General features: G+C 39.5%; 15 protein-coding genes across 34 annotated transcripts; 8 read left to right on the top strand and 7 right to left on the bottom strand.

Annotated features, from left to right (window-relative positions):
• Positions 1 to 13461: 13461 nt before the first annotated feature.
• Positions 13462 to 24539, bottom strand: mrps27 (mitochondrial ribosomal protein S27). Its single transcript, XM_023277679.3, has 11 exons — positions 24427 to 24539; positions 24055 to 24132; positions 22441 to 22511; positions 22257 to 22315; positions 21567 to 21681; positions 20909 to 20987; positions 18726 to 18841; positions 18428 to 18530; positions 18183 to 18325; positions 16319 to 16486; positions 13462 to 13921 (listed from the first exon to the last, which is right to left on the bottom strand). The coding sequence occupies exons 1-11, from the start codon at positions 24512 to 24514 to the stop codon at positions 13673 to 13675; spliced, it is 1269 nt and encodes a 422-aa protein (XP_023133447.1). The 5' UTR covers positions 24515 to 24539; the 3' UTR covers positions 13462 to 13672.
• Positions 24540 to 29751: 5212 nt separating this feature from the next.
• znf366 (zinc finger protein 366) lies at positions 29752 to 38828 on the bottom strand. The gene is made up of 7 exons (XM_023277676.3): positions 38682 to 38828; positions 35311 to 36321; positions 35062 to 35229; positions 34599 to 34749; positions 33825 to 34016; positions 31187 to 31361; positions 29752 to 31106 (listed from the first exon to the last, which is right to left on the bottom strand). The coding sequence occupies exons 2-7, from the start codon at positions 36312 to 36314 to the stop codon at positions 30535 to 30537; spliced, it is 2262 nt and encodes a 753-aa protein (XP_023133444.2). The 5' UTR covers positions 36315 to 36321; positions 38682 to 38828; the 3' UTR covers positions 29752 to 30534.
• Positions 38829 to 40482: 1654 nt separating this feature from the next.
• On the top strand, positions 40483 to 42175 carry oxt (oxytocin). The gene is made up of 4 exons (XM_023277670.3): positions 40483 to 40575; positions 40666 to 40787; positions 41095 to 41299; positions 41790 to 42175. The coding sequence occupies exons 1-4, from the start codon at positions 40500 to 40502 to the stop codon at positions 41933 to 41935; spliced, it is 549 nt and encodes a 182-aa protein (XP_023133438.2). The 5' UTR covers positions 40483 to 40499; the 3' UTR covers positions 41936 to 42175.
• Positions 42176 to 43586: 1411 nt separating this feature from the next.
• LOC111573478 (fatty acid-binding protein, liver-type) lies at positions 43587 to 44518 on the top strand. Its single transcript, XM_023277668.2, has 4 exons — positions 43587 to 43744; positions 43925 to 44097; positions 44253 to 44345; positions 44426 to 44518. Exons 1-4 carry the CDS (start codon positions 43678 to 43680, stop codon positions 44474 to 44476), a joined length of 384 nt encoding a protein of 127 aa, XP_023133436.1. The 5' UTR covers positions 43587 to 43677; the 3' UTR covers positions 44477 to 44518.
• A 988-nt stretch (positions 44519 to 45506) lies between these two features.
• Positions 45507 to 52495, bottom strand: smyd1b (SET and MYND domain containing 1b). Of its 2 annotated transcripts, XM_023277666.3 has the most exons (10): positions 52256 to 52495; positions 51176 to 51352; positions 50706 to 50919; positions 49646 to 49776; positions 49438 to 49476; positions 48534 to 48729; positions 47648 to 47740; positions 47385 to 47548; positions 46624 to 46792; positions 45507 to 45820 (listed from the first exon to the last, which is right to left on the bottom strand). In XM_023277666.3, exons 1-10 carry the CDS (start codon positions 52375 to 52377, stop codon positions 45656 to 45658), a joined length of 1470 nt encoding a protein of 489 aa, XP_023133434.2. In that variant the 5' UTR covers positions 52378 to 52495; the 3' UTR covers positions 45507 to 45655. The 2 variants fall into 2 exon arrangements, with proteins under 2 accessions (XP_023133434.2, XP_023133435.2); XM_023277667.2 differs by lacking the exon at positions 49438 to 49476 and having other exon boundaries at positions 52256 to 52494.
• sprb (sepiapterin reductase b) lies at positions 52438 to 55115 on the bottom strand. The gene is given in 5 exon segments (XM_055011635.1): positions 52438 to 52544; positions 54357 to 54472; positions 54474 to 54633; positions 54741 to 54969; positions 55044 to 55115. Coding segments are annotated over 5 exon segments (684 nt in total).
• A 4017-nt stretch (positions 55116 to 59132) lies between these two features.
• lzts3b (leucine zipper, putative tumor suppressor family member 3b) lies at positions 59133 to 73748 on the top strand. Of its 4 annotated transcripts, none has more exons than XM_055011768.1 (8): positions 59133 to 59355; positions 62507 to 63347; positions 64511 to 64981; positions 65069 to 65236; positions 66386 to 66514; positions 67224 to 67415; positions 69167 to 69397; positions 70691 to 73748. In XM_055011768.1, exons 2-8 carry the CDS (start codon positions 62544 to 62546, stop codon positions 71735 to 71737), a joined length of 3042 nt encoding a protein of 1013 aa, XP_054867743.1. In that variant the 5' UTR covers positions 59133 to 59355; positions 62507 to 62543; the 3' UTR covers positions 71738 to 73748. The 4 variants fall into 4 exon arrangements, with proteins under 4 accessions (XP_054867743.1, XP_054867741.1, XP_054867742.1 ...); XM_055011766.1 differs by having other exon boundaries at positions 62382 to 63347; XM_055011767.1 differs by having other exon boundaries at positions 59133 to 59397.
• Positions 73749 to 75287: 1539 nt separating this feature from the next.
• ubox5 (U-box domain containing 5) lies at positions 75288 to 98703 on the top strand. Of its 4 annotated transcripts, XR_002746541.3 has the most exons (8): positions 75288 to 75362; positions 76916 to 76979; positions 77671 to 77772; positions 78500 to 79242; positions 79360 to 79982; positions 81948 to 82133; positions 83405 to 83675; positions 97130 to 98703. XR_002746541.3 is itself a non-coding variant. In XM_023277649.3 (7 exons), the coding sequence occupies exons 1-7, from the start codon at positions 75352 to 75354 to the stop codon at positions 83623 to 83625; spliced, it is 1950 nt and encodes a 649-aa protein (XP_023133417.2). In that variant the 5' UTR covers positions 75289 to 75351; the 3' UTR covers positions 83626 to 84960. The 4 variants fall into 4 exon arrangements, 3 of the variants coding, with proteins under 3 accessions (XP_023133417.2, XP_023133418.2, XP_054867744.1); XM_023277649.3 differs by lacking the exon at positions 97130 to 98703 and having other exon boundaries at positions 75289 to 75362; positions 83405 to 84960; XM_023277650.3 differs by lacking the exons at positions 75288 to 75362; positions 97130 to 98703 and adding an exon at positions 75535 to 75629 and having other exon boundaries at positions 83405 to 84960.
• Positions 85857 to 87901, top strand: avp (arginine vasopressin). Its single transcript, XM_023277655.3, has 3 exons — positions 85857 to 85998; positions 86898 to 87102; positions 87240 to 87901. Exons 1-3 carry the CDS (start codon positions 85879 to 85881, stop codon positions 87374 to 87376), a joined length of 462 nt encoding a protein of 153 aa, XP_023133423.1. The 5' UTR covers positions 85857 to 85878; the 3' UTR covers positions 87377 to 87901.
• ccl27a (chemokine (C-C motif) ligand 27a) lies at positions 90668 to 92383 on the top strand. Its single transcript, XM_035951589.2, has 3 exons — positions 90668 to 90838; positions 91453 to 91564; positions 91708 to 92383. The coding sequence occupies exons 1-3, from the start codon at positions 90775 to 90777 to the stop codon at positions 91814 to 91816; spliced, it is 285 nt and encodes a 94-aa protein (XP_035807482.2). The 5' UTR covers positions 90668 to 90774; the 3' UTR covers positions 91817 to 92383.
• A 223-nt stretch (positions 98704 to 98926) lies between the features above and the next one.
• Positions 98927 to 105569, top strand: slc35d2 (solute carrier family 35 member D2). The gene is made up of 12 exons (XM_023277677.3): positions 98927 to 99548; positions 99673 to 99706; positions 99781 to 99867; positions 99954 to 100021; positions 100605 to 100676; positions 100970 to 101038; positions 101152 to 101254; positions 102799 to 102891; positions 102986 to 103053; positions 103179 to 103257; positions 103572 to 103654; positions 105270 to 105569. Exons 1-12 carry the CDS (start codon positions 99421 to 99423, stop codon positions 105397 to 105399), a joined length of 1014 nt encoding a protein of 337 aa, XP_023133445.2. The 5' UTR covers positions 98927 to 99420; the 3' UTR covers positions 105400 to 105569.
• A 7-nt stretch (positions 105570 to 105576) lies between these two features.
• znf367 (zinc finger protein 367) lies at positions 105577 to 110724 on the bottom strand. The gene is made up of 5 exons (XM_023277678.3): positions 110188 to 110724; positions 109210 to 109360; positions 108416 to 108535; positions 107889 to 108027; positions 105577 to 107783 (listed from the first exon to the last, which is right to left on the bottom strand). The coding sequence occupies exons 1-5, from the start codon at positions 110464 to 110466 to the stop codon at positions 107525 to 107527; spliced, it is 948 nt and encodes a 315-aa protein (XP_023133446.2). The 5' UTR covers positions 110467 to 110724; the 3' UTR covers positions 105577 to 107524.
• Positions 110725 to 112874: 2150 nt separating this feature from the next.
• On the top strand, positions 112875 to 121766 carry LOC111573476 (intracellular hyaluronan-binding protein 4-like). 2 transcript variants are annotated; one of them, XM_023277664.3, is made up of 9 exons: positions 112875 to 113262; positions 114217 to 114454; positions 115574 to 115724; positions 116217 to 116357; positions 116477 to 116548; positions 116641 to 116721; positions 117201 to 117375; positions 121299 to 121487; positions 121580 to 121766. In XM_023277664.3, exons 1-9 carry the CDS (start codon positions 113257 to 113259, stop codon positions 121643 to 121645), a joined length of 1119 nt encoding a protein of 372 aa, XP_023133432.1. In that variant the 5' UTR covers positions 112875 to 113256; the 3' UTR covers positions 121646 to 121766. The 2 variants fall into 2 exon arrangements, with proteins under 2 accessions (XP_023133432.1, XP_023133433.1); XM_023277665.3 differs by lacking the exon at positions 112875 to 113262 and adding an exon at positions 113846 to 114128.
• Positions 121767 to 122010: 244 nt separating this feature from the next.
• Positions 122011 to 134562, bottom strand: cdc14b (cell division cycle 14B). 11 transcript variants are annotated; one of them, XM_023277656.3, is made up of 16 exons: positions 134257 to 134562; positions 132983 to 133073; positions 132310 to 132385; positions 131620 to 131712; positions 131429 to 131505; positions 130663 to 130729; positions 130427 to 130577; positions 130112 to 130342; positions 129874 to 130012; positions 129397 to 129562; positions 129182 to 129279; positions 124810 to 124857; positions 124590 to 124715; positions 124137 to 124305; positions 122943 to 123008; positions 122011 to 122855 (listed from the first exon to the last, which is right to left on the bottom strand). In XM_023277656.3, exons 1-15 carry the CDS (start codon positions 134363 to 134365, stop codon positions 122985 to 122987), a joined length of 1665 nt encoding a protein of 554 aa, XP_023133424.2. In that variant the 5' UTR covers positions 134366 to 134562; the 3' UTR covers positions 122011 to 122855; positions 122943 to 122984. The 11 variants fall into 11 exon arrangements, 8 of the variants coding, with proteins under 8 accessions (XP_023133424.2, XP_023133425.2, XP_023133427.2 ...); XM_023277657.3 differs by having other exon boundaries at positions 124590 to 124712; XM_023277659.3 differs by lacking the exon at positions 134257 to 134562 and adding an exon at positions 133237 to 134199.
• A 1343-nt stretch (positions 134563 to 135905) lies between these two features.
• prxl2c (peroxiredoxin like 2C) lies at positions 135906 to 138651 on the bottom strand. Of its 2 annotated transcripts, XM_023277682.3 has the most exons (6): positions 138390 to 138648; positions 138000 to 138068; positions 137523 to 137576; positions 137164 to 137269; positions 136933 to 137067; positions 135906 to 136820 (listed from the first exon to the last, which is right to left on the bottom strand). In XM_023277682.3, the coding sequence occupies exons 1-6, from the start codon at positions 138570 to 138572 to the stop codon at positions 136690 to 136692; spliced, it is 678 nt and encodes a 225-aa protein (XP_023133450.1). In that variant the 5' UTR covers positions 138573 to 138648; the 3' UTR covers positions 135906 to 136689. The 2 variants fall into 2 exon arrangements, with proteins under 2 accessions (XP_023133450.1, XP_054867089.1); XM_055011114.1 differs by lacking the exon at positions 138000 to 138068 and having other exon boundaries at positions 138390 to 138651.
• Positions 138652 to 138914: the final 263 nt, after the last annotated feature.

The raw sequence follows: 138914 nt of genomic DNA, 5'->3' as shown, positions 1-138914 counted from the left end.
ATTTATTCTAAAATTTGCCTCACCACCAAAAAATAGTTCAGTAAAAGGTCAAGCTAAATGGATTTCCTGACAATCACCTCATAGTAGGATCGATTTTGGATCAAGACTTGTTTCAAAATTATAGATAAAAATCCAAAAATGTCAGTTAACCACAATCTAATCAATTATTCCCAGGCCTAATGTTGATCATTTCACTCCATTTCAGACAAATATATTCATAAAACTGTCAAGTATCCCGCTGATAGAGTGCCAAACAATTATCTTGTGTGGAAAAATTACAAGCATTACATGTTAATTTATTGCATTTTTTTTTTTTGCTAGACTCTTTCTTTGATAAACTTATGAGAACATTCAGTTAAGATATTAAAATTCAGTCCTGTGACCCTTTTTTAAAACCAAACTAAACATTAGTAATGAAAGTGGGACATAATTTGTGCCCATAATGTCTACCAAAGAGCGTAAAAACAAAATGTCCTGCTGAGAGACAGTGATGACACCAGTGTCCCTGACATGATGACGACTTAAACTGCAAAACAAAATCTGTGATTATTCACTCTATGTGGCACCAACAGGGCCTCTTTATAAGAACTCCAAGAATCTGATATTTCTCCTTCCAAACATTTAGACATGATATTTTAAAGCGAAGAAAAAAAATAAGCTGACTTCTCACAAAACAAGGTTTGTAGGTCTTTTTAAATTATTTATACAACATATTGATGGCAACTATGCACTCATTTCAGCTACTGTTTTAAAATTTGATGGTACACCATAACACATTAAACAAATGTTTCGACTTAAAGACTGTGAAAAACATCAAGAAGCATTTATTCTGCACCTGTGGCAGAGTTTGTGGACTTCGCTTTGTCCTTCATGACTTACTCAAGCTGGACTAGATTTGAAACTTTAAAGTTGCATTGCTACATGGAAACTGTCCAATGCCATTTGCAGTTCAGCCTCCAACCACTGGTGGCAGCACTACGTTGCTCTGCAGAGCCTCAGGTGGTGACTGAGAAAAAAGGCATTCTCCATCTTTGATTTAGCGTAACTTTAAATGGCTTTAATTGAGGTACCATGTAGATCTATTGCTGACAGAGACAGCAGTCAGTGGGCTAGTTTTTAGTATTTGCATTATAGAAGAATCTAAAGCGTGAAGAAACACATAATACAAAAATCCTTAGAAAGTCAATGAACTTCACTGTAACTAAGAGAAAAATGCTGTTTCTTAATCATTTTGTCACATATTTCTTTCACCTCTATGAGATGTGATGAGACCAATGCAAAAAAAAAAAAAAAACACGTAAGAGTTTATTCAAAATGAGTAACCTTTCAAATTCAGTTTTATTACAAAGTTTTCTTCAAATTTTTGATTGTTGGGGTCATTTGCCTTCATCTAAATCTCCATCAACTCTGTTTCTGATGTCTAGAGAAAAAGTAGAGACTATAAGAACTGCCCGCTTTCAAAAAGAAACTCACACAAGTGCTGTCTGTTAAATTCTGTACTATTGTAATAATAGCTTGTGTTACCAGAAATAGTTAGCAGACTTCAACGGTATTGTAGGTAGCTAAGGTGCTGCAGATTGTGCAGGTGAAAATTCTGTCCACTGCAGCTTTGGGGAAAATAACCGCCCCAAGAACCAGTTTAGTGTTTGTGTCCCAAGATCAGGGACAAGTTAGAGACGACCAAAACAAGTAGCCTAAACAAACTGTGTCATCTAGCATTTCAAATTCAAAGCATCAAAGCACCTCCAAGACAGACATATGGATCGGTACATGGAAATCAATGTGAGTGAGTTTCAGTTGTTAACTGAACATCAGTGTTGTGGAATTGTTTATATCCTTAAATATTCATGAATAGAACAAGTATATGTAGTATAGTTTATTTTGAAATGTATTCATTTGATTGATTCAGTATTTTGATATTGGTGCAGACTACTGAATTTATGATACTGTGACATTCTTAGTAAACAGATTGATCTAACAAACAAGCAGCGATCATTAAATCTCAGAGCTCAATTGGTCATGTGATTTTAGTCTTGCAGGTCATAGTGCTCAGTTGAGAGTCTCTTGGAATTCAACGCCGCTCAGTTGGATTAGTGTGTAGAAGTATAAGCTCAACACACACAGGATCACTGCTTTCCGTGTAAATCTGCATTCAGATCTCTGAAAAGCAGGCATTTTATGACACTGACAGGTGTCTTACACTCGTTTAATGTTTTTTTTTGTTGCTATTTTGGGTTGAAAAACTGCAAAAAAGATGAGAAACCCTCTTAATTTAATAAATGCCCAACTGACTAAAGCAACTGTGTTCCTTGTTCTGGACTCGCCTTAACAAACAAACCAGATCTGCCACCAGCATCGGCACACTGAGGTGGGTGGTGTTAGTCAGCAGTGGGCAGGGGCAGACTTGTGGTTGGATCTGGTCTTTGTGCTGAGCTACTGCAACTGCAACTGTCAATTGCATCATTTGTGAAAGAAGTTGGTTTTCTGAGCAGCAGGATTTTGAACATCTGAATAACCTGAATAAGACCAAACAAGATCAAATCTGTAAAAAGCTTCAGTCAGGCCACTACGTCAGGCTGCTTCCGCCCCTCGACTGTGACAGAACATGTTGAACTCTGAGGAAGCGAGACCTTGAGCTCCGCCGCCTGACGTCACCACACTAGACTGACCCTGTTCACTTTGAAAACACACTTCTTGTTTTCTTTGTTGCCACTTTCTGGCATTCATATAAACCCAGAAAAGCGGGGGAAACCTTCTGTGATTAGAGGCGTTGTCCAGCCTTGAGGAAAGTATTTTTTTCAAGCATGCCATTCATATGTAGCCTGTACATAAATAATACACTCAGCCTTAACATGCCACAGCTTGGAAAAACACAGCTGTTATGCAACACCCTGTGCATACGTACCCTAAAAAGTAATTCTGCACATGTATGTCTAGTTTCAGGCCCCGCAGAATGGGCTGTAAGGAGATTTGAAAGATTAGACTTCTCATGAATGTGCTTTTCCTGGATTTGTTTGTAGAAGTCAGATAACCTGCAGTATGCTTGCACACTGAAATGAGCAGCAGCACTGCTGAAAGAATCAATTTTCCTGTAAATACAACTCCAGTGTACCTATTGTAGACAGACAATCGCACAGCTGAGTGGGGCTTTTTGTTTGTACGTTTGTTTTTTGGGTAAACTTTGTGGTTTAAAGAAAGCAAAGAAAAGATTACTTCCCAAACACACTGCGTCTTCCATTGCTTTAATTCATGTGCCAAACAATTACTACATTGTGTCCTGAAAAGGATTTGTTGCCTCTGTAGATTGCTATGTCCTCAAAGTACTGCCAGTTGTACAAAAACACTCCATATTTTTTCTTGTGATAGCTGTGAGAAATTTTGCTTTTAGAACAAGAGACAATTATAGCAAAGGAGAAAAACTAGAAATACAACTACAGGTGTGTGTTGGCCGTATTTACCGCAGTATTGAGGCGTAGCTCTGGATGATTTCTCTTACAACAATGCATCGGAGTTTTGGTTTAATGGTCGGATTGTAGCTGAGATTATGGTTTGCCACAGGCCTTTTTGTTTAGATAAAAACAAGTGTTTCCTGCAAAGTAACTTGATCTCTATGGACAGGTACAGACACGTTCTGCAGCTTGTGGGACGAGTTGAAGACTCTGTCTTCATTCCAGGTTTAATTCTGCAGGATGCATGTCGGGATGCTCTGCTCGCACACCCATATGTTTCATAACTGATAGAACTAGCACCATTTACATTTTTGTCAACGAAATAATTGGCATATTTATGTCGACAGAAGCCAGGAAAAAATAAAGTCCATTTAATAGCTGTTCCAGAGCGAAGGCAGATGGTGCTTTGCATGGTTTATATGTAATTGTATGTACAAATATTTCAATTTTTGTGACCTCTTTTGAGAGCTGGCATCCAAGTTGCCATAAAGTGCAGCTTTTTGTGAAATTTACTTTCATGTAGGAGGTAGTTGAGCTCTCAGATATGTCACTACAACCAGCAGCTGGTTACACTGACTCAGCATAAAAACTAAGAATTGGAAGACAGTCAGCCTGTTGAAAACTAACCAGATCCACCCACCAGTACATCTAAACCTCACAAATGTTAAACATGTTGCATCTTGTTGTTGCAGTTGTAACTGCCAGGCCTCCAATGGAGACTTTGGGAAGGTCCAGTCTTTGTGCTGCGCTAAGCTGCTGGCTCCAGCTACACTGGTGCAGAGAGTCTTCTTAGTGACTAGTATTAGTGACACTAATCTAACGTGGGTGTGAATGGACTAAACATATTTCCCATGATGTCAAACGGCTCATTTTAAAGTTGAACTGACTTGTTTCTCAAGTCAAAAATGAAGTTTCAATGCCAAATTTTAAGCATCTTTTTTATACTGTAATGCTACACTGAAGGGGGCAAAAACAGAAAAAAACAGAGATGGACAGCAGGAAATTACATGAGATGTCAGTGAATTGGTTAAACATGCATAAACACTGGTCTTATCGTTGAAGATCTGTGTGAAAGTCAATGCAAATGCCTAACAGGGGGAGTTATTTTCATGAACCTTGACCCTCAGTGCAGCTGCAGTTAACCTTTAGTAAAAAAGAGCTTAATATATGAACATTTTCTGAAGTTTTTAGTTTTTAAAAAAATCTCACTCTGATCTGGATAACGAGAATTATTGTATTTCTAATTTCTCCAAAGTGTTTCTCATCCACAGAGCCCAAAGCTTGTTCATTTTGACCTCACAAAACGTGGAGTTGTTACCATCTGAATTTAGGGATGCTTTTTCAGGTAACACTTCAAAAAACAGTCGAGGGCTTAAAGGGTTAAACTGATACTTTTAAACTGAGCAGTCTACAGTAACTTTAAATCAGACAAACAGTTCCCAGCGTCTCTGAGAATAAGCCCAGGTGGACGGATTGTTGTCCTTGAGAACTCTCTGCCTGCAGCTTGTTTTTTAATGTAAAGTTTAGAGAGAGTTGGGTTGTGTTTATTCTGGAGTCTGGTGGATTTATAGATAACATCCGCAGGTGATCTCGCTCAACATAACAAAGCTGCAGCACTGAGAATCAGATGTAAACTGTTTGAACTGGCACTGAATTGCCAACATGAGGACAGAAAGAGTTGGCCTGCTTTTTGAGATGAATCACAGTTTTTATCTGATCAAACTCTACCACTGATTTGTTCAGACTGTCGATAGAGAATTAAAAGAAAGAAGAAAAATGGAACCAAATCCACCTCTTAAAAAATAAAGATTTATGGTGACAGTACATTGATATGAGCATTAAACATCCATCTAATGTCGGCATCTGTCTTCATACAACTTACTGACCGACCTCAGCTGGCACATGTCAAACTCAGAGGGGACAACTGTAGGACTTTACACAATCATTTTCTTCCCAGAAACAGAAAATTAATTTCTAAAGAAGGTGTGAGTCATTTCGCCTGAGCAGCTAAACATCAAGATTATGGGAATCTGCTTTAAAAGTGTTGATCTGCCCCAAACAATGCTGATTTCTTTGGAAAAACTGCAAGTTCTCCTTCACTGCAAGTTGCTGTACAAGTGTTCTGTTGGTTGTAGACATTAGGGTGGTAATCATTAGCAGGGAGAGAAACTCAAAGCTGCATTACAGCAGTTTACAGCTAATCTTTAAATGGCTAAATGACCAAAGCTGCCCATTAGAACACAATGGAAAGAAACATGCAGGATGTTATATTGATGACGATGCATAAATTAGGAAAAATAGTGCAAGTCTATAGCCAGGGGGCAAAACCTAAAACAAATGAGCAGAACCGCATCTCATTTAATCAGCTCATTTATATTCCAACCACTGAGTGTGGGAATAAGTTCTGGACACACTGGATGGTGTCTCTGAACTCCTGTGGTGTCATTTCATTGAAATGCAAGTAACTGAATGGGAACCCAGAGTTCTGTTCAGAATACTGATGTTTATGTCAGCAAGAAGGGAAGTTAGTGGTTCATTTTGGTACTTTTAGGCTCGTTCAGATGAATATTCTGTTGCTTGTTGCAGCAGCTGGGACACAGCAGTTTAACAGACGGCCTTACATTCATTCTCATCGGCATTTTATCAGATCACATATTGACTGACATCTTTTATCTGCTGTCCAAACACACATGTTCCAGCATTATCTGTAAGATCTCTTTAACTGAAGCTGTTAAAGTATAATTCTAGTTCAGCCTGGCGTATCTCCCACTAATATGGCTACTGCAGTCTGAATTCGACATTTAGCTTTCTACTTAGAATATTGGATTAGGAGGTCATTAGCCTCAGACAGCTGGTATAATGGGAAGCTTGATTAGGTAGAATTTGACTTCAGAAAAACTGAATTAAAGGATAATTTCAGTATATTTCAACCTGCCGTGTTTCCCATTAATGTGGCTATTGTGACTTAATCGGTAACTTTTCACTCTCCACCTTCATTATATAGATTTAAAACACTTCCCTTTTGTTCCTCTCTGTCTAGGGATTGCTAAAGGGAGAGAAAATGCAGCAAAGGTCAAAAGTTGTACTTAAGACCATTAAATTCAAGAAAGCTGATGAAATTAGGTGACATGCTCTGTCTGTCTATCTAGTAACTTCAATGGGAAGTAATAAAATGGCAAACATATGACATTAAATGTTACACTAAATGTATTTGTTACACAGGAAGTTCTACTAAGATGTCACAAATTAGGTCCTTGTTATGCAGCACTTGTGACCATTTGTATATTCCTGAAATACGCATGCAGGTAATATGTTTTCAGGTTGTCTGTCCATCTGTCAGTAACATGATACGTCAGGAATGCCATAGGAAAATTTCTTTATATTTTGAACAAATCCTCACTTGGGCTCTTGGATGAACTGTGACCTCAATAACTCAAAAATGCATCCGTTAATCAATCACACAAATCTAATAGGATAAAATGATAAAGAGATGACACTTTATATCCAAAATGTTAAAGGTCAGCTTCACTGTGATGTCCTAATGTTCCTAAAAAAAAAAACACTTTTCTGGCCATCATTCAACTTAATCACTCAGGAACAGAAGAGCAGATTGTGATCATGTTTGACATTTGGTCAGATGCTGAATTCGTGACGCTAATCTCCAGCACCCACCTCGAACCTGTGGTGATTGTTATCGATTTTCTGTGCTGACAGGTTAAAGATGTGTGACGCATTTATGTTTTAGGATGATTAGCATTTTATAGTCATGGTTGCAACTCTAGGTTCTATCAGAAACAACTTCAGTGGCCAAAAATGCAAAAATATACAAGGAAGTACCATGCCATTCATCAGGCCTTTTATCTTTCTCTGTGATGGCAGGCTTTTTACAGGAGCAACTCTAAACATTTTTGCAATTGAAATGTTGAATGAAGTAGTTCATTTCAAGTAGCCAATTGGTCAGGATTTGTGAGAATTTTCAGCACCAACAATTCTTTCAGCAGATGCTATGAACCTCAGATTAAAGGCAGCTACAAATGACAAAAAATATAAATGTTTAACTGAAAATTGGTAAGACAAGTAAACTTTAATAAAAGTTGCCAAGATCGCCATTTGAGTTTTTTACATGAAGCTACTTAGAGAGGTACAAAAATGACCGGTGTACATTTTGTAAATACAATTATACATAGTTATGGCACGGTCAAAGGTAAAAGCACCAGAGTCTTGCCGATATATGTACAGTGGGATCCAAAAGACAACATCAAATATCTGTTATATTTTCAAGAAAACCTGTAAATAGTAACAAAGTTCAGAAACATCTTGAAACACAAGAAGTTTTGGCATGTAAAAAGATTAAATATTTCAGATTCTGAACTATTTCTAGGTTAGCAATCACATTTAAGTACATTTATAGCATTGACCATGCTAATCTCTTTGTAACAAAGGTCAAATTTCTTAGAGTTGTATCCTTTAATTGATGCAGCACTCAGATGTCGCTCAGGCGGTTTTGATCGATTCATCAGAGGTTTGTTCAAGTAAGTCAAATTACAACCATCCTCACCTGCTTACATATATGTTGTGCGTCAAGTTTTCAGCTCAATGTTGCTCACTAAGTAGCACTGATGGTGGAAAACATGGCAACAGAACGGTGAAAGAAAATGCGTCAAATTGCGGTTGTTGTTCAGAGCAAAGAGGAGCTTTCTCATCACCAAATCATGACTAGATTAAAGGTTTGTCAGCGGGCAGAGCGTGACATCCTGAAAGACTGGATCTGTTGTATCCAAATCACTGCAAGTGACAAAACCATCAGAGGATCAATACATCAAGCTTTGTTTACTGATAGAAAAGCAACTGCATCTCAGATTCAGGTTCTTCTGAATAAAGAATACAAAACTCTAATCGACAAAAGTCCTGTCAAAAGAAAGCTGTCTAGTGGTGTTCTCAGAGGACAAGCTGAATTTCTAAACCACTGATCAGGAGGAGAAACAAGGACAGATACTTGGTTTGAGCTCAGACACACCACTATTTCACAGTGGAGTCCTATTTACTGATTAATCCAAGTTAAAGATTTGCTGCAGTAACAGAAGAGTGTATGTAAGGAGACCAGTAGGAGGTGGAAGGATACCGAAGAGTTTCAAACCAACAGTGAAACATGGAATATTCAAATTGAAGCAAATCAACGGAACTTGTTCCACTGAAAGGAAGCATCTTTGTGAAGAGAAGGACTCAATCTGCAGCAGGATAATGAACACAAACACACCTTGAAGTTTTGAAGAACTACTTTAAGATCAAAGAAGACCACTGAGTGCTGCCTGACATGAACTTTCCTCCACAGTCACATGATTTCAGCCTTATTGTACATTTATGGAGGTATTTGAAGACTGAGAAAGCCAAACAGTCACAAGAAGCTCCTTGAAACAAATCATGATGGGATAGCATGGGTTATCAGGTGTTGGTGCTGCTGTCATTAAAGCAAAAATTGTGTGAATACTTTTATACCTTAAAGCTTTGGTCAGCTTATTCAGTCATCTTATTCCATTTGTGTAATCAACTTGATAAATAGATTTTTTTCTTTCTTTTTTATATTATATGATCCTTGATGCTTAGGCAATACAGCTAACTTGATATTCACGCCAAGATAGCATTCTGAATTGAACTGATATTGAAAATTAAGACATTCTGAAATTCATATATATCAGTCATTTTTTCTCAAATTGCCAAGATCATGTAACAATAACAAGTTTATTACATTAGAAACAAATGCAAAATAGATCATTAGTCTCAGACGTCTGGATTGTTCTCTATATGAACACAGTCAACCTGTACTGAAAAGTAAAAAAAAAAACTGAATCACAGCTTGTTCCTGACTATTACTGACAAAGAAGAGGATTTCACACTGTTTAACAACCAACTAGATCACAGAATGTCTAAGTCTCTAATTAACATAGAAATAAGGGGCATCCAATCAAAAGTTTGATCTCCCAATCAAAACTTTTGATTGAAAAACTGTGTTTCTGCATTTTAATTGCCTGAAAAGGTTATAAATATCAGCTCATGATGACAAAATAACAGGTGAATGAATGAGACAGCACATAAATCCAGCGTCTAATCACCACTGCACATCTCTATAATTTATTAGTTTAATATGTGAGCAATGCAACAAGTGTCAGAGCACATAACAGCCAGGCATGTCCTCTAAACAAATAGAAGGATAAATTAAACAGTATTTGTTTTCACTAATCTCTTTAAAATGGTAAATATGAAGCAACTGACCTTGATGAATAATGAAAGATTAATAAACATGTTTCTCGGGGGACTCTGTGGCCCGAATGGCCAAGAACAACAGCACCAGCAGCATCTTATCCTTTAATCTGCTTCACACAGCAGGACGCAGACACACTGCGGTCTCCAATCTCAGATAGAAATCACACACAGGGATCAAAAATAGGACCTGAATCCTGTTGACTCAAGAAAAAAAACATCACATAGTTTGTATTCATGGGACAAGGAAAAACGGCAGCCATGGGAAGATAAAAACTGCTGTTAGATGCGGTTAAAAATCAGCTAACAGGAGAAAAGGGGAAATAAGGACTCAGAGGAACATGCTGTTCAGAGATAGCACCAACTAAACCTCAAAGATTAAATGAGGATGTGCTGGCTTTGTTGGAAATTTTCCTACCAGCTGAGGTATCATAATTCGACAAATAAGGTTTCCTGGTAGAGATAAAAGGGTTTGTACAGTAGCAGGTGTTCTTCATCCAGGGTCTGCAGCAGTAAAGTCTAATGCATCCCCTTCTCTCTCTGGGATTCTGTAATATTTACATTTCTTAAATAACCACCATCCTCCTCCCCCTCTCTAAAAACACACACAGGTCTTTAAAAACACTTAACAGGGTTCTGGGCATCAGATAACCAACGATGTGAAACTTCCTGATGTCTCACCTGGTTGACTTCATCTGCAGTGTTAGCACAGTCGTCCTGCTCAAACATCTGAAAACACAAAGACAAGAACCTTCTGTGACACCAGCAACTAAAGCAAACACTCATGTTACTCTGTAACCAGTGAACTTGAGAAGCCTACAGAGAATGATGAATGGCCCATTTTTCACTGCAGATTAGCACTAATTCAGTGTCTGCAGCTTTTACACGCATTTTAAAAGCTTTACCTCTGGGAGATAAGCATCAAGTAATAAAGGGCCTGAGCCTGTGGAGGGAATCTGTGAAGCGTCAGATCAAAGACTTTATATCCCGGAGCAATAAATACTGGAGGGACGGTGGAACTTTTACTTTGTGGTAATTAAACTTTAGCTGTGCATCTGCAGGTTTAACTCGAGGTTCAGCTTACAATTTACTTGTTACTAGTGAAGTGAAACTGTATCTACCAGTAAAAAAAAAAAACTGTTAAAACCGCATCATCCTTGTTACGGCCAGCGCCTCCTACCCTGTGTGTGTGTTTTAACTATATATTGTGGCTATGCAAATAGGCTGTGTGATCCCCACTCCCTGGTTGGATCACGACGGCAGAGGCGTGACTGCAACCAGGAGTCCAGTGATTGGTGCGGCGCTCACCAGGCTGACCAACCGGAAACTGGCAACTCTTTTAAAAGAGTTGTTAGTTCAACTAAACGAGGCAGCTGACTTCTAGCGTGTCATTCTGTGTTTCTGTGTGGTTGAGGCAAGAGAGACTGTGTGGTTGGAATTGGGCCAGGATTAGCGTTAAAAACTGATACAGCAACATTTCATTTCATTACAGGTAGTTTTCTTTTGTCTAGTTTTCACCAGGGTTAGGGGTGCTGACTCCCATGTAGTTTTGTTTTGTGCCAGTTCCCAGGTAGTGAGCCTTTTTGTTTACCTTTTTTCTTTTGTCCACAGTGATTGTAGTATAGTGTAGTGTTAAGTTCTCCTTAAGAGAAGTCTTCTTGTGTTTTGCTGTTTTCTTTAATTTGAGCAGCACCCACCAGCCCTCTTCCTTACTTTTGCCTCATTTGTATAATATCTTGCACATTTTTGTTCAAACTTTTCTATAATAAATCATTTGATTTTTACCAACTACAACAGTTTATGTTGCTTCCCTTCCCCCCCGAGCCGGGGTTGTAACAATCCTCCATTTGAATCCTTCTCTAAATGAATAAATGACAGAACAGACAAGAAAACGATAAAGATTCCACTAAATTCCACACCGTTACAAGTAATATTGCCAAAAGTGCATATTTAACGTAAAAATTCCATGAAAACCTGAAAACCTGCAATGAACTGATTCTTCTACCAAATTCTACAGCCAAAACCTGATATTCCTCCATTGTTTGCAAAAAACTATCAAACACATGCACCAGCTAATGTAGAATTATTGCCTTGCTGTAGTATATTGTCAACCAGTCAACGCTTTGTCATTTTATCCTATTAGACATTTGTGTGAAGTTTTGTCATGATTGGTGTACGAATTCTTGAGTTATTGCCAAAAAATGTTCTCTGTGTGACTTTTGACCACCAAATTTTTATTGGTTCATCTTTCAGTCCACATAAATGTCGGAATTCCCGGGAAATGTTCAAGAGATATTGTGCTCACATGAATAGGATGGACAATCCAAAGACATAATGTGTGGGAACTTAAAGCACCTCATATACAGTCTGTATGCAGATGTTAAGTGTCTTTGTGTTACTTCACCACTGATAAACATGTGAACAGATTTACAAATAAAAATCTCTGCTACATGTACATAAAGTGGAATTTGTCATGCTGGTTTATTTTACAGGCTAGAAACCCCAACTGGAGGCTGTATGTGGAGTAATATTAATGCAAGTGAGAATGATGAGATAAACAGAAATGTCTCTCCCAAGTGGAAAAAGTAGACTACAAGTGCAGCGTAACAAAAGAAGACTGGCCACTGCTAATTCAACTAACCCGACTGCTGCAGGTCTGAGCTGATTGTTGAGTCTCCCTCAGGCATTATTGAATGCAAACATTTAGGAACAACAAATCTCTATGTAAAAACTCACTTACGGTGCAGCTTGATTTAAGTTAATCGTGTAAATATCCACTTATGTCATAAATAAGCAAAGTTTCAATTTACAACCAGCTCCAAGTGAGAGTAAAAGGGGCTTTAGCTGAGATTGTTGCGTGTGGCTTGTGGCTTAATTTCAGGTGGTGATTAGATGTAACACCTCCATGTGCGAATATGTAAGTGAGTACTGAATATGTAAAAACATTTAACAACATTAGGAAAACGTAGACGATGGGTGCAGAGCTGCTCTCAGGAAAGCAGCCAGTGAGGAGCCTCAGGATCACAATGGTTCTTGTTTGAGCGTTTTGTGCTGCTCATTCATCCTGGACTGCATATCAGGCTGTTTCCCAAGACCGTGCTCTGAATACTGAATAGCTGCAACATAATGAGGAATGAATGCGCTATGTGCACCACCACAGCGGTATTTTCTTCTCCCAAGATCTATTATCTTTTTGCAGAGCCATAACAACCCAGGATTTGCTCTATTTGCCAGTTATTGTGCTGTTTTTACTAAAGTGCTGTTTGTGTATTGACTGATGCTGCACTAATATAGATATGTCAATATATTAACACTCATTGAGGTGCTTTTTGGTTGTATATTCTTTTGGTTATCAGGATCTATACTGCATTATTTATGCTTTCCTTTGTGAACGGAAAGATTTCTGGTCATAAATACATTCCTTCCCAGGGAAAGAATTTGGCTTTCTCTAGATTGGTTATCAGCAAATTCTTCTATGCAAGACCCTTTTCATTTCCCCCTGTGAGAAAAACTTCCAAAGATGCTTTTGACAGATGCACATACACAGAAAACACACAAATGAGCGACAAAGACGACTGCAGACCGAGAGGAAAAGGAGTGGGAGGATGTGATGGTGTGATCTTTCCCCAGCTTTCCCTTCTTTCTGCTTACATGAGGTCACCCGACCGACGGGTTTAACAGTTGACGTGAGCATACGTTCCAATAATATCACGCCATAGTGTGCAACAGAAAAACAAAAAAGGTGACACAGAACTTCTGTTACAAATGAAATCTGTTTTATTTTGATATTTGTATTAGCACTATTCTGTAAAAACAGAGCAGCACTTATCACATAAGCACACAATAACTGGTATTTACAAAAGTAACTAGAGACATGAGCAGATATAATGTTGATATTTCACAATTTTAACGTACATACTGAGTGGACAGTCAGTGATCTTCATTAAGCTCCATCTGCAGAATCTCTACCCCAGCTGAGCTGCAGACGTGGCAGCTAATCGCTCCCGTTTCTCCTGCTCAGCTCTCTCCTTCATCTCCTTCTCTCTCTGGATCAGCTGCCTCTTCTCAGAGTCCCAGGCCTGCACCCGGCTCTGGTACTGCTCCAGGTCCACTTTCTCTGCAGCAGCCAGGTTCTGCTGGGCCACAGTGGTCACTAAAGCCTGGAAGGAGGCAGAGTCCACTTTACCCTGAGACTCCAGCTGGCTGCTCAGCTCCTAGAGAGAAAGCAACAAAAGGTTAAATGTGCCAAAGCAGAAATCAGACATTGCTTTTGAACCGTGGTTCAATAGAATTATTTTAAAAAATAAACTCATGAAACCAGCCTGGACAAAAATGATGGTACCCATTTTCTTTCTAGTCTCCTGAGACAACTCTCTCCTTGGCTTCCTCTGGTCCATGTTTAGTGTGGTACACACCATGTCACCAAACAGCACAGTGACTACTTGTAACCCTATAAATAGGCCGACTGACTGATTACAAGTTTGTAGACACCTGTGATGCTAATTAGAGGACACACCTTGATTGAACATGTCCCTATGGTCACATTATTTTCAGTCTTTTCTAGGGGTACCATCATTTTTGTCCAGGTCTGTTTCATGAGTTTATTTTTTTTAAATAATTCTGTTAAACCACGGTTCAAAAGTAATGTCTGATTTTCATTGCTTAATTTTCATAGAATTTTTATTTATTATTACTTTTGTCAGATTCAAATGATTTCTGTGACCATTGCAGGTTTTTCTTTCATTAACAGAGGGTTACCAACAATTTTGTCCACGTGTGTATCTGTGTATGTCAGACACAAAACACACATTTTAACATTGAAATTAATGCACATAGCATTAAAATTTCTTGTAGTTTGTTTATAACTGGTGAATGAGTCCACTCTGACTGGCTGCTATCACATATTATAGACACTAACTTCAGCAGTCAAACTAGACACACCTTAAATGAGTTTTTGACCACTATGAACCTATTTTTACATGAGCGAGCCCTCCATTTTCTTTGTTCACATACAGGCATACTAGGAAGCACATGAATGCTCCTGCACGCATTTGATGAAATCCACATTCCAGTTTTACACTGAATTACGGATCCACAGGTAGTGGGAACATGTCAAAAATCCTAATGCACCAACAAAGGCAGGAAAGAAGCTGAAAATGAGGGTGAAAATGCTTTATGAGGAAGGAAACGAATTTAGCACGGCATCGAACACAGTGCACCTTGGTGAGTAACGCTGAATGTAAACAGAAATTATGTTTATTTAAAAGGAAACTCCAGAAAGAACCATTCACACAAAGCTTGTATGAAGGTGAAGACAGTAAAGCAGCTCCATCTAATCATCGAGTACAGAAGCACCAATGCATTTCACAGGTGAATCAATAAATGATGAACATTTCTGAAATAACTGCTCCTCGGAGAAAAAGCAGGATATAATTATGAGAAGACAAACACGCCACCTTGACTGCTAAATCACTGCGTGATTGTATTATTATCATGGAGATGGTACAACCAGCAGAAAGAGCCGATGGGCAGAAGCACTGCTGTAGGCTACAAGGGAAAACAAAACCCTTAACGATGCACTTTGATGTATCTGGTTTTCCAAAGCAGATCATGTTTGCTTTTGTTTTTTTTAGATGGAGGAGAGTCTAAATTCTCTGTCTTGATTGTGTGTTCAGGTTTATGTAAAGGTATTTAACTATTCAGTTAAGTTTTAATCAGTCACAAAACCCACAATGCGCCGCTCAGTACAAGTTGACTTGAACTACTGTTTGTTTATCACATGTTCAAGGGAAACTGATGATGAACCATTGGGGGGCCTTTTGTTCAACTATCTCTGATCTGTTTGAAACTCTTTTTTTTTTTTAAAATCATAAACAGTGAATGTTTAAGTTTTTATCCATGGAATATTAGCTTGATATATCAAATACCTTCTGAGATAATAAGAAAAATGGCTATTGAGCTACTTTCAGCATTTTTTTCACACATTGAAATTTGAGGCTATCTTTGAACGGAAAAATCTCAGGCATAACTATAAAAGACTGAAATCATGTCACTGATTCAGAATCTGAAACACTGGACAAGTAGATTAAACAATCTCTGATTATGGATGAGTTGGGGGAAAAAATCAGGCTGTCCTGAAAAGTGTCACCACTGACCACACAATAACAACAACAAAAAAGATAATGCAGAAGTCAGCTAGTGATATTTTCTGAACCATATGTAGTTGCTTGTTACAATAATACAACACAAAACATATAGAAGTTTTTCATTCAGTTTAAATAAGTTCTTAGCATGAAGTTATTGGTTTTCCAAATATAATTAAGAAAATATTTAATAAATATGGGCATCATCTTTCTTTTTGCGCTTTTATCTTTAATCGTTTCTAAGATATTGTCCTTCAAACATGGCCTCCAATTTCTATGGGCAAGATCTCAGAAAGTATTTCTTATGTCAAACTGAAATTTCACAAATTCCTTCATAAATATTCACATTCACAGAAGGTAGAGCTAAAACTGCTGTATAAGACTGATGACTTAGGATAGAATTAATCTGATATGAATGCAGCGGCAACTATGTACAAAACAAAAACACACCTATAATAAACAACAAACCTTGAATCTGTTGATATATTCAGGTAGTCTCGCCTTCTCAGCCTCATCCTTTTCATCTACAGCCTCTTGTTTCTTGTCTTCTTCACCTCCAGACTCCTCTCCTGAGGAGTCTGTGTCTGAGGTTGAGTTTGAGGATAGTTCCTGTAGCAAATCATTCACATTGTCCAGCTGAAAAATAATAAAAATTAATGGTGAGTATGCAGAAAGATGATCACTTTTATGTGCAGCTACTATCTTGTTACATTACACTGTTATGTTGCTTGAGTAAATGTACAATATTTTTGACTTTCTCAGAAAATTCACCTCCTTACTTGAATGGTTACAGAACAGAATGACGACAAAGGCTGAACACCTACTCGGCAACTCATCTCTTAATCTAACGAAGAGGTAAGATTAACTGTGACCTGAGGCAGCACCTTCACTGCAGATGTAATGCTTCCTCCTTGTCCTACGGTGTTATCTTCTCCGTCTACATTATTGCTGTCTGACACAGGCTGTTTAGTTTCTGCTGCGACGATTCCCACAGACACCACCACTGCTCCAGGCTCTTCGCTATCTCATTAGACGTGGACAAAGCTGAGCTATTGAACTGGACAGCGCAGGCCGGATTAGAGGCGCCACAACCGACTGTGCATGCGTGCATATATGTAAAAATAACAACAATCTGACAGCATGTGTGTTCCATCTCAGCAGATGAAGGCTGTCTGTGCCATGCAGCCCACCTGTAAAGTGACAACAGTCTGTCTGCAATGTGCAATGCTGTTCTGCAGGGCCACGGCCACTGTGCAGCAGTCTCATTTTTAATCCTATTTGTAAGAAAATTTAATCCGGCAGTAAGGTAACACTTGGGGAAATATGCCTGTTTGACGTCAAACTAACAGTCTGGGGAGAAAAATCGATAACAGAGGTTTAAATGAGTGCAGGGAGTAATGCTGTCTGGCAGGGGTGTGTGTTTATTGTTGTTTTTCTGCTTTGCTACATCCTGTAATTTCACAAGCTCAGAACATCCATTTTGGATCTTGCATTACACTGTTTGCTGCTATATGTTTGTTTCTGTCTATATAAAACAATCATGTATGAACCATCTTGTACCATATTTCCTATTCAATTTGTGCCTCACTCTCTATGTAGAGCTGTGACATTGTTAGCCTGTGAGACAGCTGGATTTTTGCAAAATCTGAGAAAATCCATCTTGCCAGGCTTCAAACAACGTGTCTATGACCGGTCCACAATCAGGTTTTAGGTGTGAGTGAGCCCATTAGGGACAGCGATCAACAGATGGTTCATCCAATCACCTGCCAAGTCTTTTCTAAAAGTGTCTGCTTTACTCCGATCAGTTTTCTGGGTCAACTTCCTGGACTGCTGGGTGTAACAAACCCACCGGCACAATCAGGTTATTAAAGTAAATCAAACTCACACACATGAGATTTGTCTTTAAGAAGCTGTTAATCAGAAATGAGCTGCCACATATAATAGGGGACACATATAAATGCACTATTTCTCTTCCAAAGCTTAGTTCAGTCTATCTTTAATCAACAGAAGAATATCACCCTACATGAACTCTAAGTATTCATGATGCAGTCAAAACTGAGGCAGTTGTGACTTTATCAATATAACTGATAGCACAATACTTAATTCTAATAAGAAATAGTGAGTTTTATGCACAACAAAATAAAAATTTTATGCATTCACTGATGTGCATTCTCTTGTATTGTACAACAAAACTGTAAATCAAGAGCTTTATAATACACAAACACTTGCAACATTTGTGTCTGCAGGAAAGTTTCTCCTTTTTTAGAACATTCTTGTGTAAAACACGCGAGCACAGAAAATGTGATACTCGTGTGAATATGCCTGTTCTTACTGTGTCTTTGGACAGCTTGACATCACCAGAAGCTGCAGCCACTCTCTCCATGACAGCCAGCGCTCGGTCCAGATATCCTCGAGCCCAGTAGAGAGGCATCCCTTTGAAAACGGCATGTATGCCCTTTAAAATCTCCACCTTGCCTGAATGAGGAAGAAGGAAGAGAATAAATGAGGCAAACAGCTTAATGAAAGACTGTTGGATGAATCAATCAGAGTAAAAGTAAGAAAGAGGATCAAACACACCTAGGAGAGCATTGCCAAGTAGCTGAGCGCTGAGGCCAATGGTGTTGTCTTGCTGCAGTCCACAGATGAGCAGCGAAGCCCCTAAAGCTCGTTCCTGTGGCTCCTGAACACAGTGAGGAACAAGTGGTTCGTTAGCTCTGCTGCAACATCCACACAATGACTTTTAGACATCTGTTTTTCGAAAATACATTTTCGACTTTCTGGAAATTGATAACTTCACAGTAGAAAGTCCAAGTAAAAGAATATTCTAGTATCATTTTCTGTTGTAACGCGTCCAATGCTGCTGTTGTTCACTCACAGTGAGCTGTGGTTTGGTCGCTAGGTAACTGCCCAGAGCGTACAGAGACAGGATCTGCGTGGAGGGAAGGTCGAAGGCCTCCTGCAGCATCACCTCTTCCACCACAGAGCACGCACCTGCACAATTACAACAAAACGCCATGTCACATACACGTGTCATTTTAGATTTTTCTTTAGAGAAGCTCTGTTAATACTGACTTTCTTTCTTTTTGTGATCCTACAGTACAAACGGTTTTTCCAGATATTCCTGTGTCTGTATAATAGCATTTTTGTTCTGCTATAAAAGTAATTGACTGCAGGGTAGGTTTGAAGGCATGCACTATTAAAAATCAGAAACATGGTCTTCATTACTGTCTGGGAGGCAAACGGTATCTGGCGTTATCTGTTTTGTATTGTCGACAAAATCAAATTTAAAAAAAAAAAAAAAAAAAGTTTCCATCCAAATTAAGCACACATTCTAAACTAATTTACAGACAATAAAAACACAATGTGTAATTTCTACCCATTACAATATGTAAATAAAGTAGTTGGTTCTTGACATTAACAGCTGGTGGGAACCATTAAACCACTGCAGAGGAAGAGCATTCAACTACAAGATGTAATTAAAAGAACAAGCCTCAAGTAAACAAAATCTATATGGAAAATGTGATGAAAATGTACCACTTATGGAGGTTTGGCAAATAACTGTGAAAAACATTAAAGCTGCCTTATTGCTCCACACAGATCTGATGCTTTTGTCTGTTCAGTAGAATAGAGACACTGGAGTCACATGTAGGTGGTAATTTATCTGCTAAGACGGTTGTGTTCCACATTTTCCTTTTACTGTTACTTAAACTGTTCCACCTCAGCCAAACAAACTAAAAAAATCCACAGGTGGATGGAAATTTACAACATAAATCAGTCTCTCAATACTTTCAGTCCCACAGCCATTCGTTCAAACTTTTTCATTTCATTGCTAAGAAAGATTCAACAATTCCCTACTGTAGTTTTTAACTAACATTCCTGAAGAAGTGAATTTATTGGACCTATTTTCAGCTGCAGTTTCATGTGTACATGATATTGACCCTAAATAAACTGTCATGTCAATCTTTATGGGCTCTCGGATTCATTTTTTTATAGTTTATAGAAAAACATGGAGCTCAAGAGGAATAAAATATATCAGATTTTGGTTACTGAGGCAGAAATTGTCAGTAGGACGAGTTTAGTGTTCCTTTGGGTCTCTTCTTTGGACTGGTGACACTAAAATTAGGGAACTGTGATTTCAATCCAAGTATATTTACATCCCAAGGGGGGTCAATTTGCAGTTGCCACAAGGTACTAAAATTACAATTTGAATTGATTTAAAAATATATCCAGTTGGTTGTAAAACCTGAACACTGAACGCTGCGACTAAGAAGGGGTGAAAACTTGGTAGCAAGTGAGAAGAGAAGCCAGTTAAAAGTGGAAAAATGGTTCAAATATAGTATATGAAGTATATAATTAGATAATTTAGGTAAATTAGGTATAGATTTTGGAATAGAAAACTAAAAATAGCTCATAATAAGATGAAATACTAAACGTAATAAATGTTGAAAAATTACAAATAATAATTGACATTTACAGTTTCCGTCAATGTAAGAGCAACTTTAAACCTGACCAAACCAACCTACACAAGTCAACTGAATGAAAACTAAATACCAGTTGTGTTAAACAACATGTAGTTTTATATAAATTCAAATGAAATAAAAAATATGGCTGGTAGAGTCATGACAGAATTTATCTGTTAAGCCTGTGAGCTTTTGGATTACGTCACACTGATATAGAAAATTACCAGATGTCACCTCAAAAGTAATCAGACAGTATCAAATGAGTTGAATCTCTGGAGTTGTACGGTACATAAGCAATAAATAAACATTCAATCAAAAGTAAGTAAGACTTCAGCATGTGACTGCATTACCAACTCTGCACAACGGATTGTTCACTGTACAATGTTATTACAGGAAAAAATAATCAGGCTTCCTCTTTACCCCAAAAGGAAAGAAATGTTTGAAATGTGATTTCAGTGATTTGCCAGTCAGTACCCATTTCTGTCAATATTCAAAATCAACTACAGTCTGTTTGGAAAGAGTTTGGAAGTTATTTCAGCCTGTGTGAGCCTTATTCTTCCTGAACCTTCGACTGAAAACACATCTAAAAAGGTCTTACTTTTAAAGTCTTCATCCTTAATGTAAGAATCTATGAGCAGGTTGAAGGTGAAGTCGTCTGGGAATATTCCATACTGGACCTGCACACAAAAGGATAATAAAAAACATTTGCATCTTGTATAAAAACACCATTTTTTACATTCTTTGTCGATGAACTTGTTTACTCGACATGATTTAGTGAAGGTTATGTACATCAGACACAATACTACAACTTCTGATTCTTAAAGCATCACTGGCATGGAGAGCTCTGACCTCACAGCAACATGTCACCAATCAAAACAGCAACAGATGCGATGAGCGTACTCTACTTTACCTCAGTGTAAACATGTCACTGGCAAGCTGACACCTCTGTTTTTGGAGTAATTTAACGATGCTCAGATTCTACAATTCGTTCAAGAACAGGACACATGCCGGGTTGAAAATGTCAAACATGTTTGACGTTATTTGTGCTGCTCAGATCAGTTTGAAAAGGTATCTGGGTGGTTTAGGTTGGATCTGGAACGTCACACACTGACAGATAACTGCAGTTGTCGGCACTGATTAGATTTCCTCTCTGATTATAAACAGGAGGTTTTTCTACACTGACCAAATAATTTTTTCATCCTACATTTAGTTTATTGTCCAAATACTAAATAATGAGAATATAATAAGTTGTATACCTTGTTTTTTAGTGTGTGCAGGGCCTTTTCTCTGGCCCCTAATTTCAGACACTCTCTGATCCAGCCGTGAACGGTCCAGTCTCGCAGGTACCAACAGTTTGGACTGTGACGAAACCTTAAGAGATAACAGACACAAAGTCTCTTCACATAACCATCCATCACAGTTCAGCATAATTACTTTGCAGTATAAAATGACAGAGAAGACATGAATGAGACAGAAGACGACAGGTGACAAATCTGTGTTAAACAGTTCCACTTGCTCAACGTCAGACGTTTTCATTCCCAAAAAGCAGCACTAAATCTGAAATAGACTCCAAACATTCGAATCCACCAAAAATACCAGCTACTATTTACAAATTAGCCAAAGTGGGAAGGTAGTTTTAATCCTCATCATGAAAATGGAACGTGCCCAGAACAAGGGTGCGATTGGGAACATTCTAAATCTTGTAATTACAAGAACGGGTTCAGATTCCAGGGGAGGGAGTAAACAGGAAAGGTCTGGAGTTGTCCCGAACAAAGAAAAGCATGTGACTGAACACAAACCAAAACAGACAAACCAAACAGACAATACATTCCAAGAGAAACACATAAGTTGATAGCACAAAAAAAAATCAGGAGAGCAGCAGATATTTGACACAGATAGAAAGACACAAATAGTGATGCAGAAGGAGTGTAAAGGATTCCTCATACTTGTAAAGGTAGTACTCTGCTTGATCAATTTCCTCTCTGGATGATATGTTGTCAACGAACTGAAACAAAAACAGAAAATAGGAATAGTTAGTAAAAACTTTGCCCTTTCTGCCATTAAATTCAGCTTCATGACAACAAACAAAACAAATAAACTACAGTCCACTTAAATGGAAATACTGCTTACCCGTGACACAGTCAGAGAGCTAACTGGGAGATTCCTATCATATGTTCTGTCCATATTGGCAGCCAGGATAGCTGTAAATTTAAAAAAAACAACCAAACAAAAAAATCGAATATCAATACTATCATATAGTTTATGATGTAATAAAGAAACCATTTACAATGTATTTTACAGCATGGTATGACAGTGTGATACAGCTGCGTGACAGAAAGCAGCACAAATTAAAACGTATTTGATTAAGTCATCAAATGCTTTATCATCAGCTGTGATCCATTTAAAACTTCAGTACATCAGTATTACCGGCTGTAATTGTATTTAAGCTGTGTGCACAAATTATAGCTACACTATTAAACAACATCCACTGATGGCTGCAGTGCTGCACTGCCACCCTGTGTTCATTCAGAGCGCACACACTAACAGCTGATGCTGGACTGCTGTAGTCAGATATCCACGCAAAAAGAGTGGTTTTCATTTTTCATCATTCACTTGAAATAAAATAATACCCAATAACCAACATTTTATGAATATCTTTATGTGTCTGTTACATAACTCTGAGTGTAACTGAAGCAATAATGTCAAAATGTTTAATAATGGCACCAACACAACAGTTTTTCTAAAAAATACTTTTTTTAGCCTCATGTAGGTGTTGTATTATGTTTGATTTACCCTAAACACAAAATAAAAGAGTCAAAATTAATTAAGGTGTATCAGAACTTTACTGAAGAAATAAAATGAGCCAAATAATTAAATTTTACTGACACCATTGACAGTATACTTTATGTATACTGTCTAAGGATACTTGACACCCAAACAGTACTGAATTTACAGGTATACCTAATAGCAATGGGGTGTAATATAGTCTAAACTCTTCAAAAATCATGTGCAAAGATTCTAAATATAATGTAGTATAGAATGTGGTTTTGAATAAATTGATAAACATAACTAGAGTGTGTTTTGCTATCTTCACCACCTCTCAATCCAATCATATTGCCCTTCTAATTTCTATAACTAGATCGATCTGGGCGATAAAACTATATTGACACATAATCAATACCAGTAAGAAAACTGTTCGACAAAATGTTAGATTCATTTAAATGCATGTGATACGAGTCGCCATGGAAAAACAAAAAGAGAACACAAGGTTTAGTTGCATTAACACACTCCAAACGTGATCCCTCCATGGTTCATAAACAGCCTGTCATATCCCCTGATTTATTGTTATTTATGTGTATAAATAAATCCAAACTAAGGTACTTAAATGCAAATTAACGAGCCATTAAAAATGATCAATAATTATCGTTATCAACTGAAATGAAGCATTTTATCTTGACAAACTTCTTAGCTACATCGCCTAGCCCTACAAGAGTCTACTCTTGTGCAGACAGGTCACCAGTCTATGACATGTATAGAAAGTTACAAGTTCAAGTACAAATTCACATGTGAGGAATTTAAAATCTCCATTTCGCCTTTATTTGCATTTACCTCTGAACTCAGGGGACACAATCTCAAATAAAGAAAAATGCAGCCTTCCCTGAGTAATGCTCCTTATTATTTCTGGCTCGATTGTTCACTAAAAAGTGACATGCAAATTTTAGCATGTCCAGGTTTAATTCTTACCCAGGTTCTGAGGATCTTTCTCTCTTGCCTCCCACACTTTGGTGTCTGTGTAAGCTGCTGAGAGCAACCATCGTCTGGCTGTGAACACAAACAGTCATGTAAGCCATGTAGATACAAACACTGTGCATGAAGGCTAACGGACTGTATATAACCTCAGACAGCTGAGCAATAGAGAACTGTGAGCTGAAACTGCAGGTTGGGTAATGAAGCTACATGCAGCTAACCAACGTTGACATGAACTGGGGACATTTAGCTCCTCTTGCCTAAACTGTCCAACACTCACATTTGAGACAACGCAAATAAATGTTAAATATAAAGCTAAAATTAAGCTAAACTATAATTTTCTCGTAGCAACATTTAAGGTGCGCCTACCTAATAGAGACGGAGATAAACATTTAACTTTGACAGCTGCAGTCACACATCGCTTCAACACGGAGGCTGCCATTTTGGACGATACCATTTCGTAGCCGGAGCGAAGGGGGGGATTTGACATATCCGATGACGTCATAGATATGACGTTCCCTTCAACCGGCATAAATGGGTTATACCAAGAGTGAGGAGGAGTAGTATCAGAAGATGCCGAAAAGGTGCTATGCTAGTCTTTCAAAACAAATGAATAAATAATAACATATAAATTAATTTAATGTAATTTGATTGAAACAATCATGCATAAATTAGGAGGGTATCTTCAGTTTACTGAGGCAATTGAAACTAATTTTAAAGTTTAGATAATTCAAGCAACTAGATTCAAAAATATTGACAAATATTCGAAGATTTTTGTTTTTCTTATTTTTCCAAAAGCCAGACAACAATTTTTTTTCCTTTTTTTTTTTTTTTTTTTTTTTTTACAGCAGGTCTGTTTGTTATTGTGAAGTTTCCACCTTGGCACCACAAAATTCTGCATATTTGCCCATGAACAAAGATATTAAAAATAATTATTTACTTTTAAAAATACAATAATAATAATAATAATAATAATAATAATAATAATAATAATAATAATAATAATAATAATAATAATAATAATAATAATAACAATAACAACAACAACAACAATAATACGTGATAATCTAATTTTATTTAATTTAATGAATAAGCAATTATATTTTAGATCTTGCTACATTTTTATTGTAAGATTTATTCATGATGTAATAGCATTTATTATCCTCAGGGAATGTTCTTGCACAGTGTTCTTCCTGACATTTGTAAGTTAAACTAAAATTGATTGGTTTTGATAAATAAAAATCATTTTTTGTCAGTAGTGCAGTTCTACATTAAATCTTTTCAATATGATGGCATTTTACCATTAAATGGAGTGCAAAGACTTGTTAAGCTGTGACAATAGAGGGCACTGTTTGTATAAGAAGGAGACGGAACAGATAAAGTGCTTCATTCTGCCCTGTGGCTGCTGCATATAAAGACATGAAAAGTCCCAGTTAGTTACTCAGCATCATGGATGACTGATTCCTGAAGCTTCTCAGGAAATTAGATTCATCCAGTCATGTTTGAAAGATTGTAAACAATCCCTAGAATAGTAGCACATCCTCGAAATACAGCAGGAAGTTGCAGGACAGCTTTGTGAAATATAGAGCTTAGCTGTTTCACTTTTACACAGCGTGGTGTAAATTTATTTGTTCTGTGAATAGCAGCAGTGCTGACCTGTTGTCCTCTGTCAGTTCTTTGCCAGACAGTGTTTTTGTTCTCCATAAGTACAGCAGCAGGAGAGCAGCCCTCTGCTATTATTACTGTAAGCATCTTGGCTGTGGGTCAAAGGAGGTGACAGGTTGGGACTAGGGTGGGACAGTTTTGTTAAACAAAACGTGGAAGAAATTTTCACCATCTTGCTTTCTTGCTGACCAGCAAAACAGGAAGCTTGTGCCTGAGATGCACAACGGAGAGAAGTCAAAGGAAGTAAACATTTCTACAGGCACAGATAACTTTTCAGGAATATACTGAGAAAGGAGTCTAATGTTCTGCTCTAGACTTTTCTTTAAAACTCCTCTGATCATCCATAAAAGGTATCTGCTTGTGGATGTCCATCCATCCATTATCTATACACCGCTTAATCCTCATTAGGGTCGCAGGGGGCTGGAGTCTGTCTCAGCTGACTAAGGGCGAAGGCAGGGGACACTATGGACAGGTCACCAGTCTATCACAGGGCTACATATGCAGACAAACAATCACACTCGCATTCACACCTATGGGAAATTTAGAATCATTAGTGAACCCCAGCATGTTTTTGGACAGTGGGAGGAAGCTGGAGTAGCCAGAGAAAACCCACACATACACAGGGAGAACATGTAAACTCCATGCAGAAAGATCCCAAGAAGGCAGGGACACGAGCCTTCTTGCTGCTAGGCAAGTGCTAACCACCACGCCACTGTGCAGCTCTGTTTGTGGATGTGATGCAAAGAATTCAGAAGTATCTGTTTTCAGTATCTCAGTTACGTTCATCCTGTTGCTGCTTCCCTTTTTAGTTTGCATAGTGTTATAGGACATTGATGCAGGTCCTGTAGGTGAGACAAAGGCATGTGACACAAAAACTGCTTTGCTTGAAATCTGTCTGTACAGGATGACAAGTTGGTTTGAAGAGATTCTAATAAAAACCACCAATGATTAATCAAGCGTCTGTGTGAAGTGTAGCATGTCAAGCGAATAATTAAATAAGATTATCAGCTGCAATAAGTCAGGTGTCATATTTAGTTTGAGTTTTACTTTATATATATATAGAACCCTTTCTGGTGAAAATCAACTTTTTAAGCCATTGATATCATGTCCAAATGTTGTTTTTATATGCTAGAAGACCAATCATGAGCAAAATATGCAGTCAACACCAGCCACTTTAAAGCTGCATTGAACCGATGACAGACTGAAAAACACAGATTCAGACTTTCAGGGTTTCATACATCACAAACCTGAGGAACCAAATCTTTCAACTTGCAGAGTGGAGCTTTCTGTATCGTTATTCTTTTTTAAAAAATTGGTCAAATATGTTCATGGCTGAATATTACAACTTGCAAATGTGTTGCAAAAAAGAGTCTTAGGTGAGCTGGTGTGCTCAAGCTGCAGGGACTTCATAGATCCATGCATTCTACAGAAAACAATGATTCAGAGTTACATCTTATGACATTTTAAGACAGGAGAGGTTTATTTTGTATAGACAAACTTTACAATAAAATTAAACAGCAGAGAAAATATGTGCAAGAAGAAGGGAAAAAATCCCAGAAAAAAAGATTATTAAAATAAGAACAAGATAAAATTAAAATAAGATAAAATGTTATTAATCCTCAAGAATATTCTTGAATAATTTAAGGATATAACTGGAGCAGGATACAGGATTTAACCCCTGTCTCTACCTCTTGACTACACTTCAGCTTTCACTGCTTCCCCAATAATATAACACAGCCAGGATGAAAATATCAATGAGAAAATATGTAAACATGCTCTGTATGATGTCGTTTTAAGTAAATGACAAAATACATTCAATAAATGAACGTTTAACAATCTTATCTGACAAGAGATGGATAAGGTATAGATTTATCTGATGTGTATCTTGTGTGTTAAAGTAGCTACTTGGGAAATAATTATCACATAAAGTGCAGGATGTTTAAGTTTCTGATATAAAGGAGCAAATGATCTGTGAATGTTTTTGAATGAGCTATTCCCTCTCTTCTTCTATGGCATCTGTTTATAAAAGAATGTGAAGCAATTTGTCTTCTGTTATGTAACAGTTAAGTACATTTTGGAGAGAATGAAACAGGATGGGAACCACCCTGTTATATACAACCTGATATTCCCTTGTTTAATATTAAACAAATCAGCGCTGCCACTCCTGAGTATTACTTATTGTTTGCTGTGATTTTTTTCCCCCTCAAGAATCTTTCAGACTTTTTAAATGACAATACAGACTTTTTTTTTGATTGTAGTCCACAGCGATGAGGGTTAGTATAGTGTGAAACTGTAAATAAGAATGGTTTTGTTTGTTTTGGGTCATTTTTGTGGCTTGTAGTGGAGAGAGACCAGAAATTTGGAGAAGAGAGAGTCGGGGAGTAACATGCAGCAAATGGCCAGGATTCACCCAAACCACTCATCTGTCAGGTCACCCTCATAAAAAACAACTGCTTACTGTATCATATCAGTAGTCATTTGAGCTACATAATGTCAGAAAATAATGCAAAATGTCAGTCAGAATTCACAAGAACCAAAAATGTTTCATTAACAGCGATATGAAACAGAGAACAGGAGAAAGTGTTTAAGTTTCAGGTGCTAGTGCCAAAGACTTCGGTGCATTTTTACTTGGCCAATGACTGACACTGATAAACTATTAAATACTTGTCAAATAATTGCATTTGACAAATCAGTTGTTCAGCTAATAGTTTCAGCATTAAATCAGTAGATGTAAAAGGCTTGGACAGAACATCAATGAATGCATTAATGTCATTTATGTCTGACAAAAAAGGGAAAGAACCTGTGGTGTCCATGTTTTAGTAAAATGTACAGGTTTAATTTTTTTTAAAGTTAGTGTTCTGTAACATATTTCAACCAACTGAAAGCATCTTTGGAGTGTAAATCACACAGTTTGAATAATTCTTTGCGGCCACAAAAGTCACTCATGTATGAACCATAATAAACCTTTTTTGCTGGTGAGACGTGATCTTCTCAGTTTGTCACAGTTACGATTTGTTTGTTAGTTTTCACTGCAAAGCAGAACTTCAGCTGCTTCTTACCACCAGATTCTATTTCCCATCAGACAGGCGTTTACCTGTCCTCCCATGTGTCTATTGGATTCTCATGACCTCTTAAGTTTCATTTCATTAAAAAAACACACTGGAGTGATAGAATCAACTCATGAAGCATCATCACGTGTCTGAGCTGTGATCGGTTCTACACGCTGTTCCTCAGAGGTTAGACAACGTGATGCTGCTGAGAGGAGCTGATTCGAGACGGGAAACGCAGACACATCGACTCTCTGTGGTTTCTCTTGAAGCCAGCGGTTGGGATTGAAACGTGTAGGTGAGGAAAGGAAAGAAGAGGAGGATGTGAGAACTTCCTCAAACTGTTTGCAGTTTCGCCCTTTGGGACGCGGTGGTCGTCGCTGGTAGAAATGGAGAAGCTGCTGTTCTGCATTTCATCTGACAAGAAATGACTCTGTTTACCTGAACTGGCATGATAAGGTGATGTGTAACCCAGGAGGCACAGCACTGGTCCAGACACAGTAAACAGTCATCTTTTTGCTTAATTACTTCCCAGTAAAGCAGCTGTAAGATATATGTGAGTTATCCCACACAATCCTTTATGATAAAATAAAGCTTTTTAGGCATTCTTTCATTCCTCTAGTATTTCTATTTTCAGAGGAGCTTCTGCAGTGAGCTGAAACAATGCTTTATTCTGAGTCATACAGACATATGAAGCCTTTGTCTGGGACACCCACTGTGTCCGTCGCTGCTGTTTGATCACAACCTAAAAGAGAGAAGGGGAGAGGTGTTTTCTCTTCCTCTTCCGCTGCTTTGAAAGAGAAGCAGGAGGAGAAAGGCAAGCTTTTTGAAACACACAGCAATCATCTCTTACCTGGTGAAGAATGTGTCAGACGGAGAGGATTGAAAGGTATTATCTGCAATCGTACTCAGGAAAAACACTTACGGGGATGTTTATAAGGCGTCTAAAAACACAAATCTTCAGGTTCACTTCACAGGTTGATGCGTTCAAGCTTTTATTTCAGTATTTATTCAGCAGAATCACAATCAGATCACTGTAATTAGTCTGACATACATGAAAAACACAGACATGCCCCTCAAAAATGAAATAGCAAAGGCATATAGATAAACAATTCTAAAATTTAGGGTGGGGGAAATCACAGTTTAGTTCATAAAAACACTCAAGCTTTGTCAAAAACTTATTACACTCAGTAAGTTAGATGTTTACTTGTTGTACAAACAAGAAAGCATGCACAATGGTTTGAGCAATAGTACAGTTTTGATTTAGAATCATAGAAAAAGTTGCATATTTAAGTGAACATTCAAAAATGATTTGTAAAAAACTAAAACATTAAATATACTTTTGCATTTTATGTACAAAAAATCCTAATCATATGTTTCCACCCAAAAATCCACACAAACCTTCTGTCAGTGGCTATCAGCGTATGTACATGCAGTATGCTTCACAGCTTTGCATTTTAGTTTATTTGTATTTTTTGCTCTGTAAATAAAGATGATATGTTCGTCTTTCTTTTTTCTATGTTAAGCTATCAGATCACATCCTCTATAGTCAGTCGTGTTTAGAGACCTACACGCTTTCCTTTCTCCTCAGGGGAGTGTCTGCTGAACATCCTCTCCATTTTTCCTGTTAAGAAAAACATCGACATTCCCTGAAACCTGCATCTTCTTCCCATTCTTCAACTAGTTTATCTCATTGTTTGTCTTCGTTTTCACCCGTAAATTCACTTGTGTGCCACTATTTCACCAAATCTGTCTCCAGTCTTTTCTAGTTTGTCTCTGCTACATCGATGGCTTCATAAAAGCCATCCGACTCATGTTTGCTTTCCTCATCTAGCTCTTCCTGATGATCCTCTGGTTCTGAAACAGAGTCATAGTCGAATGACTCTCTACGGACTGCTTCGTGGTGATACCCCTGCTCGCCTAGCTCTGCATCAGATTCATCAGACTGTGAGAGATGCACCGGGTTCTCTCTAAGATCTACAGATTCTCCTTCTGCTGCTAACTCCCTCTCAAATGTCTCATCCTCTAAACTTTGCTGGTATTTCTGTTGTTTCTGAGTCTTGCTCGGCCCTCTCTCCTCCAGCTCAGGGATGTACCGCTCTTCGCCTGTCGGTTCATGCTGGTCCACCTCGGGGCTGTACTGACTCCTTCTGTACAAACTCTCCTCGTCCTCCTCTTGACAGGAGCTTCCCGGGACGCTCTCGCCATCAGACTGGGAGAGCCGGAGGCTGGGCAGACCAGGGGGCTTCTGGGAGAGGTCAAAGGGCTCCTTTTGGCTGAAGTGAGTGAGGAGACCCATTGGAGTGGACAGGCAGAACCGGCCTCTTTGCCGAAACACTGGAATCAAAGAAAAAGAAGATTATTACATCAGGAAACTTTGCAAAAATGCACAAGATCTACCATATGTGCACCCTTACATCTTTCATCCAGCCCTCTGTCCATGACTCCATGTTTGACCTTCATGTGTCTGGTGAGGTTTCCCTTCAGTGTGAACTTGCTCGGGCAGTAGAGGCATTTGAAGGGTTTGCTGTCTGAGTGGAGATGCATGTGGCCCATTAGGTTGTGCATTCTGTTGAACTCCTTCCCACAAAGCTGAAAGAAGTGCACGATCAGGTAAGATGTCATCAGAAGGCGCATATAACTCATTTAACTTTTGTAAGGATTAAATAAATGAGTGATAATTAAGTTTTCCACTGGTGCTGGTAGGTGGATTTCAGAAAGAGCCTGGTTTGCTGTTTCCTCCAGTTTCCTGTCTATATGCAAAGTTAAGCCAAACAGATACTGCTTGCTGTAACTGCATTTTTACCAGAATGTCTCAGAAAGCAAATAAGCACATTCACCAAAATGCTAAATATTCCTTTAAGTAGAAGCACAAACTTATCATTAACAAATACTATACAAAGTGTTGAGAGTTTGCAAAACATGGAAGCATTCAAGTGCATGTTGAGGTTGATAACTGTTTTTGTTTGTAAAATCTTAATCTGGGAATTCATATTGACTATAGCTGTCAAAAAATGTTGGTGCATGATTAAAATAACAAAACATTTTCCTCTGGTGTGCAGTGGAATGCAGCTTTATGATTAGCAAAAACTGTTAAAACTCAAAATTGCACTTGATTACGGTAGTCGAGTAAATATTCTTCTCCAGTGGCTGTAGTAAACACACACCAGGATTCAGAAACAATAGACCAACAACAACCAGCTATTGTTTTTCTTTCTGTGCCAGATCTCCTTTGTTCGATGACTAATTTTCTCAGAATGCGAGCTGCAGAGCTACACGTAATCATGAATGAATGTGCAGGCATTCAGATATACATAGACACAAAACCCACACCCAGACACCCTTTCTCCCTCCCTCCATCCTTATTTTCCTCTTTTCCTCTCTGTCTTCCCCCCTCTCTCTCTCCCCAACATGCAAGAAAAACAGAACAAGAGAGACACAGAGAGAGGAAGCAACACTGAGACGGGGCCAGGAGGAGAACAGGGAAGGGCAACTCCTGCGCTGTCCTTCCTCTGCATTCTTTTTTATTAGGGTGGTCCTTTCCTTCAGGAGGAGAGAGGGACTGTAAACTGTCCAAGAGGACCGTGAGAAAACAGGAAGCTCCCTCCAGCAGCAGAGAAAGCGAGATGAAATCTATTTGCGGGCCCTGTTCTCCGGGGAGGCTGGGGGACCATTGTTAGAGAGGCAGTTTGTGTGGCGATATCCTTCCTATGGACAAGGAGGCTCCCACTCCTCCCCTCAGCCTCTCTGCTATCTGGTCATCGTCTCAGACCTCGCAGCAAACACCAAGGTCAAAACAGACGCTCCAGAAAAGTGGGAAAAAGCCTTTAATAGCAGCTAAAGCTAAATATTTCAGGTCTGCTTCCTGGATGTGGTGATGAAGGAATAATAATAATAATAATAATAATAATAATAATAATAATAATAATAATAATAATAATAATAATAATAATAATAATAATAATAATAATAATAATAATAATAATAATAATAATAACAATAATCATCATAAGAGGCAGCACTTGGGGTCTTGATGCATTTATCCAAACACACGAAAAGAACTGAATAGTGTATTGCAAAATACACTTATTCACCTTTCTGCAGGGATTGAGATGTGAGATGCAAACAGCTGATTAGCTTAGAATGAAGACTGAAAACAGGTGATCCTGGTTTTGTGCAAAGATATATATATATTTAAAAAAACACCCCATAACTCTGCAACATACTACTTCTCTGCATTTGTACGGAATAAACAAATTAAATATCAGATGTTAATTTTTGAGCTTTAGAGGCATTGGTAGGTGGATCACTTATCATCAGATACATCCAAGCTTGCTGTTTCCTCTTATTTTCAGTGTTTGTGCTAAGCAAAGCTTACTGCTTGCCTTGATGGAAGTTTTATAATTAAATAAAGTCCTGCAAGTTATTGCAAATGACAAAATAAAGTGTTTGTAAATGCCCTTTACTAATGTCGCTGAAGCGCAATTTGATTTGGCACCTCTATCGATAGGGCAGCATTATTTGTCTTTGCTTTTAAAACTGGTGCAAAGAAAAAACAACTGATCTGGCAGAGTTGGTGTTAAGATTCGGTTGCATTCAGGTGTACAAAGTGGAGTTTTGTCATCATGGTGACAAAGATACCCACCTGATTAAGGTTAAGGAATGATAACAGGGTCATGGTTAACAAAAAACTGCAATGACTGCTGTTTAGCAAAGGGGGAAAAAGCAGTAAACTATCTGAAACTGCTATGTGTATGTTTGTATGAATGTATAAATATCCTCCTTGTATAGACTTTGCTACTCTGTAATAGCATCACCTAAAATATTTCCTCAGTTCTACACAGACAAAAGTCATATGGCCACTAAATGGCTTTGTCACTTTCAGGCTTTTGCTGAAACAACTGATTCTGTCATGTTTTTTGGAATTCACCATACACACACATAAGAGTGCTCAACAAAATGTTGAACTGTGCCTTTAATCAGTGAAACGAAAGAGGAATCGAAGTTCACAACCCAACCCAAACAGTCACATCTGACATGCCAAATTTGACCAACCTTGCATTTGTATGGCTTGATGTCTGAGTGGACGATCATGTGAGCCTTGAGAGTCTGTTTTTGGACGAAACTCTTGAAGCACATGTGGCACTGGTAGGCTCGTATGTTGGTGTGGATGAGGACGTGTCGTTTCATGTTGGCCAACAGGGTGAACTCACGACCACAGATGCGGCACTTGTGCTCCTTCACCCCCTGAAGAACAAGAGGATGTGAATGTAGTGGCGTTGAAAAAGAAGAGTCAGTCTTTTACTTAAAATTCTGGTTTGTTAAACCTGTTTTAGATTGTGTTACAGAGCACAAACTTTCCACCAACACCAATTAAACCAGGCAGAATTGTGGGTACATCTGTATAAAATGATGCATACATTTGACGGAATGGTCAAAACATTATAATGTAGTAAATACAGGGCAAATACATCATATGTACATTAAGAAAAATGTGGAATCGTGTGCTTCTTCTAACTCTATAGTTATTAAAAGGGAAATAAAGGATGAAAACTGGATGTTAAGGGGTTAAAATTAGCTGTGCGAGCCAGAATTGAAGGGAAATTGCTCTGAGACAGCTGCCAAAACAACCTGCTAGGCTGCTGCCCAAACTCTTTCACCCATCTTCACTACCCAAAATATGGAGCAGGAATAAACATCTTGATGTGACAGCAAAAACTGATAACTCCGTTTGATGCCAAAAAAAAATCCATGTTTTTGTGTCCAACTCCTGTCAAAAAACATTCACAAAATTGTGCGTCTTTTTCCTCCTTTTGTTTTTAAACCTACCTTGTGAGTGAGCGTGTGCTGTTTCAGGTGGTGCGACTGGATGAACTCCATCCCACACTCGCTGCAGATGTACGGTCGGATGTCTTTGTGTTTCATCATGTGATTCTGAAGCTGACTCGGGTACTGGAAAGTCTTCTGGCATTCTGCACACCTGCAGCGAACCAGAAATGTTAAAGCTGGAGGTCAGCGCTGGCAAATGCACCATCTTGTTGATAGATGAAAGATAAGATGAGACAACTGAAAGCACACTCTTATTTGTTCATTGAATTTGAAGTTATTGCAAGCAGGTGGTTAGCATAGCATGGAGGCTGGACGTAGGGGAAACAGACAAGCAGGTGTTGTTCAGAGGTTAAAAAAAATAATTTCCTTTCAAAGCTCAACACATCAACCATAAACCAAAATTAGGTGTAGAAACAAGGCTCACTGATGGATTCAGCTTAGAGATGAAGGATTTTGAGCTCACCTGTACAGGGTGGGACCACGATGGACAGTCAGGTGCCTCTTCAGCTGGGCCAGCGTGGGGAAGTCCAGACCACACTCCACACAAACATTGTCTTGACCTTTTTCATGCTTCAGCTCATGTGCACGAAGCTCACTGGGATACGCAAATCCTCGACCACAGACGCTGCAGCTGGAGGTGCAGAAAAAGTGGGTATGAGAAGGAAAACTGTGATAAAAGGAGCCACAAAAGCAACCAGTGCACCTGATTTACCTGTACGGCTTGACGTCGCTGTGCTGCATCATGTGTCGCTTCAGATGGCTGGTCTGGGTGAAGGCCTTGTGGCAAACCTGGCACTTATGAGGCCTCATGCCCTGATGCGTGAGCAGGTGTGTGTGCAGGTGGCTCAGCTGCTTGAACAGCTTCCCACATAGGTGGCAGCCATGTGGCTTGATGCCACTGTGGCCCAGGATGTGTGTGACCAGGTTGTACTTGGAGGTGTAGGACTTCTCACACATCCGACACTTCCAGCGCTTCTGGTCGCCTCCGACGTCCACGTAGTAGCTGTCGTCCACGTGAACGTTGAGGCCGAGCTTCTCGGCGTTGGTCGACCCGCCTCGAGGAGCTCCATCACGGGGACCGGAGCTGATGTCCTCTCTGGGGTAGAAAGCACCGGGGGAGAGGTGCATGACGGGCCCAGGCATGAAGAAGGGGTAAGGGAGGAGGTTGTGGTGGAGAGGCGGGAAGTAGGGAGGGTGGAGAAGGAGAGGAGATGGAGGCCAAACAGGAGAAGGACTGAGAGGCTCCTGTTTCACCTGAACAGGTAGATTCATGCCTGGAGCTCTGTGGTGAAGCTGCAGTCTGTTGAGCTCAATCATGCCAGGGTTGGGTTTTGCAGATGGGGAGAGAATGGGGCGAGGTGGGAGGGAGAAGGGGATGTGGGAGAGGTCCACCGTCTTCTTGCTGCTGCTTTCTTCTGCCTCCTCGGCCTCCCTGTCTGGAGCTTCACCTCCCTGGGCATCCACTTTGAAAGGAGTTCTTTTGCGTTTGTGGGATCCTTCCCTTTGGACGTAACCGGGACCCAGCATGGGAAAGAAAGCCGGTGGGCTGAATGCGCTGTATGTGTCTCTGGTGGGGTATCTGGAAGGGGAGAATTTTGGGGGCTTGATATAGAGCGGAGCTGGACTTAGGTAGAAACTGCGCTGAGATGTCTGTCTGAGCTCCTCTCTGAGAGTAGGGCTTCTTCCTGGTGGGAAGTTTAGTGCGTCTTTTTCCATCTTCTATCTGCAAAAAAAATGGACAGTAAGTGCTTAAATGCCCAGCAATTTTATACATTAAAGTCTATTGACAGATCTACATCAGCCTCTATTAGTGTAACATCCATCATGTTATACAGATGGAGCATAAGACAAATGCATTAAATAAAAAAAGATGATTCTGCACCAGCAATTTGTTTATACTGTCCATAGTGAGCTTGACAGTGTCACTGGAGTGCAGCACTGTTAACACTGAATTGGTGCAGTTCTCTTTTACATATAAATAATCAGCACCAAAGCTACTCAATTGCAAGTAAAAGTTGTTACTCAACATCTCACTCAAGTGAAAGTACAGGAGTATATTCAGCAAAATGTACTTGAACTCTCAAAAGTAAAAGCTCTTTGTGAAAACTGTCCCATGACTAATGTGTCAAAATATATGGAAATGACTGGATTATTTTTAATACTGATGCATCAATGGACAAGCATTTTTATACTAGCGCATTTACAGTTTGGTAGTCTAGTCATAGGGTTCTCCCAGAAGAGAACTTGGATTTTTGTAAGAAGTCCCATCCCCAGAAATTCCTCAGATTTCAATCTGAAAAATATTGGGTAGCTTTAGCTATCAGCAAATGTAACAGAGCAGAAAATACCGAATTTTCCTCTGAAATGTAATAGAGAGTAAAACTAACTATAAAAATACCTAAGCAAAAGTCTCAAGTTTTTATCTAAACTAAGTTCTTGAGTAAATTTACATTCTGCCTTTGCTTTGTTAGACCTCCAGCCTCGATAACAGACGCATCATTTAGAGAAATAGTTGACGAAAGTACATGCAGTGACCTTATCTTAGTTTCTATTTATGATATGAAACTGTTTCTCTGAAGATTCCTGTGGAAGGAATGCAGCGAGGCGTCGGCACCCACACCTTTCAGTGTTGGACCTGAAACCTTTCACTTCTTCCTTTCTCACAGATCTCCTCCTTGCCTGAAATTAGGAAGTTATGTGTGGATGTTCACCTCTACCTCCAGCACACTTCTCGCTTCTCCATCTCTTTATTCTCTGCTCTGTTCATCTTTTTTTTTTCACTGATAGCCAGGCCGAACTTCCCCTTTTTCTCCGCCACTGATACGTGACGTTTAATCCACGTCTCTGCATGTGGTGCAATTAAATAACCGATAACCTTGAAACTGTGATGCTCAGATGGTTTAGAGCTGCATGTTGCATCTTCGTTTACAGTTTGCGTGTGTAGGCACTATAATAGATGACGGTCATGTATGAAAAGATGCTGATAGTCAGAGGGGAACTGTCTTACTTCTGCATGACATTCAGAATAGTGTTGCACATATTCTATTCCTGTAAACAGTTCAGTGCTTATCAATGAGAAACTTCAGACCTTTATCAATCCACTGCAACATGACCTCAAGTTCAGCTTTATTGTCTGTCACAGGTTACATCTCTGCTGTTGTTCTACAGATGCTACATCTATTCTTCCAATATAATAATAAACACAAAATACGCATTTAAACATAATTAGGGCTGCATTTGAATATACATTCATGGTGAATTAATCTGCAGGTATTTTATCAACTCAAAAATCAAAAAATGTCACAAAAAGGTGAAAATGTAATTTTTATTAAACGTCAAATCTAAATCTTAAAGATTTTCTGTTTATTATCGCAAAAGTTAAAGAAAAGCAGTGAATGTTCATAATTAAAAAGCTGCAACTGAGGCATATTTTAGTGTATTTGCTTAACAAATGTCTTGAATGATTAACTGATTCCTAAAACAGAACATTTCACTTCATTTGGCTTTTCAACAGCTCAAGGATTTCAGCACCTATCTCCTCCATGCTGAGAAAATGGTTTGAGTATAACATAAAGATGAGCAAAACTAGCAGATAAATCAACAAATTCCCATTTAAATAAAATAATCAATTGAGTCAACTAGCTTCTGCAAGAGCATACTTTGAAAACTCAGAATCAATGTGGCACACTCCATGAAAACAAGCAAATACTGGAAGTAAGTTACAATGCCAGAAATATTTGGATGTAAATAAGCAATCAGAGGTGTCTGGGAAACATAAACCACATGCAGAATGTAAGAAGAATGTATGTTATTCTTTTCAGGATTTCTAGCAGCTTCAGATGCAGGGTGAAGTTTTCAGTGTTTCCTTTTCAGCCTGTTTCAGATGCTCGCCTGTTCTTTCATCCTCATCACTTCTCCCACTTAAGTTACTCCGTGCAGCAGAGACCCCAGCCTATTCTTGCCACACCATGCATTCCAAACAATCCATTAAAACGAAGCCCCTCCTCATGTGCCAGTCGCTGCCATGTAAGTGTGTGAGCTTGCAGCAGAGTGTGTGTGTGTGTGTGTGTGTGCGCAACTTACCGGCTGAGTGTGTTTTCTGTGATGCTGTGGCTGAAGTGCTGCTGCAGCTGCTGCTGGTGTACCTGTACCTGTGTTTTCTCTCCCTCCTGCTCGCACTGCAACTCTCCTGACAATGAGCCGCCCGTCCACGGATAGCATTTGAAGTGACTTAAGAAAGAGAACAGGAACAATCACTTTGTTCTCATTTTTCAGATGAGTACCTTCGGAGAGAAGGAAGGAAGGGAGGGGAGAGGAAGTCAACAAGCCTAGTGCCTTCCTGCAGAAAAATAAGGAAACACTAGATAGACATCTCCATTTCTCTATGAAATAGGGATTTGCACAGCTTTTGGAGGAACGTGGGGAGGCAAGATCTGATGTTTCACCAGAAAACAATGCAGTTTGAAGGTTTAACAGCTGTGAGGTGACATGCTATGATGGAAGATGATCTGTCTCTTAAAACCGTGCAGCTCTGTCTGTTTATCCAGCTCAAAGAAATGCACACACAGAATGACAGCTTTTATGTGTATGAATGAATGAAACCTTTTTTTAGATGAAAGATAAAAAGAGTCTGAGCTTGTGAACAGCATATATAAAATATTCCTGTTAAAGACGTTGAAAATCATTTAGGTTCCAGCAGATAAAGTGTGTGTCAGTTGCTTGGAGCGTGGTGTTTATCATACAGGGATGTGCAGTGTAACAAAAGCATTGCATAATATAATGCAATTCAGCAGAAAATCAACCCTGTGAGATTTATGATGTGCAGTTTTTTTTCTTTTTACTTTAGTGTTTTTTCTTTCTAAATGTTAATTTTTTGCTGCTTTTTTCAGCGTTCTTGTAAAAGATTGCTCAGTGTTTCTTAATAAATATTTCTGCTATTTTGTCCACCTCCTGCAAAAGCATGACAGATGAAAACAAACCAGCAACAAAAAAAAATGAAGGCACAAATAGATGAAATGTGTAAGCACAGCCACTAGGAGGCAAGAGTGGCTCGTTGTCTGAGTCCACTTTTTTGTCTTATGTGTCTTCATAGGATGGCTGCAGTTGTGTTTTATGATCCATCTGTGGGTGTGAAATCTGAACAGCCTCTCTTTTGGCGCAGAAGTTGGCGAACAAAGAAAATGTTATCAACTCTTCTTTTAATTGAGATGAGGTGGCAGTAAATCAGGAGGGAAGGTGCAGTAATTGAGCTCTTATCATTGAAACGGTGAAACTGTCTTTTATGGGTTGTGGTCGATCATTAGCTGTGTTAATTAGCTCATGAGACCAATTAACCTCAGACCTGGACAATGTGTGCGTCAATTCCTGTGAGAAATTAAGGAATTTATTAATAGAGAGGGACATTTGTAGGTGTGTGCCTGTGTGGGTCACTTTTCATCATCATTGTGTTTGTTTACAAACATTTATTGTACAAAAAAACATGGCCTCCTGAGCTGCTATGTTGGTTTGCTCAGTTGAGGCCAGATGGACCAGACAGAAGATTCTCAATGTGGAGGAAAATCTTTGAAATATGTCTCCTTTTTTTTGAAAAAAGTAGGTCCAAGTTGTACCATCCTCGTGTCCACTTTGACTAATTTCATCCCCACATGCTCTTCTTGACCTCTCTGCCTTTCCTACCATATCTAACATGCACAGTCACGCACCACGAGCCCTTCTCTAATCATTTTCAATAGTAAGAAGCAAAACCAGGCCACACAACTGGCTGGCCCTTTGACCCGGGCCTGCCCAGTGGTCAGCTTAATCTCCGGAGGTGACAGTAACTAAGACAGGCTCATTAAAGATTTCTAAGTGGCTTTTGGGTTTTTGCGTCATTCTCAAAAGACCCTTTGAAGTATATAAGACATGTCAGTGGCACCATATGCAATAGAGAACTCAGCAATCACCTTGGAGCATCTCAAACCACAACTTGAAGCAACAAGTGAGTGCATTTGCTCTGAACATTTGTCTAGATTAGATTTTGTAGTCGGGTCTTACTAAATCTGTTTGTTGCCATTCTTTCACTTTGCAGAGATGACCGGAGCTGCTGTGCCCGTCTGCTTTCTTTTTCTTCTGTCTGTATGCTCAGCCTGTTACATCTCCAACTGTCCTATTGGTGGGAAGAGGTCCATCATAGATGCACCACTGCGGAAGGTAAGCTTTTTTTTTGTTTTGTTTTATCGAACATTAAGTTTCATTTTGTAAATTCAGATCAAAATGGCTTAAATTACACTTAACAAATTTGCACTCAAGGGCTTCACAGTCGACTCCCTCTGATCTTCGACACTTGAGATGAGGAACTGCTCTTTTAGGATGAACCAATTTGCATCACGGCAACTGCATATTAAAGACTTGAGCTAGGAATGGAAATAAATTGGTATACAGTTTGAAGAACTGATAGTTTTCAGTTTTGATGACATCCCAGTTATAGCCAAAAATAATGACTTCTTTCCTCCTCCAGTGCATGTCCTGTGGCCCTGGAGACAGGGGCCGCTGCTTCGGCCCAGGTATCTGCTGTGGGGAGGGTCTCGGCTGCCTGCTGGGCTCCCCAGAAACAGCTCACTGTGTGGAGGAGAACTACCTGCTGACTCCCTGCCAGGCAGGAGGACGACCCTGCGGATCTGAGGGAGGACGCTGCGCTGCTTCAGGACTCTGCTGTGATGCAGGTTAGAACATCCTCACGTATATAAGAGCAGTGGTGCATCTAGTGTTTCTATCATTTACTGAAGTAAAAGGAGTAGTAGCATTATAGCAGAATACTGCACTACAAACTACATGTTTTCTAGTATCTTTTTTTCTGTTAGAAGGTTTGATTTAGCTAAACAGGACAGATCACTGCTTCTATGGTGTGAGCAGGTTGTTTTTGATAAGTTTTCATACTGTTTTACCAATACCACCAGAATTAGAAGCTTGACTCCTCTTAGAGCTGCATATATCTTCAAATACTGAGTGCAGTTTAGCACACAGCATGACTTCACATGAGCAGGTCTGCTTCAGTCAGGGTGAACTCCTACATTTGCCCTCTGGTTCATGGTCACAAATCCCGATAACAGCCCGATGTTAAGTGTAAAGTTGCAACGTCAGATGATCATAAACTTAGTAATAACTCCTCCTTCATCCTTTTTCCCCTCTTCTGTTGTGAAATCGCTGCCACAGAGAGCTGCACCACTGACCAGTCCTGCCTCATGGAGGAGGAAGGAGACGACCAAAGCAGCCAATTCGAAGGCAGTGACCCCGGTGACATCATCCTCAGGTTCCTGCATCTGGCTGGCCACACTTCTCCTCACCGAATCCACCAATGAGATGCTCCTGACGCCAGCGTCTCACTGGGAAGTCTCCAGCTGCAGGGACAAAACGGGACTCGTAGATCATTTAGTTGTATTTCTCTGTTTGTCATCATTCTGATTTTGCTCTTTCCCTCGCGGAGTACGTCTGTAGAGTGCCTTTGTCAATATATTTTTATGTATGAAAACAGGGATGAATACTGACAGTGATCATCCAGATATGTGCATTGCTGAAATAAAGTTTTGAGAGAGTATAAATTGTTGATTTTTATTTTAAAACCTCCTGATTGAATCTTGTGTCTGAAAAATGCTTCCAAAATCCTTTCCACTACACAGTTAAGAACCAGTCAGCATAAAGCCTTATCAGGCCGCCGTGTTCGACTATATTCCACTATCACCAGATGTACAAAGCTGACAGTGGTCTTTATCTCTCAGATGCTCAGCTTTGCATAATCCTGTAACAGACCTCTGTGCAAAATCAAGGGATCCTCACATGATGCTTTGTGTGTTTTCTTGACAACTCCAGTGACACTGTTGCAACAGTCTGGACAATTATCTTGAACATTAGTCACCTTTGAACCACTTTTTGTTAACTTCATGGTTAAATCATTCCAGCTTTTGTTCTGATCTACAAGTGAACGGCAGACATATTACTTATAAACACAGGAGACTGAAGAATCCACACACAGGATTAAACACAAAAATGAAGAAGACAAATGGACAACATTGTACTAGATGGAATTATTGTGCTAAATCCTGATCTGTCCTGTGAAAGTTGCCTCTTTTTTTTTAGGAAGCTTATCTTGAAACGTGATATCACTTGACTAAAGTACCTTTTTAATCAAATGTAGACTATAGTTCATACTGTGGTGAAGTGATGACAAACTCCAGAGGGGTTTTTAGCAACAAACTGCCCAAAAATGTCACGAATATCAAAACTAAGCCTGTGAGTAAAATATAAAATTATGTAGTTTACAGAGATCCCTAATGAGCATTAAGGTTTTGGCAAAATATGCACAGATATGCTTTTCAGACTTGATCAATGTTAAATTGAAATGCAGTTTTTTGTTTTTTTTTTTTAGAATTTACGCTTTGGCTTTAATGTTTAGAACTTACATTGTCTTTGCATTTTATTTTCTTTACATCAAATAAGGAGAAATGATAAAAACTATATTTCACAGATAACTCTCGGAGAAAAACATCATCTTAAAACTTCATGTACAGCTGATTTTTACTTAAAGTTTGCCTCATTGCGACGAAAAAGTCATGTACAACAACAAAACAGATGGGAAGAGGTGAAAAAAGGCAGAAAAACAATGAAAAGAAGGAACAGAAATTAATGTTGATGTTTGAGGGAAGGAAGGGGACTGCAGGAAGAGAGGAAACATGAAACATGACAGAAACATTGTGTCCTGTCAGCAACTGTTGCTGTACAATACATGCAGTGTCATCATATGTTAGTGTACATGACCTTTAAGATCTTGACACACAATTCTTGGCATCAAAATAATCAAAACCCCTGTCTCCCTTCCCCTATTTTCCCCTTCGCTAGTGAAGGTTGCTTAACTTTAGTCCTGTCCCTGTGTTTTATCTCTCTGCCTGCCCTTATCTTCTGAGGTCCATGTGTGAGCTCTGCTGGATCAGATGGGCTGGAGTTGCCATAATTGAAGTCACCTGTGGTTAATGATTGAGCACCTGCAGATTGTGAGTATAAAAGCAGCTGAAAACCTCTTTTAACTTTACCTCCACTGCCTGTCACCATGTCTTTCTCTGGAAAGTACCAGCTTGAGTCCCAGGAGAACTTTGAGCCTTTCATGAAGGCTATTGGTAAGAGTTGTGCTTTCAAGGCTTTTGCTTGTATTACTCATATTTTTGGTTGCATTTTTTTTTTTTTTTCCTCCTTCAATGAAGCTGCATTTTTAAACTGCACAGATGACTCACAGCTTGAAGTTAAGACTGCTTTACTGAGCATGCTTTTGTTTTTAACTTGCTTGCTTTCTGTTGTAGGTCTTCCCGATGACCTTATCCAGAAAGGGAAAGACCTCAAGAGTATCTCTGAAATCGAGCAGAATGGCGACAACTTCAAAGTGACGGTCACAACTGGAGGCAAAGTAATCGTGAACACCTTCACCATCGGACAGGAGACTGAGCTGGAGTCAATCACTGGAGAGAAAATCAAGGTGAGGCAGGGTGTTAACTGCTGATTCCAAATGCAATTGTTATCGAAACTCATTAAGAATGATGGCACATGGTTTAAAAAGTTTTTTTGCACATTAGAATTTGAATAAGATGTTTACTGTGTCTTTAACTTGAGCCTGTATTGTGTTTTCTAAAGGCGGTGGTTCAGCGGGAAGGCAATAAGTTGAAGGTCTCCCTGAAGGGAATTGAGTCTGTCACTGAATGGGTGGATGCGAACACAATTGTCAATGTGAGTATTCAGAACCCTTAAGCTGATGTCTGTATTGCATCTTGAATGCCTTTTAAACTTTTATTTTCTTCTCCCTACAGACGATGACTGTTGGGGACATTGTGTACAAGAGGATAAGCAAACGTGTGTAAATGTCTGCACTTGGGATAATAAAATCTGGAAAAATGCAGAAACGGTCTTTGACTTGTGTTTGGGCAAAAAAAAAAAATACGACAAACTGAATAGTGGCAAAAAAGAATGTTAATCACTGGCAATGTTGAAGAGCAACAGCTGTTTAAATGGTTCTGTCAATTTGTGTTGAATTGCAAAAGCTGTCTTGCTAACCAATCTGCACCTGATTGACTTCATAACTAGAAAATGTAAAAAAATGTTACTCATGAAGTTTAATGTGCACCGAGTATGGGGTTTACTTGTCCTTTGATGGTGGTGTTACTTTAATTTGTGTTCAGGTAATTTCATTACAAGCAGGACATTAATGTCTGATTAGTGACTGAAAATGCACCAGAGTTCAGAGCTGTACCTGATCACTTGGTAACAAATTCCTTTTGAACACATGCTATTCTTAAACTTTGTGTAGTGTGAATACGAATTTGAGCTGAGTGCTAAGGTGAACACAGTAAGGGTGTGTTTATGTCTGGAATCTGCTGATGTGAACATTAACTCAATAGCTGTCTACAAACTGAGTTCAAGTTGACACAGGTTTATCAAAAGGGTAATCCTAAGATTGGAGTTCTGCTTTTTTTGCTGGCACTGTACTCCTTTATAGCTTAGACTGGGAAATCATATTTGAATTTAACTGCTGTAACAACTAAATTTCCCTTCAGAGATTTCTATTTATCTCAGAAGTATCACTGTACATCTTATTTCATATGTCACCAAGCTCATGTAAGAAGCTGGCAGCAGTTTTGGTTGGGTAACAGGATTTCCAACTTTGCCATCCTGTGTTCAGATATCACATATTTAATGCATTACCTATTCTGGCACAATGTGTAAGTTACAAAATGATTTCATTTGGGTTAAACTGCACCCGACTGCCTGTTGCATCTAACACTGAGTACAACAAGCAGTAATACAACAGAGATAGTACTACTTGTTTTTGTCTTACATTATGATGAATTTCTGTAGTTTGGTTCTGCATCTTAAAAACAAAATGCACAAGTCTTGCGAGACAATATTTTAATGAAAAGAGTAACTACAAAATGCGAGTGATACAGAAAACATGACTAAATGCATAGATTCTCACACAGACACTCAGAAAGCTGTTGGCAGTAAACAATAGGATGACTCTTCTCCTGACTGCAGTCCCATGATTACTTCCTCCGGTGGAAGAGGTTCTTGATTCCCTCCTCCATAGATTTTGGTTCATGCATCATGGTCATCGGTTTGTTCTTCAGGGCCGCCTCTCTCATACTGTGGTAAACGTACTCGTTCTGTTTGAACATCCTCAGTTCCATCTCTGTCTGCATTCGCATCGCCTGTGGAGAAGTCAGGACAGAAACATCTATGCTTAAAATGTCAACTGAGGAGTTAGCTACGTCATACAATGACTAGAAAGAGTTCCAAGTTTGTGACTCCACCAGTTTGAAGTACAAATTGAGGTAACCTAATCTTAAATCAATAATCTACTAGGGATATTAAAACAATAAAAAAAATTTGAAGCTCAAACTTTGCCAAAAGCTTTACAACATCATAGCAAGCCCACTGGAAAGCTTTGTACGTAGACAGTAAGATTCTAAACCTGGGTCAAAAAAAATGTAAATAAATTAATTCATAGTTGAAAAAAAAAAAAAACACTGATATTGCTAACTTGTTAGCAAACAGTAGCTTATTTAACCATCCAGCAGTTCAGATCAACACGTGATTCATTTACTTGTTGGTAAATTTACTTGCTGTTGTTTTATGTCTATTCAAGAACTCTCCATGAACTTTCACAGGGAATCTGGCTTTTTAGCTGCTAGATGCTCCACAAAGGTTGCCAGCTGCTTGCTAACCATGCCTATCTGCTCTTGTTTGGTGGGTTGGTGACGTTTATTAAGTTTTTGCAGTTGAGAATGAACCAATAACAGTAAATTCAAAAAAACTGAGGAAAGATGCCGATGTGAATGTCTTCAAATTGTCATTTTTAATTATTTCATAATAGAATTACAGACTATAGCCAATTTAAAAGTTATTATTAATGAAAATCGTTTATATAATTTGAGCTGTATTTAAACTAAAGAACTGATCTGGAAACATCTTAGCAGAACCAAATAAGACTGTGTGATTTTAAGGTGTTTACCTCCAGGTCCTTGGTGATGGGATGCGTTGGACCGTGGGTGACCATGAGGATGGCGTAGGCCTTGCAGATCATACCGTGTCCGACCTCTATCTGCCCGGCCTGCCAGTGGGTCACTCCTGCTCGCATGGCAGCCATACCGAGAGCAGCGTTGTTTGAGTGGTACAACTTCCTGTCAGAGGGAGGAGATTTCTGTTTACTTATTCTGTCTTTCACACCAAAGACTTGCTATGTTTATCATTGTATGTTGTGCAAAACACAAATACAATGACTGTGTATAAAAGATGGATGGAGCTATTTATAGCTGTTTTTAAAGCTTAACATTCAAAAGCTTGAGCTGCTGGATCACACTAAGAACCTGTGAACACCATACATGTACATACGGCAGTAAGTGGACAATCACAATGTAGCTGTACCCTGCTTTATTGTCTATTTTACTCTAAATGGGGACATAATTCACAAAATAAACATCATATTTTATGAAAGGAAATGTGGAACTATCAGTTCAGACCATTAAGTCACTAGAAAAATGTTTACTGAGGTAACAAATCAAGTGAGAAGTAGAGTCATTTTCGCATAGACATCTATAGGAATTGGAGTTTTTTGGAACCACAGGAGTCACCTTCTGCTGGCCATTGAAAAAATAAAGGTTTAAGTAACTTCCCCATGGGTTTGACTTTATAAACATAGAAGCTACATCCACCTTTTGTATCATACAGTCTGTGTGTGAATAACATGAAACTGCTCAGTCTCTTCACACTCACATGTATCCGTCCACCATTTTGCGGGCGTATTCTGCAGCCTCATCAAAGTACTGCAGGTAAGCTTGAACCTCACTCATCGTGCTCCACATCCTCAGCAGGTAGATGTGAGTGTCAGCCAAAATTGGTTCCGTCTTCTCAATCGCATCCCTGCAGATTTTTACCACCTGTGGGGAAAATAAAACACAAAGAAAGACTTATGTTGGTAAAAAACAAACAAAAAAGTAATGTTTGTCTGCTTTTTATTTGGTGATGTAATGCGTCACCTCGTGGTAGTCGCCTTTTAATCGAGCCTGGTCCATCTTCTCCAGCATCTGAAAGCAGTAATCTGTCGCCTCTTTCACCTGTTCTTCTGAAGGCTGAAAGGTTGGAGAGATTGATAAAAGGATTCATTGATAAAGTATTCACAAATTGACAAAGAAATGCACCCTGACATATATTCAGGATTGGGTTTATATATTAGAGGACAGGCTTTTTATTTGTATACAACACAGGTTACTCTTGTCTAGATGCATAAAGGTGAAGGTCTGATTATTTTTATCTTAAAAAGGCCTTTGACCCGCTGACAGGATTAGCAGGATAAAAACAAACTAGATAATAACAAACAAGATTTATTGTCATATAAAAGGCAGCTCTCTCTGTTATTACGATTATTATTTGACACCCAATCCTGGCATATCATTGCATATCTGGTCAGTCTGACAAATGTCGATTGCTTTTGATGCTACATTTTTTACTGCTTATGTTTCCTGATATGCTATTTTTTGACATGTGACACACACATAGTATATAGTCTAACATGAAGAGCACAAATGTAATTTCTTGTGCTGTACGTGTTAAGATAACACTTCTTATGGTGTGTCATTCACCAAAGCATGTTTGATATGGGGAATTAAGCATCAATTATATAACAGAACATAAAACGCATCAGATAAGAATTCTTAGTAAAATACTACAAAGTATTTACAGCCTTGAAGTAATTGAATGAAGTTAAATCTGTCAGTAGTTGCTTCCCAAAAACAGGCGTGAATGCACTGAAGGCGGAATCTACCTGTGCATTATCTTTGCTTAAAACAGTCTCCGTGGCCCTATTTCTCATGTTTCCTATCTGTCCTTATCACTCATGTCACCACTAAATAAACAGACACAAACCTTAACTCCATCCTCAACCTTTCCCCCCAACTTTATGTCATCTTTGATCCGGTTCTTGCAGTGCTCGCATGTGCAGTCGAAGAAGTATTGCGTTTTCAGCAGTCGTTGTCGCTCCTCTGACAGATTCATGTAGTCCACGTAGGACACCGTCAGCTCCTCTCCTTCTGCGATCTTACCTAAAGAACGCAGCTCAATCCTGGGGAGGAGAAACACAGTTGGATGCAGGCAGATACAGGGAAGCGCATGGTTTATTTTGTTCGTTTACAGCTTTGACGTGATGGTGAAACCCTGTTCCAGTGTGTGGCTTTCAGTCCAGCTGAAAGACTGAAGGCGTGAGATATTAGTGAAATAGATTATGTCACACATTTATTTCACAAAATTAAATTGGGTAATTTTGTGAATGAACCACAATTCAAAATTTATTTGCATGGAAATGTTTTTTCATGTTTTATCTTGGTTACATGGTGTTAGAGATGAAATTAAAACTACGAATACAGTCTCACACAGCAACCTACACAACTGACAAACACAAAGTGACAAACCAGTGACTAAAACTCTGTGTGGACATGACAAAAACAGTTAAACGGTTAAATATGTGGGGTCGAAAAATGAGCTTTTTCAGGTGAAGAAATATGCAGAGAAAACTCCACACCATTTTTATTTTTTTGCTACACTAAACAGGATAAATAAGTGTTAGGGCATTCAAGTAGCATGGTGTCATATGGATGTGAAAACCGAGTCACATCAGTGCACACTACAGGACACTCCTCACAAAGACTTTTATTTTCTACAGTGGATGGAGGGGATTATGTGCAATGATTGGTTTATTAAGAATTTAATGCCACAGTCTCAATGGTGCTCCAATAAAATAACACTTAAAAATGCTTAGGTTGAGGTAACGCACCTCCGTTGAGAATGAAACAAAGTATTCACAGCCGATTGACTGAAAGACAAACAGGAAGCAGTTTTACCCCGACCTGACGAACACACCTTCACTCACATTACAGACAACACACAATGCACACGCAAACTGAGTATTTTGAACTTTTAAACAAGTTAGAGTCATTTCCAGCTGTATATAATGTCGACTGCCTTTCTTTTTTTAAACTTACTTGCCGTGGTTGAGGATTACTGTGCAGTTGGGCCAGCAGTCGTGGTTCACTAGGCACAGATTTGGAAAAAGACCAACTCCCACGGCCTGGAGGCCCCTCTGGTCGCTGACAGTGAAGCCGTTACAGTTGATCTGGGAGACAACATTTGGCATTTGATGTGACACAGAATTGTTCAATTTCTGTCGAACAATACAGACATGATGGAAAACACAAGGGTCTGCTTTTGAGGTATTTTGTCTTGTTTTAAGCTCTTCACTCATTGACACAAAGGACCAAATAAAAAGAATAATTAATAGGAAAAATGACTTCCCAGGTACAACTGAGTCCTAATTTAGTGATTTTCAACTCTGAGGTTTCAAAATTTAGTAGGTTGGACCCCTTCCAGCAGGTCACATAATAACCTGAGAGATTTTGAAATTACAATTTCAATTTTCAATGAGAGAAAAACATCAGTTCTGCTCCATAAATTAGGTTATTATATCTGGGGGTTTCTTTGTGTCTTGCCTTTTTTTTTTTTTAAAAAAGTCACTGGATATTTTTACCCCATCAGGTTCAAGCTAGAACAATATGAAAAGGTACTAACTGCTTGCGACATTTAAGCCAATCAAATAAAGTAATAAAGGGCCCAAAGTAGATGTTGCAGATAGTATTTGGTGCTTTAATTTGATCAAAGACAGCAGTACAAGCTAAAATCCAGTCCTGGTTGGTTAATAAAAGGTTAACTTGGACATTCCTTGTTGACTGACACACTGCTACTATGAGTACTCTGTATTTACCAGGTGCTTTCCAGGCACTGATCAATGCATATGACCTCTCCACTGTAATGTGTACTCCTGTAAGCTATTTGTACTTGTTTGCAGGCCAGATGTAAGTATTTAACAGTGTGTCAGCTGTAAATTAAGTACTAAAGTATTACGGTAATTGTCATGACTTGTTGAAAACAATGATTTACAAATTAGTTTTGTCCTTTTTGCAGAGGACAGCCAAATTTATTCAGGAGGAAACTGCCCTTGTTTTGAAACACAAATGACAAATATATGAAGTACATATTTGGACGCACCACTCCAAACACATGTGAGATGTCGTCGATTGTGTGCTGCTTGCTGGTACGGGGCCAGTAGTCCAGGAAGTTGTGGATGTCCACTTTGAACTCCTTCAGCTCGTCCTCCTGCATGTCAGCGATGTGGTCCTCCAGCTCCTCCAGCGTGGTCAGCTGCGTGTCAGACAACAAGCTGCCATCCTTGTCCACTCGCCACATGATGCGAGCCACCAGCCTGACCACATCAACAGAACAAATAAGAAGACGTGTGACTTCAAGGGTCACAGAGAAATCAGATACACATTATCTCCAGATTTAAAAGAGTGTTGACACTAACTGCAGTGTGACATGACGGTTACTTAAGGTACTTTTTGTAGTGATTCAAGCGTTCATGCTTTCTTGATTAAAGTCACCTTAAATTCATCAAAACTGCAACAAACAAGCAAAGAAGCACCACACGTACTGGCCTATTTCCTTTTCCTTCCACTTACCGGATGTTCTCATTTGGTACACTGCCATAAGCTTTGATGGCGCTGCATTCTTGCTTGTGTTCAGCCCAGCCAGCACGCTGGCAGGTACGGTCGCAATAATGAGCAAATTTGCACTGGCCGCACCTCTGGAGTTTGTCTTGTCTGCGGAAACAGCTGTGGCAAATGCGTTCTGTTAGACTGCAGAAAAAGGGAGGAAGCAGAAAAAGGAAAGATGTTAGGATAAATTACAGCACCTGCAAACTATCGAAACAAAAGCCTAGACTCACATTCGTGGCCAAATGTGCTGTTACAGTAACTTAATTTTCTCCTTTTTATGCGTATTTCCACTAGTTTGGACAATATTCAGGATCAGCATGACAATTCATTCTTTCATGCTCAGCTCAGGTGATTTCACAACAAAAATACCCAGCATTCATGGCCTTCATTGGCAAATTGAAGTGGTTCCAAAAAGAGCAAGTAAGTGAACTTTAAGCTGAGATTATTTTGCCCCACTTCCTGATAACCTCTGTAAAGCTATAAAAAATGATCATTAGGGAATTATTACCTTGATGTTAAAGCACTTCTGAGATAAAGGTCTGATTTAAGTCTGACCTGTCATGTTGTAAAAACACACATTATAAAACACTTACTATATTACACTATATCCCCCAGATTTCTCAAAGGCCATGATTTAAAAACAAAGGATTTCTGATTTTAACAAGTGATACAACTGAAAATAATGCTTAAATTTGTCTGTTACAACAACTGTGTTTTCCACATTTGATTGTTAGTTTACTGAGAGCAAATTGTGACAATGGGTGACTTCTGATTCAGATAAAGATTATTGTCATGTGGTGTTGACTGTGGAGTCTCCACTGGAAGGTCTCCATTCAGACTATAAGAATACCACACCCAAGCTATCACACCACAGTGAAATCCAAGCCAAAGGCCACATGCCTTCCAAAGCAGAAACTTTTTAAAATATAGTGAATACATCCTGAATGGAAAGGGAAAAATGACAGAAAATACATAATTCAACAGCCCAAATATCCTCACGATGAGCATATTTGAACACCCACCACTGAGCAATCTCCACCGTACCTGTCAAACACAACTGCTGAAATACTGGCCTCTGAGAAAATGACATCTCCAGCCCAGAACTCCTTTGTAGCCTTCAAACCCCTCCCCTTCCCAGGTGAGTCAAATACTGCCACGTTCTCCATGGTGGGCACCCTGGTTCCTGAGAGTCTGGTGGATGGATGGTGAGCGAACAGCAGAGTGTTTCAGCAGGCTAGCTGAGGAACTCTTAGACTAATCTGTGCCCTCTGTTCTTCAATGACAACTGGACATTCCTCACCCAAGGTACTAAAATAGCCGTACACCTCTTGAACTGTACCAAGAGAGACACAAAAATGGGTTGACTGTGATTCGTTTCATTAGTCCACTAATGAATACATTTTCTCTACTGGAAAATACTAAACTAACAGCCCTGTGTGGAAGCACCAAAATGGAAATGCTTTGCCAGTCTCCCAGATTCTTTCATTTTTTTTGAGTTTGTGACTACATTTTTTGCTTTTTGCCCTGTTTGCTGGCAGCAAATCCCCCACCCCTGATCAGGAGTTGGTCGGTGCCCTCTCCCCGAGGGTTATTTTTGTCCCTCAGTTGGGGCTGTCTGTCAGGAGCCGGTGGTGACGTTGAACAGCTGCTAGAAGTTTGACAGAAACTGAGCCGCTCCATCTCACTGCCTCTACTCTGTTCTGGTGCTTTCTACCTCACTATGACTCATTGTAACATGAGTTATGACATAATGAAGCAACAGGAACAGCTTCAGCGTTCCTAGAAAGGAAGACAGACCCCACAGCTTGAATATAAGCGGACACACATTCTCGCATCACTCTCACACCAAGAATTAGCCAGTATCAAAAAATTTGTAAAAGCAGCTACAATAGTAATTCAGCTTTCAAGATTTACCCTTTATTTTCCACCATGCATTGTTCACACATTGATTATATATGACATAAAACAATGGCCTGTTTATGTATTACATGTGCATTTTGATGTAATTTTTCACAGCATGTATAGTCTGAAAGTTCTTTGTTGGCGTTCAAATGTATTATTTATCTTGTTAACATGTCCATATGGTGTTTTTTTATATTCTGGAAAACATATCATGAGCAAAGTACACAGTCAATGCCATGGATTAGCTTTTCCACCTTGAAACTGCAGTGTACCGATGACGGGATTAAAAACACAAATAAGATTTCTGGGGTTCCACATGTGACAAACCTAAGGAACTAATCATGTCATCGCGACTTCATAGATGTGTATATTCTAGAGGAAGCAAACAAATAGTTACATCTAAGCTATTTTAAGGCATAAAGAGATTATTTTTGATGGAAAACTTCTAAGTATGTCATGCTGATACACAGAGATGAGCTTTTGGGATTAAATCAGTGACTGTATATTCACTTAAGAGCAAAGACTGAGCACATTCGATATATAATTCAAATACTGCTATCAATAGCAGGATGTTAAGTAACATTACCAACACCTCTATGCGCTTTTTCTAAAATTTTACTTAAATGCATACAGTGCAACAATATGCGCTCTTCACTTTTGCATATATTGATCTCAGACTTCAAAAAAGTCCAAATATGCCCCTGAGGCGAAGCCATTGTCCAGCAGCAACTCCATGAGTTAGGTTGCTGATTCCTCACAGGTTAACAGATGATATTTGATTCCTGTCAACCAGGAAAAAAAAAACTTACAGGTTAGGCCAATACTACATGTTGCCTTTTGTCTTCTGTAAGACATGCAGTCTTTTATCTTCTAAGTCCTCACTACCAATGTGTATGCAAATGTTCCATTTCTATGAGAATCAATATGGCTTTATTTATATTCCCTGGTTAGATAATTCTGTTCAGAAAAATGGAAAGTTGGATCACCTACAGTTTCTTTACAACTCTAATCTTAATTGTTGATGAGAATTGTATATTGCCATTGAAATATCCAAAAAAAAGTTAGTAAACAGACCTTGTTTTTCTCTTTCCAAGAAGTGCCAATTCCAGATTTCTTTCACAAGCATTCTTTGTACAACAAATTTACAACATGCAACCTCTCCCTTTTGTTTTTTGCCACAGTGTAGCCATACTAATGTAGTGATATTTGCATGTTCGTGACCAGTAAACAGAGATGTATATACTTGGAGAGTACCTGAGAACTTTAACAACTGGTTCCTCCTCAGCCAGTACACTGAACATCATGTTCTTGGCTGCTTTGGCTGTGTGGTACAACACCCCGGACTGTAAGGCCTCTAGATGAGACATTCACCACAGTCCATCACAGGCCTGGTCTGCATGGAAACAACTGCAGGATTCCAGCAGTCAGCGCCAAAGCTGAGCTAACATAGAGGGACAGATAAGCATTCACCTCAGTGATGCCAGTGAAACTAGTAATCCTGGAAATGTCACCCAAAGCGGCTGGGAGAGAGAAAGGATAGGTGGGTCAAAGGATTCACTTCATCAAAACAAAATCATCATGACTCATGCAGGTCTAATCAGTCACGGTTCTTCTATTAATGGCTCACCAGCATTGTTGATAAGAAGAACATGATCTAGTTTGCTGACAGTTTCCTATCTTGCCCTCATCACTATTTCTTCCACTCCATCTTCAGTGCTCAGATCAGCTATGATGCAGCAAATCTGCGGATGCTGTTCCTCAGTGACGCTCTGCAGATCTTCCTTCAGCTCCTGCAGCAGAGTCCCAGAATGAGCCACCAGCAGGAGGACAGAACCAGGCTTCATCAAATGGACCACCTGAATAGACGCAACACGTTTGTTTGTTGGTTGCTCTCTGAGTTCTGCTTTCTTTTAACAAGTCCATCCCTTACTCGGTGCACCAGCGCCCGTCCAAACCCATTAGAGGCTCCTGTGATGATACAGATGAGTCCTCTGGTTTTCATTGTAGATGTCTGACATCTGGTCAGATCTCTGTGGTAATAAAAATACTGATGGTGAAGAGAGAACTGGTTTTATCAGCTTGTGAGAAGGATGGAAACACTGAGCTGCTTTATAACCCAACATGAGCAGGCAGAACTAATGCACTTCAAATGTTATATTTCACAGTGTCAAGAGAGTTAAGAGCAGTCCTAAGTAATATACATAATTAAAACAGATTAACACAGTTATAATCTAGTGTTGCACTACAAAAAAAGACAAAGAAAAAAATGTAGAAATCTGGCAGCAAGGATACCAGAAAAATTCTTTAAAAAACAGTTGAATACCATAAAATCCAAAACCTGTAAAAGCAATAAAATAACTGTAAATATCAGTAAAACAATATGTTCACCTGAATGAATATCATAAAGTAGTGTAATTTTATGGTCACACATGGTAAAATAACTAATTATTATTTAAAAATAGAGATTTATGGTGTCCACATTATGTACAGTTTAGTCCTGTTTTTTTTTACAGTCAACATGTGAATTTATTCTTTTTTCTATGATTTTACTAGATATTAAATGCAATTTAACAAAACATTAAAAATATAAATCTGTAAAATAATTGTAAATTTTTTCATATACGTCTTTTTCACATACCAGATATTTGATTTCAATTCTTGTGCAGATGCCAAACAGAATCAGTGCACATTGAAATTGTTCTAACTGCACCTTTAAGATATTGCAAAGATACTTTATGCTGTTTTTCTTTAATTTGTCTGTCATCTGTAGATTTAGTGAAGATTCGGAACAACAACTAACTGTCACACAGTAATTCTTAGTACCTAAAAGCTACTTAAAGGGAAAACTGAATGTTAGGGGGTTAATGGTGGTGGATGCTATCAATTTTGCAACCTTTTTGGTTCACATATAGCTGTCTGAGAAGCCAAAAAGCATTGTTTCATTCTGCATCTTCATCACCTCACCTCAAAAGCAGAAAAAAGGCAGAGACAATTCAAACTAACAAGAAATGAAAGGAGCACAGCGAAGAAAGACACATTTCCAAATATAACAATTTTTTTTGATTCCTACATGAGGTTTTACATTTGTGTCTTCCTTTGATTTAGCAGACAAACAAAAAAAGGAGGCTCCAGCAGAAACGTAGTAACAACTGGAGTCTACAAAAAGAGTGAAAGAAACAATAGCGCCCCACAGTGGCCAAATCGAGGCTGTAAATCCCTGGAGACCTGAGATGTGATGCTCCTTCCTCTTGCCAGCATTCTTGCAGCACTATTGCAGCTGATGAGCCAGAATATAGACACCACCGCCCCCCTATGGACAGTCAAGCAAATGCAAAAGGAAAAATATCCCTTTCTTCTTGAGAGATATGAAATTTAAATTGTATAAAAGATTGCATGGGCCTACAATTCAAAACACAATTACAGTTCCCTACATGCATAGAGAAAGCTGGGTTGGTGAGTCAATAAAAATGCACTATTTGAATAAACGACCACAAAAAACAGTCACTGTTGAAAGGTTGTGATCAGCTAGTGTGAAAAAAAGAGATCACTTTAATAATTTGATTCTGGCACAAGATAATTGCACTTACTATTTTCTTGATGTTTGCCAGTCACAGTAATAGTTTGTCTTATTAAATAAACCCTCTTTTTTACAGGGATTCCTTACTGGCACAACTAATTTAAACCATACAATAATGTCATTATTTGTTTCTGTGCTTTATTTGATATGGCAAGTCTGCTGAGAAAACTAAAATGTAATCTAGACTTGTTGGTGATTTTCCACACTTATATATGGGAAAATAAAATATATATTTAACATTGAAAGACTTTGGTCTGTGATTGTATTTCTCTGAAATGTTGCCCTCCTGTCCTGCAGGGGGCAGACTGGGTGCTCATTTTCCTTTCACAGAAGTAATGAAAGAAGATGCAACAATCACATTTTTAATCCAAATCCTGGAGAGAGAAAAAAATAGACCAAGAGAAAGAGACTAAGGTAATGTAGAAAACTTCATATGGTCATGCTTAAAAGCCACAAAGTCTGGACCAAAAGCTCCACATTTAGATGCTACACACTGAATAGAAAATACTGAAAGTAAAAGGAGTCTAGTAAAGTGTGTTGTGTGTGTGTTTGTGCTACCTGTTATATACAAACAAGGATTAATCTGGATTAAACAAAACTGGAGATAAATATAAAAAGAACCAGACACAAGGAGAAGAACACAGGTCAGATGAAATTGCACAGAAATGAGACAGAACCGGAGGCGATGTAAAGATTACAGACTCACAATGTGAAACACAACCCATCTGACCGACACATCTGGTACAGACAAGTGTGTTCAAATTTGAAATCAGAAGCGGAAGGATGATTGCAAGGATGTGAGCAGAGGATTGTAATAGTCCTAAAGCTGCTGCAGCATGCTCAATACTGAGTCACGTGACTTTGTGACAATTTCTGTGACTTTATGCAAGCCAGCAACTGGACAGAGACTCATCCAAAAAGAATCTAAAAGAATTTTAGTCAAGACATGGTACTCCAATAGCTAAATTTTTTTTTTACACTGAGAAGCACTGAATTAGAACATTGTATCTGGCCAGAAAGGACAGGATTGGAGGTGCGCTATGGGAAGTGTGAAGGCCGCATTTCCAGCCATCCAACCTTAAATGCTGGAACCATTTTAATTTAAGTTGGAACACTTCTGATACTCATATTGCACAAAAACACAGAAATAAGACATGATCTTTCATTTCAAACACCCCGTCCATGGTTTATTTAGCAAGAGGTTGATCAATTCCTTGTTTTACCATTTCTGGGGCATCCAGTCTTCTGCTGCCGAGGCCACCTTCTGAATTCAGGCAAACGTTTTTACCAGGAGAATACCAGGCTTTTATACCAGAGCTGCCAGTCAGACCATACCAAGTGTGTGGCACTTCAGGTGGGGAACAGAGTTTCTTTGAATTAAATGCTGCATTTTTCTTTTGACTTGTGTTGGGTATTTAGACTGATTTTGGGTTTGTTTAATATCTTTTTGATTAAGTAGACAGAAAAAGTGTGCTGTTTTGTGGTCTTGTAGTTAGTTTAGGTGATAGTGTTTTATATTTCTCCTATTGTGTTCATTAGGTCTGATCAGCCAGTATAGATATGTATGAACTTTTACTTTGTCAGGTCAGTTCTAGGTTTCAGTTGGTCAGTGCAGTTGGTTTGTTGGGTTATTTTGTTGCTATCTTGCTTTCTTGCTTAAGTTCTGTTCATTTGACCTTGTTTATGGGCCCATTTGCTTTTGTAAATGTCATGTTTTAGGTGAAATAAAAAGCCCTGTTTTGAATCCACCTGCAAGTCCTCATGCTTTGCAGCATTTTGAAAAATGCTCTATAAATAAATATTATTTTTTATTATAAAAACCTAAATATACCTTTTTGCAGCAAAGCTTTCAGCCCACAAGTTCCCAAACTTCATAGAAATATGGTACTGAGGTGAATAAGAGATCCAGAAGAGATCCAGGCATTTATCTCACAAGATGGTGGAGACCAAAACAGAGCAAAAATGGTGAAAATCAAAGTCAGGTAGACAGAAACACAACTCCAAATGACTGATAATGTTGCTCAAGGTTTGCTGGATGTTTACTGGCATGTTCAATACAACAGATTTATGCGCTGACATATATGTTGGTGTTGTGTTTAAAGCTTGTTGTTGCATTCTAGTGGGCAAAGCAATCCATTAATGTGGGTTAAAATTAAGAGTATTGATTATTTTATTTGAATAATTTATGTTTATGCCTTTATTATATTCAACAACGAATTTTTATCTGATTGTCACAGTCACATCCATCCATCCATCCATCCATCCATCCATCCATCCATCCATCCATCCATCCATCCATCCATCCATCCATCCGTCACAGGGGACAACACAGTATATGACTCCATAGGCTTTTCCCGAGGGGAGAGCGCTGGATGGATGCCAAAAGGGGGCGTTTGCATCATGAAGCCAGAGGGGCGGGACCAGAGGTGGGTGTGTGTCTCTCAGCTGATGCGCGTATCAACCGACCGACTCCATCATCAGCATCCGACGCTGACAGCGGTCGAAGACAGCATCCCTAATATTACCGACCCGCGGCGGCAGCGGCAGCAGCAGCGGCGGCGGCGGAATAAATCCGAGCCCGGCCCGAGCAGGACCGACGCTGCTGCCTTGTGACATTATTGTTTTATTGGAGCTGCCATCTTACGAGCCGCCAAGCTGCAAAATAGTGAGTAGCCTTTGATGATGGACCGCCAGGATGCTACAATCGGTAAATCAAAGCTGCTGCATGATCCGTCGTCAATGTCAATGACGCTGTGCATTTTAATCTAGATCCATATGTTTTTTATTGTTATTATTATTGTTGTTTTTTTTCCCAGCCATCTTTTTGTGTCCATTCAGCGAGGGGGTCGTGCGGCTTGTGTTTTGTCACGGGGCCTAGCGAGTAATTGTTTGGGAGCGCAGTCGATTCAAGGCTTGATGCGGATGCTGCTAAAGCCGCCCTTGCCGCCCAGGGATGCAGAGAAAAGGGAGAGAGAGGGAGTCGTGAGGGGAGGGGATAGAGGCAGAGCAGCACGTAGATAGGCAGTGTATTTTACTACTACTACTATTCACCCAAGTGGAAGTAAACCTCTAGTAAATGGGCTTAGAAGGGGAGGTGCACTGGCATGACTGCATCTCTATCTATCTATCTATCTATCTATCTATCTATCTATCTATCTATCTATCTATCTATCTATCTATCTATCTATCTATCTATCTATCTATCTATCTATCTATCCATCTATCCATCTATCTAGTGTGGCTGTGGTGATGCAAATGTTCATAGGTGAGCCAGCTCCTATATACCTTCTATTTCAGGCATGGCTGCAGGATACATCCATATAGTTCACACATGATATGCATTTCTGTACATATAGATTTCTGTCTTTTCACCCCCCAGATGTACATGTGTGTGTAGACTCCATGGATTTGCCAGTTTATTAAGTGCACCAGGCTAAAAATCCTGCAAAAAATCCTCCTTTAGTGCAAGCTTTTTATTCTATTTTTTCATATTGATTCATGTCCTGTAGTCATTTTTTTAAGCCTGTGGTTTATCCTTCTGTTAAAATGCATCTTTAACTCCGCAAGGCCAAATAAGGATGCTGGGGTCATTATCCCACAATCCCAAAACCTCCTGTCTATATATGGGATAAAAAGCCAGAAGCACCTCTCAGTGTAATGCAGTACAGTTCAATCAGAGTCTCGAAATGCATGCCAAGTTTGCAGTTTGTTAGATATTCAAAGTTAAATGTAATTCAGTCGAATACCACACTAAGTGACACTAAATCCTTCAGTTTTACAGTCATATTGGTGTATGGTGTACTTTGTGGTGCTGCTGAACTGTATTCTTACCCTGAGAGGTGTTTCTGATATTCTGTCCACCCCTGACCAGCTATTAGAATCACCTCTCTGTATAACAAAAACAACCAGGTAAACTTTGCTGTGAGGCCTTGAGAAAAACATAAGCCTCCCACACTCACATTCCTAGAAATATATCTGTCAGGTCGTGTGCGATTATTTCATAAACACAAGTTGTTGTTGTTTTTTAATGAATATTCTCCATGGAACATAATATCAACTGAGACTTGGTAAATAATATGCTTGCATCTCTTGATTAGATGAAAAAGTGAGCAACATTTAACATTTAAATTGCACTTTTTATTGTGTTTTATTGGTGCATAGAACAAAAAAATAAAATAGCAGTTAATCAAATTGGCCCTTAGCCTTTGGCCTTCGCAGTTTCCCATATTGTCCAGTTGATAATCCAGGCTGGAGTACAATGTAATACAAGCCAACAGCACCACAAACTGCAATGATATAAAGTGGAATCAGCACCTCTTTAAAACTGTTTAACCATAGCTAAATTAACCCTATAAGAATCATGAAGAAATTACTTGCAGGACTGTAAGATTATATCGCAATTTTAGCTCGATGCATCTAATAAACTGGCAACTGAGTGTATATTGGCCATGTTCAAAGGAATGCACTGTAGCCTCTCTCAAATTTACACAGCCCTGCAATGAGTATTTATCTTGAGAAGTTTCGATGCTGAGATTTGGATGTTGAGACTATGTTGGAGAATGTTGACAATGGCATTTTTAGGCCAAAGTTTGTGGTGTTTTTACGTTTGACTGTACTGCGCTTTCTTGTAACAACTGCCTAATGTTCTGTTTGGGTCCTGCAGAATATTAAACTGCACCAAAAACATATTTAACATAGTTTTGTTATACTTTACTCCTGCTTATAAACCCAAATTTGATCTAATAACACGTCTCAGATGTCTGCTGAAAGAGCTGTTTAGAGTATGTTTCCATAGGACTCCCATAGACCCAAATCATAGTCTGTTTGGATTTCTGTCCTGTTATGAATTGTACTACAGTTAAGTCATAAAGAGGTCTGACAGGGAGGTCTAACTGAACCCAAATTTAAGTAATAACAGGGCTTTATATCCATATTTACCTTCATCACATGTGCAGGCCAAGTTTATAGCAATGTGAAGGGCTACCAGTTCAATACTTCTAGATATAGGTTTTTGAATCAGTAAAGTTTTAAAAAGAAATTGCGTTTTGCAGTTTTGTATTATTATTTTTAGATAAACTGTGTGGGAGTTTTGTAAACAGATAGCAGTTTTCAGAAAAGCAACATCTACCTAATTTGAAATGAGTGAAAGCTGAACTTGCTTATTCCTATATATATTGCAGAGCTGACGTTCTGAATTGTGTCATGCCTGATTTATGCAGGTGTTGCTGTATTTAGAGCCATAGAATGCAAAATAAACAAATAAGCCAGTATTCTTTCTCCAGTTCAGTGATGCGAACTAAAGTAAAAAGTCTGTGTAACTTGTGTTTTGGATTGCACTGAGTGACCGCTTCACCTCAAATTCCTTAACTTATGCAGACAAAGTAGTCAAAAATGACTTGGAGCATCGTCACATTTACTTAGAAAGCGTATATGTTATAAATAGATGCTGTAAACGGAAACTAACACTGCGGTTTCATCATTAAACTGGAGAAGAAGTCTTATATTTACACTTTGTCCTCTCACGCTACACATAGCCGTCCAGACTTATCTACAGCATTTGACCCTCTTCATTTTTATCATGGTGGGAGGACCACGCTGCCCCTGTATGTGGGCTGCATCTGTTATTGTATAACTAGTCATTATGCAATTACAATATTGTATAACTCCTTTCGTTTTTCTGTGTTCCTCTAGTGTGTGTGCCCCCACTACCTGCATTAGGTTGTGATGACCCACACTACTTCCAAATGTATCTGTGACCCTCCCCAATCCTGACTCCTAACCTCTAATCCCTGACCTTTGACCCCCACTATGGGCAGTGTTGGCAGTGGGGTGGCAGGAGAGCAGGAGTTTGCCATGAAGTCTGTGGGCACGAGGACCACCCTGCCCCGAGCCCCTCCTCTCTCTCGCCGTTGCCCTGCCGACCGCAGCTGCAGTGCCGAGCGGCTACCCCGCCCTCCGGCGACTATATCAGACGGGACGGCGTCTAGCGATGAGCGAGGGAGTGTTAGTATCGGGACTGCGACCTGTACCGGCACCGACCGCCCCACCGAAACAGCCTCCTCCACCAACACTGAATGTACCATGACGGCCCCGTCCAACAACAACCAGTTGGACTGTGGCAACGGAGCGAGCAGGAGGGAGAGGGAGTGGGAGAGGGAGAGGGAGAGGCAACGAGAGAGGGGGAGAGACAGGGACCGGGACCGAGACTGGGACCGGGAGAGGTTAGAGAGGGAGCGAGAGAGGGAGAGGAACCGAGAGAGGGAGCGGGAACGAGTGGAGAGGGAGAGGCTGGAGCGAGAGAGGGAGAGAGAGAGGGAGAGGGCCAGGGAGAGGGAGAGAGAGAGGATCGAGAGGGAGAAGATAGAAAGAGAGAGGGAGCGAGAGCGAGAACGAGAGAGGGAGCGAGAGAGGGAGAGGCTGGAGAACGAGAGGATGGAAAGGGAGAGAGAGCGGGAGATGCTGGCTGCAGGTCTAGATGTCTGTGGGAACATTGTGGGTCGAGGAGCCGGTGAGAAGAACAGTGTTGTCATCATGAACCAACACCAGCACAGAGAGATGGCGGCCGGCAGGACTGACAGTGAGAACAATCCAGCCGGCCACAACCCTCCAAACCACAACCCGCCCAAGATCCTGCCAGTGTCGGGGAAACTGGAGCAGGTACCAGCAGATTTAGGACAGCGGTCCCCAACCTGGGCGTCAGCACTTTAAAACAGGGTTGTACAGTGAATCTAAGGGATCACAAGATGACCAAAATGGTGACACAAGCAGCTGTGACACGAAACTGTTTGTTTTTCTGACTCTAAAACTTTTTCTTGTTAAAAAAGCATGCATTTCAGTCAGTCTTACCAGTCCCGCCGTTTAAAAATATTGAAAAGAGCACGCTGCAAAGGAGAAACAACTCCAAACAACTGAGTTTAAATATGCAGCCTGCCACACTACTATGTGGAAAACATGTTTACATTTCTCAAATTGATGTTTTTAAACCCCAGATTTGCACTTTCCAAGTCTGTCTTAACTTACTGCTTACATGCATATTGAAAGAGTTGCTGTTATCATGAAGCAATTCCTGTCCAACAAAACTCTCGTTTATGCATGGGGGGACAAAACTTACTGTTCTCATACTGAGCAAAAACTTGCATTTGAAATTTCAACTCGCCAAGTCCTTGTAGAATAAAATAGCCTCTTTTTAAGAAACAGTGGAGACATTGTTCATACAAAAAAGTTGTTTTCCTTAAAAGAATTTAGCTTTACAATGCTATCTTCCAAAAATACAATCTTTGGTGTAAATCTCCTCCTTTCCATGATCCGTTCCTTTGTGAGCTTTCGGTGAGATCTAGTGTCCCAACCAAAGAGGAAGTTTTTACTAAAAATAATAAAACTTTGGAAGATACACTCTTTGTTCAGCTGTCCAACACTGTGAACACTACATATTAGCATTGCCTATTCGCATTTTTTTTTAACTAACCGAAAGACCTTAGTCCTATTGCCTTCAATGAAGTTACTCTAGAAAGATGAAGGTCAATGTGCATAGGAGAATGATATTAACTATTTAAAACCTAACTTATGACAATACTTTGACTTGGTATGTACTTGTTTGCAAGAATTTAAGAATCTAAAGCATCCCAAGCAGTTCAAAATACATCATGATATGAATGGTGCATGTCCCATATTCTGTTTGTTATGCTTAACACATCACAATGCTGATTTTTTTTTTTACTGAAACTTTCACCACAGTCTACTTTTGTCTGTGAGCTGCAGTTCATTCATCTTGGATTTCACTCATTGGGCTTCTTCCCTCCCTTCCTCCATCTCTTTCACAGGCGATGCAGAACAACTCAGGCCTTGTTCGTCCTTCTGCCTTCAAGCCTGTGGTTCCCAAGAGCTTCCACTCCATGCAGAACCTGGTGGGCCAGGCAGGAGGGGCTGGGAGCGAGGGCAAGACTGAGGCCAGGAGCGAAGGGTTCAGTGAGGGCAGACTAGGCAGGAGAGGCAGGGACGCAGGAGCAGGAGAGGCAGGAGAGGTCCCAGAGGCCCTGCTGCTGGACCAGGACAGCCCAGTGAGGGTCAGCAGGAGTGAGGGAGGGGGAAATGGTAATGAAGTGGTTCAGGGAGGGATGTCCGATTCAGGGAGAAACTCCCTCACTAGCCTGCCCACCTACACGGGCTCGGGGTCTGGTTGCGGGCCCCCAGCAGTCCTGGGGCCCCTGAGTGCTTCCACAAGCCACATCAACAGGTTGGGCATGGCTGGGGCAGCTGCAGGGCTGGACAAGCTGGATAAACCTGGCTACCAGGTACATGGTCCATTCTGTCTTTGTTTAAACCTCAAAGCTGCTTTCTGTTATCATGTTTAATGTGTTGTGGTGCGTTTTTTGCTTCAGAACGGACTCAGCGCCTCAGACAGCGGCCGGTCCTCCTCAGGAAAGAGCTCCTCGTCCTATCAGAGGCTGAGTCACCTGAGTGATGCTCCTGCCCCTCTACGTCCCTCCCCCTCCTCTGATGACATCATCCAGGACCTTGAGGACCGCTTGTGGGAGAAAGAACAAGAGGTCAGAGGTCACTCAGAAATGTATGAACTTGCAAGTGTTTTGTGGGCACTCAGTTCACCGTCTGAGCCCCGAGCAGTTATTGGGTAGTCTATTTGCTCCTGTCACTACTGTAGAAAAAACACAACCACGGTTCGAATTACAAACAACTCAAGATTGTCTTGTACGTTTTTTATTGGTTTATTTTGCAAGAAATCTAAAAGCCTAGACAGGGGACACCCTGGACAGGTCGCCAGTCTGTCGCAGGGCTACATGTACAGACAGACAACCACACTCGCTTTCACACCTACGGGCAATTTAGAATAATCAATTAACCTCAGCATATTTTTGGACTGTGGGAGGAAGCCGGAGTACCTGGAGAGAACCCACGCATGCACAGGGAGAACATGCAAACTCCATGCAGAAAGATCCCGGGAAAGCCGGGACACAAACCAGGGATCTTCTCACTGCAAGGCCAAAGTGCTAACCACTACACCACTGTGCAGACCGTAAACCATTTATGTTCGACAGATTTTTAAATGAGACATGTAGAAGAAATAGATTTTGATAAAACAGCACGATTTTAAACTTAGGTTTTCTTAATTTGCTGACAAAACCAGAGGTCACAGATAATTAATTCCCGAGCCGTCAGAAAAGTGAAAATTTTACTATTCTCTCCATTTTTACAGTAGCCAGCTCTGATATTTAGTGTCATTTTTGTGGTTTATCAAAAGCTCTACAATAAAACTAATATAAAAACAGAAAACCCATTTTATTATTGTTGTGACTCGAGTTGCTGATTGAATAGAAGTCCCAGAGTAGACTTTCTGTTACGGTACAACTTATTTACTGGAATTAAATGAGTTAGTTCATTATCTCATAGAAATTATTCTTTGAATTTTGTACTCAGAAGTATTGCATTACTCTGTTTACTTCATGTCTAACACTGGTTGACTTGCTATATTTGGGTAAAATTACCTTCTCACTTCCCCAAACTGTGCTGTTCAGCTTTGGATGTTAAATTCATTCATAGTGTAGATCCCAGGCCCATCCGGGGATGCGAACTGGGGATGTAGTTAATCCCACATTTTGTAATTCAAGCTGGATTTCATCTGCTTTAACTACTTCAGTAGTTGCTCTGTGGCCTAATTCCGACTCTTTTCTTTCCACCAGGTGCAGCATATGCGCAGAAACCTGGACCAAAGTGAGGCAGCAATCATTCAGGTGTTTGAGGAGAAGCAACGTGTCTGGGAGCGACAGATGGACGAGCTGCGACAGAACTATGCTTCACGCCTGCAGCAGGTGACCTCAATACGTTCTTTTATCCAATGAAACTAAATGTTGACATTGCACATTGTTCTTCGTTACTCGCATCTTGTCCAAAAGCAAACTGTGTAAAATTATGGGAGGCAAAATCAGAGCAGAATGTGGAGAAAAAAAGTTGGATTAAAAGATATTAGTTCCTAGTAAGGTGGCACCTTTGAGTGACATATGGACCAAACAACAAATCCAATTAAAAATATTTAAATGCAATATTTAATATTTAATATTTATCCAATGAGTCATTTAAATTCTTCTGGGGAAAATCAAGCATAAAAGTAAATTAAGAGAACGCTTACTTTAGTCTTTAATCTACAATCATCCAAAGCATCAAGACTCTTTTCGTAAAGTAGCGGTACTGATGAGTGATGCATGGTTCTACAACTTGATATAAAACATACAAATTATATCACAAATTTAAGCTGTTTTTTTTTTTTTACCACATCTGTTTACTCTGTTAAACATTGGGAAAGCCAGGTTTTGTTATATGAGAGATGGAATCTTAATGTTTTGAATGTTTCATTTTGAAACTGAGATACAAATAAATCTAGTTAAATCATATAAAAAGCACTTCAAACCTAAAGGACAACACTTACTGGGTTTTATATTACCATTTCTGAAAGTACCAGGTGATGTCATTCCAGGATTTATAGGTATATGTTCCACATTTAGGAGTATATTTTGTCTGCAGGTTACACGTCGTGCTCAGCGCTCCCAGACCGCCCTGCAGGCTCAGATAACCCGTTTGTCCCAGGACAAGAGGAGGCTTCAGGAGGAGATGGCAGCTCTGTTGGCTCAGAGAGAAGAGCTGGAGAGGAAGTGTCTGGATTACAGGAAGGAGCAGGCTGACATCTTGCCTCGTCTGGAGGAGACCAAGTGGGAGGTGAGATATGAGTATATGAGTCGTTGCGCCTGACTAGTTTGGTAAAATGCTATCAGGGTTACATCAGAGTAGACTGAGAAGGTGACTGCACAGTTTAAGTGTGAGCGTGTGTGTAAAGCTGCGTATATGTGTGTGGTGAAATCACTGATACGTACACTTCATTGAAGAAAATGCTCTGTTTTTTCCTGAAGTTGTAATGAAGAACTCTGCTGTCAGATTTTCCTGCATGCTAGCTAAGAATTTGTGAAAAGAGCTGAACACTTGTTTTAACTACAAAAATGCTATATAGCTGCCAGGACAACATTATGGAGTAATGGTGATCAATACGTGGATTATAGGGCTAAATCAAGTAGACTTTGTCTTCAGTGTGTTGGGTCTATTTGGCTGGAGAGAAGTACTTATTGAGCTGTTTTGTATTATTATGTGCACCACAATGACCATGAGCAAGGGAAACAAAAAGAAGACAATTGTCTCAGGAGATAAGGAAGACAATAAGTTTTTGTCACAAAGACATCATACTATGTCTTCAAAAATGTCACAAAAACATCACAGTATTGTATGTAGCCAAAAGTGACACAAAAATGTAACGCAATAATATGACGTTAAAAATCTAATAAAACTAAAAATCTCATAAAATTGCTACTATAGTATGTCGTCAATAATGTCATTGTATCGTATGTCATGAAAATAGTCACAAAAACGTCACAATGTTTTGTCAGCAAAAATGTCAGTCGACTGTATGTTGGCAAAAATCTCACAATGTAAAGGCTATGAGATCTTCTCCAAGCAGCCTGATGTTTCTGTGAGCACCATGCTGAAATGAAGGCTGCACTGAAAGATCATTTAAATGTTGTGAAAAAGAGCCAAGGAAAACTTCACGATAATAAGCAGGCCTCCAAGATCAAGGTACAACAGTGCCTGGTCACAACATTTGTGAGTGAAAGTTGTTTGAAATGAAACAAAAAGCAGACCTGAGTTTCCTAAAATGCACGTTGGCAAGTCAGAATGCTTTTTTGGAAAGATGAAGCAAAACCTTTTTGGTTAGTTACAGCAGCTGTACATCATTCCCAATGTAGAACACTGAAGAGGCTCAGGTATGTTATGGGGTGACTATTGCTGCACCTGGCATAGTGTGTTTTGAAGCAATGCAGGGAGCAATGAAACCAGAAGATTATCAGGACACACTGGAGCAAAACATAGTGAGCAGTGTCAGATAGCTCTGTCACAGGTCACAGCTTCTCTTACAGAACAATGATCCATAACTTGCACCTCAAAGCACCTAGAATATATAAGAGAATAAGGGGAATGTTCTCAGTTGACCTGCTATGAGTCTTGATCAATTATGGAAAAGAGTGTAAAGTGACATGCTGGGGGAAAGTACGAGTCAAATGTGATGGAACTGGAGCTGTTTGCTCAAAAAAAAAGTGAAATTACCAGTTGAGAAGAAGTCTCATTAGGAGCTGCAATAAATCATTAATTCATAAGTATATGCTTCAGAATATTAGGTTAAGGTTCATTGTAATTCAACAAAAGCAAATGCAACATGAGGTTAAATGTGGTATAGAGCATAGTTACTTTGATTTCAACCTTTTTCAGAGAAAGAATTGTTTTGTGGAAGTTTACCAGTATTTTTGGCTCTATCTGTATGTCTGCAACCCACATGCAGCACTGGAATAGGATGCATATTTACCAGGTTATCTGACAACTAAAATAAAAATCATTCACTGTCTCACTTATTTTTCCTGTGGCAGGTGTGCCAGAAAGCAGGCGAGATCTCCCTGCTGAAGCAGCAGCTGAGGGAGAGTCAGGCTGAAGTGACCCAGCGAGCTGGAGAGATGGTGGCCCTGAGAGGCCAGCTGAAGGAGCTCAACGCCCAGCTGAGGGAGCGGGAGGAGGTCATGCTGGGCCTGAAGGACTCCTACAGCACCAAGAGTCTGGAGCTGGAGAAGTGTGAGGGAGATCTGAGGAGAACTCTGTCCGAGGTAGGTTTTTAGTTGCACTTGATTTCATACTCAGAACACAGGACTTTCAATACAGAGGAGTACAAGTAATAAAAAAAGTACAGATTAATCATTTTCATAGCTAATCCATTATTATCGTAATTAAAAACATCTACTCTTAGTCAGTGTCTTTATCAGAGTTCTGATGACATTGCAAACCGATCATAGGATTTGGTTTGCACATAAAATCACCTTAAAGTGCCTCTGATGAAACTCTATCACTCACCGATTTAACTCTCTGAACCACAAAACCCAAAGGCAGGATTGGAAGGAATGTTGTTATTACAAAATCTCCAAAAGTACACAGTTTGTCACTCAGAAACTCTAATAACAGGGAGAATCATAAGTCCTTGAACTACTCATTGGTGACGTGCCTTTACGTCTTGAAACTTAAATAAATGACATGCTCTAAGCAGATAATGTAAAAAAAAAAAGAGAGAAAAATTTAGCTCTCCTCAACACAACTGAAATGCCTTTAGGGATTCAGCTGCAACCAACAGTCATATGATAAAAATTCTAGAACTTTTCAGCTGAACTGGACTGAACTGCAGGCAGTGTTTACACAGAGAAGGTAGGAGACAAACCTAGAAACATATTACAAATGTAAGTGGTAAAATATCATTAGTATGTAGAGTCGCTGTTCTCTGAAGTGCTGCTAACATCCATTTGATCTATGTCATCAGCAGGAATGTGTTTGTTAGTAGTATTAATGTAAAACATGTTGTTTTCACTACATAATAAAGAAGACTAGGTTTTGTACATACGTACCCAATAAATGTATGACATTTACCACAAGTTTTATGATCTAAGGCGTACGGTGTTTTATCCCTGTAATGAAAGTCATGTGCAGAGAATTGCCGACTGTTTTAGTGCCTGCAAAAAGTGCAGCACAATGTTGATTACACTCCAGAGCAGTCAGAGAATAATTTACAGCAAGTGAGATTGCAGGATTGGAATGTTTACCACTAAATCTAGATTGTTGAGCATTTAATCCTCAAAATCCTTTGGAGGGATTTCAAAAACTTGGCTAGGAGACTAGGACAAATTGGGGATTGGGGAACATTATATGTAACAGCTGCAACTTTTTTTTCCTCTTTGTGCTGAATGAGTTCATAAGCAGCATACACACTTATAATTTCTATACATGTTGGTATTCACTTAAATATCAGTATTTTTTTTAGTGCAATTTATGCATTAATCAATGCCATTTTGTCAGCACAGACAGAGTCTCTACATCTGTTTAGATTTCTCATCAGCTTGTACCTTTTCCCGCAGGTGTCCATTCTCAGAGAGAAGCTGGGTGTATTTGAGGCAGAGGTGCTAAGTTTGAAGCGGGCTCTGAGTGAAGTGAGCCGAGGAGCAGAGGTTGTCGTGAGTCCTAACCTGGCTGCTGCAGGACTGTTGCCTCCATGGGGAGCTGTTCACTGCCCACGAAACCCAACGGAGTCCTCAACCAACTCCCTCACACCCACATCTGACACGCTGCTGAGTCTTCAGAGTGATGAAGCCAAAGCCCAAAGGCAGGAAGCTCAGCGGCAAGAGAGGCAGCAACGTGAAGAAGCTCAGTGGCGCGACGTGCAGCAGCGGCAAGATGCCCACATGCAGCAGGACATGCAAATGCGTCAGGATGCCCAGATCCGACCGGAGTCCCAGCTCCGCCAGGAGGCTCACCTGCGTCACGAAACCCAAATCCGTCAAGAGGCACAGCTGCGTCAAGAAGCGCAGCTCCGCCACGAGGCCCAAATGCGCCAAGAGGCCCAGCTACGGCACGAGTCTCAAATCTGCCAGGACGTGCAACTGCGTCAGGACGGCCACCAGTCGCAGCGAGGCCAGGAGGGTCACTGGGACGAAGCAGGGGAGCTGCGCAGGCAACTGGAGCAGCTGCAGGCCGCATTACGCCTGGAGCGGCAGCAACGGGAACGTCAGGCCCTCAACTTTGACCAGGAACGGCACACCTGGCAGGACGAGAAGGAACGGGTTTTGAAATACCAGGCACAGCTGCAGCTCAGCTACGTGGAGACGCTGCAGAAGAACCAAGCTTTGGAAAAACGCATGAGCCAGCTGGGAGCCAAACAAACCACAACCTCCACCACCACCACTATTACCACCACCACCACGTCCCCCACCTCCTCCAATTCCCCACCTCCACCGCCAGCCATCTCACCTCTGTCTCCCCAGCCCCCGCCCTCCCTCCCCGGCCCTATCGCCCTCACCCTCTCCCCACCCTGTGAAGACCAAAAGGGCCCTCCTTCCCTCCACCAGCTTGCGCCTCCCTGGGCCGGACCCTCACGCCTGGAGAGGATAGAGTCCACTGAGATATAGAGACAGACAGCTCCATGAAACAAATTCTCCATCACACTCCACTCACAGCGACGAGGCCTCTCACACAAAACCACTTCAGCATACAGCAGGAAAACGTTTCAGTCTACAATAGAATAAATCAGTACAGTCTGACATACTTTTCAAAGCAACTATAGACACTAAACAGCAACAAAGGCCGACTGTAAAATGCAACATTTTCAGTAACATGCAGATCATCCGAACGGGAGGTTGATCTACATTCATCATTTCAACCCCTGAAGCAGCCTTTCTCTCACTAGTTGCACACTACTACATCCCACATAATCAGTGTTCATGAAAAGTGTGCCACACTGATGGATGGCAGAAAAACAAAACGATAAATGACAATGTTTAGATTACAGCATCAATACATGAGTCATTTAAATACCACGCTAGAAAAAAGGACCAAGACAATCAGGGATATTGTCAGAATTGATCAACAAGAATATTATGCGGTATTTATTCATTGTAAGTCTGTGTCACTGGTTATGTAAAAGTAGAATTAGTGGTCAGAGTGTGTGATGTTAACTTGCATTTTTGGCCAGAGAGCGCCTTACTCCATTCTTTCCAGCATGTATAAGAGAATAACTAATGCTGGGAATAGATGAAAAAAGAAAAACAAGAATGAGGGTATCATTTTTGAATGCTTTAACTGTAATATCAGCAAACCAGTTACACAACTTTGTTACACATGACTGGACGATTTCGTCACATAGACTAATTCTTGATTCAGTTTTCAAGTCATTACATGCACAGGGTCCAACATGCATGACCCATTTAAACATATTATTGAGACCAACAGAGTTTATATTTTCTACAAATTGAATTTAAATAGCTATGTTTAGCAGATAATCAGCCCCAACCTGATACAGAGTAAGTCTAAAGATGCAGGAGAACCTGGTTCGCCTTCACTTCAGATTTTCTGTAGTGACTAAAAATGAACACTAGGGGTCATTAGATAGCTTTCGCAGCGCTCCTAACTCCAAAATTATCCAACTGCAAGGATGTGAATGGAAGCACACAATTTGAATTTGGTTATTATGATAATTGTGTCATTTGCTTTGCGCATTCACAGCCAAGAAATCTGAGAAAGCAAGTCGGTATCCCCAAAGTTAAAAAATTTTATAGAATGTATGATATACTAGAAGGAAATACTTATAATAGTTATAGATTGTAAATGTGTGCGAGAGAGTGCGCGAGCGAGCGTGTGCATGTGTGTATACATATGAAAAGCTTCAGCTTATGAGATTGAGGATAGAGGGACTAGTGGCAATACAGCAAGTGAAGATATATTAAGAGCAAATGGATTTTTTTCTGTAAGTACAATGAAATGTACATCAAAGCTTGTGAGGCTGAAATTTCCAAACCGAGGGAGTGTGTATATCCTGGAAAAAAATCTTACTTTCTTCTGTATAGTTCATTTAGACAAAGCAGGAGAGAAGGAAGTTTTGAAAAAAAAAATCAGAAAAGTGGAGAGTCTGCCTCTTTTAAAGGAGCATTCAGGCTAACTGCACTATGTAGTGTCCTACACACAAGTTATGATGTACAGTAGACTCAGATGTGAATATCATGGCTTTTATATGTGTTGTTTATGCCAGCATACAAAGATGTTGCTCAAGAATATTAAATTATCTCTAAGGTATTACATAGTATTATCATCTTTATTACTGTTATTATATTATGGTGAACTGACAGACAAAATATGTGCCATTTGAGCTTTCCTTTATGTGTTTTTTTTTAACTGTGTAGATAGCCTATTGGCCTACCATAATGGTGCAATCATAGCAACCCTGTCCAAAAATGATGTTCCTTTTGATGTAGGTGATAAATGTAGTTACAGTATTGCATTGTTTAGAGAACAAAATGCTACTGATTTTATACATGTTTCAGATTTATTGTTTGCATTTATGTTACTAGTACTGCTCTGGCTTGATTAAAACCACCCCTTTGTTAAAATTCAGCAGAAATAATAAAGATATGTGAATAATTCAGATTTTTTTTGTCCCTGTGGTGAAGAATCAAGTCCTTGAGATCTTGCAACATGGATTTATTCTAGGCACAGTGTCTTATATCACAGTGGTTTGCCAAGATGGGGTTCTGAATTATTCCATCCTGGAATAAATGAACAAGATGCAAGAAGGTTTTTGCAAAAGGTCTTTGCTACATTTCTAATCACCTTTAAGAAATATTTTTAAAAATGGACTATTATCACCTAGCGGTGAAAGAGGGAATCGGTTCTAATAAATAAAAGTAGCGATGCAACACTGTAGAAACACTCCAATACAAGGTAAAATTGTACAGAAGTATTACAAGAGCTTCAAAGGTGAGTTATGCAGAATGTTATTTACTGATGCATAATTGTACAGTGCAACATGTCATCTAATTATTACAGTCACTGTCAATACTAGAAAAAAGAGCAATAAGGATCATTAATAAAACTGGTTTTACAGATCACACAAATTCACTCTTCTTAAAATCAAAAATGCTAAAATTCTCTGACCTAGTTCATTTTCAAACAGCACTACCAACTAAACAAAAAGAGAATCTCACTGAACAAAAAAAGTACACTTGGAGACAATTCCCAAATCTAATACTAAATAAACTAATCCAAAAAAATAAAAAAACCTACAAAAAATACTCCAAGGTAATTCCTACAGAACTAAAGCAGAAATAATTAAGGAAACAAGACGAGGTGAATGATTGAACTGGCTAATATACCATAAGGAGGGACTGAGAACAGGTGAGTTGAGTGAGCTAACTACTGCAGCTGATTCACATCACTGCAATCAGACTGCAGGCAGGTGGAAGGCTCTGGAAGCAGAGAGAGAGAGACAGGAGAGAGGGAGACAGGCAGACAGACACAGAGACAAACAGACGCAGAAAGAGGAAGCCAGAGGGACAGGGAGAGAGACAGGAGGAGTGAGCCAGAGATATAGGGGCCTCGTCCTACTCCTTTTCAGATATGTTGGATTATTATTTTTTGCTTTGTTTTGTTATGTTTGTTTTGTTGTTGTTTTGAATATTTCGATTAGTTTTTGTTCCCTCATGTCCAAAATAAAAACATTCATTCATTCATTCATTCATTCTTATTACAAATGAACTAATAAGCATCTTAACGCACTTACAGCAGGTTTAGTTAGACACAACCACTTTATTTTGGAATAGTTTATTCTGCTTTGTATGTAAGATCTTAATCTGGAGAAAATCAGTCAAAATGCTTAAATACAACAATAACTTAAATTGAGTACAAGTACTGTGCTTGAGCCATTGTAGCAGGTATCTTTCGATCACTGTACCTTGTCTGTAAGAAAGTCTTTGTACCATGCTGACCAGGAGAATGACGATACTATAGTATCTCTCTATATATGGTACTATAGGCAGTAAATTAAATCATTAAATGACTGGGTGATATAACAGTATGAAAACAGTCATCAAATCAAACAGGCCTGGGTTCTTCTCTGGGAACACTGTGCATCCTACAGAAACGCCCTTGAACTGTTTGCATCTCGACATGATGAGCAGCATTGTTGGCCCTCATGTGGAGGTGGAGATGCATCACTGAGAAGAGAAGGATGAGGGCTTGAAAATGTACTTCTATGTGTGAAAGGTAATTATATGAAGCCAAAGTTTATAAATCGTTTGCCTATAGTTAAGCTTCACAGCGTTAAGTAACAGATACAAAGTCAGCGGCAAAGCTCTTACATTAAGCCTGTTCCCGATTAATTTTCTCAACACCTGTTGCAATTTGAAAACGGAATCGAGAAGTTTGTCCCTCCTCGGCTTCCGTAGTTGCTGCTACCTAAGCTAACCGGTGGCTAGTAGTTGCTTTCTAAAATTGGTCAGCGAAAAGAAGGAAAATAAACTGTCAAAACTAGTAAGTGCATCAGCGAACTGGCAAAGTAAGCGTTTTTAGGTGCTTTAGTTCGCTAAAGTAATGTTTACATTGCCAGTCTCCTCAAACGTTATAGTTAGTAGCTAACATAGTACTGCTAGCTACAAGCTAGCAGTGTAGACATGTAGTCCATAAACTACTGTTAATTACAGCTAGCCAGAATGATGCCAAGCTTTGGAAGAGAAAACATAGTGTAATGTTTCACTGCTGACTTATGTGCGAGTGTTTTTCCGTAATATTAGTTACAGCATCATTGATACTCCCTTTACAATTCAGTCTGTTTCACTGGTGACATGTAATTTCAAACGCTGTGTAAGCAATGAGCTAATAATACTAGTATACTATAGTTATTTGTTAAATGAAGGCTAATACGTTATTATTTTCAATATCGATAAGTCTGTCAGTTCGTTTTTTCCCCACAAGTGTCAGAAAATGAGGAATTAGAATCAGATCAAAGTTGCTCAAGCTGATGTTTTCAGGTTTTGTCTGACCAAAAGTTCAAAGCTCCAAGATACTCAGCTTACTACCAAATCTGCACACTCAAAAAGCTGAAATCATTTGGCTAATGGACTAATCCTGTCTCCTCATATTTTTGATAATCTGATTAGTCATATATATTTTGTCTATAAAACGTTTTATTTTGTGTCATCCATCACATCCTCAATTTCTGAACAGCCCTATGATGTTCAGTTTACAGTGAAACAAACCATACACATGCCATAAATCCTCACATGGGAAAAGCAGCAAATACTTGCCATGTTCCTGCGATAAATCATGTACATGGTTAATTATTTATCTGAATTGTAGCAAAATTCACGTCAATAGTCAGTTAATAGACCTTCAAAGCTAGCCTTGGCAGCAGATTTTCAATTTAGGTTTTGTTTTTCTGAGTGGATTTCTATATTTCTTGTTGACACAGATCAACACGTTTACTGTGTTCATTGAAGTTGTAACTATTTCAGTCATGCGTCAAACTCTCTCTTTCTTGTTTTCATGCTACAGGTATTTACTACACAATAATACTGTGTGAGCGTATGTCCTTGAGCTTCCTATTAAGACATTTTTCATTGAAAAGTGAATTGGTCAGTCTGTTCAAGGCTGTTTTGACACAAGGCCAAATATCTTTAACCTGTAATTGTAAATACAAGAAATTAAATGTATTTACTTTCTGCAGCAGTGTTGAATGGAATTTTGCCTTGATCTGTAAGCTCACTTCAAGTGACGCCTGGGAATTAGTATTGCTCTAAAATGAGTTTGTGTCTCTCCAGGTTGGAGGATATGGTTGTGAATCTCTGTCTGCCACACTTTCATACAACAGCTCACTGCAATAAGGTGAGACACATCACATCAGTTGTATTCCATAACTGTGCTTTTCTTAGGCAATTTTTATTTAACATATTCAGTGCTTTTACAGCAATTCCACTCATTTTAGTGCAGAGCATGTGACAAAACTGTTGTCAGCAACTGCTAATACTGTCATCAAAACTGAATTTCAACACTTGAGTAGTTTCTTGTAACAGTACCATTCTTCCTGTTTTAATTTTAAGCTGAAGAATAGGTCGAATATGGTTTGTGGTGTACTCAGACACAAAGGAGGAGATGGAGGACACAATGTAAAAAGACAGGAGCAGAGGGACGAAGTGGTGTGTGGGAGACTGAATCACAGCTGTCCTTGTTATGTTCTTTTATTGGTATTTTGTTATCTGATCATGGCTGTCCTTTCTCCACTCTCGGGATGAAAGATATAAAAACTCCCACTATAAAATAGTACTTTTCACTCTTGTACCTAATTTTGTCTCTATATTGTCACCTCTCCTTTCATTTTTCCATGTTTACCATTTTGATGACTGTTGTGCTTGCATTTGAGAATCTGAGATGTGTAAATTGCATTTTTTAGGTAGTTTCATGTCTACTGTCAGTAAAATGCAAAAAAAAAATCTAGACAGTACATTTTGAAAATATTTAATTTCAAGCTTTTACTAAAGTGCATAAGTACACATTTAATTAATTTTTTTCACTGCAGCTATGTGCAGATGGCTACGATGTCACAAACCTTGTGTCAGCTGACCCTGCTCTCCGTAAGCGGGGTTTCAAATTGGAGTACTTCCTACGGCCACCTGTACAGGTAACATCCTCTGTTTAAACACTATCATGCATAAGTAGAGTTTCTTAAACAGGGATTAGACACGCAGACAGTTGACCCCACAGACGTGTAGTTGTTCTAAATGATACTACTTTGTTGTTTCCGTAGAGAATGCATCCAATTTATGTGCTATAGTAGTTCCTGCATTCACACTACTGCCCTACTAGCATGGTGGATGTGCACGCTGTCCACACATATGCAATTTTTTATGATTTTTTTTTTCTGACACAAGCCACGTATCAAAAACTGCTCCTCTACATGTAAACATTAAAAACAGAATTTTAAAAATATTTTCACCCAAAACTATTTTTCCCTTGATAGAATTAGCTAGTGAAAGGCGGTACTTAATATTCATGTCTGTAATTTAACAGGCATACGACTGCTTTTCAGTTTTTCATCTAACTCTGCTAGAAAATGATAAACATATTTCCCCAAACTAATAGCTTTAATACTTAATAGTAACCTCAAATAAAAATGTTCAAGTGTAACTTGTGACAGACTATTGTCAGGATAGTTACTGTAAAATGATTGGCATTGCAGTCTTGAAAATATTTAACTTTTGTTCAAGTTACAAACCTAAGATATGGGCGCTTTTGAAATAGAATGCAAAAGCTCTTTTGACTTCAACAACATTCATACTATACTCATTAAAACCCTAGTAATATATGAATCCGTGTAACTACTACTTTTTTTCCTCATTTCTTCACAGGTGACATTGAAGTTTGGCTTCCAGGTGGAGCTGTGCAGGGTGGATGTGGAGCTGTGGCCCTGGGGTATGGATCGAGGACAGGCCTGCAAGAGACTGGAGATCAGCACCAGTTCTGATCTGCTACCTTCCACAGACCACAGACAGGTTCAGCAAAAGGAAGGAATACAGGTGCAAGTGAAGGACCAGAGTGAACAGAACAGAGAAAAACATCAAAAGCGTGACAGTAAATCTCAGCAGAGTAATGGCCACCAGTGGAGTCTTCAGGCCCAAAAGTGGGGGGAAGAGTCTCCAGATGGCTCTGCACAAAGAGGCCATGTTTTCAAGTGCCAGTCCAACACAGAATCCAGCAATCCTGAGCCCGAGTTTAAACTGGTAGGTCGTTGTGAACTTAGGGAAGACACGCAAGTCTGTTTCACACGTTCAAATTTTTGTTCTCGGGCCCCTTTCGTCTCCCCGCCTCCTCCACACCCTGCAATTTGTCGGCAAGAGGAGCTGTGGAGTCGCGGTCTCCCTTCTCTTTGTGCTGTGACGCAGCTTCGTGTCACTTTGCCGTTTGGTGGTGCGGCGTCTTCTCTTGGCTTGAAGACTTTGGTTGTGTGGGGACAACCGGCCCGCTGCTGCCCTGCTGAGGAAGTGGAGAGGATTAAAAGAGTCCACGAGGCCAGTGCAAGACGGCTGCCACGACCTGCGTTTCCTCTCACATCTGCCAGACAGACCACACAACCACCACAAGCACCTCCGAGGTACGTACAGCATTTATGAAGCATTGTTTGTAGATTTTTTTTTATGATCTTGTAATATAAAGTCTACAATAGTGCAATCTTGATAAATTTGTGCTCGCTTTTTGTTTAATCTGGCAGTTCTTCTATCCCAGAGGAATTCCTTGACCCAATAACACAGGAGGTGATGATGCTGCCCATGCTGCTGCCCAGTGGTGTGTCAGTGGACAACACCACTCTGGAAGAGCACCAGAAGAGGGAGGCAACTTGGGGTCGACCACCAAACGACCCCTTCACTGGCGTCCCGTTCACTTCGACCTCCCAGCCTCTTCCTAACCCCCAGCTCAAAAGCCGTATTGACCAATTTCTGCTGCAGAAAGGGATGATGAGCAGGGACGGGATGCTGGGGAGACAAGAACAGGGAGAGAATCCACAGGCCTCCAGACTTATAGCCTCCAAGCTACATGGACAGTCCTGGAACTCTCCACATCCCTCTACATGCTCAAAAAACAGTACTGCTATTCAGTACAATGCAGACTCCATTAACACGAAGGCAATTACGCAAATAGAAGGTGCTGAATCAGGACCTTCATCGGATTATAGGAATCACATGTCTAACACTCTTAGTACTGATAGTAAATCGGAGCTGGACAGAAGAAAGAAAAGAGATCTAAGGGAAACTTCCAGAGAATCAACAGAAGTGCTGACAGCTGAGAAACAACTACTACCTCAAACAAAAAGACCAAGAAATGATTCTACTCCTGGTAAGTATAACATGTTCTGTTAGAATAACATCTAAAACCATTTTCTCAGTGTGTTTCTTTTCTCCTGCTAACTTCTCTCTTGATAAGTCTCAAGCAAGCATAAGTTATGGCAACTGGACTAACCTCGTGTGAGTCGAAAACGTTTCACCTCTCATCCAAGAGGCTTCTTCAGTTCTGAAAGCCTGGTGGGGAGTACCAGATATTTATCCACCAGGAGGGTGGTGGCAAAAACAAGTGGACAAAGACCCGGAACCAACAGACTCGTTAGGTGTTAATGTGAGTCGTTAGCCTTTGATGGGCGGTCGTTACCCCTCCCAGCCCTCTAGGAGGGTGGTTGGGGGTCACCTGACTGCAAGTGGGACAGATGGCTGCACCTCCTTGGGAGGGCTCTAAGAACGGCGTTGTAAGTGGGAGACAAGTGGTGTCTGAGGCCCCCTCCTCTGTTCAAAGATGGCCGTTCTAGTTTGACATGAATGGCTTCTTTTACCCCTCTCTCAAACCATCTGTCCTCTCTGGCTAGAATGCGCACCTTGTGGTCATCAAAGGAGTGCCCCTTCTCCTTGAGGTGGAGGTGGACTGCTGAGTCCTGGCCTGTGGTCGTGGCCCTCCTGTGTTGTGCCATGCGCTTGTGTAATGGCTGCTTAGTCTCTCCAATGTACAGGTCAGAGCATTCCTCATTGCACTGCACTGCGTACACCACATTGCTCTGTTTCTCCCTTGGAATTTTGTCCTTGGGATGGACCAGCTTTTGCCTCAGAGTGTTGCTGGGCTTGAAGTGTACTGGGATCTGGTGGGTGTTAAAGATCCTCCTGAGTTTCTCTGAAATTCCTGCCACATAGGGGATGACAATGTTGTTTCTCTTTTTGTGGTCCTCGTCTTTCTTATCCTCCCTGCGCTTTTTTGCTGTTGTGATTCACACCACCCACTAGAACACAAGTTGGGGGTGATCCGTACCTTAAAGCACAGAGCACAGAACATCCCATCAGAAGCGGATGGAAAAAGAAGGGAACACAAACATATTCACTCTGCTCTTCAAACTTGTGGCTATCCAAACTGGGCTTTTATCAAAACAGCAAAAAAGCGCAGGGAGGATAAGAAAGACGAGGACCACAAAAAGAGAAACAACATTGTCATCCCCTATGTGGCAGGAATTTCAGAGAAACTCAGGAGGATCTTTAACACCCACCAGATCCCAGTACACTTCAAGCCCAGCAACACTCTGAGGCAAAAGCTGGTCCATCCCAAGGACAAAATTCCAAGGGAGAAACAGAGCAATGTGGTGTACGCAGTGCAGTGCAATGAGGAATGCTCTGACCTGTACATTGGAGAGACTAAGCAGCCATTACACAAGCGCATGGCACAACACAGGAGGGCCACGACCACAGGCCAGGACTCAGCAGTCCACCTCCACCTCAAGGAGAAGGGGCACTCCTTTGATGACCACAAGGTGCGCATTCTAGCCAGAGAGGACAGATGGTTTGAGAGAGGGGTAAAAGAAGCCATTCATGTCAAACTAGAACGGCCATCTTTGAACAGAGGAGGGGGCCTCAGACACCACTTGTCTCCCACTTACAACGCCGTTCTTAGAGCCCTCCCAAGGAGGTGCAGCCATCTGTCCCACTTGCAGTCAGGTGACCCCCAACCACCCTCCTAGAGGGCTGGGAGGGGTAACGACCGCCCATCAAAGGCTAACGACTCACATTAACACCTAACGAGTCTGTTGGTTCCGGGTCTTTGTCCACTTGTTTTTGCCACCACCCTCCTGGTGGATAAATATCTGGTACTCCCCACCAGGCTTTCAGAACTGAAGAAGCCTCTTGGATGAGAGGTGAAACGTTTTCGACTCACACGAGGTTAGTCCAGTTGCCATAACTTATGCTTGCTTGAGACTTATCATGACCTGGATGACTGAGAACATCCACAGATTTATTCTCTCTTGATCTTTGCTCTGTCATACATCTTCAGCCCCCAACAGCACCTCTCATGAGCAGCGTTTGTCAGCAAGTCTGGATGAGGCGCTCTTCTCTGCCCTGCAGGGTCGACCCTCCTTCACTTCAAACTTGGTCCAGCAGAGGCAGCTTACTCCAGACCCCGAACCACTAAAACCCACCCAGCAGAGTCAGAGTTCAGGCTTTCCAGGCGTGGCTTCAGGTGAGATCTGGTCTCTCTAAAACACTGCAGGCAGTGCTTTACCCAATATGTTGTAAATTTAAAAATACTTTGCCACTGGAATCGTGTGTAGGTAGTTTCGTGCATCATCAGATGTAGTCAGTTTTGATTCATGGCAGTTAGAAATACATTCAAAGGGTCACCCTGTAAAAATCAAGTATTTGAACTTCATTATAAATTTAGAATCCAAGTTATTGAATAAGTAGCAGGCACTTATACATACGTGTTCCAGGTTAAAAGCTCTAGGCTGGAGATGTGCAAGTGCACATTTCTGCTAAATTGCCTCGTAACATAAATATGAATAAATTGTACTATTGCCCTGTGGTCACTGCAACAAAAGCTAAAACAATAATAATTCCTTTCTGAAGTGACTGCTTGGTAACATGCAGTCATAATGTGCTGCATTTCAGTCATTATTTAATGTGCTCGACAACAAGACAGAAAAAGATGCAAATAAAAATAGCTTTACTGCAAATTCAGCTACATTGAAATACAGTATATGTGAGTGCAGAGAGCAGGAGAGAAGCAAACAGGTGTAAATACTGGGAGTTTAAGTTGTTCAGAAGCATAACGGGCGACATGAAACACATAGTAGCTCACAGCCATTCATTGTTTATTGGTTCCAAACTTGTTGTAATTTAGTTTCCAGCACCGACCTGGTCAAAGCTAATGGCAGCATTAGCCTCATTAGCTGTACGACGCACTAACACTAAGGATTTTGCTGTCGTTGTGGTGACATGGCCATCAATAATACATACCAGTATTCCACTCGATCTTAAGTTCCTCAGATGCTGGGAGTGCATGAAGATTCTTGTGTTTGCTCTTGCAGCCAACAGCATAACATTAGGTGTATTTTACTCGTGGCTGAGACATTTATAGTTAGCAGAAGCAGCTATAGATCTAGATTTAGACCGGTCTAGTTGTGGAGGGGCTTGAGGAATGGCAGAAGTAAACATCTTCATATAGAAACAGCTTTTATTTTACACTTCCAAGTTTTTAACAACCACAAAACACAATAAACATATGGAAATGGATTTCACTAGTTTTACTCTGGTAGTTGCAAGCATAAGTAGAAATGTATGGGCGGATTCATTAGTGAAGCATTCTGGAAAATGTAGGAAGCAAACCACTTAAGTCACCATAAATGCAGAGAACTCCTCAAATGTACTACAGCAAATAAATACACCTCCTTATAACTGTGTACAAGACTTTAAAATGGGGATTTTTTTTTCACCCTCGCATTTGTTTGCCAGGTGAGAAGACCTGCTCTGCATGTTTCTCTTCGATCTCCGCTTACTCCACAACAGCATCATCCATCTACCGCCTGACCTGCGGCCACTTTCTGTGCCGTGCCTGTCTGCAGAGGGAATCAAAACCACCAAAGTCTGCCACTAAACCAACATCCAGTCACATCTCCTGTCCAACCTGCCAAAGCTCGACCCCACGCAGCCACATCATACGTGTGCATCACTGACAGATGGCTTCAGAAGGAAACTGACTGTGAGCAATAGAGGAGCGTGACAAGTTAGTACTCCAGATGTTTTAGTAGAATGAAATAAGAAAACACATTTACAATTGAAAGAGCAGGCCCAAGATTGGTCTTATTTATAGATTATTTACTTTGTTTGACTCTACCTCCATCCCTCTTTCGGATGAAAATCACGTCATTCCACATGTCACACTGATATTTATCAGCTGTTATGATATTCATCCCAAATATCTCATTTCCAGTGTTATTTTGTAAGACTTTTGCATTAATTCTTACTAAACATTTGCTAAAGGTCCTGTAGTGATTTTGATTTCTGTGAATTTTCTTGAAGCCGTGACATCACAAAAATCAGATCACACAGCCTCTGCTTGAGCTACAGCTGAGGAAAAGACATCACTGAACGGAAAGACCTTTACTAACAGTGTAAAAAAACATATATATGTAAACTGTTGGTCACTGCCCTTCGGCCTCCTCACTCTTTCTTTTCTTAGTGGGCTGAAGTATACTTGCAGCCTTGGTTTTGCAGTCTTTGTACTGACCCTGGATGTGTTGAGGATGCATAAAGAAAAGGTTGGGGGACAAACGCACCGAGAGCAGGAAACCAGAAGCATTTAGGTGGGAATTGAGTCGACCCAAGGCTGTGTGGTCGTTACGAAGAAGCAGACAGGGTCCCACTCAGCGAATCAGCTGACGTCCTCGTGTCCTGCTCTTCGTGCTTATCTATTCGCCTTACCTTCTTTTTTTGCGTTGAGGATAAATGCTGGCACAAGGTGTAATGATGAGAACCTCTTGGAACTCATGCATCATGTCCTACTTTTTAATATGTACTTCTACGTTGATGCTCAACAATATGACCTCCATGTGTAACTGCTTTTACCGCTTTTTCCTATTTTCCTTTAAGCAGCAGTGTAAGAGTGAGAATGAATGTATGGAAGAGGATACATGTCCCCCTGAGTGTCCCTGTCCATCTATTCATCTTCTGCCTTTTAACACTTCACCCTAATTACCTTTACACGCACGAGTTATGGCGCACAAAAGGGTTAAACAGAGAAAAGTCAGGTAAACAGTCTTTATTGGGCTTTGCTATAACAAAACAGAATAATTTCTGTGTTGGTTTCCTTGACAACATTAAGCTTAACCAAGGTCATGATCCTGTATCCGCTCAGTAAGAGCAAAAACCGGAGTCAGGTGTTCTGCATGTAAAATGAAGACATCAGCTTCAATTTTTCAGCTACAGGTTGTAAATAAAGCACTTAAATGACAGTGAATCAGGCTGAATGTTGGACAGATATTAAATATGGCATCTATTTGTCAAAGTGACTGATTGTACATTTATTTGACTTTGGTTAGGTTGTAAAAGTTTGACTAAATCCTGATTTCTTTTTTATTTCGTCATTCAAGATTTGTTGCAGATTTCATGAGTTATTTCCATGTGTGGAAAGAGAAAGCTTCCTATTTCATATTGTTCAGAGAGTGCAGTAATGTTCAATCACATCTTATTTTCTATTTATTGCAGGATCAGGTTTGAATGCTGTGATTCTAATTAACAAACTCCTTCACACCTTAACCTGCTACCTCTGCTGCTCAGTTTTGCCATTTGTCATTTACTTGTTAATCAGCATCACAACAGCTAATTGGGCAGATCCAATCCTGAGCATGCAACAACAATACACAGCTGAAAATATGTTTATTTGAAATGCTAATCTTGTTTTGCTCATTAATACTTTTAGGTTGCATCTGGGGGATAATTTGCGTGACCTGGAGGTTGTCATGATGCTGCACAGTCAGAAATGTCTACAGCTTAACAACTAAATGATGCCTGATGATCCTGAAATGTTCTTCATCATCGCTGTAAATCTAATTAGTTGTTCACAAACTCCAATTAGTCGGTCAGAGGCCATTTTTGGTGCGTCTGGCTGAAATTATTCCGAAGAAGTTATTAGAAATACACGCGACGCAGTTCTGAATACAAAAGAGGCATCTTGTGGTGTCGTGGCTGTTTTGTGGGGTAGATTTGTTAGATGGCACAAACCCGATGCACAGACACATCTGCGCACACGGCGGTGGCCTTCGGTCGCGCGTGTGCGTAAAGAGCGCGACGGTAGAACACTGACGTCAGGAATCAATCGGCTTTGTCTGATCATGTCCATCGGCTTATAAATGGGGATTGATAGCAGTCGGACACCACATCGGCGGAGGACATCCAGGTGCGCGGCGCTCACTCCGTAACCAGCAGCGATGCATCACTCCTTGTTCCCCATGTGCGTCCTGGGACTTCTTGCCCTTTCCTCTGCCTGCTACATCCAGAACTGCCCCCGAGGAGGGAAGCGAGCGCTGCCGGATACTGGGATCAGACAGGTGAGGACAAGTGTTCCCTGTTTATTCTGCTGGGAAGTCATAGATTTTTGTTTAATCCTTTTGGAAAGTCTTTCCAAACTTTTTCCTGTATAAGTATTATTTAAAGTAATTGTCTATGGAAAATAAGCAGGAGGACATTTCTGACATTAAGGGGATTTTAGGTACAAAATATTGGAAATCTAGTATGTAATAATGTAAGTAATGTAGCTGGTTTATTCTACTAGTTTGGGTTAAAATGTGTATATTATAACCCTGTCATTTTCGTTTAATAAATAATGAATAAAAGCCATAGAGACCATAATATAAGTCAACTAGGACAACGTGTCTAAAAACTTAAATAGCATTTTTTTTTAGATTATACTACATTTGGCATTTTTAACTTGAAAACATGATTTGATGTGTTTTATAATTCTCTAATTCTCACATTTTCTAGTATAGAGGCAAGACAATGAACATATCAGAAGTCTATATGAATTTATACTGAAGTGTGATTTGACCAAAAAAAAATAATTCAATCAAAAACTAGCTTTTCAGGCTTAAACCATGATCCACAAATCAGGATGACTATTCTTTCATATGCATTCAAAAAACATATCACTGCTACAAAAATCTATTACATAATGTGCATTATTATACATATATATCATAGCATATAATTAATGCTTAAATGTGCTAAACTCCTGCTGTTTTTGAATCAAATGTTTTATTACCAAGTAGACCAAGTGGACAAGTTTCACATGGGAATTTGACTTGATGTTTTAGTACATAACAGTAAACAGTAACTTATAGATTTAAAAAGTGTTTCCAGTCAGTAGGCAGTTAGTGTTGCAAGACAAATGACAAATGTGCCATTAACATAAAATTGTCTCTTACTTTAAATCTATCCAATTTTCCTCCAGTGCATGTCCTGTGGCCCCGGAGACAGGGGCCGCTGCTTCGGCCCCAGTATCTGCTGTGGGGAGGGTCTCGGCTGCCTGCTGGGCTCCCCAGAAACAGCTCACTGTGTGGAGGAGAACTACCTGCTGACTCCCTGCCAGGCAGGAGGACGACCCTGCGGATCTGAGGGAGGACGCTGCGCTGCTTCAGGACTCTGCTGCAACTCTGGTACAGTCTGCTCTGATTGCTGGCTGTGTTTAGTGCAGTTATTAGGTGTAATAAGGTGTGAATTTATCCGTGTTTACAGTGTAAATGAAATCTCTCCTCTCCTTTCCTCTCCTCTCTTCCCATCTCCTCCCTGTCAGAGGGCTGTGTGGTGGACTCTGACTGCCTAGGGGAGACAGAGAACACAGATCCAGCTCATGGCTCTGCCAGGAGTTCACCAACAGACCTGCTGCTGCGTCTGCTGCATGTGGCCACCAGAGGACAGAATGAGTACTGATACTGTATTCGTGGACATCGCCCTGCTCCTCCAGGCCTGGAGCTGTAACAGAAATGAAGACCATCCTCGTTCCATCATAAACCTCAAGATCTGAACTCTGAAACAAAAGCCAAGTCAAACTTTGTCTCTGAACCACTGTGGCTGTGCTGTTCTGTTTCTGTTTGAACTATCTTCAACTTGTTTTTGATTAGCTACTTATATACAAATCCTGGAGGAGAAGAATCATAACAATGGGCTTGAAATTAGTAGATTTCATGTTTGCTCCCACTTCTAAAACTGTATATACTAATGCACATACTGTAAACAAAGTTTATTGTCTATAAGGACAAACCTCAGAGCTCCAATTCAAATAGTTTCTAAAAGTTCTATCTGAAAACACTGTAAATAAGTCAAACATTGAAGATTGAGGTTGGTGTAGAGACTCGTGTAGAACAGCTGAATGCTTGAGCAGTCACTTCTTGTGTAGTAGAAATATTGTATATTGAAAATAAGAGAAACAATACAGAATGTATCACTGCCAAAGGCTTCTGTTGTTTGTTCTCATGATGGGTTCGGCTCAAGTTGTTTACTGCTCGAGTGAGTTTGTGTGTGAGAGTGAGAAAAGGTGAGTGGGAGCGAAAGGAATGTAGGTTTAACCACCACAGATACTACCTCTGAGAAACCAGCTATAATAAACGTTGCGGTTTAACCAGTTTCAGTCACTATACAAAAGATTTATGTCAGGCACACACAATAGTGGATGTACTAATAATATGAACTGACAGTGGTGATTAGTTTATTTATTTATATAGCACATTTCAACAACAAGGCGATTCAAAGTGCTTCACAAGGACATTAAAACAGCAGTTGAAAACACAATTATAAAAAAGAAAGTGATGTGAATTAGTTAATAATTCTCATTAAAACATACAACTTTCACTTACATGTATCGACATGCCCAGTTTGTATTGATGAACAAAAGTGACTTCTAATCATCGTATCCGTTTGTGGGCGATGACTGAAAAGCTTGTTGCTGACAGAATGTGTGTGATGGCAGTTAATGTGTGTTATATGTTCCAGATCCAGCTGGAACCAAATGAAGAACCTCCCAGGTTTTGACAGTTGTATGATTTGAATGATTCAGTACCTGGCTGGCATTACAGAAAGCTTGAGCTTGATTTTCACAGAAATTTGTTGAAAATATGACACATGCATCTTGTGTTTCCTTTCGCTTTCAGAATTCGTCGTAGAACATTGTGTAAACAATCGTTTCTGGATCGTGTTTCTATCTGGCCGAAGTGATACAAATTGTAAATGAATACAAGATCATCTAACATGTTCAAACCCATAATGTGGCAGCTTACAGTAAATAACCTAAAACAGTAGCACTATTTGAGATACATCTTTGCAAATTTGCTTAAATGTTAGTCATTTACTGGTGAAAGCTCTTTCAACAATTTCTACAAAATACACTGCAACCGAGTAGCCATTTTGAAATGCAGCAAAATAGAGAAAATACAGTGAAGCAATGGTCAGCTGGTCCATCAACCTCTTTAGCTCAGACTGAAACATCTCCAAAACTATCTAATCGATCGCTATGAAATTTTGTACAAATATTTTTGCTTCCCAGACAGCGAATATTTTTGAGTGGGGTCCTTCCCTGATCTTTTCCTCTAGTTCCCCCAGCAGGTCACATGTTTCGTTTATCTTGTTAAATGTCTCAACACCTACTAGACGGGCCCAAAATTTTGCATATCTGGTTCCCTGATAATGGATTCTGATTACTTTGTTTTTGAGTCTTAGTCTTGTAAACTGGAACAACATTCTCAAACCAGACCACAGTTGCTTGTTTTAAAGACCAAAGCAAATCCAACCGTCAATCCACATCCATTATCTATACTTAATCCTCATTAGCATCCCTGGAGTCTATCCCAGCTGACTTAGGGTGAAGACAGGGGACTCCCTGGACAGGTCGCCAGTCCATCACAGGGCTACATATAGACATGCACATTCACACCTATGGACAATTTAGAATCACCACCTAACCTCAGCATGTTTTTGGACTGTGGGAGGAAGCTGGAGTACCCAGAGAAAACCCACGCATGCACAGGGAGAACATGCAAACTCCACGCAGAAAGATGCCAGGCCGGGACACGAGCCGGGGATCTTCTAGCTGCAAGGTGAAAATGCTAACCACCGAGCCACTGTGCAGCCCCCAAAGTAGATCCTCTAGATTTAATTCAAGGGAAAAAAACATGTCAAAGGGTGTCACACCAGAGCACTACATCTTCGTTAAACTGGTTTAGAGAAGAGGGAAAGAAAACAACACAAATCAAAGCATTGTGACTGGACAGCTTTACGTTAAACTGGGTATTAAGTGTTTCATACTCAAACTAATCATCAGCCAGACACTGTTTTCTTTCACTGTCGCTTTTCCCTCACCAACACTCCCAGTTTCAACATAAACAGCCAAGAAATCAGCCTGTCATTTATGTTACCAGAAAAATTCCCCTGGGGAATAGTTTGTTGGCGTTTTTTTTTTTCAGTAATTATATTGTATGGTTGCATGCTCAGAAAAATTGCACAGTATGTGACAGAAATTTGGAAGCCACACATGAACAGTGCACACAATGAACTTTCCACTAAAAGTATTTGGGAACCTAGCTGCCAAATGACAGATTTTATTTGCTCTCGATGTTCTCTTTCTCTCTTGATGAACTCTTTTTGTGTGTGTGCTTAAGGATCTGACTCATCTGCAGAGAAAGACGGCCTCCTTGCTTGTGGGCAAAAGTTTGCTGTTTCAGGTGCATAACACTCAACGCTCATTACTCAACCACTGCCCAAATACTTATTAACAGCTATAATTAATCACTTTTCAACACTAAAATATTATTGAGTTTTGCATGAATCACACATGCTCACTTCTCTCAAAATTTTAAATAAAAAATGAGATATACTCAAATCTTTCAGCTTACTCTTGACCTAAAATTTGTGAGGGATGACCTGTCTCCTCTCTTCCGTGATGCTGGGTGTGACACTTGTAGAGCTTTCAGTCGGTATCTGTCAATCAAATGAGACCCAGTCAAAAGAGTAGTAATTAAACCTGCTGGAGCTTGTCTAGAGTGGAGCACACCTGGATCACATGCTCGACCAGCACCCGCAACTCCAACAAAGAGTCATCGTAAAAAAAAAAAGAAAATAAAATATGTGTTAATAATTACTTATAAACTTAACGTGCCATTACTAGTTAATGACCTCCGATGCCGTCAGTAACGTGACATTCAAAGAGATGCTGGCTGGTTTGAATGCATGTTCCCACACTTGCCACACTTGAAAGAGGGTCGGTGGGTGGGTTCACAAGTGTGTGTTAGTATTTAAACACCAAAGGCAGATTTCCTCCCCACAGTTGCGCTGCAATCATGGACCTGAAAATTGTGCTGGTGGTTGTCTGTCTGTATGCTCTGGTCATCACGTTCACTGAAGGTAAGGACCCACTTCTCATGACAAACACATGTTTAAACCGAGAGGACACTTGCACTGAATCAGTTTCATCTGATTAGAAAGGTCTCAAATTAGTGTACATTCACATATTTAGAGTTGTTGGGGGGTAAACGTGTCGGTGTGTGGTAATCATAATGTCTTTGTGATGCAAAGAAGTACAAATTTTAAGTGTTTTCACATGTTATTGAGTTGATAGTCATGTTTTTTCTAAGCTTCTAAAAGTTAAATAAGCATGTGTTGTGGGATGAAGATATCTGTCAGTATTTGGCAAAGCTGTTGATTCGTTTTAGTTCTAGAGGCTAAAATTATTCAGATAAAACTCGTCTCTGCATACTAACCTTCAACTGACGCTTCTTGTGTGTTTAACCCTACCGTGGAGTCACTTTTGTTCAACCTTGTTCATTTTTATGACTTTCCATACAATATATTTTATTCTTACAAACAAAAGTCAACAACTGCAGATACGAAGTTTCTTGTTAGAGCACCAGTTACATGCAAATACAGTTTAGTCAATGACAAATTTCAGGATGCAGTGTTGCTGATCAATATTTTTTTCTTATCAACATCTTACATTTGATCTCGGTTTCACATTGCAGGCATCCCAAAATGCTGCATCAAAACAAAGAACATCCCCAGAAAAGCGCTGCTGAAAGTTGAGAGATTCGAGATGCAGACCAGCAGCGGTGCCTGTGACATCCCTGCACTGGTGTAAGTAGTGAAAATGAACAGATTTCTATTAATCATATCATTAATCATTCATTATCTGCAAACTCTGAACTTACTTAGGCTCACGTGTGTGTTCATTTTGCTGCTATGTCAAACTGTAACGCCCTTTCCTTGTGGATCCACAGACTCTACCTAAAAAATCAAAGGAATCCCATTTGTGCTCATCCCAAGATGAAGGCACCCATGATGATACTTTTGCACAGGATGAAACAGAGCAGGCAGAAATCAAAATGAAACACCTCTTCTCCATATACCAGTGCATCATGTTTCCAACTGCTGTTAAATTTTCATGTTTTTAAAACAACTGATCTACTTTTCTAACTCTGTAAGAGGAAAGTAATGTAACTTTTAAGTACTGCTTATATGTCCCCCCATTTACTCCAGATTACAATTTCACTTTGGTAAAAAATGTACACTTTGTCAAGTTTGATGCAAAACTATATGATTTTGTTAAAATCAACTGTCTGAAACACTGTTTACATGTTAGGGCATCAATAATTACTAATACTTCCACTTAAATGTATTTTCAACAAGGTTTTTGCGTTTACTGGGTTATTTTATAATGCAGTATGGCAGTTTTGCTCACAGTAATGATGCAAATGTACTTCAACTGTTCCGTTTATATAATTTTTTTTTTTTTTAAATCTCTAAATTGTGATTCATGTGTTGTTTTTCCTTGTTTTTGTTTTTTTGTGCTCCTGCAGATGTCTAAGCTATCAGCAGAGAAAGGTTTTGGATACAAACTGATGTTGACCAACAATATTCAGACATTTCAGAAATAAATAAAGTTTAAAAAAATAAGTAGAATTCAAGGACATTCATTAATGTTGGTTGCTTTCTGACAAGAGCAGGACATTCTGTCAGAATTCAACCAAAATTACTGAATTTAATTTATATCTAGCAATAAGAAATACTGTCATGTTTACATCTAGACATTTGGAGACAGTCATCTTTGACATAAATGATTTGTGATCAACCGATGAAAAAGAAAAGGAACTTTATATATATTTGAGGAATCTAAAAAAAAAAACACTGTTGGAACTCTGGATGTTTATAAAAGTGAAGGTAATATGGACTTCCCTTGTTCCATCTTGCCCTCTGATGATCAAAAGCCAGAGCCTGCTCTCTCCTTTGTCATGATTAATCCCACAGAGACAAGCTGCTACACATAGCAAAGCCTGTAAAAACCTTTTGCAATGTTTCACTGAGCTCTTTAATTTGATTGATTTGGTTACGTTCCACATTGACTGATTTGTTTGAAAAGCTAAGACAAAGAGCCGGAAAAATTTAAAACCCCTAAAAGTGTCACTGAGGATTTTCTTTGTGTTTCTGATAGATAAAGTTTTGAGTTTGGTCATTTTCCTTTTATATTTAAAGTAAAATATTACTCAAACACATTTCAAACATCTTTTTGATTCATACAAAGTGAATATATCAATAAAATCCAATATATTATCACATTTTTGGCAAAAAAAAATCTACATTTCTTTCACCATTCTTTTGAAAATACTTATGTCCAGTATTGTGGGGCAATGAAAATCAACAATAAAATCATACAAGACTGAAAGAAATCAATCAGACAACTGAGCAACAGCAACTGGAATGATAATATTCTGCAATGTACAACACTGAGTGCAGAAAAGTGAGGAATGTATTCTTATTCTGCCATTATTTGTGCATAAATTAATAAAAAATCCCTGCAATATATTTTCGGCTTAGCACCCACAGCAGCCTCTGAACCATTAGTCATCTACTTTTATGTAAGTCAATACTGTAATTTCTGCTACTACAGCACAAACATCATAAATTATTTCTGAACTTCACTGGCACTGATGACAAAACCCAAATTATGAAGCAGTTATGATGGTGAATCTGTTAAAAGTGGGAGGGAAGCTTCCTCTAAGTCAGGCATCTCCAACCGGTAGCTCGCGAGCTACTGGTCGCTCGCGGGCCGGTTTGGGGTAGCTCGCGGAAGGATTTCTGAATCTTAACTAGATTTTGCAGCAAAGTTTGACTACACTTCGAAAAATACTTTACAATACAATAAAAGCAAGGATGATATTTTATCTGCTATTGGTGACGTGCAACTTGGAGCTAATACTGTAGCCAGGAGAATGACTGCGCTGTCTGAAGATGCCATGACACAATTGGACTCGGACATTAAAAGGTGCAAGTGGTATTCCATTCAATGCGATGAATCAGTGGACTCGAGCGACACAGCCCAGCTCGCAGTTTTCATTCGCATGGTCTTTGAGGACTTCTCAACGAAGGAAGAGTTTCTCGCTCTTCTTCCATTGAAAACTACCACCAGAGGTGTTGATATTTATAATGCCGTGAAGACCTATTTTGTGAAGAAAAACATACCCTTCGAAAAGCTGGTGTCTATTACCACAGACGGTGCGCCAGCGATGATAGGCCGTCATTCTGGGTTCATTGCGCACTGCAAAAATGACCCGGACTTTCCCAAGATTCTGAACTATCATTGCATTATTCACCAACAAGCAATGTGCTCCAAGGTTCTGGATTTTGACCATATCATGGGACCAGTCGTTAGGATTATCAACTCCATTCGGGCAAAGGCAAAGCAGCATAGGAGCTTCAAGTTATTTTTGGAGGAATGCGCTGCTGAGTACGGGGACCTCCTCCTTCACACGGACGTCAGATGGCTTAGTCGCGGTAAGATACTGCAGCGCTTTCTGTCCTTGCTTGGGGAAATTAAGACCTTTATGGAAAGTAGGGGAGAGGACACAACTCTTTTGTCTAATACAGAATGGCTTCTTGATCTTGCTTTTCTGACCGACGTGACTGACAAAATTAACCAGCTGAACATACAACTGCAAGGCAAGGATAAAAGCGTGTCTGACATGATCAGTGCTGTCAGGGCCTTCAATGCGAAGCTCTCGTTATACCTTCAGCAAATGAGAGATCAAAAGTTTCAGCACTTCCCCTCTGTGTCGACGATGTGTGAGACTCATGCAGAGCCAGCCAGTTTGAACGTTTCTAAATACTGTGACCTACTGGCAAGGCTTGAAAGGGAGTTTTGTGACAGATTTGGGGACTTTGAAAAAGTTGAGCCTTGTGTAACATTTGTGGCAAACCCCTTCATGTGTGTGGACATAACTGATCTGTCAGCTCAGATGGCTGACGTATTTTGTGTTGATCCAACAGAAACAGAAATTGAGATAATTAACATGCAAAATAATGTGCACCTTAAGTCTCAACAGCAATCCTCACATTTCTGGAGCCTTGTAGAGCCAGACAGCTATAAGAATCTTAACCAGGTAGCTCTGAAAATGTCTGCTTTGTTTGGGTCTACTTACCTGTGCGAGTCAGCCTTCTCTGACATGAATATTATTAAGTCAAAGTTTCGTACAAAACTGACTGATGAGCACTTATCTGACTGTATCAGGGTTAACTTAAGTGGCTACACACCACAGTACACCTCTCTTGTCTCATCCATGCAGTGCCAGGCATCTCACTGACTGAATTCATGGTGTGAATGTGATATTTCACAAATTTCGACTTTCAATTAATAATTTGAGGTTGAGATATTTACTTTTAACCAAGATGCTAACTGAAAATGTTTCTAATGGAAAATTATGAACTCTTTGTTTCATAATAAAAGTTTGAGCTATTTAGGCCTACTTGCACATTGAGCATGTGTCATGGTTTTGATTTAAATGAAGCTTCTGAGTTCTACAGATTTTATGTTCAGGTCATAGAACATTATGTTTGTATTGTCCAAATCTAGTTTCACATTTTATTGTCATATTTGTTTTTCTTCATAAAGGCCAATAGTCTTCATAAAGGCCAAAATATCTAACCTACTGTAAACTTTAAATTGGATATGTAGGCCTGCGTGATATCCCAAACCCTGCCCTAATTCCCCCTTCTTGCAAAACAATAAAAAAAATGATCATAAAAAATGGTCTTGTACAATTAAGTGTATCTATAAATATTGCGATGCATGAGTAGCTCTCAGCTGTTTTGCATGTCTAAAAGTAGCTCACAGAGGGAAAAAGGTTGGAGACCCCTGCTCTAAGTCTCTCTCTCTTAATGAAGCTATTCTTGAAATTGTGCCTTTTGAGTCACTCTTAAAAGTTTGCACGTACTTTCTCACGGAATGTTGTCAAGTCACAGCAGATTTCTCTAGTGTTGATTAGTCACAGCATCCTAGATGTAAACAGATTTCAACCTCAAACCAATTTGCATTTACCAAACCGTTTATATAACACGAGTAGAATCTCATTTAATTTTATCAAAACCACACAAGTAACAAGATAATTAGGTCCAATTACATCAGAATCACTTTCAGAAAACATATTGAGAAAATAAACAACAGGGTGTCAGATGAGGCAACCGAGGAGGTTACCATAACACTCACAAAAAAAAAAAAAACATGTCCCAGCTGAACACAGTTGAACTTATGCCCATAACTTCATCCGCTACCAGAATTCTCCAGGCGCTGATCCTTCAGCAGTCAAGCTGTCAGAAGAGTTTGGCTGAGGCTCGTCTTTCTAAAGTGGAGACAATATGTGGGAAACTTCATCCACGGGGGATCAGTTTGCGTTCATTTGTAGTGAAAAACAAGAAGATATGTTATGTAAGAGAGAATTTACAGAGTGGACTTGTACAACTATTTTACACTATTGAACTGCTGAGCGTAAAGTCAAAAGAGAAGCTTTTTTTTCTGTGTTTATCTGGTGATCAGTTCATGGCAAATGGTTGAAAAACCGTGAAGACTGATGCAGTGTTATAGCACCATCTTGTGGAGCACTTTCAACAATAAAGTTATAACCTAGCTAGCAGGGAAGGTTCCCAAAATACTGAATAACATTTTCTAAACGTTCTAATAATATTTTGAAGAAAAACTTTAAGTGAAAGGTTCAAATAACTTTTTTGAGGATGTTTTCAATTTAAAGTGATTTAATCTAACATTTTAACTGCAACGTTCAGAGGATGTTTTGAGGATGTTGTCAGGCCCCAGATTATAACAAAGACCATTCTTATTGCAACATTAACACGTTTTGAGACCCCAAATGACAGAATGTTTCTTATAAATTACTTCTTTTTGTCTGTAAGAGTCCATTTGGGAAGGTTGACAAATTAAGAAAGGTCTTTTAAAAAAAACAACACAATGTTACATGACAACAATTAAAAACATTCTCAATGTAACATTCAGAAAATGTTTCATGAATGTTAGGGCCAAACATTTTAACACAATTAACAAAAGCAGCTTAACATTGTCACCAAAAAGGATCCTTACAATGTTTTGTAAGAAAATTATCCTACCTAATATAGTAATGTTCTTGGGACAAAAAAAACACGTCCTGCTAAAAATGTTTTAAGAACGTTCATGTTCTTCTAACAAACATTGTTAGAGAGGTTTTGACAATGTTATCCCACCTTTATGAAAAACATTATAAGAAAAAAAAACAAACAAAAAAACATACCGCTAAAAACCTTAGTTTTAAGAACTAAACATTTTCTAGCTGGCCAGAATGGAGCTGTTTATATATTTCTTTTTTTTTGGCCTTTGTTATATAGGACAGTGGAGAGTGACAGGAAAGCAGGGAGAAGGACCTACAACAAAGGGCCATAGACTGGATTCAAACCCATGACCACTGCATCAGGAACTACAGCACCCGTCCACAGGTCACCCGTTCAACCAGCCGATCCACCAGGACGCCCTATATTTCATTTTAACCAAAGTGACTGTGTCAATATCCATGATAGAAGAATAGCAAATGTACTAAACCTAGCTATCACATCACACAACTCATGCAAAGTAACGCTGCCTTCTGCATGCAGTACTTCCTCTTAAAACTCTCCCAACATGTGCTTCATCCTGCTTGCGTTGGAAAGTCTAATGTTACGACACTTGACTCTAGCAGATGACACACTGAAAATCAGCAACAGTCAGCACATATTGGCAAAGTAGCTGCTGTATAAGATTAGCAATGTAAGATATTTGACTTTCAGCTTGTCTGACTCTGAGGACTTGCCGTAGTAAAGCCTCCAATCACACATCAGGGATCTCACATTTTGTATTGATTCATGATCTACAATATCCAGTCTTCTTTAGCAAAGTGTTATCCTATCAGCATATTAATCTCAGTGCAACTTTTCCTTTCAGATCTACTGATAACTACATGTTGAAAACAGCAGTTAGACTGCTGGTTACATCAAAACTCATTCATGTGAAGCAGTTTGTCTTGATAGATTAATAGATTCAGCACGCCTTAGTAGACGGTTACAGAGAGCATGTTTTGCCTACTTGCCCACTGAAGCGTAACGACTACTTTTGCATGTCTGACAGGGTTTTAACTTGGCATAGCTTTCAGACAGCTCTTCAATCCAAAGCCGAGCAGGACCGTTTTGCACGATAGCTAGTCATTTAATTAGGAAAACATCTTCCTAAACAGTGGCGTGAATCCAAAAACATACAGTAGTGTGTCAGTAACTAAGCTGGGATTCAGTCTTTAATGTTGTGCTTTTTATCTTTGTTGATGAAAAGAATGTAATCTGCTTGTATGGCCACTCATACAGCTGTACATTTTATCTAAAGCAAAAAACTCTGCAGGTCAAAACCCACAGGTCATGCGCACTGATCCTGCAGAATATTGTTAGAGCCTGTCTGTGTTTTAACAGCAGCCAAAACTGGACAAAAGTCTACATTTGCAGCCTACAGATTACATTTATTGAAAAGCTCATGGTACCAAAAACGTGCTGTGTTGTCAGTATTATAGCCACGTCACAACACAGTTTACCCAAAATAGACTACTTTAAAGCACTTTGTAAACCTTACACATATGCATTATAAAGGGAAACATGCATCTGGCAGCTGAATTTTTGAAGTTTTTGCACACAAATTTATGACTAGCTAATGACTAGCTCAAAACAGTATTTTTATTTCTTTCATTTATTCTAGATTATTCAATTATTTTTGCAAAAGCAGCAGAAAAATAATAGCAACAGCAAAATGTGCAGGTGACATACAAAACAACCCTAAAGGCTTGTAAAAGAAATCTCACCTCAGAATGCATTAAAAGCACATACAAAAGTCATAAATCTGCACAAGCAAACAAACCTCCTGCACACAGGCACTAAAGTACACTTGTATATATATATATATATATATATATATATATATATATATATATATATATATATATATATATATATATATATATATATATATATATATATATATATATATATATATATATATATATATATAGTGACACTCCTGTGACTCCATACCATTATGCCAGTAGCAAATGTAAAGAAAAAAAAATGTTCTCAGCGCATGTTGTGTTTTTTCTTCTTCTTCTGTATATTAGATTAAGTTTTTAGAATTATGTTATATTGGGAGCTGAAGCCTTAAAATAATTCTGTTAATGACATATATTTTCTTTTTGTTCTTACCTACTTCGTAAAGCGTCTTTAAATGCACTGAAATGCTCTATACAAGTATTATGTATTATTATTATGATCGTTTAAATCATTTTTTTCGGAAAGTGTTAAATGTTGCCAGTTATTACTGAGTATAAAAAGCGAATTTAGGCTGCCTGTTTAGAAATTTGCATGTTTTGAATATTGTATATTGCAGCATTTTATTCCATTTTGCATGACTTCGCTGTTTAGTGGACAGTTGAAAAGGAAATAGGCTCTCCCTTCTGAATTATGTAACACAGTGAGGACCGCCCACCTGTCTCTCTCTCAGCAGCGGTTGACAGGAAACACCACTAGAACCTGCCTACACCCGAAATCACTTCACTTTGGAGGGAAAAAACCTGACTTTTTAACTCCAACAAGTGATTTTGTACTATCTAGTGATGTCTGCTGAAGCCTGTCTGGTACCTGCGGAACACTCGGGGCTGTTAAAGTTCTCCTCCGCTCTGTTTTACGCCGGCAGCTCGTTTCTTATCACCGTGGTGAACAAAACCGTGCTGACGAGCTTCAGGTAGGCGGTGTTTTGTCATCAAATCATTTATAGTGTCACTAGAGGAAGGTTACGCATAAAGGAGGCTTAAAATAACAACAAATTAGTCATTACATTCTGCACTTTCTGCTGCTCACCTGTGCAGGTTTCCCTCCTACCTGTGTCTGGGAATCGGACAGGTAAGTTGTCCAGGTGTGGACGCTTTTGTTTCCCTCTTTCAACAGCAAACGCGCTCATTTCATTGTCCTTTCAGATGATCACCACTATCGTTGTTCTATATGTGGCCAAAATGAGCAAAGCAGTGCAGTTTCAAGATTTTGACAGAAGTATTCTCTTAAAAGTAAGAATTTCTCACATATTAAATCGTCAAATCTTCATTTGTCTTTTTGACTGTGTTTTAACTTTATTCCTTTACTTTCTTTGTAGATTTTTCCTCTTCCTTTGCTCTATGTTGGGAACCATATAACTGGACTTGCGAGCACCAAAAAGCTCAGGTTTGATCTGTTTATCTGCTATCTAACTTAAAGGTCCCATCAAAAGTGGAATTTTTGTGTTCTTAAAATGTTCTGAGAAAGTTCTGCAAGGTTTAAGTAATGTTTTCAGTGGGAGGTTTTCTTTTAGTTCCCAGAATGTTCTTAAAGGCAGGATAAAATTCTCTAAACTATTGCCTTCCATTGTTAGTATGTAAAACTGAGGGAACATTTTATTTAACACTTAACAGCAACGTATCCAAAAATCCTGCTTTCTTTAAAACATTTTTAGAACATATATATATATATATATATATATATATATACACTTTGTAACTATAGATTTAGAGTACAAACAACAAATGTGCCAGTTGCAATGCAGACAACTTGTTCTTTCTGAAAGGGTGTGAACAGCATTAGCTCATTAGTTTTCACAGCAAAATATCCTGTTTAGTGCAGCCCTAAATCCAAAGCTCACATAGTCATAGTTAAATGAACCATCTTTCTAGTGTTTTGAGCTGAAAGGCACATTGTAGGAACATGTCAGACTTTAATCAATTTGCTGAAAATTCACTTGGCCTTACCAAAAACATGCTGTCTTTTACAGTTTACCCATGTTTACAGTTTTACGGAAATTCACTATACTGATGACAATGGTCTTGGAGGTGCATATACTAAGGTAAGATGTGTCTCATATTTTTGTATCACTCTTGGAGCTTTGAAGCACTCTTCTTATCTTAACACAGCTACTGTGAATGGACTGTATGTTTTGTACCATCTGGCATTCTTCTATGGAGAGATTTTTAATGAGTTTATCAGTGCGATTAAACAAGATTGGAGCTTCCAGTGCAGGGAGGAAATGAGGATGAAAGATACAACAGGGCAGAATGTGATTTATTAAAGGGAAAATACTGTTATCTGTTGTTCTTATTTGGTATTTTGATGTACATGTTTAGTTTTGTCCTCTTTCAGAAAAACATTTTCCAAGGGCCTGATCTGCAGTGTTGGAGCTATAGTCTTTGGTGCCATGGTTGCTGCAAGGTATAGATTCTATATGTTAGTATTTGTGGGTTTGTTTAACTTGTATATCAGCTGTTCAACAAAGAACAGATGACAACCCTAAGCTTCCCCTCCATCTCCATCCTTTCCACTAGTTCTGACCTGGCCTTCGATGTGGAGGCCTATACTTTCATCCTGCTCAATGATGCCTTCACGGCTGCCAGCGGCGTCTACACCAAGAAGAAACTCGGCGTTGAGGTACCGTTTACCGTCTGTTCTGGACAAATACAAGCAATTAGTGCATCGCTGCTACCTGTAGCTAAATTTCTGTGTAAATGTGGTTTGAAAAATTTGTAGAACATTGTATTGCACAGCTGTCCAGACAAAGATGGTAGAGGCTTTACCTTCTAAACTGCTTAACTCTGATTGATGGTTTGTTTATTTAATGGGTGTTCTGTTGGATTCAAGTCAGGCAGTCTACTTGGTCAAGTCAAAGTGTTCACTTTTCCCTTCTTTAGAAACTCTTGTGTGGGCTCTGGTTCAATATAATGCTGAAATATTCCTCTTCTGCACTCATGCAGCCCTATATATCACACTCCCAACTCTGTGCTTCACTGTCAGGACTGTCTGTTCACTGTGCTCATCCCGGCCAGGTTCCCAACAAATGTGCTGGTCCCCATCTGGTTCTATTTTAGTTGTATTTGACCAAAGAATGTGCTCTGAATATTCACCAGGCTTCTTTCGTATTATTTCCCCAGGTTTTGGCTTGCAATTTTGTGCCAAAGTACAAGCAAAAGTTTTTTTCTTGGACACCATCCGTAAAGGTGGATGTTATGCAGTGTCCTTCATGCTGTCAGAGAAGCTGTGGTTTCCACTGATAACCCCTGTGCCAAGACTAAAGCACTTGATTGTGAAAGCAGCCCACTGTCTGTATCATCATTTTAAGAGGACAACCACTGCAGGTCTGACTGTTGGTACATGGCTCGTTCTATACCTCCTGATTACTGCTGCAACTGTTTATCGACTGATTTTTAGTCGCTCACCGATTATCAGGCATCCCTTTTCATCATTCCATCTCTCAGTCACATTTCTTTGTTTCCCATGGCGATTCTTTTCCATGTGGAGCCTCACATTATGCAGACGTACCGATAAACACAGCACATAGATCCAAAACTGGGAAAGTTCTGGTGTTCACAGGTCGTATTGTAATAATGTTCGTGCAGTTATGTGGAAATCACAGGTGTGCTCAGTTTTCTTTCAGTGATCACAGGTTTTAAATTATTTGTGTCAGTTATCTTTTGTTATGCCGGGTTTCTAATTTGGGGCCTGTATTTTCAATATATTGGGCATTTAAGTGACATTGCACAAGGGTTTACTCAGTTCTGATGCATATTGATGTATATGTACTGCGCATGTTCCGAGAATGTTGTGAATTATATTTCTAACTTCCCGCTTTAGCAGGTGTTAACAAAGGCGATGGCTTTGGTGTTGTTCATACACCCTTTAAGCAAACAGAAGTTTAAACTCACTAGGATCACAGCATCTCCACGACGGCATACACTTTATACGTACAAAGTTATAACAGCACTCTCCGAGCCATGTATTTTAAAACCACCACCATTACGACCCAATACACCGACAACTGTCTTATTTGGCTGATAGATATGAAGGGATGAAAGATTTTGAATACCTTCATGCAGTTTAAATAAATGTTTACTGTAGCATCTTCCCAAATGGTCCACACATGTTGGATATTTTGTCATAATACATCTGATATTTTCCTCCTTTTTTTTTTCATTAAGGGCCTCGGAAAGTATGGAGTCTTATTTTACAATGCACTAATCATTGTCATCCCCACTTTCTTGGCAAGTGCGTTTACTGGAGATTTGCACAAGGTAGTAACTGTGATCACGTGTACTTTTTCTGTGTGTCTGTGTCCAAAGCTGTGTGCCTTCAGTGCCTGACCACCGTGTGTGTTTTGATCTGCAGGCAGTCACATTTCAAGACTGGTCGAAAGTCACGTTTATGTTTTGTTTCCTTATGTCCTGCATCATGGGGTATGTCACAATAATCCAGTCTAAACTATTCAATTTCCATTACAACTCAGGTCTTATGTCACTGCCTCAGCCTGCCCAGTTTTTTAAAGACACAGTTCTGTTTTGGTTTTTTTTGTTTTTTTCAGGTTTGTGCTGATGTATTCCATCGTCCTGTGCAGCTACTACAACTCAGCACTGACTACTGCTGTAGTGGGAGCTGTAAAGGTAAAAACACACTGATAAGAATCCTGTTTGTGTACTAAAAATACGTCTGCCAAGTTCTAACCTGCATGTGGATCTGTATTTTATCACTCGACACATAGTGAGACATGTATTCAAAATGGCCTGAACTGCAATGTTAACTGTTGTTAATAATGTTAACAAAAAACAAGCTGTATGCTCTTCCACCCATGCTGGTGGTTTAACTTTCTACTTGTGATTGTGGAATGTTCTACTATATCAAAACATGCAGAAATATCTCCCTAAATTTCCAATAAGATAGTCACTAACATGTAGAAATATTACTCAATTTTCTCCAGAATGTTGCAGTGGCCTATATTGGCATCTTTGTGGGTGGAGACTACATGTTCTCATGGACTAATTTCATTGGCCTCAGCATTTGGTAAGACTTTTTCAATTCTAGTTTTATTTTTCACTTCCTAATATTTCATGTAATTACAGTTTGCAGCAAACATATTTGTTAAAAATCTTAAACGAGCTGTTCCTGACTTCAGAGCGTCTAAACAATCAAACATGAGGCCACGTTTCACCAGAGCAGCGTTGTAAGCTTAAATGGCATTCCAGTCCAGAGAAAAACAATTGTGGTCGACCTAAAATATTTCCTGATAAGATTAGCTATCAACATGTCAAATATGCCTACTGGTTTGTGATAGCAGGCATATTTGTATTAAAGCTTTTTGTCTTGGTACACATAGGTCACCACTGTTACATAATCAGAATTATCTGAGCTGATAGCAACCACGTTGGAATTGTTTCCATTCACCTGTACAAAAACAGCTAAGGGAAATGGAAATGTCTCTTTAAATCACTATTGCCACATCATTTTTCCCAGTTTGTGATTTCTGCTGTGGTTTAATGGCACAGCTGTTGCTTACCTTCTAATATTCAAGCGATTTAATTTCAGTGAGCATATATTGACGTTAATGTCATGGATGGAAATGCAAAGCCAAACACCATAGCACCACTATGAGCACTTGTTGATTTTAAGTCAATCAAAAAGGCGATTATTTTTTTTTCAACCCTCCTATTACCTTCAAATTTACTACCATCTTTTATTCTTGGGGTCCATTTGACTCCAGCAATTTAAACCTCAAGAAAATTATTATAATTAAAATTATTCCCCAACTTTATGTCTTTTTGCTCACTACCTAAATAGCCCTTTCAATAAAACAACCCCCCACCCACTCCCCTTACACATCCAGAATACTTGTTACATGACTATGAAGAAATTTGCAGATCACAATAAAATCTCACTGACCGGAGATATCTTGTTGGTGTTTTAATAGCTTTATATCATTTCAAAGTACATATTTTTGTTTTCTGTAACATTTGGAATGAAAAACTATTTCTGTTTTCAAGAATAGTAACATGTCTTACGTTCGGGGTCAATTTGAGCCCAGGAAAAACAAACACAATTTCAAAAACTTTAGGGCCCTGAAGTTTTATGAAGATTATAAAATTGCACGTTTTAGTGACCTCAATATCATCCAAAACAACCCAAACAAAGTTGTGTAAAATGTTGATATTTCCTATATGTTTTATGCAGCTAAAAGCCTGGGGTCAGAACACCGATGTGTACAACATCTGTAAGGGACATTGAAAATGTATCATCTCATTCATTTTATGTTTACCCAGTTGTCCCCATTAAATTAGGAAAAGTCACTAAATATGAAGAAAAAAAGTATGTCAATCATTTATTGACAGATGTTAAATATTGAATGGGGTCAGACTGACGCCAAAGATAATAGGTGGGTTAAATTTTTACTTGCTGCTAAAAGGTGGCAGTTAAATGCGTCAATACCACTCATTGTAAACGGATTCATTTATAAAATGTACAGAAAAAGACAGTTAATTGCAGTTATTTGTGTGACAGTTGATCATCAACTAAAATTTCATGATTGACAGCCCAAGGTACACACATTGCATGTCACTCTACAGCTAACAGTAGCAATAGTCATATTACAATAACAATTCAGTACTCATCTTTTGCTTTGCAGCATGTCAGGTGGACTTGTGTACTCATATCTCACCTTTAACAACAAATCATCTGAAAGTAACACACAAGTGACGAAAGAGATGAAGATTCACATTTCAGAAGACTCATCAAAGAAGTTCTCTAACAACTAGGACACTATTTCCACCACATGGTGGCGTAGTTCTGCTTCATATTGGAGCACAATATTGCTTCTACGCTTTTATTTTTAGGTGTATTTAAGGTCATTGAAAGAATTTCCGTGGTTACTATGCTGGTTCAGTCTATTTATACCATGAATAAACTGACAAGAAGTGCACATCAATTCTGGGTCAGGTTCTGTGAATGTTTATTGAAGATCAACAAAACAGTGTGGACAGCCTGTCAGAGAAGTCTTACCTTTAAGATGTGTAATAAAATGTCTACCAAGCAAGCAGGATCACTCTATACACTCAAATATGGAAGCTGTTGGAGGATGTTAGCAGAGGGGAAAACTGAAACTAAAATTAAAAACATCAAAGCTCTGTAAATTGTGCGCTCAAATTTCTAACACTACATGTATATATTAAATGCCATAATTTTCTCAAACCAAAAAACAGACGAAGGGTTACAACTGCCTCCAAATATACTGTAATTGGGTACAATAAATCATTTGGGTTTTTTGATTATCAGCAATTTTGTTTGCTTTCCAGTTTCACTGCAACTCCACAAAGGTAATTTGTAAATCAGATTCAAACATCACAACTAGACATTTCTGGTGGACAAAAAAAAAACCAACCAGAGGCAGGGCACACATGAGAGGCTTCTTACAGTGTTGAAGGATGTAGTGTTGCTTTAAAACAAAACAAAACAAAACAAAAAAAAAAAAACAGCACTACACAAATCAGTTTATAAAAAACAAGTGCCCTCTTCCTGGACATTAAATCTAATCGGTGCATTGCAAGCTTAATCCAAGACTTAATGGCAGGTAAGTGCTTAAACAAAATCAAAGGGATGAAGTTGTTGTGTTTTACAGTTGTGGGATATTTTTTTTTCCCTTTTATCAAATGATTCCAGCTCTTAAAATATGAACAAACCACGAGCCAGAAGAAAAATACGGTAAAATAAATATGTCAGAACTTAAACTGTGAAATGAGATGATGTAGAATTGTCGCACACTACTATGATGCTATGCTGGTGTCTAATCTGGTCTGCCACCTTTTAATATAAAAGATGACTGACGTGGATTGTAAAACATCTCCCCTCTGGTTGGAAAACAACTTTTGGCCTGCCGGTCAAACACACTTACAACTGGCATTAAAATGGAAACATGGTATGTCCTGACGAGTACTCTGGACCTTCACATTGTAAAATATGAATGAACTTAATCCAGAAGACATTAGATAGGAGACTATAGCTCCATATTTGTTTTGTAGTGTCAGGCAAATATAGAGACAAGTGGTAAAGCTGTAAAAGTTTGGAGTCTTTGAAGAGTTTGTGCCTGACCAGACCTCTGGATTAGGCTTGCAATGATTACCTTTCACTCAAAAATAAAAATGACCCTTATCAAATGTCAGACTTATCCAGCTCCTCTGACTTTTGTGTCCTCTCCTCCACCTTTGCTCACCACTTATTAAATAGAGCTGTACCGGTGAGGCTAAAACTATTTAAATCCTTCTCAGTCCATTTCAACAACCACTGCTGTCATCAGTGGCTATGAAATTGTGCTTATAGCGCCGGAGATGAAACCTGGGAACACGGTGAGAGGCCATCTGACAGTTGGAATGCAGCTTAGCATTTCCTATATTTGACCACACCCTGTATCATTCTGTCCATCTGAGCTTAAACCATATATACATCAGTCATTCACACTCTCTTATTCTCACAATATACTTACAAAAAACTCGTTACCAAAGTGCAAACAAAACAAATTAAAAACATAATAGGTGTTCTTTCTTTTGCCTTTAGAAGACAGAAGAAAGAAAGACATTCTTCATATAGTCAAATCTACAATTATAGCAGCCTAAAAAGGATAAAATGTAAGCTGAATAAGGTGCTTTAGCTTGTGCCTTCCTGGTGCTGCGAGGGGGAAATTGATGATTCTGTCCATAACACTGATCTCAGGCTAATTCAGCTCCTCCAAGTCTGGTTTCACAACTTTATAGAATAAGCTAAACTAATCATTAATCGGTGTTTATGAGCAATTTTTAGCGGCAGCACATATTGCAGGAAGGCGGACTGGGGATGGAGGTATGAGGGTCAGGGAATGGGAGGCCAGGATCAGGGAGGTGGGTGAGGCGTTCAGGCAGACAGGTTGTTGGCCAGCTCGATGAGCGCCAGAGCCCCATGGAGACGCTCCCGCTGCTCCTGGAGGCGGCGCTTGGCTGCTCCTCCCTGGGTGCCCTTCTCCTCCTCGGCCATCTCTTCTTCTTCCCCGTTCTCTTCATCGGACTGGAGGAACTCCATGGGATCCTGCTGCTCCTGGTCTTCCCCTCTTGTCTTTCCCTGTGGCTTCACCTTGGTGGTTGTTGGGGCGCGTTGCTCGCGGGTTCGCCAGTACCTGCGAGGACAAAGGGTATGTTAAAATGTAAGCAGAAACTGACTTTAAATGCATGAAATTTCTGCTCAGTCAAGTCTTTGCCTGTGCAGTCTTGTGGTTACTTACTTAGCCAGCCACTCTGCCACAGCCTTGTTATCCACAGACTGAGCCTTCCCCTGGCCTTCCTTTGGTTCCTCCCTCTTCAGGCGGGAGAAAGGATGCTTGGGGCAGTGGCGGTTAGCATGTGTGAACCGGTTGCCACATCCTGTAGGGAAAGAAACCATGTCAATAAATGCAGTAAGCCATTATGGTTTACTATTGCTATGAGAAGACTGCAACATGTCAAAGTAGTAAGAACAGATCTGCATTTTTAAATCAGTGAAGTATTACTAGTAAATAAATGTTACTAATCACTTGCCCTGTCAATTTTCAGGAAGTACTGCCACTGTCTGCTTTCTGTTTCACAGGTACTTTCCAAATGCTTCAAAAGTAACTTAAAAACTCCAAACAAACTGTGCCGTTTCATGTCACTGGAAAGTACCTAAAAAGTGACTAAAAGTGAAAGTCACATGACTTTATGTTGTTTGGCATGGCAGCCTGTGTTTATTAGCTCATCTCCCAGGTCTTTTCTAAAATTCACACTTCAAACCCACCTTTCTCTGAGCAGACAAAGGGTTTTTCTCCAGTGTGCAGCCGCTGATGCGTCTTCAGCTGACCACTCTGAACAAACGCCTTCCCACAGTTTGGGTAGTCACACAGATAGGGCCTCTCCCCTGGAGCGAAAGAGGGATATTGTTAGAGCAAAAGTACTGTCATTGATTCTTTTCACTGTCGATTAATCTGTCTGTTATTTTCTTGATTAATGAATTAACTCTTTGGTCTCCAAAATGTCAAAAAAAAGGGTGAAAAATATTGATCAGCATTTCAAGGTGACTTTCTCAAATGTCTTGTTTTGTCCCCAAACCAAAGATATTATGGTTGCTGTCACAGAGAAGTAATGAAACCTGAATACATTTAGATCTCAGAAGCTAGTCAATTAATTAAAATTGATAATCAAAATAATTGGCAACTACTTTAAAAGCTGACAACTATTAAATTAATTGTTGCAGCTCTAGTAGTCATTAAACAGTAATACTACCCTGAAATTCAGAATACGAACTCAGGGTCAAGTCACTGTTATTTATATAGCACATTTTTAAACAGCCTTTGAGTGAACGTGCTTTCTGGGGGAGAAATCAGACTGCAAATGTAAATGTACCTAACAAATTTAAATCTTATGGTGAGGATCCTAGAGTTTGATTTATACTGTGAATTTACTTGAGTGCATAAAATATTGCAGGTAAAACAATACGAAAGTATATAAAATAAAATTAACCCGATTAGATTCATGTATCGATCAATATCCTTGTTCAATATTAGTGCACCTGCCTTGTTATCGCTCTCTCACCTGTGTGTGTCCTCTTGTGGGCCTGGAGAGATTTCTCTCTGGGAAACACTCGGTTGCAGATGTTACAGCGGATGCGGCTGGATGAAGTCTCCCCCTCACTTATCAGCTCCCGGACTGTGTCAGCCCGAGGTCTGCCTCTGCGGATACCATCCTGATGGCAAGAGTACACAGCATTTTTGCACTGGCTACACCTGAAGTGCACATTTTCGAGAGTACAACATGTTTTCATACACTCACAGTCTTATAAACATATCACATATAATAATACTTTATTATAACAAAGGAATGGTCAGTAGGCAGCAGTTGCTTGCATTTTTCATTAAAACGTAACTTTCTATCAGTTACAGTTTCCTTCGATGACCTCATGTGTTACATTGTAGCACGCTTGCTCATTATGCCTCATTCACATCCGGGTACATTTTTGGCGCGCGACTGGACGTCATGTATGAGCAGCTGCTCCACAACCAGGAAGTAAGTGGGGTTTAAAATCCATGTCACACCCTAATGCGCGGGCGTTTTTTTTTAAATGACTCTTCATCTCGGCCATGTTAAAACTGAGCCTAGACACATTTTTACAACTTTAGGTAGTCATATGTTAGAAAATGAAACGGTTAATAGTCTATAACCTGCATTATTCTTCCTATTAGGACTCGGTTTGGGAACGTTTGTCTTAAAAGTTGGCATTTTCAGCATGCACGCGCTCCACTATGACATTTTACGTTATTTCTACTAGTTATACATATATTAAGTGTTGTTATGAGTTACAAATGCTGCTAACCGTGTGTTACAGTGTTGTCAGACGTGAAACTGCTCAGTCCTCAGCAACATTACTGCCATGAAAGAAGGTAAGATATATATATATATATATATATATATATATATATATATATATATATATATATATATATATATATATATATATATATATATATATATACATATATATATATATATATATATATATATAAACTTTTCTACCTTTATCTGGTCGGGTGAAGGCGCCGTGTCCGCCTCTCTGGCCGTCTGTGTCCCGGTGGGGGATGCAGCTCCGCTCACCGAGCCCGGGCTCAGGGTCACATTGTGGGCGTTCTCCCCCCATTTCCACGGGTAGACCATGAAGTCGCTGAAGCCAGGGCTGGTGGGCGTCAGAGCCTCCGCTTTCCTCGGTTTTATCGGGGTGGTCTTGATGACGGACACCAGCACTCTTTTGGGAGAGTCGTTGCAGAAAATTACATGCGGGTGCTTGTTATCAGCCATGATATGGGTGTCTAAATCCCACTGTTGGTAGCAAAAACAGTTGAACTAAACTGGCAGTTTGGATCAAATTAATGAGCAAATGTTATAAATAGTTGGCCTTTTCAATCCGGAGTGAATATGTCCTTCATTTCCGAAGAGGAATAGAGAAAAGAAAAGGCCTCTGCTGCGCTCTTTGCTACAAAGTATCCAGAAAATTGAGGCTGGAGCTGAGTTTCCCTGTGGTCGCAGCGGGCCGTCTGAACTGACCTGTGTGCGCCTACAGGAGCGTTGTCCCGCGTTGCAAACTCGCGCCTGAGCAGTTTCCTGACCAATCAGCTGCAGGGATCCATACCCACGTGTCAGAAGCAGCCACTGAAACAAACCAATAGGAAGAACAGAAAGCGGCCTGTGCGTAAAGATTGGTGGAGCCGTTTTCGTCCAATGAGATTTAAACACTTGACGCGCGGTCTCGCAAGTTGACATCAAAATTGTCCAATGGGGACAAGCAGAGCGCAAAAAACAGCCAATGAGTGTGAAGGGCGGTTAATTTTACAGCCCGGACGAGCAGATGGCTCTTTCCCGCGCTGAGGAATCTGTTTATGTTATTACATTTTTTGTGTGTCATTTTAAAGGGAAAGGAAACGGTGGTTCTGAGGCGCCAAAATTGCGTAATCATTTAGGGCGGAAACAGTTGGACAAAGGCTGCACTGTGTGAGAGAAATAGAAATACAAACTTAGGGCTACTGGACATTTTGTTTGCGTTAAAGTGGTGCATCTTGGTCATGTAACTAAATCCCACTTTTCTTTATATTACACGCAAACCCCCTACAGTAGTAAATAAGGTGTGATTTACATGATTCCACGTGTTTGTCTCAATAACTGACATCAAGTGTGCAGCTATTCTGCCAAGGCAAGCCTTTGTGTTTGTCTTAGGAACATATTCCATTTCCTTTAGTCTGTTTGTGTCTCTCATACTTCAGTTATCTACAAAAGACAATCCAAATGTATTTCATTGCCCTGTACAGTGTCTTTAAAAGGTGGTTTTCCTGGCCAAGAGGAACCTGAGAGAGACCTGATTTGCACTCAAAAGCACACAATTCAGGTTATACTATACACACCATACTCCTAACTTAAATGTACTAATGGTACCTTCTATGATTCATTTTTCTTGCTTTCTGTATTTGAATGTGGTGCTCCTACATTATCTTATAACAAACATTGTAGACTTTTTATTTATTTTATTTTTACAAAAAAATACACTCAATACATTTTTAATAATATATTTGTATGTCAGATTGGGTAAAAAAAAAAGTTTGCATTTTTGATAATTTCATGCAGATTTTCTTTTTACAGGTCATTTTCATTGTTATTGAGCACAATCTGTGTGTTTACATTCAATTCAGCTTATTAAGTGTAACTGAAACTGCCTGTAAGACTTCATCTCTTGGAGTTCATCCACTCTTTGTAGTATGTATTAATATTAACACAGTAGCATAAAATGCAAGAGTCTTCCAAAACCCTGTAAATAAATATACAGTAAACTGTATACTGTGGGTTGACTCCATAGACTTGTAGTTTGTACTCTGACCACTAGATGAAGCTAAATTTCATTAAATACAATATGTCCTGACTCATGCTGGTAGTGAGGCTGTCAGCTTAATCATGTTTGATGTTGATGTGATTATATTGTAAGTTATTGTCATATTGGGCTTTGGGAAGCACTGACTGACATTTTCTTACCATTTTGTGACATTATATAGAACAAACAACTAATCGAATAATCAACAAAATAATTGAAAGAGTAGTCTACAATATAAATACTTGTTACCTGCAGCCATTTTGCCAATTATTTTGAAGTGACAGATCTAGGACAAAGTTGGAGGGAAGATCACAACTTAATTAGAACTGATACTTAAATTACTGACAAAAAAATAATATCACATCACCATGAATGCTTAGCCTATACACTTAAAATAAAGATATTTGATGGACCAACTTAAATACACTGCTTTAATTGCTGACACACAATTGAACTAAGTTCATCCAAATTCAGTTAAAAAGTCATATCAATGCCACCAATTTAAATTAGATATACTTAAAACATTAGATTTTTCTCAAATAAACTGCTTGCATTGTTACAATTTAGGTAATTGCTTTAGATAAAATATAAAATGCAAAACATGATTTTGTCTATAGTTTTGCTTTTCTTTCCTTTTCTTTCATCTGTAATCTTACTGAAAAAAAAGTTGATTTGCAGAAAAACTTAAGAGACATTTAAAGGGACAAAGTGTAGTTTCAAATCGATAGAATCCACAAAGTAAACTGTCTTCAGTTTGCTTTTGTGGAGTAAATTACTTCAACTACAGCTTAAATACACGTTTTGCAGTGGGCATGTAGAATTTGAGCTAACAAGATAGCTGGTTGTAAACTAATATTGCTCACTATCTGAAAATTTATGTTAACTCAAAGTCACTACTCTTGATTTCCTCAGACCAGTAAAATTATTTCAATGCTATTTAATGATTAATAAAGTAATTATGAAAATGTACCGCCAGGAGGCTAGTTTACCTTCACCAAATCGATGCTCTCACATGTTGAAAATAAAATAAATATTCTCTGAATTATGTTCTACACCGGTAAAAACAAGGGGGAAAAAAACAATCTTATTCTTTATTATTTCCCATGATGCACTTGGTAGAAGGACGTTATTTGACCTGAATCAGTTACACAGGTACACTGAGGTTTAGCGCAGTTATTTCTACCAACAAGACGGGAACAGCTGCTGCCATCTATAAACACCATAAAGTACATATGAAGGTAAAGAATTTTTTACTACTTTCTTGATACAATTTCTGCAATATACTTTTGTGTGAATTTAACGACTGATGTTAACATAAGGATAGATGCTAACGTAGCTAGCTGCTTGGTTGCCATAGTAACAAGTATCAGTTATAAGGTAATATGAAGCTAGGTTGCTAATGAGCATGAGTTAGAATAAGTTAAGCTAGCTAATGTTAACTGTGTCTTCATTTAAGCTACATATAATCAACTATGTGTGAGGAATAAACGTTATCCTGGCTGTGTTAAGTATGTATCCAATAGCAGTAACGGCGTTACCGTCCGTTGTATTTAAGTATTCATGTAAAACGTTAGCTACCGTTAAATGAGAAAACATTTCAACAGCCAGCTTAGTGGTAAAGTACTTCATTACTACTTAATTCTTGTGTCATTTATTAATTACTTATATTATTTCCAACTTTGAAAGGAAGGAAAATATCCAATAGCTGAAGATGTAAGATGGGGTCACTGTACGGTTAAATGACCGTTAAATTAGCTCATTTAGCTTAAAAATGGATATTTATTTTTAAATGTTTTGTGTTTATTGGTTCACGTTAGTTTGGGGGGGATCCCTTTAACTTCAGCACCTGTGCCAATTTGATGGCCTGACTAAGCAGAGAACCATCCACCGACTCTGGCAGCTAAAGAAGTCGAGCCAAGCGGATGAGATGAATATTGATTAGTGACCAGCCTATTGATGAGCACTGGGCCGGGCTGCAGCGGCTCCCCACACGTGTAAACATTTAAAAGTGATGACAAACTGCTGTGCGCATTTGCTGGATGTTTACTGGGGGAGCGAAGTACTGTTCTTCTGCTCTTCTTTCTTGTAGCTGCGCTGGAAAACGGTGCTCTAGCTTTGCTGTTTGCAAGATATGTGCTCAAATTGAGGAGGAAATCAGTCTTTGAACTGCCTTTATTTTCACCCCCACACAGGCTAAAATGCTGCCGGACACCTACGGGTGCGTCGTGGCGAACAGGTTCGGTGATCTTCTAGATGACGATGCCGATCCTTTTGACCTGATCAACCAAGTGGAAACGGAGAAGGAGAAAAAGAAGAAGAAGAAAAAGGAAGAGGATGAGAAGAAGGCCAAGCTGAAAAAACCTGGCCAAAAGGAGTCCCAGAAGGACAGACGCGCCCCAATCGCTTTGGACGGTCAAGACCCGGTTCCGGGTAAGCCAACAGCCTGCCTGCAGCACTGTGACACACCCCAGAGCCAAACGATTCTGGTAGCTGCGAGCATTTCTAGACTAGTTTGTCCAGCCAAGTGGGAACAGTATGACCAAGCTTTGTCAGCTGCTAATGATGCAAAGTCAGCGAGGCTGCACATGTGCATGCTGTTGTGGCTTTCCAGGTCGCTTTGTTTGTGGCACATTTCTAGTTAGCAGCCAGTTCCAAACTGCATTTAAATGCATATACATGACTCCAGCCGCTCAATAAAAGGGAAAATAGAAACAGTTTTTTACTTTCATTTTTCAAAAGCAGTGGTGGATGAGGCTTAACCGTCCTGTTGTCTTCATTTACGGGCATCAAAAAATATTGTTTCCTTGTCTGAAAAAAATCCAAAAGTTCATCAAAAAAATTCCCCAAATTTCTGAAAATTTGCAAAACCTTCAGGAAGAAAATTCCAATAATTCCTTAAGTTTCCCCTGAAAGTTTTATTAAAAAAAAAACAAAACAAAACCCAAATTTGGCCAGAAAATTCTTCTAAACATTTTCAAAAAATGAATAAAAATCTTCTCCAAAAAAGTCCTAAAAATTCTAAAATGATTACGTTTATATCAGTCAAACTTCTAATGTTTTCTTTAAGAACATTCACATAAAAATCAACCAAAATCCAGCGAATTTTGCTGGATTTTGGTTGATTTTTATGTGAATGTTCTTAAGAAACATTTTTAACATTTCTTTGTGTCCACCAAAAAAGGTTCAAAAATTTCCCGAAAATGTGGACATCAGAAGTTTCACTGTGAAAATATTTTTTTTCCCACATTTTCAAACTTTAAAACGGGTCAATTTTGACCCGCAGGACAACACAAGGGTTAATAGAATGTAAGCAGGAGATTGAGGAAGGTTTTTAAAGTCAGGGTGGAGGCCGAAAATTGTACTGGAAGATTCAAACATCTAGACAGCACTTTGAGATAATATAGAATGCATTTAACTGGCTTTATACATTTTAGTGGTTTATCCTGATTTGCCAAACAAAACATGAAGAAAAAAATTACCAACACATAGGACATCAAGTGATAAAACAACACTATGACAATATCCCTCCCCCTCACTTTGTGTCCTCAGTCCGCAAGCAGCAGCAGGCACGTCCTGCACCAGTGACTGAGAGTGGAGATGGAGAAGAAGCCCAGAGGGGCATGAAGAGAGCTGCTGCTGCTGCTGCCAGGCAGCGTAGGGCCAACCAGGATGAACACCCACAAGAGTTTTCCATCTCTAGGTATGTATTCTCATGTAAAATGTGGCTAATGGAAAACTCTGCATTGCTTCCAAAGTCTGTACATATTGATTTTTAAAAAAGAAGTTCTAATTATGATTTCTGTAAATTGTTGTCTTCGTTAGTTTCCATGAATGTAATTTTTTTTTTAACAGAGGCATTTTTCGGCTTTCCTTTGATCCTAAGTATTATCAAAAATAAGAAGGCAACATTTGGAAGAAAAAATAGCGCTTTCTTCTTCTTGAAACAAAATCCTAACTTCCTCATTCCTCACAAGTAATGAAATGCACCGCTCATTCAGTGCACTGAAGTTTTCCCTAGTGTGATAGCTGCTTATGGCAATATTAACCAACATGTTAGCATATGCCTGTACAGTAATTTTTATTGATGGAAGTCATGTTTACATGCCAGTGTCTGTCACATTAATCCCAGCAGTTGGGTTTAAAATGTAGGAGCTGCCACAGGAATAAACTGAGTATTCCTCTCATTTACTAGGCCCTCTGAGAATATTGACTCTGACCTCAAGGGCAGAGGGGGTGTCAAAGGCAGGAGAGGAGCAAAGGGTGGAGGATATACAAGGAACACTGACAACTTCAATCAGAGAGGCAAGAGAGAATTTGATCGACATAACGGAACGTAAGCTCTTTTGTTCATGTTGCAGTCCAATTTATAAAGCTTCATTTTCATTAGATCTCTTTTATAATGGTGTAGTTGTATTCAGTCAGTCATCAATCAGTTTTAATACAACCATGCAGAGGTATCTCTCCTGAGGAAAAGAGAGGAGGTAGGGGAGCCTGGAATTGGGGCAGTGTTGAAGAAGCTTCAAAGTAAGTTAACTTTCATTAGTATGAAAGTGACAGCTTTTATCTTTGGGCACAATAGAAATATAATTCTGTTTGTCCACATCCCTTTTGTGAAGTGACTTGATGGAGCTGACACCTGATGCTCCAGTCAAGTCAGAGGAGCCCCAAATACCAGTGGAAGACGAGAATCTGAATCGGTGAGTGACACATTAGGTGTTTTCTTTAAAGCAATATCAGTGCCATCATGTGGTTCAATGGCAAACAGTTGTCTAGTCCAGGGAAGGTATAAAAAATTAAAATCGTAGCTGTTTTAGCATTTACAAACTGATAGAAGGAAAGAAACCACAAAAACATGTACAAAATGACTAAAAATCCAATGCATTTAAGCATTAAATAGAATCCTGCTTTCCTTTAACTGTGTATTTGTGAAAAATTCTAAGACATCCACCTGCTTCATGGGGATAAATTTTTTTTTACGTATCATTATTAAGTTGCAAAATTTACAAAAAAGAATCCTGACAGTGAGATGTCATTTCTTCTGGTGACAAAGTTGTATTGATGAGAAACAACCTAAGAATCTCTGTTTGACAGTGGCAGACTAGATTTGAACTTTAAGACCAAAACAAGTCAAACGAAAGCGGTCTGACAGATGTAGTTTGGTCCCAATTTATGATAGAGCAATGGATGACGAGGATGGAGAGATGGTGGTCCAGGTTGCCATGGAGATGACCCTGGATGAGTGGAAGGCCCTGCAGGAGTCCAGTCGTCCCAAAGCAGACTTTAATATCCGCAAAGCAGAGGACAAGATTCCCTCCAAAGCCAAGGTCATCCACCAGTCAAAGCACATGGAGGTGAGAGTGGAAATAACTAGAAGGAGTTTGTTGAGGAATCACTCTTTTTTCTTTGTATTCCCTTGCAATAACTCTTGCATTTCCTCAGCTCTTACGAAAGAGACTGGGCTGTAATATGATATGAGTATTGGGTATTAGAGTACTGGTGGTTGTGCAAGTGTATATACAGTCTCAACTGTGGCTGCTCAGGTGCAAATCTTTCCCACTGCAGTTAAAGATTAGAGGAGCTACATCAGCAGCTCCTGCTAATATGACCACATAACTGTGCTGTGATTGTGGTGGTACTCTAGGTGTTACGATTATGGTTGTGACACTATAGTGGGTGAACTACGCGCAGTGGTTGTTTGTGCAGTGAAATGATGGGGCTAAGCATTGTTCTGAATCCGTAGTTATCCTTTTTTTTATCGTGGTAACATGTATTAACATATCTGTCATAGAAGCACAACAAGTTCATATAGTTCCAGCACAGCTAGATGGATCCTCTGTAGATTCAATCATAAACTTCAGCCATCACAGCCCAGCAGAACAGCTGCGGCTGTGCTCACAGTCAGTCACATAACTGATAATGCTCACCCCTGTGAAATGACAGTAATAAATGTGTCATGTAAATTTTTATATCATCTCTTGTTTCTGTAACATCTGGAGTGCTTTTTCCTGAAACCGGCAGTGTAATATAACTGGAGTGGGCCAACACACCAGCCATATGGATCAGGCAGAATGCAAAAACTAATCCTAAACTTAGTGCAGGGTAATACATTATTGTGAGAGGTCACCGAAGTGATTTTTTTCTCTCTAAGATTTTGCTTGTTTCCCTGTAACACACAGACTGGGCACTAAGCATAGTGAACTAATTGTTTGGATTTTTTTTTTTCTTTTTAGTGTCACAGGTAAAAGTCAAAACTGTAATGAAAGAATTTCCTCACATTGCAGTTTCTTTGTAGCACATTCACACTGATTGCATGCCATTCGAATAACATCCTCATTGTCAGTGTGAAGCATAGCTGTGAATAGAGGCAGAAGGAGATGACTTTGGAGTGGTTAAACCTGTATTTCAATGTGAGTGTTGATAAAGTGCTAATACTGTCACCCTTACTGGTAGATTTTGTTGCTCTTAGAGTCATAGCAATTGTTCTCATTAACTTAAATGAGATATGTGTGTGTGTGTGTGTGTATATATATATATATATAATCTAAAGTCTGTCTCACTCTCCACTGCATGTCCTCATTGTGTGTGAGGAGCTGTGCCCTTCTGTTAGGACAGCAATGCTAAGAGCAAAGAAGAGACCGGAAAAAGTCACTACTCAGTCAGTACTAGGTTTTGAGTGGCGTTCCTTCTCTGCACCATGCTTTTCATTAACGGAAGTAATTACTGGCTGAAATTCCATTACTTGGGCGATACTTAAATTATCTTGCTCATCAGTCAATAATACATGTGCCACTGGTATTGCACATCCCTGGTTTTATAGCGATAGATGTTATATAAGTAGATGTTTTGGGGCTTTACTAGAAATCCGTTAGTTTACCTCCTGTGAGTTTGAACAACAGTTGACAAGATGAGTACAGAATCAGTTGTTTCTGTAATGGTGTTTTAAAGCTTCCTCCATGTTTCAGTCAGCAAAGCTTTCTGCAGCATACTCTGTATTAATGAAAGTAACTATTGGATGACATTGAAAAGCTTCAATTGAAAATGAATAGCTTGGATTTTTTTCCATTGCTATTCCACAGATGCTCTATGGGATCTAGGTCAGGACTCTGGAAGGGCCAGTCTAAGACAGAGTTCTCCTGGGCAAACTATTCTTTAAACAAGGGCTGGTATGTGTTAGTTTATTCTGATGAAAGGTCCACTTCTAATGAAGAGTATTTTGGCTGATTTCTTAAAGTTTGCATTCAAGATTACTCTGCACTTCAGAGTTTGTTTCCATTAATACAGTGGCATGATAAAGTAAATAAAATCACCATCAAATGTGATCTGATCTTTGTTAAAATCATACAAATGAAAAACAGTGTCTGCTTTAACTAAAACCACCCAAACATTTATAGGTTTTCATAATTTTAATGAGGATAACATGTAAACAATGACAGAAGGGGGAGGAATAAGTAACTGAACCTTCTGCCTAAGGAGACTTTGAGAGCAATTAATACCAATTTTTACCAAATAATTTAAGTCAGGGGTGTGTCCAATTACTGAAGAGTGGCTTAAAGCTGCCCTGCCCACTATAAAACACACACCTGGTAAGAATTGTGTCTTGATGAGAAGCATTGTCTGATGTGCACCATGGCTCACTCAAAAGAGCTCTCCGAAGACCTGCGATCAAGAATTGTTGATTTGCATAAAGCTGGGAAAGGTTACAAAACCATCTCTAAAAGTCTGGATGTTCATCAATCCACAGTTAGAGAAACTGTCTACAAATGGAGAGAGTTTGGCACTGTTGCTTCTCTCCCAAGGAGTGGCCGTCCACCAAAAATGACAACAAGAGTTCAGCGCAGAATGCTCAGAGAGGTAAAAAAGAACCCTAGAGTGTCTGCTAAAGACTTACAGAAATCACTGGCACAGTGCAATATCTCTGTGCATACATCTACAATATGTAAAACACTGACCAAGAATGGTGTTCATGGGAGGACTCCACGGAGGAAGCCACTGCTGTCTAAAAAAAAACATTGCTGCACGTTTAATGTTCGCAAAAATGCACGTGGACACTCCACAGAACTTCTGGCAAAATATTTTGTGGACTGATGAAACGAAAGTTGAATTGTTTGGGAGGAACACACATCATGTATGGAGGAAAAATGGAACAGCTCACCAACATCAACACCTCATCCCCACCGTGAAGCATGGTGGAAGGAGCATCATGGTTTGGGGCTGTTTTGCTGCCTCAGGGCCTGGACAACTTGCAATCATTAATGGAAAAATGAATTCAAAAGTTTATCAGGATGTTTTGCAGGAAAAGCTGAGGCCGTCTGTCAGACAGTTGAAGCTAAAAAGAGGATGGATGCTGCAACAGGACAATGACCCAAAACACAGAAGTAAATCAACTTCAGAATGGTTTCAGAAGAACAAAATACATGTTCTGGAGTGGTCAAGTCAAAGTCCTAACTTGAACCCCATTGAGATGCTGTGGCATGACCTCAAGAGAGCAATTCATGCCAGACATCCCAGGAATCTGACTGAACTGCAGCAGTTTTGTAAAGAGGAATGGTCCAAGATTGATCCTGATCGATGTTCCAGACTGATCTGCAACTACAGGAACCATCTGGTTGAAGTTATTGCTGCCAAAGGTGGGGCAACCAGATATTAAATACGAAGGTTCAGTTACTTATTCCTCCCCCTTCTGTCATTGTTTGCATGTTATCCTCATTAAAAATATGAAAACCTATAAATGTTTGGGTGGTTTTAGTTAAAGCAGACACTGTTTTTTTCATTTGTGATTTTGACAAAGGTCAGATCACATTTGATGGTGATTTTATGCAGAAATGTGAGAAATTCCAAAGGGTTCAGATACTTTTTCATGCCACTGTATATACAATGCCAGTGTAAGAAAAATTGCTCCAGCCTCTGATGTTCGCTCCTACATGCTCTGCTGTACGGTCTGGTTGGAAATCGTCCTTGGGCTTTTTACATACAAACTTTCTATTGTCAGATCCATATATGTGAATTTGTGCTGATCTGAGAATAACATAAATCTCCAAAAATGGCTTTTATTTTGTTCATTTGTAAATTTAATCTAATTTTTGTTACCATTTTGAGGGACATATTGATGTGTTCTCTCGTGACAAAAAGTGGTGTTTGTTTTTTGAAGCATCACATACCAGTTTCTTTAACGTTTTATGATAACCTTACAAACCTTTTGATAGACTGCTTAGTGTTCAACTGTTTGAATACATTTTGGACCGTGGTCTATTAGGCATTTGCTTCAAACTTTCAGACCTTCAAGGCCACTATGGAGGACTTGGAGGAAGAAGGAAACTTTCTCCGCAAATCTGTGAACGACATCACCTCCCTTTTGGACATCAATTTTGGGAGTCTTGGACGCCCCGGTCGTGGGGGCCGAGGAAGGGCAGCACGAGGTGGTCGAAGTGGTCGTCCAGAGAGAGCTAGTCCCATACTGGAGAAGGTGGGCTGATTTGCTGTGCACTCATCTCACCTACCAGAAAATAATTAGCAAGATGCTGTTATAATGAATGACAAATACCGTTTTCCCATTAGGAGGATGGTCTGGCACCTAACCCTGATGACCCAGAAGACTTCCCAGCTCTAGCAACAGGAAGATAATTGATTTTTTTTTTTCTCTTCATTTACCTCGTTACAAAACAATTTTCATGTTTCTGCTATTCTTTGGGTTTTGGGTTCTATTGCACTGAATGCACTGTTCAATAAATGCCTTTGCAAGTTTCTTTTTTTTAATGTTTTGAAGGCAACACTGAGTATTTAAACAAAGCAAAGATCACCTTATGACTTTTTTTTTCTTTTTTGGCAATAATTCAACTATTACCGACTGGCCAAAACAGCATGGTCTTGTTGTGAATTGTTAGCTTTGTTCCTAAAAGCATTTATATCGCAGTGAAGACAACTGCCAACTCGATACTGTGCTAAATGCATCTTAATGTTAAGCATATGGTGCAAGGACACTCGAGGCATACTTGGGAGTACATTTATTTAAAAAGTCTGATTCTATGTGCTTCAAGCAAATGTCTTTAGTGGATTATGATCATGAGTTAGTCAAGGCCCCATCAGGACCATACACTTATTTCATAGCATGATTTTAACAGTACAAAATATTTACAAAATACAGAGTATATCAAATGTTGACATATGTACAGTCTGGAGAGACAGGAGCTGAAAGGCTTCACAGGTAAATGACAGGAATAAGACAAGCCACATGTTGAGAATGGAGGTATAAATATGCACAGTACTGTATCGTGTGATAAAATTCTTACCAATTGGCTTTCACTGCAGATAGTTCAACGACATCCAAGGCAAGCACATTCCTGTGACTTTTGCAGTGGAGGGACAGGAGCAGGTTTGAATTCCAAACTCCTGTCCAATTCCATCTTTAAATCTTTAACCACAAATCCTATCTTACAAACTAAAACATCTGCTGCACAGTGCTCATTTTGGAGGGAATCTCCTGGATTCACACATTCACATGCCGGTCTGATGGTTGTGGTTCAAGCTGATGTTTGCTATTGCATGCTTCAATAAGTAGGAACAACCAGGCGATGATTAAAACTATCGGTTTGTTTTATGATGCTATGTTTAAAAGTATAAAAACAAAAGTGCCTTCTTGGTAAAATATCTTGTACTCAAACAATCTAAAAATGAATTACATGTCACATCATGGTTAAAATTTGTTCCAACCTTTTTCTCAAAATTAAAAATCTACTAAAAGAGTAGTACAGCTATATAGCAGTTGATATCTGTAGTATTTCCAGATCCACAGGCTCATCGAAGTAGAGGAGCTCTAGCTTTGGGTATGGAGTGACTGTAAAAGAAAAACAAAATCAGCATTAACAGAAAAACTGATTTAAAATGGAGCAAATGTAAGACAGGAAAGTTGAGAGATAGATACCATAGCCTGGAAAATCTAACTGATTGCAAAGAGCTTCGAGCTTTACATCCTCTGGAGACAGTGCGTCTGTTGCATGTAAGAAATACAAAAGAGGGAAAGGGAAAGGAGATAATTACAGCACGAGTAAAGGATGCAGACATGGTGACAGCAGGTCATAGGCAGATCACACAGTGAGCAGCAGCGTCCAGAAAGCTACAGCCAGTCATAGTCCGAAATACACAGTTCTTAGAGAACATGACAAGAAAAAGACTGAAAGAAGCAGCAGGGAGACTGAGGCAGGTGGAGTTTAATTTGGCATCCCAATAGTGGTACATAAGCAGGGTCAGATTTACTACATGTTAGTCCTGGACAGTGTTAAACTATATGTAATGTTAGTAGACCATCTGAGTAGAAAAGTCAGGCTGGGTTGCGCCATCATCACTATATCTAAATTAATTATACTGGATAAGGATTTAACCATTGTGTGGATTAACAATGTAAACAAAGTGATAGGCAGGAAGTAGGGAAATATAATTTGGATTTATTATCATGTCATTTGATAAAGCTTATTTTACTGTCATTCTCTGCTCTGTTGGCCTAGGAAATATGCTCATCTTTTGCAAACATTCGTGATTTAAATGGAAAGTCATTTCTCTAGCCTAAATTACTGTAACTTAAGTCTTTTAAATTAATTGATGGTTTAACTCTGTAAAAGAAGTTTTTTATCCTTTCTTAATAGCAGTCAGTTTCTACTGAGATCAAAACTCTGGCATTCAGATACCTCAACTGATACCTGAATTGTGAAATCTAAACCACGGAAGGAAGAAAAATTGGGTAGGATGTCTGATTAAAAAGAATTTGTGGCTAAACCACAGCAAAGTTTTGTTTAAATTGCTGATGCAGCCCAGCCTAAACTCTTTAAGTGATTATGACAACTGCTGTCTTGAACATTAAGAGGAGGAGAAAAAGGGGAATGCCTCTGGATTTTGGCTGGATTTACACATCACATTTTTAACCTTTGCTCTACAGATCTGATTATCCAATGGCTGCCAAAACCACAAAGAACCCATTTTGGAAATGACTCCTTATTTGGGCAGCACAGTGGAGAGCTGCTCTTTGTTAGAAAAAAAAATAGCATTTTAAAAACTGTTTTGATTTGTGTGCAAATGCAGCCCAAATCTCGTTATGGCACAAAGAGTTTCTGAGGGAGCTTGCCTGCAGATGGACCTGTGCCATGTTAAAGTTGATGAGAGTGCCTGTGCTGGGTGTGACACTGGCTGTGTCTCTATGGCTGCCACAGGGCTCACAACACATTGGGTCTCTGTCGCCAGCTGCGACATGCAAGTTGCCTAGAGACCTGGCCAGTCTGGTGTGGCACAGGGAGCTGGCAGAGAGAAGGGAAGCTGTTAATTTACTCGACAAGGACCCATGAGTGGCTATAGCCTCTTGGTTGCTTTTCAACTGTGCATCAGTGCCACATAAACACATCAGAACTGCAACACATGTATTTGTTCTGATAATAAACTGAACTCAAACTCAGCTGCTTTTCAACAAAAAGGCATCTGATGTCTACGCAGGAGATGAAAACTGGCCTTTATAGTTATCTGCTCTTCTTCATTATGTGTAATTTCAGTTAATGAGTGCTCAGTGCCAAATCCAGCCACTGACCTTCCTCCTACACCGTTGGCTGGCAGTGAGGTTCTGGTCCTCTTCCTGCTGTCTGAGTGCTCAGAGAGAGCCAATGGGCCAACGCTGGTCTTACAGCCCTGAACACTGGCCTGCAAGACGACCCTGCTGCACAGGAGATAAATGTCATTAATCAGTCTGTGGCCTGTTTTATGACTGTGTATATGTAGTATGCATGTTGTGTGTTAACAACACACTTTACCTCAGGGACTGTGACAATGACCTGGTGTGTATCTTATTCTCCTCTTGTCTGTGAAGACAGTAAGATGGTAGTAAAAATGTGAAACTTAAGTTGTAAAGAGACACGACAAGAGTGGAGGCAGAGGAGGAAAAGACTGCATGGAGATGGGCAAGAGGGTTTTAAAAACTGAATAGCTTTTTACTTGTGAATAGATTATTATTGCATTCAGCAGCCAGGTAGGATTAGTAAAGCCAAGTTAAGTACGAGAAAAAGCCAGGGGGTGGCACTAAGCAACCTGCTGAGAGAGACTTGATTTGTCTTAGTTATTTTCATCAGCAGGTCTTAACTGTCTGACAGGGTTACATCTTAACAGTTGGCACTTCAGTCAACACAATAGCCAGCAAAGCATGATTTTTAAAGATGACAGGATGATGGGAATGTCTGAGGTAATAAATCAGTATGTACAGAATATGGTGAGAAGGACAAGGCAGGAGCCTCTGATGTTGTAGATTTTAAAGACTGGCTCTGCTCATCAGCTATAAATTGACAGTATTTGCAGAAGGAATAAAGTAAAACGAGGATGATTTAGAACAGATTTCTGATTCGGGTTGGGAATTTAAAAAACATAAGAGACTGGGGGCTCACTTACAGCATTCTCAGTTAGAGCTCCAGAAGGAGGGGCAGGACAGGTTTTTGGGGGGCTGACGGGCGGTAGAACTCATTGAAATCCTAACCCGTCTATACAGAAATGCAGGATGGAAGAAGGGAAGCCATACACAATCCACCACAGGGCAAGGCTACACAGGGAGGAGAGCAGCATGGCTACCAGCCATCTGAAAGGAGGACAAATCCAACAACAAGAGCAAACGGAAAAAAAGGGGAAAAAAAGGAAGGAGAGACAAGAGACGTCTGGGCAGGACACAAAGCCTCTGATGTTCTGCTTTTCCTCTGGGACTGGATTAGATGAAACACTTTTTCACAGAGCCTTGCATCCAGCAGTGCCAGACAGCAAGTTTTTGTTCTCCACTTGCTCTGATGTACTAGCAGTCTGCCATATACTTAGAACCCACCCAGTGTAGGAATTTTGAAGTGGATACTAATATTTGAGAGTTGGAAAAGGCTAACAATATATAATAACAAAAGAAAGATATCTTAAGTTTGTACAAAATCTTGACGCATTTTGGACAGAGAAAACAGTAAATACCAGGGTTCAAGTTTAAAATAAATTTTACTTTTAAAATATATACTGATAGTAGATATAAAGATGACACTGGATTAATTTTAACTAAATGAAAATTAATTATGAAAAAAGTTCATATATAGTCAGAGCTTATAAAAACATTAAGAGGCATCAAAAGATTTATAGTATCTGTGATTAACAGCTAGTGGTTGATTTTAGCCTGCCACTATATTGGTTGGGTTCTATAAATGCAAAGAACCAAGTCTTAAAAAGGTCAGATCACACAAGAATTTAAGTACCATCGTCAAATTTTGTTCCACATAAATGCACCATTTTAAAATGAGGTGGCAGAGACAGAAAACTGAAGGAGTAAACAAAGCTCAGCGGATATGTGTACATTGATCCAGTCACAGAAGCAATGGAAAAACAACAGGCAATTGACAATGATCCCGGCCCAACATTAATTACATGTTAGACACAAACACAGAGGCATGTGCATGCGTGCATGTCCAAGGGTGTCATGCCTGTTGCCATGCACGAAAAGGCAGAGAAGGTGAAGAAAAGTTTGATATTCTTCGTTCTAGTCGTCCCGGGAATTCAACATGCACTTCAGTGTTACATAACAAAACAAACAGTGTAGCCAGATGGTGAAGTTCAGCTGGAAATTAGATGTTTGTGTAGCAACGCATACACTGATACAGCATATGGCCTGAAGTGCAAGCAAATCTTCCTTCTGCCTCAACTCCCTCATGAGAATGGATAACAACCTGTTTACATCCCGCTACCTCCTCAGAAGCTCAATATATGAAGCTTTGTAATTCTTTTTATTAGACTGATTATCAGGAGGAATTTACCATCCCAACATTAAAGCCACTAATTAAACCCATAAAACACCTCAGTCACAGATGATTCTGATACCAAAGAACTATTTGCAATTTTCCAAAACACCTATAACTTAAATGGTCAAGCTAACAAGTTAGCTACTTTACCCAACAATGAGGAAGCTCCTACTACAGATGAGAATGAGGCCCAAGTTTCCCTCACTAACATTTTTTTAAAGTGCCAAGTCAGTAATGCAAGCCAAGCACTAAAACGTTTAATTCAACTAATCCAGATCTTATGCAAAACCATGATTAGTTGAATAACTGGTGCTTTTGTTAACAAATACAGTGGGCTCAACTTAAGAGCTTTATTGTAACTCAGAGGATATCTCAGATATGCCTCGATATCAAAGCAGTACAGCTCAGTGTGTCCATGAGGCAGATAATGAAAGGCGTGTAAATGTAATGCATCCATTAAGTGCATATCCACTTCACACCATAGTCATCCAAAGAAAGAAAGAAAAGAAAGAAAAACAGAACAACTTCAAATCAGCCATACCGTTAGCCATACCATTCACTGGCATAGCAACCATTTCTACAGGAGGAGGATGTCAGCTAAATAAGGAAGTGACGTGCACTTACCTCCATCATACAAAACCTCACATCCTCTCTCTGTTTTTCCTCTCCCCCACTCTTTCTCTGCCTCTCTCTGCTATCTTTTGAACGGCAGGCAACACATCGGCCACACCGTGCCCATGAGGCTGCAGCAGAACACTACCACCTGCCTGACATGGGACAACAAAAGCCAAAGCCATATGGGTACATTGGCAGAGGCCAGTCAACCATCCTCAGCCATGGTGACACCCAACCTTCCACAGCTTGATTTACATGGGCACAAATGATGTGGAAGAGCCTTCCTGATCAACAGTGGGTGAGCATTAGCACCTCTCATGTCACAGTGCTACCATAGAGCTGACTAGTCACATGCTACAGATGTCTAGCCTTATTTCTTCTGTTTGCTCCTCACAAAAACTCACCAGAAAATACAAATGGGGCCGTTTTTCAAAGGAAGACTTATGTCTTTAATTTTGTTTGATTACATGTATCTTTTATTCCTTTTTGTTTGGCATTTCCAAGATTCCCTAATTTCAAATTTCACATATGCCAAGCAGTGAGCACACATTTCTATCTTTGCAGACAAAAAAGAGAAATAAAAATACTGTCTTTTTTACATTTAACTGTTAAATTGCATTCAGAAATTTTCAGAATAAATCATGGTCTGTTCTTGTATTCACTCATAATCCAGGATTGTTTACTGTGTAGCTGCTTACATTTCCGAGTGCAATGCTAAGAATGCTTGTTAAATCGCAACATTTCTGTTCACTAGTGCTTGTGCAGCCCTGATTAAATCATTTTTAGGGACAGAGCTTTGATATGAAGGAATATGGACACTGTAGTCCTCAGCAATTTCAATATACACACATCTTGTACCAGTGATTTTTTTCAAAAATAATGGTCATCAAAATATTTGATCTCAACAGTAAAGTTTATCTACATTGCAAAGTCTTCTATTGACTAAATGAGTGGCCCAAATACCTAAAGGAGACTGGGACATGATAACCTAGTGACTAGCAAGCTCTATATTGACTTGGTCCAGTTGTGTTTTCCTGCAATCCAAGAGATTTATTTTTAACTGACTGAAGAAGACAATTTACAGATTATCAGTTCTGTAGTAAAACAGTCCGACAGATGGACCACACATGGATTAAACCTCCACTTCTTTTGTGCCCTTTTAAATCCAGCCTTCAACAAAATGTTTTTTTTCTGGAAGAGTGTGTATCAAGTAACTAAATTCCAGCCCTCCAAACATCTGTGTCACTTATTCTGTGTCTTAATATCTGAGTTACTACATGTTTTTCAAAGTGGGATGACTTGATTACACTTGATTTGCATGTGATAGCATTTACATTGAAGAATCAGAAGAGAAAAAAAGTTATTGCAATAATACAGGGATACTGCCTGGTTCCTTAGCTTAGTTCCAGATAAATTGTGATATTAGGATGATATTGCCATGGTATGAGTAAAGGAGAGCAGCCCTATCCTATTAGCAATGCCTAAAATCTGACTCAAAAGGACAGCTGACTACCCTGGATAAACACTGAGGGAAAGAGAAAGCTCACCAAATGAAATGACAAATGTAACAAAAAAAATCCTACATGATCACTTCCTGGTCATTTTTTTTTCAAAGCATAAGTTACTTATGATTTGAAAAACACTACTGTACACGTGTAATGATCCGAGGGACTGACAAGGAGAGGGGTCGCTCATTCTACAGTACTACAGCACGTCGGCGTGATGCATGATAAGGCTTGCAGGCTGCCTGGGTACTTACGATAATGAACCTGAAGACGATCTGGACTGCCTCTTGCTCTTAAGGGCTCGTAGTTTATCACCTTGTGTAAGGCCATTTCTCTCCTCTTCATCATTGTACTGAAAAACAGTTAAAAAGCAATTAAAAGACAAAGTTGTATGTCCTTGTAGTTCGTTAAGAGTTATGCAACACATTCTGCACCTAAAAGTATGACAAGAGTGTCCTTTCAGACTCACCAGGTCCATTTCTTCTTTCTTGGATGCCCTGTTCTTGTTGCTGCCATTGATGGTTATGTCATCCACTCCAGAGAGGATCCTGGTTACAGCCATCTTGCCATTCTCTCGTTCATTTAACATCTTCTCTCGGAAAACATCTCCATCTGCCCACAGACCGTTCTGCTTCCTGGTGTACAAAATTTCACCAAACCAAAAAATAAACTTCTTTTTCTTGCTACACAGCTTTGCTATTAAGATTTCTCAGAAAGCCCCTGTGATGCAGAGGTCTGCATTACAATGAGCTGCTTCTAAAGGCCCTGAAACCCTGTTTTCTTAATCAGCACTGTCAATCAAATCTGATTAGCTGAGCTTCTGGCTGTCAAACTCTTCACACCTTGAAAGAAAATGGAACTCATGTTGGTACTTGAATAGTCTTTGATATTTCATTGTATAGAAAATGTGTGCCATTTGGAAAACCCTGCCTCAGGGAACACCTACTCTTCAACAAAGTTCTGCTGAGGGCCAATGATGGACCCTGGTCGGCAGATCCGTATCCATGCAATTGCCTCTGCTGCAGTCAGGCGGTAATGTTTCATCATGTAGCAGCCGATCAGAGTACCAGTCCTCCCCAGACCAGCTAAAACCAAAGTGGTATGGCATTAAGTTGTGCAATAATCAGGATATTATGCAGAGGTTATACAGCTACAACAAGTGTGTTTTGCACCAGAAATCTTACCTTTGCAGTGAACAGCAATACCTCCTTCTGCATTCTCACAGATATTGAGGAACTTTCTGACAATGGAGTCGTTCGGTGTACTCCCATCCACAAAGAACAGGTCATGATGCTCAAAGCCAGAGTCTGTAAAACGCCTCGCGTCATACATCTTCTTGTTGAGTCTGATGATCGTGGTGATGTTGTGTTTCCTGAAGTATGGGATGTAAGCCTCGGGAGCATGCAAAGGATACCCTTGAGTAAGAGAAAAACATTCTTGTGAGTTCAGGAGGCTTTCAAAAAGGGGTCAGGCATAGTTCTATAAAGTAATACAATTACCATTCTCTATTTTGCTTTTTGGATGAGGCCCGCTGAAAGCAAGGAACTTTCCTGGAATGATCCAGTTTAAGTCTCCATTTTCTGCTCTCTCATAGTGCTCATATTCTTCCACATCAAAGTTAGAGAAGTCGAGCCAGCCATACTGTAGAGCCTGGTGGGTCGTTGAGAGGAAAACAATTTTATTAGGAGCACAGCAATAAAAGAAAGAAAAATAAATCAGTCTTTAAAATACTTACTTTGTGAACACCACGAAGGCAGTCGAGGATGTTCAGATTGTACATGCAAGTACCAAATGAGGCATCTCTGTAAAACACAATATACTTGTGGTCTTTATCGGCACAACATACTCTGGGTGTTTTATCTTACTTCTTCTGCACACAACGGTTTTTATCACCTGTCTCTTAAAATTCTTCTGCTATACCTCTTCCTAATACTCTTTGTCTTTAAAAGCACAATAGCCCTTATTCTTGTACTGCAGTTGGGACTGAACAATGCTGGAATATTTTAAACATTAAACAATTTCACCAGGTACAAAAACAAATTAAAATCAGAAACCGGAATTTAATTAACTCAGGCTATAATGCTACTTATCAGATGGGCTAGGCTGTATTCAATAATGAAATATGCCTACTACTGTAAGTCTGTTAATAATAAAACAATATATTGTCAGGCCGTAGCTACAGTCATTAAGTTGCTCTAATTTAGAACAAGCAAACAAGTACATTTATATAGCACCGTATCATACACAGAATTAAAAGAGTTTTACTGGTAAAGGTAAAATTGAAACCAATTATAATATAAAATACAAAGTGCAACCGAGTCAAAAAAAAAACTACAATACGTTGAATAAAGTACACAGCTTTTACAGAAGAATCAAAACTGCATAATATAGAAGCCATGAAAGGATGCAAAAAAAAAAAAATATTTAAAAAGTCAGACCAATTAATAAAACACAAAAACACTTAATAAAATTAAGCACAAACTGTGTTGGTGATTTGCTACCTGAATGGAATATACGTTGAATTCCTTGACACCAGCAGACTGTAGGCCTCCTCCGGCATCATATTTAAATGCATTACCTTTAAAAGGAAATGTCTAATCAGCAAGTTTTTAATCTTTGACAATCAGAATTATGCTTAGTACAAGAGAGGTTCAGAAGCTATGTGTAAAATGCATGCTTGTACACAACTTACTGCATATGAGCCTATTAGGTAGGCAGCATTGACTTGTTTTTTCTGATCTCCGCACGTATAAAATATGATCTTCTTCCTTGAGAGTGTTATGGACTGGGCAAAGACATTGAAAACAGCATGAAATGACATGTGATAACTTATTTATCTGACTTAAAATATAGAATGTTACATGTCGTAATGAAATGAGTCAAGTTAAACATTTATTTTTCCATCCCTGCTAAGTATCACTCAACCAGGTTTAATTAATTCCTACTGCTGTAGTGGTAAAACAGCTGAAGGTGACAGATTAAAATGTAATTTCCTTATTAAAAAGGACTTGAACTTTTAAAGATCCCTTGCAGACTTGTTGGAAGATATGGACTTCATTACAAAAATGCTACATAGGTGGTGGGGTGAATGCCAAGTGAAACTAAATTTGGTAAGAAAGAGGCTGAGCAATCGACACATAACGCAGTTATGAACTAGAGCTGCAAATCTGCATTCAAACTTTATTTACCCAAATCGGTACATTGTGGCCTTCAAAATCAGGAACGCTGCCATTACAAGTTGATAAACAATGAATACTAAGAATACTAATGCTAGAACCCTATTTTACTGTTTACCTGCTGCAGGTACAAATGAATATTGATTGACCTGGGTTCTTTCCCCCATTTTCCTTTCCAGGAAGTGCAATTAAGAGCAGCAGTTTACCTTGAGCTTCTTCGTCAGCTTGCAACAGAAGCGATAAAACATGGCCAGATTAAGGGGACCAAAGTCCGCATAGAAGCTGAGAGAGAAAGAGAGACAGACAAAGAAGAAGAAGAGTGTGTCAGAGAGGCTATTTATGCAACCAGCTATTGTCTCTGGGGAAGATAGAATCAGCTACCTCACACTGACACAGTAAAAACACTGACAGTGTAAAGACTATATTTGGAAGCATTTGATGTAGGAGAGGGTCAATCGGAACAGGACAAAAAGCTACAAAGACAAGAGGTCTGTTTTTTTTTTTTGTACCACTGGCACAGAATTCAGAAAGGTCAGACGTGTCCTCTCTTGTGACCGATTGAACAACAATCCATTGAGCCAGCCCCAGCTATAGCAGGGTACTTTTGTTTACTTCTTCCAACTACAAACAGGCAAATCCTCATTATGTAAAGCATAATATTCTTGAGTGACTTCATAGTAACAACCTGTGCAATTAAGGCTGTGTGCAAGCATATTTATATAATTTCTTTCAGATGAATGCCATGATAAGACAAGGTGTGGCCACTGTGGGCGCATTTTAAAAAAAGTCTCTTCTTGCACTCAGAGTGACCTGGAAGGGCAAAGTGCAGGAATAATGCAGTAAGTAATGTTCAAAATGCAGAGACCACATTGGACTCACTTCTCGTATGCCAGCTCTTCATCTATGCAGAAACAGTGTCTTTCAGCAGTGCTCTTGATCTTTTGCTGAAGTATGGCAAAATATAGTTGATCTGGAGGAAGGAGGGAGGAGAGGGGAAGGGCAGAGAAGGGGGGCAGGGCGACAAAATAAAGAGGCAGTTACTTGCTTTTGCCATGCGTAAATACACACTTCTTCGAACCAGCTTCTCTTTTTTTGCACACAACTTCTTTATAAATCTTATCCTGGCAACTCACCCTTGACGAACTCAATACATCTTGATGCAACATCGTCCGCGATCATCTTGCCAGCAGTTCTGAACATGACGTTTTTTTTCTTCTTTTTTTGCAGAGACGAACTGAGTTTCTTCACGAGGACTCGCGCATGCTAAGCTAACTTTTACACGAAGGTTGTTTTTTTTTAAATATAAAAAAGACGAGTTAAAAGCGATGGTTAAGTAAAAACTAGCATTAAAAAGAAGGCTTCTCGAGTGTGACTTTGTTTTCAAAGAGGAGAAAGTCACCAGCCGAGGAGGAGGGAAGGGACGGAGAGTTTCGTATGCAAGTGCGCACTCTGCTAAAAATGATCCAAACATGGCTCCTCCTCCGAAGAGTTCCGCGGGATCCTAATGGCTACAAGAGATACAGGATGCCACATGATTGGAGGAACAATCTGTCAGTTAAACAAAGCCCCGCCTCCTTCAGTTTAAAGTTCTCCACATAAGACACATGATAGGCCGCGGGACCGTTGCCCAAGCGGTTGCTAGGACGATCCGTCAGCCAATCAGAATCGCGGTTTCCGCTCGGACGAACCTCCCCTCTCTGCCGACTTGAGCTCACCGAGGATGTGCAGCAACCAGGAAACGCCATAAAGACATGAAAATTAACTTTAGGTGACGCTGACAGTGGGTTGACTGTGATATTTTTAGCGTTACTAAATCACAGCACCTCCCTTTGCACAATCAACAAGTTACAACTCAGTCCGATGGCGCACACAAAAATAAGTTTTTCATTGTAATAAATACAACACCAAAATTGTTAATTGGAGTATCGTGTGCACTGACTGTGAAGGCAAGTCGATGCAAACCCGGTGCATTAACGATAAAAGGACAGATGGTGTCGCCATGTTAGGGCAAAAGCTGCAAAAAAATCAAACACTTCCACACATCCCGGTCATTTAAAGCGCATTTCTGTGAGCGCGCATGCTGCTGTGCGCGCCTCAATGCATTTGCCAACTAGGCTGAAAGTTGACGGGGTTCATTCTGCAGCCCCTCTTACCTGTTATCTCAATGTAAATATCAGAGTTTGGCTCCGCCTCTGAGCTGTTGGGAGCTGCACAGCGCTTTTTCCTCGACTCGGCTCGCCTCCTCTCGCTCTTGCGCTTCATTTTCTCCTCAGGGCTGCACGGTGGACATTCCTGAGCTGCTGCGACACAGCTCCTCCGCTTCGCAGTGCGGCGGCGTGTCCCCGTTGTGCTGCCGCGTTAATATGGCATGTCTGTATCTGCGTGTGTTGTGTGTGTCAGCAGAGGTAGCCCACTGCTCCAGCCTCCGTGGTGCTGCTGCTGACGTCTGTGAACAGGGGCAGGTTTTTGCTTTCTGAATCCCCTGCAAGTGACGTATCAGGATTAGACGTCCAGTGCCCACCCTTCACTGTTCAGCTGCAGCAGCTGTACGGATCCACACAGTACATGTCGGGAATGCAGACCTATAGCTGGTCAGTAGGTCCCATGTGGATGCATTTCAATGTGCTGTGATCCTGCAGTGCAAAGTGGGAAGAAACATACATGCAGACAAGAGTTGAAGTTTATTTACAATACAATAAACACTGTAAAAACAATGGAAGGCTGTGATGAGGCAGTAAAGTCAGTGCATCATCTGTTTTTGAAGTCCCTCTGGTCATTTATTAAACCACTAAAAACTCATCTCCGCCTATCAAAATCACAAACATTGAACAAAAATATAGATGCAGGATGCAAATGGTCATCTTTTCTGAGTTAGAGGCAAACGTTGAAAATCTAATTCCTGTTTCTATGTTAGTAAATGGTTAAATTGTTCACAAAAAGTTTTTGAAGCTTAAGTTGAATTGACAGACTGTGTAACCAGTACACAGACCCTTCTTTTACTAGTGACTAGAAAAAGCCACCTTAAGTCTCTGCTTTATTCAAATGACACAAGATGACAACGGGCTGTTAGCAAGCTGGATGCTGGTGTGTCAGTCAGATGTGTGACCAGGCACTCAATCTCAGGTCTTGTTTGTGCAGAATCAGATTTTGGTGCCTGCACCTGAATCTTTATTTAATGGCAGAATGGCAACATAAGTGAGACTTGCAAGATGGAGGACAGTCCTTTTCAGTAGTAGATTTCGTCTTCAGAAGCTGCACAGAGCGTTCTATGAACATCTCTGGGATACTCTGGATACAACAATACGGTTCCGTCCCACAGAATGTCCGTCAACTTCCACAAGCCCTTCAGGAGGAGTGAGACAATTTACAAGCCACCATTGACTTGCAATGTTTAGTCTGTGACCTAAAAACCTGGTTCTTCAACCACAATACAAACATCTTAATACAGAAACAAAATCATATAACACAACACATATTAATGTGATTTCTCTGATATAAATAGTAGAAAAAGAAACCAAAAAAATAGTGCTCTCATACCTCTGTTGCATCACTCATATGCTTTCAGACCACAAACTGTATTTTGCCCAAAACAAAAATCCTCTCATTAAGGGCACTTGCTAGTTCTTTCAGCTTCATTGACCCATAAGATGTGATTGGAAGCTCTGGAATATGCTCAGACCTCACAACTACGGTTTCCAAGGTCAAGGCTGAGCTGTCGGCCTCTTGATGCAGTTTGTCTGTGCAGAATGGTGATGTAACTAAACTAGCAGCATACAACGGGGTACAAAAATCTAAGACCACATTAAACATCCATCATATTTATTTACAACCTACAAATAATGACAATGTTGAGGATTAAAAACACGAGAAGCTTTGATATGTAAAAGGAAAAAGAAATATTAAGAATCTGCTCTATTTCGAGGTCTGTGTTTGAATTGATTTAAGGCACTGATCATGTTAGCTCCTTTGTAGAAAATACTGGAGAGGTGTATCCAAAGCACAGACAGACCTAAAATCATCACACCATCAGAAGATCAATACTACAAGCTTGGTTCACTAAGAGATAGAAAAACTACCTCGTGTCATGACACAATTTGTCAGGTGAAGCATGCAAGACTCCAATCAGTAAAATTGAAGTAAAAGTCCTATGAGTAGTGTCTCTAAACCTCTTCTCAGGAGGGGAAACAAGAACAAACGCTTGGGGTGAACTTAGTTGAGATGTGCAGCAATGACAGAAGGGTATGTAAGTGGACAAACAGGAAATATAATCATTCCCTACTGGATGTAACCTATAGTGAAACATGATTTAAGACTGGCAGTGTTTTTCCACTCAGTTTTTCCATTCTGAATTTAGTGCACCCTGACTGAGGAGAAACAGCACTCCAGTCTTCAAACACACCGTTACCTCTGGTTTGCATCTGTGTAGAGACAGATTCATACGACAATAGGATAATTAACCCAAACAAAACCAAAAGCTTTGTAAGAACTACACCAAGGTTCGAAAAGAAAGTGCATCACCCCTTAATATTCTAACTGCCGTGCAAATGACCCAGGTTTATGGCAGTATTTCTTTACAGCAGCTATTGCTACACATGGATGATCTTTGGTTTATCGCTGAAGTCCAGGGTCTGTTGGACTCCGGCGAGCTGAAGGAGCCAGTTAATGGGCATGTGGTCCATCCGATTCATGTCAAAATGGGAGAAATGAACTTGAGAGCCTGCAGAGAGAAAGATATAAAGCAACAGAGGCACATAGTGGAATTAAGATTGAGTATTTGCTCAAATAAAAGAAAATAGAGAAGAGAGAGGGGGAGGTGGAGGTCAGCTTACCAGGTCCTGCAATAATGGCTCCACCCTGCTGATGTAGGTCACCTTGAAAATCAAATGCAGGACTAGTCATGGCCCTCCATATACTCTTCATTTGGCCCACAAACATACCAGACTTCACATGTGGACTTGGAGGAGCTGAGGACACAAAACATACACAAAGATGCATATTATCATTTAAATTAGCTGAATCACTCTGCAATGGATTTATGCCTTTTTCGTATTATTGCATACCAGAGTCTGTAAATGTTTCCTCTCTCTTCATGCCAAGCTTTTGGTAAATGCATCTCTCTGGGTCCACGTATATTTCATACGGATATCCAGTCAGCGAGCAGAATGACTTGATGAGGGATAAAGGGAAATATCTCACTTCTGTGTACAATATGTTTAAACCCAAATTCAGGTTCATATGTCTTTTAACAATAAAAAGCATATAAAAATATTGGTTCTCTTTAAGGATAAAGGGAAAAATGACAAAACATTAAAAAAATCCAGGTAGTTGCATCAAAAAGCAATGAAAAAAAGAATTAAATGTGCATTCTAACTGTTTAAAAGAGACAGTGTGATATGGATAATTATAATAAATGAATTACCTCAATGTGACAATGAGCAGACTGACCAATCACAACCAGTCTAATTTCAGCATCCTGCAACAAAACACAAAAAAATTTTACTTCTCTGAGCTTCTATCATTATTCAAACAAGTATCTGATTTAAATTTAAAATTTGCAATTTAGACACGACAAGAAAAGATAAGCTAAGTGTTGCAGCAGTGATAGAGATAGAACAAAAAGTTAAAGAAATCAGTCAAAAAAATTAAATAAAATGAACACATCCATGAATAGCGCTGATAAGGCACAGATCCTTCCATTTGTAGAAATTCAGTTATTGCATATGCAGGAAAGTACTGATACTGCACAGATTTCTCAATGAGTAGTAACACTATTATTGCACACATTCTTGTTCATGCAGAAAAAAAACTGATTTTGCACACCTTCTTTTACATGTAGAACCAAAAATATATTGTACAGAGACTTATTTAGTGCGCAAAATAATGTACATTTTCCTACCTCCAGTGCCTCTCTTGGTATTTTGCTCAAATCCTCAACATACTCTTTGCAGCTGTAGCACAGAAAATTCTGCCGGGACATGCATTGCATAATAAGTTAACAGGCTGTAGCAATACGGGATATTACATTACATTTTAAAGCTCACATCTTGCACCTACATAACATCCATCCTTCTGAGTTCACCTATGAACATGATCTCTTCCGTCTTCCATTTCCACCACAGAATGAGCAGCTGTGGGTTCATCTGTGAGACTCACCTGGTGTCTACTATCAAGAAACACCTTTCCAAGCTCAATCTACTTCATTTCCCCTCTAATGAGTTTTTGAATCGGGCAGGGCTGACTAAAGAACTCATCAGCAAAGGTTAAGCCAAACGAAAATCTCCCCTACCCGAACGAAAATTATGATCGATTTCCTTTCTTGATATAAGCTCTTGAACGGAATACAGACGCCATGCCGGTCGTAAATTAAACAATCCTCGACGTCCAGGAGATGAATATCGACAAAACTGGTCCCGGTTTCCCGGCTTTCTGTAGTTACTTGTCGAGTTATTGGTAAAACTTCCTCAGCCATTTTTTTCTGACGCTTCCGAATTCGCAGAGCTATTTTCGGAGCCGTTCAGCCCGGAGGAGCTGCTGGCTGGAAATTCACGCCCACATGCTGAGTGAGTGTGTTTGAAGGAGAGAGGGTTATTCAAAATGAGTAGGAAAGTCAAATAGTGGATAGTTACTGGTAATGCTGCTTTCTTCATTGCAGAACAGAAACTGAAATGAGTGCACATACAGCAAAAACTGTTTTCTACATGCGTTTATAGGATAAAAATGTTTTGCAGATTTTGTTCTGAGATTTGTGCACTGCAAGATACATTGCAAAATTGTCATTGCCTCGGTTTAATTTTGATCAGTTTCATGTGTA

The sequence above is a fragment of the Amphiprion ocellaris genome, chromosome 6, assembly GCF_022539595.1.
Source record: "Amphiprion ocellaris isolate individual 3 ecotype Okinawa chromosome 6, ASM2253959v1, whole genome shotgun sequence".
NCBI lineage: Eukaryota > Metazoa > Chordata > Actinopteri > Pomacentridae > Amphiprion > Amphiprion ocellaris.
The sequence above is the reverse complement of the archived record's forward strand: the minus strand, read 5'-3'. Positions and strand labels throughout refer to the sequence as shown.

Bases quoted from the DNA above. Each gene is read 5' to 3' on its own strand.
- mrps27 (XM_023277679.3), bottom strand. From the start codon at position 24,514: ATGGTATCGTCCAAAATGGCAGCCTCCGTGTTGAAGCGATGTGTGACT. The intron at 21,682-22,256 runs GTATGAGGAATC...TTATCTCTTAAG, and splicing joins GCAGAGTACTACCTTTACAA to GTTTCGTCACAGTCCAAACT. The intron at 18,326-18,427 runs GTGTGTTTGATC...TTCCTCATTCAG, and splicing joins ACTTGGCAATGCTCTCCTAG to GCAAGGTGGAGATTTTAAAG.
- znf366 (XM_023277676.3), bottom strand. From the start codon at position 36,314: ATGGAAAAAGACGCACTAAACTTCCCACCAGGAAGAAGCCCTACTCTC. The intron at 31,362-33,824 runs GTTGGTCAAATT...CACTTCTTTCAG, and splicing joins TCAAGCCATACAAATGCAAG to CTTTGTGGGAAGGAGTTCAA. The intron at 31,107-31,186 runs GTAAGGGTGCAC...CTTTGATTCCAG, and splicing joins CAGAGGGCTGGATGAAAGAT to TGTTTCGGCAAAGAGGCCGG.
- oxt (XM_023277670.3), top strand. From the start codon at position 40,500: ATGTCAGTGGCACCATATGCAATAGAGAACTCAGCAATCACCTTGGAG. The intron at 40,576-40,665 runs GTGAGTGCATTT...TTCACTTTGCAG, and splicing joins ACCACAACTTGAAGCAACAA to AGATGACCGGAGCTGCTGTG. The intron at 41,300-41,789 runs GTTAGAACATCC...TCGCTGCCACAG, and splicing joins AGGACTCTGCTGTGATGCAG to AGAGCTGCACCACTGACCAG.
- LOC111573478 (XM_023277668.2), top strand. From the start codon at position 43,678: ATGTCTTTCTCTGGAAAGTACCAGCTTGAGTCCCAGGAGAACTTTGAG. The intron at 44,098-44,252 runs GTGAGGCAGGGT...TGTTTTCTAAAG, and splicing joins TCACTGGAGAGAAAATCAAG to GCGGTGGTTCAGCGGGAAGG. The intron at 44,346-44,425 runs GTGAGTATTCAG...TTCTCCCTACAG, and splicing joins ATGCGAACACAATTGTCAAT to ACGATGACTGTTGGGGACAT.
- smyd1b (XM_023277666.3), bottom strand. From the start codon at position 52,377: ATGGAGAACGTGGCAGTATTTGACTCACCTGGGAAGGGGAGGGGTTTG. The intron at 51,353-52,255 runs GTACGGTGGAGA...CTTTTTCTGCAG, and splicing joins TCAGCAGTTGTGTTTGACAG to TCTAACAGAACGCATTTGCC. The intron at 49,477-49,645 runs GTAAGTTTAAAA...TTTGTCTTTCAG, and splicing joins GTAATCCTCAACCACGGCAA to TCAATCGGCTGTGAATACTT.
- lzts3b (XM_055011766.1), top strand. From the start codon at position 62,499: ATGGGCAGTGTTGGCAGTGGGGTGGCAGGAGAGCAGGAGTTTGCCATG. The intron at 66,515-67,223 runs GTGACCTCAATA...TTTTGTCTGCAG, and splicing joins ATGCTTCACGCCTGCAGCAG to GTTACACGTCGTGCTCAGCG. The intron at 67,416-69,166 runs GTGAGATATGAG...TTCCTGTGGCAG, and splicing joins TGGAGGAGACCAAGTGGGAG to GTGTGCCAGAAAGCAGGCGA.
- ubox5 (XM_023277649.3), top strand. The intron at 79,243-79,359 runs GTACGTACAGCA...TTAATCTGGCAG, and splicing joins CCACCACAAGCACCTCCGAG to TTCTTCTATCCCAGAGGAAT. The intron at 82,134-83,404 runs GTGAGATCTGGT...TTTGTTTGCCAG, and splicing joins CTTTCCAGGCGTGGCTTCAG to GTGAGAAGACCTGCTCTGCA.
- avp (XM_023277655.3), top strand. From the start codon at position 85,879: ATGCATCACTCCTTGTTCCCCATGTGCGTCCTGGGACTTCTTGCCCTT. The intron at 85,999-86,897 runs GTGAGGACAAGT...ATTTTCCTCCAG, and splicing joins CGGATACTGGGATCAGACAG to TGCATGTCCTGTGGCCCCGG. The intron at 87,103-87,239 runs GTACAGTCTGCT...CCTCCCTGTCAG, and splicing joins AGGACTCTGCTGCAACTCTG to AGGGCTGTGTGGTGGACTCT.
- ccl27a (XM_035951589.2), top strand. From the start codon at position 90,775: ATGGACCTGAAAATTGTGCTGGTGGTTGTCTGTCTGTATGCTCTGGTC. The intron at 90,839-91,452 runs GTAAGGACCCAC...TTCACATTGCAG, and splicing joins GGTCATCACGTTCACTGAAG to GCATCCCAAAATGCTGCATC. The intron at 91,565-91,707 runs GTAAGTAGTGAA...GTGGATCCACAG, and splicing joins TGTGACATCCCTGCACTGGT to ACTCTACCTAAAAAATCAAA.
- slc35d2 (XM_023277677.3), top strand. From the start codon at position 99,421: ATGTCTGCTGAAGCCTGTCTGGTACCTGCGGAACACTCGGGGCTGTTA. The intron at 100,022-100,604 runs GTTTGATCTGTT...TGTCTTTTACAG, and splicing joins GCGAGCACCAAAAAGCTCAG to TTTACCCATGTTTACAGTTT. The intron at 100,677-100,969 runs GTAAGATGTGTC...GTCCTCTTTCAG, and splicing joins TTGGAGGTGCATATACTAAG to AAAAACATTTTCCAAGGGCC.
- znf367 (XM_023277678.3), bottom strand. From the start codon at position 110,466: ATGGCTGATAACAAGCACCCGCATGTAATTTTCTGCAACGACTCTCCC. The intron at 109,361-110,187 runs GTAGAAAAGTTT...TCTTGCCATCAG, and splicing joins CTTCACCCGACCAGATAAAG to GATGGTATCCGCAGAGGCAG. The intron at 107,784-107,888 runs GTAAGTAACCAC...TTGTCCTCGCAG, and splicing joins GTGGCAGAGTGGCTGGCTAA to GTACTGGCGAACCCGCGAGC.
- LOC111573476 (XM_023277664.3), top strand. The intron at 114,455-115,573 runs GTAAGCCAACAG...TTGTGTCCTCAG, and splicing joins CGGTCAAGACCCGGTTCCGG to TCCGCAAGCAGCAGCAGGCA. The intron at 121,488-121,579 runs GTGGGCTGATTT...TTTTCCCATTAG, and splicing joins CTAGTCCCATACTGGAGAAG to GAGGATGGTCTGGCACCTAA.
- cdc14b (XM_023277656.3), bottom strand. From the start codon at position 134,365: ATGAAGCGCAAGAGCGAGAGGAGGCGAGCCGAGTCGAGGAAAAAGCGC. The intron at 130,013-130,111 runs GTAAGATTTCTG...CTTTGGTTTTAG, and splicing joins TATTGCTGTTCACTGCAAAG to CTGGTCTGGGGAGGACTGGT. The intron at 124,716-124,809 runs GTAAAGTGTGTT...TCTCCTGTGCAG, and splicing joins TCATTGTCACAGTCCCTGAG to CAGGGTCGTCTTGCAGGCCA.
- prxl2c (XM_023277682.3), bottom strand. From the start codon at position 138,572: ATGGCTGAGGAAGTTTTACCAATAACTCGACAAGTAACTACAGAAAGC. The intron at 138,069-138,389 runs GTAGGGGAGATT...ATGTCCCGGCAG, and splicing joins CGATCATAATTTTCGTTCGG to AATTTTCTGTGCTACAGCTG. The intron at 136,821-136,932 runs GTAAGCTGACCT...TTCTCTCTGCAG, and splicing joins AGCCATTATTGCAGGACCTG to GCTCTCAAGTTCATTTCTCC.